The following is a 143,010-nucleotide window of genomic DNA, read 5'->3' on the forward strand; positions in this document are numbered from 1 at the left end:
TTGTGTCTCAAGCTGGGAGGTGAGCTAGGATGACATAACTTTTTATTTGCACATTGTCAGAAAAAAAAAGCCAGATTTACACTTACCGCTGCTGATGTCACTGCAGTGCAGGGTCAAGGTTTCGAAGAACGCTCGTCCAAAACCCACCATAGACAGGACTGCACTACAACCTATGAAGTTGATCCGGCACATTTTGAACAAGCAAACAAATTTTCTTCTGAAAAAAAAAAAAAAAAAAAATTCTACATTTGTGATCACATACATTGTCTCACGGTGTTCCTGACAGATTAAAAGGAAGAAAACATGAAGAGGTGATTTCAAAAGCAGATGTTGAGGATCACGTGAGGATCAAATTACCCTGTAGTGGGCGCTGGAGATCTCTCACTGTGCTCCTTTAAGATCTAGTGTCAGAAATCATTGGATTCCATTTTCAATTTGTAAGCAGATGCGTACGGAACTGTGTTGGGGACAAACATATTTTTCCAGCACTATATATTGGCTTTAATTAAATAGAAATAATATACGATTCATGAGTCATCACAGGGTTAGCAGCACAGAGAAATGCATGTGGTTTTTCTTTTCTCTGTAATATATCTTTCCAGATGACAGAAAATGTACTCCCTCAAGGACCAATAGTCTGTTGTTTGTCTTACATACACACACAGACATGCACCAAAGCACACAGGTTGTCTGTCAATGAGTTACGAAAAAACAATGACTTTTATAATCACACTGTTTAGTTTAAATAGTACAGAGCCTATACTGTAAGCCTGTAGATATGAAACCATCTATGTTGCAATGGGAACATTCGACAATTAATAATGAATGAATGCAAATATTTGAGAAATCACCCCAGAAAATTGTGTAACATACTAATACACACACATTAGCCACGAGTATAATGAGCCTTCCACCACCTTTAAGGTACAGGCTGGGCCTCTAACAACGAGTTGCATCATGATTGTGTAAGCACTGGTGACATAACTTCAGAAGATTTCATAAATGGTCTGGAATTGTTGTGTGTGTTTTCTTTACGGCAGGAGCTATGATAGAAGTCTCTGCTATGACCGTTTCATAACTTTTTTATATTCACTCAAACCAAAAATTGTAGCATAGTTTGCTATCATAGTAACAAATGTTATCACAGACTTTTTAAAATTATTGTATTTTTTTAATATTTAAAAAGATGTTAAAATAAACAGATAGTTCTTTATAGTTAAGGTTAATATTTTAACAGTTGATTTGAGAAGAAAGAAACTCACTTCATCGCCTGTTAGGCCACTGAGAGATCAGCTACTTTCTCAGTACCATGGAGGTTATTGGAATTTTATTTGTGGCGCTCACAGTACTGACAAACTATATTTACACAAACCAGCGGCTATAAATCTTTCCAGTGTCCCCGCTGCTCTGACTAATCCACAGAACACGCTGTCGTTCTCTTAAGCAATTCTTGTATAAAATGTAGTTCCACGGAAAACTGCCCACAGTAAGATCTATTCAGAGCAAAGGGGATGTTGGCTTTGGAAACAGATGTCAGGGTTGATAAGTTTCAATGTGATAAATGTACTTCCTCTCTGGAGCTGTGACAGCCATTGACACAAGGGATTAGGACCATATTGTATTCTGATGTGTTGACCCCAGTCGATAGGAGTTCATTCAATATTGGGTGGGTGTAAATCTTATGTGGACAAATTTCTGCACTGCCATCCCAACTGGTCATCTTTATTCTGTGTCAATCTGCCAGTTCTCCATTTCTGAATTGCTGGTTGGACAAAGGCCTGGGTTTGAGCATTTCCGTATATCAAGTCACATCCATTGGTCGCATCTCTCCTCTCCTCTCCTTGAGCGAGTCAGAGTAAGCTCTCACACACTCAGGGAAATAAACAAATGTTGTGGTGCTGCCTTGAGCGCTGTTAACAAATCTAAATACTTGTGTAACACCAAGCCAAAGTCTCCAGGTTTGCACAGTTTGTTCATGTACTAAAGCTAACCAGGCTGTAGAACTTGTTTTTTAACATATTTCTGGATCATTGTCGTCTGTTCACAGCTTGCCTGACTAGAACTCATTACCTGTGTGCTTCTGTAAAGTGGCAAGGTTGGAGTGGCTGTACAAATGACAAACAAAACACAGAACAAGGGGTTACTTCACAACTTGTTGCCAGGGAACATTATTTTTGTTGAAAGAGGTTTTGACACAAAGGTGAGTTTTGGCACGTCTGTGTGCAGAGGTCTTTACAAAATGCTGCTGTCAGCAAGAGTCTAAAGCTAAACAGTGAAATGTTTGTCAGAATCACAAAAGACTAACAGCAATTATTTCCATATGAAGGTGACAAAGAAGCTTTTTGGACTTAATTTGTCACTGACTGCGGTGAACAGTAAAATGTGAACTATGGCATTTTACATAAATGTTTCCTCAAATGTTTTGTCATCAACATTTTGATGGACAAATTGAAGCAGGGAAACCCGACAGGATCAGGTGTAATGCAGTGGATTCAGATGTTGACAGCAATTTATAATATGCAGAACCATATGCAAATCAAGTTTATTTACATAGCACCTATAATAACAACCACAGTTGACTGAAGTGCTGCACAATAAAAGAAGACACATTCTGAAATACAAGATAATAACAAAATTACATCAAATAAAATAATATGAAAATAAAAATGGAGAACATGAGAGTCTTCAGTCTAGTCTAAAATATATCGCTAGAAGGGAAGCACTCAATTCTAAGTGGTGAAGAGCTCCATGGCGTTGGGGTAGTGACAGGGAACACACAATCACCCTGAAGCAGGAAATTAAAACCGAAATGCATCTCTGCAATTTTTACTCATTCACTGAAGTAGGCTATCCCTTGTTCAGACAGAGTGAAACAGTATCAGACTTGTGATTCTGCCATATGCTATCAGCTAAATACTGCCATCCCTCCCAGTTAAGAAATATGAACTTCAGGCAGGTTCTAGTCCTACGCAAGTTGGAACAAGTAGGTTGGCACCCTTTGTGTTCAGCTGCTGTGTTAGGATTGTGGGCATGTGTGTGCACTTGTCTGTGTGTCTTAACTTGTGGCGGCACGGCGATGTTTCCCGGACAGGGACTGTGCGTCTGTTACACAACCAGACAGAATGTGCTGACATAGCCCCAACAGAAGGAGTGATGAACCCAGCCCTAACCTGAGATGACAGCGGCAGCTCAGAGGAAGGATTTCTGCCCTCGCTCTTTGTCAGGCTGACACAGGCGACTGCTGACAGGCCAGTGCCAGACACTTACACCCCGGCCAAAATGCACACTAAAGGACAACAATGGAACTGCCTAATCAATAATGCAGCCGGAGGGATGGGTGTTTTCCAAGTAGACACAGTCCAATGATTCCCAAGAGATGACCAGCTGTTCTTGCCACTAGATCCACTGCACGACCTTGGAAAGCTAATTTACATTAGTTGCTATCCAATTTACTAATGTGATAATCATAAAACATCTTTTAAGGTTGACACATGCTGGCCAACAGTGTTTAACAGAGATACTTGGATGAATGTGAAGGCGCTGATGTTTAATACAATGTATAATTTACAGAAAAGGCCACATCAGAGTAAGCATATGATTTTTTTTCAGGATGAAAAGGGCCCAAGGCGGATAAGATTTTTATTTTATGCAAATCATGAATAAGCCCACGTGCTATCAGGATTAATCTTTCATGCATCATAGCTGCAGGCAGAGACTGGTAAGATCAGGATGTACTTTTGCAGTTGTTGAAGAAGAATTTGGATTTTTTTTTACTTGCTTAAAAATCTAGTAAGTATTCCAGTGCTGTTAATCAATTAAAAACAATGAATGAAGTTAATCACGTCAATAGGCTGTGATTAATCATGATTAATCATACAATTAAAATACTACTATTAACAAGTACGGTGTTTGAATAAAGAAATGTATAACAAACTGGGCAGGTTTTTTTTAAACTTTATTTTACATCTCAGCCTATTCGAACATCTATATTCACTGAGCAACACCCATAAAATGCAAACCTAATGAGCAGACGACCACATCAAGTACAAAAAGAACTGCTTTCCTGTAAATAATTTGTAAAATGGCATATATATATTTTATCCACATGAATTTTACATTGAGTAGGCTTAAGGTTTTAAAAGAAAATGAATGCCATGGTGTCTTCCATAGACTGTTCCAAAGAGTTCATAGATTCTTGTGACACTGGTTCCCTTCTAAGGCGTTTTGTAAGATGAGTCCCCTGAGGCGATCTGGATAATGTCTCGAAGCCCCCTGTCTTCACCTCCGCAGTCTATTGCGACCCATTTAGCGATAGCATTCGTTAGCTCAGTTGTTGTCGTTTTGTTTGGTTCCTGCTGCACTCCGCCAGTGTAGCTGGACGAGCACGGCTTGATCTCGTCTTAAGCGAACATGCTGCTTCAGACTCGTTGTACTGCGGGGGAAATACACTTCATTACTGCAGTATGAACACGCAACTTTGGTTTCATCTAAACTCCCATTCCGAAGCTTTTTAAATCTAAACTTGCCGTTAAGCACACCGGGTCCGTCTCCTCACTCATCACTACTTCTTCACCCACAGGCATGTAAACATCCGCGCTGGAGGACTACGGCAGGAAATTGTGGTCAGACTTGGTGATATGATTTATTTGCGCAAAAAAAACCCCAACGCGTTAAGGTTTCCAGATTAATCGCAAGCGTTTACGTTAACAGCCTTAATTCCAATACAATCCTGCATTCAAAGTTATAGTATAAACAGAGGTGTTTTATCATCAAACCCTCCTCAAGGTATGAACATGAAATCACCAGTGTGGCAGGACACATGACACCTGTGAATGCTACTTCATTACCTAATAGCTGTCAGTGATGTATTGAAGAGGCTGGTGGAGACAGCGTGTTACACTATATGTTTCTCTCTGAAATGTAGTACGAAATGTGCAGGAGAGTATATGATTAAATAACTATAGCTGTATATGTCCTACATGTACCATATAGTGGAAATCAAACCACTGTCTGGCACAGGTCCCAGTTTTCATTATGTAACATTTCAAACCGTTTTTTTCCCTTTTGTGCAGAAGAGTCACATGAGGTTTCATTTCAAATCCAGTCTTGTTTTATAATATCACATCGTGCAGGGATGGTGTCTCTGCTGTGAAGGGTGTTGTGCTTTGGGACTTGGCTGAACACGCCTCTCAGTCAGAACGCGGATGTTGCGCCAGTATATAAATGAGTCCTGGGTGGAGACAACCTGGGCGGATACCTGGAAGAGCAGCAGTGCAGCAGTATCAGCTCCCTCACATCCACCAACTGTCTTCTGTCCTCACCAAGGTAATGGGAAAAGTTTTATTTTTTTCATATTGCTTGTGTCTGCAAAACTAAGAATACATAAAAAAAACCCTCTTAAGTAGCATTTAAGAAATAAGATACCAATTTTTCTTTGAGCATTTGAGAAAGTACTTACTCATGAAATTACAGCATCAAGTTTCTTTCCTTGATTCTGCATGAATGTGAGCAAACTCATCACTGCTTTATGCATGAATTAAAAAATGCATTTGTAAAAGGTAGTATATTATAGAATGACACAAACAAATGCAGAAGCAAAAGACGGTATAAGAACCGTCCCCTCTGGGGCGTGATATGTAATGTGAGTGATGCATTGTCTTTGCCTGTAGGGTGTGGCTCACGAAACCTCCTCACCAGTGCTTGGCTCGCCAACTTGCTGGTCGAGTATTAATTTAGGAGGACACTCCCTGGTGCATCAGGTGTTTTTCGACCTCTTTACATCAACACACAATCTCATGGCATTACTTGTATTACAGGCTCTGCAGCACATAAAGAAGAATAAATGCAGGGTGTAACCTGAAACACAAATGGAACAAACCCACATTGACAAATGCTTGAGTTTCCTACCATGAAGAATATTTAATTTGAGGAAAAAAACTTGGGGATCAATATGTTTGCACGGCTTGTCACACTCTACATCTGATATGATAAGAGCAGTTTAATTCAAGAGTCTCAAAGGCAGAATTACAATAAGTACGAAACATGAGCTGCAACAATCAATTGATTAATTGTTAATTCAACTGTCCACAACCTAAATATGATATCTTTATGATCACAAAAAAAAGGGAAAGCTGGATGCAGAGGTTTTTATTATGATGACACTAGTATATACAACAGTGCGGCAAGTCTTGCAACTGACCATTAAATACTTGCAAACAGCTTTTAGTGTTTTCCAAAATCCGTTCTTGCACTGAAACTAGTTCTTAATGCAGTCAACACAAAACTTATGCTTCTAGGTATAGACCACAAGTTACCCTCCATGATCACTCTAGATGTGCAACATTTTATGAAAAAGCTGTGGTCATAACTGGGTTTTTACTCCCGAAATAGATTGTGCTGTTAATGTAAAACCTCTGTATATGCTTAACACACACTACCATGCGTCTCTGCGATTCATCAGAAATTGTAAAGCTTTGACCCATCACTGTGAGTTGTACTCTCAGGTATATAGGCAGAAGCCCTAAAGCTCAGCGAATTAATCTCATGGAATGCCTTTAAAACCAGAATGAAAGATCTGGAGGCAGATTCTTTAAAATGTCATTGTTTTTAACTTATCTGGTTGTTTAGCTGGAATCTTGGAATCTTGGTATGTAATCTCAGCGGGTTTTTTCGGTCCTATTAGCTGGTTTTCTGTTGTTTTTCTTTTGTCTGTAATTATGTGTTTTAATCTGTGCGGCTGCCTGTCTTGGCAAGGTCTCTATTGCAAAAGCAGATTCTTCATCTCAGTTGGACCTTCCTGGGCAAATAAAAGTTAATTTGAAAAATAATAATGAAGTTACCAGTTTACTTCCAGTTGTTGTCTTTGCTGCGACCTGATGAGTGCATGCTCCTAACAATGTGTCTCCGGTCAGGTCCTGAGCACTATGGCGCAGCACGAAGAATTTGAGAGTGCGGGCAAGAAGCCCGGCCTGCAGGTGTGGCGGATGGAGAAAATGAGCCTGAAACCTGTGCCTTCTGAACTCTATGGGGAGTTCTTCACCGGAGACTCTTACATTTTGCTCCACACCACCTCTGCTCCTTCCTACAACATTCACTCATGGATTGGTATTGGATTTAGATTCTTCACTTACACCTCAAATCAGTCTCTGGATTGTAAAAATAACTAATTCCCCCATTTGTCTTTCTATACTTATTTTATAATCCTAATCTGTTAAACCAGGCAGCAAAGCATCTCATGATGAGAAAGGGGCTGCTGCCATCTTCATGATCCAGCTGGATGGTCACCTTGGAGGAAGTGCGGTGCAGTTCACTGAGTTTCAAGACAATGAGTCTAACGAGTTTATGGGCTACTTCAAGTCTGGTATCAAATACAAGGTAAAACATGATACATGCATGTGTTTTGTTGTGTCTGTACAACTTATCATCTAAAACATTATATTTTCTATTTTGGGAAATACAAGAGATGATTACATTTCTTTGTACGTAAACATCAAAAGCAAGTCTTGAGCTTCCAAATAAAACCAATACAATGGTAGGTATGTCTATATGGGAAGTTGAACTATGCACATCGCTTTTTGGGGAACTGTTTTTAGTTGTCAACTGTTATCTCAGATTAGTCTAAAGAGAGGAAACAGCTAACCTGACTGTAAGAGCCTTCAGCTGAGTTTGGTGTAGAAAGCAAAAAAGAAATGATCTCAATGTCCAAACTAATTTATTAATATTCATCTTTACAACTATGAATACTCATGTATTTGAAATCTACATACCATACATGTAGTTTGATCGCTCTAATGCTTTATTCAACTTGACTTTGCCACAGCAAGGAGGAATATCCTCAGGCTTTCAACATGTAACCCAGGAGACTGTCAGGCGCCTGCTGCACGTTAAAGGGCGTCGTATGATCAGAGCCAATGAGGTGGATATGTCCTGGGACAGCTTCAACAAAGGAGACTGCTTCATCATTGACTTGGGAGAGGTGATCAAGAATTGGAACTGGATACTAACAAAATGCTGGACAGTGTTTCATCATAGCTAATCTTGTCTTCCTCTGCTCCTCAATGCAAAATGCTAGACGATTTACCACTGGGCTGGTAGTGACTGCAATCGCTTTGAGTGCCTGAAAGCCACTGGGGTGGCCATTGAGATACGTGACAATGAGCGAGGTGGAAGCCCTGATATTGTCTACGTTGAGGAAGGCAGTGAGCCAGAAGAAGTCATTGAAGTGAGTTTTTATTTTTCTTTCTTTCTTTCTTTCTTTCTTTCTTTCGGTCTGTCTATTTCTTTCGGTCTGTCTATTCTCTCTCTCTCTCTCTCTCTCTCTCTCTCTCTCTCTCTCTCTCTCTCTCTCTCTCTCTCTCTCTCTCTCTCTCTCTCTCTCTCTACTAGGGATATTTGTGCCCTTGATCTGAGTCATTTGGCTGCTAGAAAGGATGTAATGTTTCAGTCTGTTTGTGTGTGTTTATGTATAGATACTGGGACCAAAACCCGACCTCCCACCAGCAACCTCAGACGATAAATCTGCTGATACGAAGAACAAGAACCAGGCATCTCTCTATTTGGTAAACATAAAATATCAGTGAATAAACTGAACAGTATGTAAAAGATTAATATGATAAATGTAGATGTTGTAATCGTCTCTCTTCTTGCTAGATTTCTGATGTTACTGGCTCCATGAAGACAACTAATGTGGCTGATAAAAACCCTTTCCAACAAGACATGCTCTCCAACAGTGACTGCTACATCTTAGACAATGCAGGAGACAAAACGATCTATGTCTGGAAAGGTACCTGATCTAGACATCTTTTCATTTCTGCAAGCCTGTGTTCTCTGGTTACAATCAGTTTTGTGTATAAATGCGTATCCGTCTGAAGTCTCTAAATGATGTACCATACCCCAACACTGCAGGAAAGGAGGCGAACCCAGAAGAACGCAAGGGAGCACTGGAAGCTGCAAACAAGTTCATCAAAGACAAGAATTACCCCCAATATACTAAGGTGATCATGTGGTTATGACCTACTACCAGAACATCATCCTTTCTGTCATCTTTTGCTGTTTATGAATATTCTAGCACTTCTGTTTCTTTCTGACATGTACAGGTCCGGGTATTGCCAGCTGGAGCCGAGACAGCCATGTTTAAGCAGTTCTTCTTTAATTGGCTGGACAAGTATGAGACTACAGGACCAAGTGAGGCCTACATCATTGGCAAAATCGCCAAGGTGGAACAGATTCCCTTCGATTCCACCACACTCCACTCCAACATGGTTATGGCTGCCGTTCACAACATGGTGGACGATGGTTCCGGGGATGTCAAGGTTTGGTCACCAGTCCAACTACAGTCACGCTGATTAGTAATTTCTTCAAATATCAACATGTAGATGTGTGTCTGTAGATTTGGCGTGTGGAAAAAGATCAAAAAATACCCGTGGACCCATCCACGTATGGACAGTTCTTTGGAGGTGACTGCTACCTGGTGCTGTACTCCTACACTGATGACGGCCGTAAGAAGCATATCATCTACACCTGGTGGGTGCAACTCTTGTCAGCATGGGTCTACTTTTCTGTTAGGAAGACCCAAAGCAGGCTAATGCCCAACCGGCCCCCTTATAGTATATAGTATATAGTATTAGAATATGCACCATGTGAGAAGTCAAATAATAATAGTAGGACACAGTATATTAGACATATCTGGTAGTGCAAACTTTTTTGAGAAAGCGTTTACAAGGGTTTTACATGACAGTGCAGTAGAAACATACATCTCAAAAACCTGCTTGGTCCATTAGATATTATATGCCAAAGAGAGCAAATTGGACTAGTGTGGAAGTACTCAATCCCATTGCAAAATTGCAGGAAATCATATTATGTATATGAAACCACAGTTGCTTTTCAGACTTAATAATGAATATTGCCATTATTACTTGGTGTGGGATAAATTTCGGTTTGCTGTCTTTAGGCAAGGACGGAAGTGCACTCATGATGAACTGGGTGCTTCAGCCTTTCTCACTGTCACACTGGACGACTCCATGAGCGGAGTAGCTACACAGGTAAGAAATTTACTTTAAAATAAAAACTACCGGGTCCATGAAAGCCGAACCAAAATGAGACTGAGTCTGGTCTACGGAAGAATTTGTATCAACGGCTTGTTTCATCCTTATTGCTGTCACTTTGCAAAAGAGCTGCAGTTGGACAAGACAAAACCGCTTTAGTGCTTTTAGCTTTATTAAACATATATATTGTTGGCTGTTCATTGAGTTAAAGCCTGATACTCACATTTAGGTTTTGGGACATTTTTGTCTCGTCACTTGCCGACATCGTTATCTCTTTGAAAAAAACTTTCGTCACGGAAGTGCAGTGAATCCTGAGAAGGATCCACTTGTTGGAGCCTTCACTGCTCAGGGCTGTCAGCCACATTTGAAGAGGCCCACAATTGGCAATTGGTTTTCAAATGCAGCCTCCAAAGGTTGTGGCCCCTGAATTGAAGTTTTATTATTATAGATATTAATATTCTTGTCCGAACTATGCAAGCAAGTGAAACAGCATTCCCCAAAATGTGAAATTATTACTTTAAAGGCTGACTCCTCCTATTAGCATAAATGCTATCACCCCTGTCTTCATCAAACATGAAGGTTGAGCTATTGCTGTATCTCTGCAGGTTCGTGTCACTCAGGGCCGAGAACCACCTCATCTTGTGAGCCTGTTTAAAAATAAGCCTTTGGTCATCCACCTCGGAGGGACGTCGCGTAAGGGTGGTCAGAGCAAGCCTGCCAGCACACGGCTCTTCCATATCCGCCTGAGCTCCACCAAAGCCACACGGGCCGTTGAGGTCAGTGCTGTTCATTACATTGAAACATGCATAAACTAGTCATCTAGTCATAAACTATATCCTGTAATTTCTCCCTCTCTTTGCGTCCTGCTGACCCAGGTGGAGCCCGTCGCCTCTTCCCTGAACACCAATGACGTGTTTGTGCTGAAGGAATCCGACTCTGTGATGCTGTGGGTGGGGAAGGGCGGAACCTCAGAAGAGATGGAGGCAGCCAAGTATGTCGCCAGCCTGCTCGAGGGAACCGTCACCCAGGTGGAGGAGACTGAAGAGCCAGGTGAGGCCTGAAGTTAGAGCTCTGATCTGTGCAGGATAACTGGGTTCAACAGATCTTTTTAAAACTGCTATTCTCCTTGTTGCCAGACGATTTCTGGGCTGCACTGGGTGGGAAGAAGGAGTACCAGAGCTCCAAGACCCTGCAGAACCCACTCAGGGCTCCACGATTGTTTGGTTGTTCTAACAAGACTGGCAGGATCATTGTGAGTATTTAATTTTTTTCCCTAATTTTTATTTAACTTTTTAAAAACAACTTTTTACTTCATACACCCACATTGTAAACATGTACTGCTCAACTTTTAGGCAGAGGAGGTGCCAAGTGGGTTCACACAGCTGGATCTGGCTCCTGATGATGTCATGATTCTGGACTGTTGGGACCAGGTACGGTGTTACATTTCACTTTCCATGAAACAATCTCAATCTCAGCTCTTGTAGATCTCTGTTTTCTTGCTGACTCATCAATTAACGCTGTTGGGTTATGCTCCCATCAGATCTTCATCTGGGTCGGGAAGGATGCCAATGAGACAGAGAAAAGTGAATCGCTCAAAATCGGTAATTTAAACAGTTAACAGTTATCAGAGATGAGAAGATATTAAAGAAGTGTTGTATTTCAAAAAATAATTCCTTGTGTTTCCTTTTCAGCCGAAGGATATCTGAGTTCTGACCCCTCCGGCCGTCAAGGTATCCCCATGACCACCATTAAGCAGGGTGAGGAGCCTCTATCCTTCAAAGGCTGGTTCCATGCCTGGGACACAAAGTTGTGGGACCAAGATATGTTGCAAAGCATTCAAAAGAGTCTCAAAAAGGATTAGCAGAAAGACTCAAATCTATAAAGATCAAATCCTGCCTGTAGGGCTTGGAATAGGTAGAGAGTAGAGGTACATGGAGAATAAAAAATTTGACACACAAATGAAAGGGCAAACGCTGTTATTTAAATAATATAACAAAGCCTAAAAAAATATTAATATTATGAAACAGGACAGAGACAAACAAACGCTTACGACTGCCAGTTTACAGAATGGAAAACACATAGAATTAAATTTGCTGGAACGTTTAATTCGATGTGTTTTGATTATTCTTTTCATCATTTTATACATGAATCAAACTGTAGTTTAATACCCAGTAAAAAGTAATGATATACTAATTAGAAACTTTACACATTTCATAGATGAGGCACTGGAACAAATTTTGTGACAAAAATGAATGTATATTTTTTATTAGATAAAAAAGATATGTCCCTTTTTACAGCCTGGATTGTCAAGATAAATTCTGAATTCTAATAAAAGCATCACCTATTTCACAAATTGATGTTTATGTTGTAATTTTTCAACAAGAATATGTGCTTCTGCTGTAAAGTTGTTATGATTAGTCTAAATCCTGAGATCCTGCTTGATGGTAATCTCCAGGCCAGGTGCACAAGGCTTCTGCTGAGTTGCAGACCTGTGGATTAAGGAGTTTGCTTCACAGGAGCCTCCACCTACTACTTCCTCTTTATTGTCCTCCTCCATTCTCTGCTGGTGGAGCTGCAATACAAATCATCTACAAGACACAATGAACCAGAAGGTTGTACTCATCACTGGCTGCTCCTCTGGGATTGGCCTTGCTTTGGCTGTACGCATCGCAAAAGATGAGAAGAAGAGGTTCATGGGTAAATTTGCCACATTTAAAAAATATTTTTTTCAAAACTTGACATAGTTGACATTTCTGAAATGGATTGTATAACTAGAATGTAAATGGACATAATAGGAAAAATTGGAAATTTATTCAACTTGACTTTGCCACAGCAAGGAGGAATATCCTCAGGCTTTCAACATGTAACCCAGGAGACTGTCAGGCGCCTGCTGCACGTTAAAGGGCGTCGTATGATCAGAGCCAATGAGGTGGATATGATGGATGATACGGAAATTATTGTGCCATTTACGCATTAAGCAAAAAATTTGACATGATCTGATATTCTTTATCAACCCTTAATGTATTTCAAGTTATTAATAAATGAGTTGTACCAATTCAATACTGTTATATTATTTGGAGATACTGGAGGAGGCTGTTGCTGTAATAGAGGGAGGGTCACATTTTTCAGCTGCCCTCTGTATCCCATTAATTTTGTACTGTTCTTGTCTAACAGAAACTTTGACAGGGAGGAAACTTGAAACTTCATACCAGTTTAATAATAATGAATATCAAAGATTCGAGAAAAATATAGAAACTTTTTTGACTATTCATAAGCAGTAATACAACTGGAGACAAGCCTTAAATGCACCATACTTTTGGACACTCATTATTCAAATGTATATGCATTTGTAGATATAAGAACATCTCCACAGTAAACTCTTCATCTGGTGAGAGACATTACATTTCCATCATAAATATGTCAATGTCAAAAAAGAAGTATGACAAATGTGTTCAAAGGTCGGTTCATCCAAATATTTTCATAGCAATGGAGAATTTTTTGCTTTTCTATGCCAAGTTCGGAACTTTTGGGCTCTAAAACTTATGCTGGATCCAAACGATATTCTATTACATTCACTGTATGGGTGTGGCACCAACAGACATTTAGTGAAGTGTGCATTATGTCATAACTTTACAAAGATAGGTGCAATTAAAGAGGCATTAATGAATTCCAGTTTTTCAACCTTTGCTCTTTGTTTATAAATGTAGGTGTGTTAATGAACACTACGTACAAAAAACATTGGAAACGATTCAGTAGATTGTCTCTGCCGGCAGCCGCAGCACAAAAGCAATGGCTACAGTGTATTGTTGTGATGTAGCTGCGACAGTGCACGAAGTTCCCACTAAAAGTGTTTTTTTCCAACAATAAAATGTTTGATTTGTGGTTGTAGGTCTTTGCAAAGGGTCTGGCAACATTCTCAACGAGAAATTTCACTCTCAACCATGCAGCAGCTGGTTGTTCTCTCTCTCTCCTTGTTCACTTTGCAAAAACCCAAGTGTCAAAATTCTCGGAGTGAGTCTCACCCTCAAGTCTCATGACAGGAGTTGTTGCAGGAAGATGAAGGCGGAAATGTGAATGAGAGTTAGAGAGAGAAACGATTGTGGCTAAATTTATTGATGTGGACAATGTTCATTTGACTTTGATATCCGCGCCTACATGTTTGAGCCAGCGTATAAGGATGAAGGTTTGGAAAGAGACGCAACATTCCGTGGACTGTTGCTGTTGCTACATAAAATTACTTTGTAGCCACTGTCGCTGTGTCACAGCTGCCAGTGGACACGTTTTACTGGACCAATTCCCAAACATTTTCCAATAGCCATTAATTTACACACCCCCATAGGGCCCAGGGTGAAAAATACTGGAATCCCCCAGGTAGGTGTCATTAAAACTTTAAAAATAGTCTCTCGGATGTATATGTGGTGACTTTGATTTCAGCAGCAATTGTGCTTCTAATGAATGTTGTTTGTCGTAGTCTATGCCACTATGAGGAACCTGAGTAAGGGCGAAGCGCTGGTCGAGGCCGTAGGTCGGACTCTGGGCAGGACCTTGGAGATCAAGCAGCTGGACGTATGTGACGAAGATTCCATCAAAGCCTGTGTGAACAGTCTGCCTGAGCGCAGGGTGGACATCCTCAGTACGTCCAGAGAGAATCTATACATTCAGTAACTGCAGCATATGATGAGTACTGTTTTTGCATATATGCTTGTTTATCCAATACATGGCAACTGTACATTACCATTTCCTGCCATGCTTGGCTCTTTCTTACAGTAAGCAATGCTGGGATGGGTCTGATTGGACCCATTGAGTGTCAATCAATTGATGAGATGAAGACAGTCATGGACACCAACTTTTTTGGGCTGGTGCGGCTGCTGAAAGAAATCCTTCCTGACATGAAGAGGAAGAAAAAAGGCCACATTGTGGTCATCAGCAGTGTCATGGGTATTCAGGGTGAGGACGGTTCCACCTGTGCATCATGAGAGCACTTGTTTATTGTGACAACACAATGTCTTAACTCTCTTTCTCTGTTTATAGGAATTTTATTCAATGACATCTATGCAGCATCCAAATTTGCAGGGGAAGGCTTCTGTGAGAGCTTGGCAGTACAAGCCCTGAGATTTAACCTCAAGTAAGATATATTCGTATACACTGCTTTTGCAGAGCATGTCCATTTCTGCTCTATAGTTTCATACTGCTCGCTCAGAGAGAATCAAATTGTGGTCAAAAAGCTAGGATCAATAGGGGTAGAGCGATTATTCTCCAGAGCTGACATGAGAATACCTGCAAACCTGCTCCTGTCTAAGCATCTGCAAGCTCTTTTGCACAACCACGCCCACCACAACCACCAATTATCTCACCAACTAGACTGAAATAGTCCAATGAAAATACTCCATGACAAACCATAGCACACCCTGGTGTGGGGCAGGTCATAACACAACATCATTCAATAACAAAAAGTTACAGGGAGAGACTCTGCAGGAAGGTTTGAAATAGGTGCAGAGCAAATAGGCCCTGTAGTTAGTACAAAATGTTCCATTTAAGAATATTCAGCTCTGTAACTTTCGATTACTCTTTAACTTAGCATGGTAATCTACAGTTTCCTATTGCTATGATATAATTATGTTGCGTTGTATCTCTTCTCAGCATCAGCCTGATTGAACCAGGTCCAGTGATAACAGAGTTTGAGCGTAAGGTTTTCGACGAGGCCTTGAAGACTGATCTCAGCAAAGCCGACAAAGAGACGGCTGACATGTTCACCAACATCTACTTGAAGAATTACAAACAAATCTTTGAGACCTTTGGGCAGACTGCAGAGGATGTAGCAGAGGTAATGCGGTTCCTCTGCTAACAGAATCCAACTCATCTCATATCATATTGTCATTAATATTGAGATAAATCAATGAACACTCCTTATACCCATGGTTAACGTTTGTGTGTTTTCCACTCAGCACACTTTCAAGATCATCACGATGGAGGATCCACCTTTTCGCCACCAGACGAACACTCTTTACACCCCAATGACCACGCTCAAATATGCTGACCCCAACGGCGACCTCCCCATCGACACGTTCTACAAGATGGTGTTTGAACACGACAAGGTCTTCAACGCCAGCCTGAACTTCCTCAAACTTCTGCGCTGGAGAAGTCGAAAAAGCTTTACCTTGGAAAATGACAAGAGCAACTAACACAGAGTGGATTTACCATCTTTGTTATTTTTCAGAGAAACAGTTCTGCGTTTATTGTCTCCTGTATCTTTTCTTTTATTTAAAGTTTTTAGCTGTATGACTTATTATTAGGCTTTTGTTTTCTCTTCCAAAGACGTGTTCACAACCTGTTAGCATTAGCACTGAAATGATGAAAGCAATTATCCACAAGTTTATTTCTCCTGTTCAGGGATTTTTATGCTTTGAAACAAAATAAATCTCTAACTGAAGCAAACGCAGGTTATGAATATGAATATATACTTTATCAGATAAGAAAAAACTCCTACATCATAAATAACAAGGTAAGAGAAGAGACGTTTCTTTTCTTTGCGAGCCCGGATGTTGCGGTACCGTCGGACAGACGGCAGCAGGCAGAGCAGCTCATGGCTGGGTGGTAGGGGTCTTTAATGATCCGGTTGGGCTTCTTCCTACACCGCTGGGTGTAGAGGTCCTCCATGAATGGCAGCTCCGCCCTGGTGATGTGCTGAGCAGAGTCAGGGTGGAGGATGTGGTGCTGTCTGACAGGGACAATGATGGTCTCCTTGAGGCATGCAGGGACAACAGACTGCAGCAGTGACAGGTTGAACATGTCTGTGAGCACATCTGCCAGCTGATCTGCACACACCCTAAGAGCTCGGCCAGGGATTCCATCAGGTCAAGGTGCCTTGGGTTTGTTAATCGATTAAAGAGATCTCCACACATCTGCCCTGGATGGTGTGGGGGGGGCAGCGGTCCTCCTGGGCCTCTCGTATCTCCCCAGCCGGGGAGCTGCTCTCAAAGAATAGAAGTCATTCAGTTCATCTGGGAGAGATGCAGGTACCCCTGAACATGAACACTTAGGTTTGTGGAGTTTCAGGAGGAGAACTGCCTCAGTTATTCTCTCACATGAGTTTCACTTTGTCTCCATCAGCTTTGAATGAATACAGAAGAACAGACAGGATTTATTCTTTATTTCAACTTTCAGCTTCTAGAGGATAGAAGAGATTTAAATGTATATACACATGTATAAGAAACCCATGTGATGAGAGCTGCAGAACAAACCCTAAAACGGGGTCTATCAGGACACTCTCCAATGGAATTGCTAGTTCAGATCAGGAAAATCAAAAAGAACAGAAATCGATGCAGCAGCAGATCAATATGCCCATTCGCTAAATATGTAAATACAATGAGGACGAGAGGATTCAAACTTTACAGAGATGAGCCGTTTGTTTCACCTCCATCTCACATGTGGAAAAGAAAGAACAAATAATCAGCTCATTGATGAGGATCAGGATCAACACAGGTTCTTAAACATCACTAAACCTGATTTCTACATTGATTCAGAAAACAATATCAACATTAGTTCTTTGATACACATTCATGTCAGTGTAATTATAGATTTCTGTCTTTACAAAGTGAGAACTAAATATGTGTGATAAAGTAAGGTCAGTGTTTGATTGACAGCTGATCTCTGTGCGGAGCAGAAACGTCACCACGACGAACTTTGATTTACAAACATGGAGACAAAAGAAGTTAATGATTTACACACAGAATCTAAATCACTGCTTTTAATGACCTGAGTCTATTTGAGTTAAAAGAACTCAGCTGTGTCTCCATAATCATAAACCAAAACTCCAGCATAGAGAGGCTGAGTGAATGTGGTCTGGACTCTGTGGAGGAGAGTCATGGTGCCAGTGACGCTGTAGAAGGACAGAACACCTGCACTGTGATCCAGGTACACTCCTACTCTGGAGGACACAGGATCTGACACTATATGGTTGATGCTGTTGTAAAAAAAGCTACAACTGTTTTCATCACAATATAACAACCAAGATTTATCATCTACTCCAAATTGACATTGACGTGAGCGTCCTGCTCTTCTGATATTCTTGTATGTGACTGCTACACCAACTCTTCCTCCTCTGCTCATCTTCACCTCCCAGTAACAACGTCCAGTCAGACTCTCTCTACTCAGGACCTGAGGCCAATGTGTGAATCTGTCTGGGTGATTAGGATAATACAGTTCTTCACTCGTATGTGTTACTTTTGTATTTCCCTCCGATAATAACAGATCTCTGTTTGCTGTGTTTGGATTCAGTTTGATTTTCTGTGAATATTTTAAGAAGTCGACTCTGTTCTTCATCTCTGGTTGTGGAAGTAAAACATCCGCTTGAGACACAATCTGTAAAATCTCTGTCCCTGTCTCACTCAGAATGTCCTGTAGTCGACCTCTGACCTGTGAAACAGCTGCTGTCACGTCCTCAAAGTTCCTCAGAGGACGGATACTGATGCTGGATGAGTGTGTAGATTCACTGAGTGACAGTGAGGGGTAGTTGTGTAGAAACTGGTTGTGATCCTCTGTGTCTGAGAGCTGCTTAAGTTCATGGTCTGTCCTCTTCAGCTCAGTGATCTCCTGCTCCAGTCTCTCCTGAAGCTCTCTGACTCGACTCACTTCAGTTTCCTGCTGGGATCTGATCTGCAGCTTCACATCAGAGCTTCTTTTCTCCAGTAGACGGATCAGCTCAGTGAAGATCTCCTCACTGTCCTCCACTGCTTTATCAGCAGAGCAATTGACGGCCTCCTCCTCCTGTTGAAGCAGCTTCACGTCTTTCTCTGTGTCCTGGACTCTCTGCTGGATTGTTTGTCTCCTCAGCCCGAGCCCTCTCTGCCTCTCAGTCCTTTCTGATGCAGCGGACACTGTGTCGTGGTCTTTATGTTCCTCCACAGAGCAGAGATAACAGATACACTGATGATCAGTGCGGCAGAACATCTTCATCACCTCATCGTGTAGAGAGCAGATGTTCTCCTGGAGCTTCTCAGAGGGCTCCACCAGCTTGTGCTTCTTAAATGCAGCTGACTGAAGATGAGGCTGGAGGTGTTTTTCACAATAAGAGGCCAAACAATTCAAACAAGACTTGATAGCTTTCAGTTTTCTCCCAGTGCAGACATCACAGGCCACATCTTCAGGTCCAGCAGAGCAGAGATCAGCAGGAGCAGCTTGGAGTCCAGTCTTCCTCAGCTCCTCCACTAAATCAGCTAACATGGTGTTTTTCCCCAGGACGGGCCTCGGTGTGAAGGTCTGTCTACACTGAGGGCAGCTGTAGCTTCCTCTCTCCTCCCCTTTGTCCCAGTGGGTGTTAATACAGCTCTTACAGTAGCTGTGTCCACAGCCAGTAGTCACCGGATCCTTCAGTAGATCCAGACAGATCGAACAGCAGAATCTTTCTCTGTCCAGTTGATTTTCTTGCTGCGCCATTTCAGCTGCTGCCAGTGACTGTAGAACAGTTTCACTTCCTCTGAACAGAAACAGATCTCTGCTCCTCCCCCTCTCGTTCACTCCCTGCAGGGACTCATCTCCCACAGTTCACAGCTTGTTGTACACTGGTTCTTACAAGTACACACCTGTGAAGGGAGGAGACACAGACATGTCCTGACTGGGAGGAGCTGGATGTGAGTTTTTTTCTATTTGTGTCATCCCATCTCAAAGTGAATAGTTGCACTGGTTGTCACATTCAGCTCACAACAGCACAGGTTGTAAGATTCACATTCTTCAAAGTTTCCAGAAAAGTTAACGAATCTTTTCAACGGAATAAAAACCAACTTACTGGCTTCACAAATTAAAAACACAAGTAAAAATACATTCAAACACACGTATGAAAGATTCAAAGTATAAAAACACTACAGGTGACAGAAATTTAATCATGACAACACTTTAAAAACTAGAAATTAGATCAAATTGTGGTACAATAACTGCAAGTTTGAATTAGGATTTAAAGGAAGCTTCTGACTCAGCCTGCTATATTTCCTCAGGTTGTTTCAGAGTCTCAGACTCTTATTTCTAAATCTCTTTCCCCCTCAGTGTGAAGCTGAGCTGTCACAACAGCACATGCAGTCAGAGATGATACAGACTTACAGCAAAGTAAATGGAGTTCTGAAGAAGAACAATGACAAAGAGCAAAGGAACCATGTCAACAACTTTTCAGCTTCTATAAAAAAAATGATAAACTGCTCAAACATATAATTATAGTTATTAAATATTTAAATTAATAAATTACCATGACTCTTTCTGTGTGTCTGAGTGTTCATCCTGCAGGTTTTAAACCACACCCTGACAACATTCAACTGACTGACAGCCTTCAACCCATCAAGCATCCCAGCCCTCTATTATACTTTATGTGAGGTGTAAGCAAAAGAATGAAGGTCAACGAGATCAGCAAATGAAGCGTTCAAATAGTTCAGTTGTCATTGAATTACCTTGCGGGGGTTCATGTATATATTTAAAGCCATTTTAAACATTGAACAGACATCTTTTATTTATCATTGTGTCAACCTGTTCTTTTAGAGACATACTGTGTTGTGACATTAGATTTTGGAATTGACATGTGACCTAATCTGGGATTCAGCTGTTTGTTGTGAGCATCACGTCTGTAGAAATGTAAAACGGAAATGTATTCATTAAAAATCGTATCTTCTTATGTATTGGAAAATAATGGCGTACCTTTAAATAACCACAACAAAACAGATTATCTGACTAGAAAATAGCAATACTCGGTGCTAACGCTAAGGGGCGGTAAACACGAGCTAGGCGACTTCAGACACATCCTGGTGACGCGTCATATCCGGCCCTTTGTGTGACGCTGTATCCGGGCAACCTAAGCTAACATTACACAGAATTGAAAATTAAAAATGGATTTCTCGTAGCTTCTCCGACATGTTCGTCTCCTTTCTTCGATGTAAAGAGCAGTAACATGAGGTGCTGGGCCGACTTCTCTCTGCTTGTCGTCTCGGCCTCACCAAGCGTTTAGCTTGCTATGGCAGGGCCAGTTCATTGTTAGCTTAGCTTTAGCCATGCTCTCACTCCTCTTTCACTTGTCTTCTGGGTTGCTGTTTGCTTGTGACAGGGACCACGGCTACTAGCTAGCTTGGTAGCTAGCTAGCCGAGCATTTTCTCAATTATTTGCGTTTTTTGTTTTCTTGATTGTGCTTAAACATACTTTTCGAATATTGTGTTTGCTGCCACACTTCGTGTTAAGGCAGCACAGCGGAAAATGCTCCTTAACAGTTTTAACAAGTGCAAATAGCAGATTAGCTTAGTTGGCAAGATAGCCAGCAGGCTAACTTTGGGGAAACGTCTCTTGGACTAAGATAAGTTATTGACTTTGTTTTGACGCACACAGGGGACGTTAAGCCCATCAACACAACAGGGACAAATACGGTATTTTGAAGCTTCCCACCGCTCCGGGGTTTTGGTTTGTGGTTACATGCCACGATGGCTTCGTCCTCTGGAAACGACGACGACCTCACAATCCCCAGAGCAGCTATCAACAAGATGATCAAGGAAACTCTCCCTAACGTACGAGTGGCAAACGATGCCAGGGAGCTGGTGGTGAACTGCTGCACAGAGTTCATACACCTCATATCCTCCGAAGCCAATGAAATATGCAACAAGTCCGACAAGAAGACCATATCTCCTGAGCATGTCATCAATGGTGAGTCCTGCTCCTAGTTTGCCAGTCTTTGCGCCACTAGTGCTACAGGAAGGGGGTGTGTCCACCTCTCAGTCAAGTCTTGAAAACCCACTAATAATGTCACTTTCACCTCTTAGCCCTCGAGAGTCTTGGTTTTGCATCGTACATCACCGAGGTGAAAGACGTCCTGCAGGAGTGTAAGACCGTGGCTCTGAAGAGGAGGAAGGCCAGCTCCCGACTGGAGAACCTGGGCATCCCAGAGGAAGAGCTGCTCAGACAACAGCAGGAGCTGTTTGCCAAGGTATGACCCACACATCTGCCATTGTTCATGTGCTGAGGATGAGAATCATCCCAGTATAACTGTGCACCCGACGGTGAGTGGGGCCTGGTAGTAATTGTATGGGTTGATGCAGTGTGATGGTTTGCAGTACCCAGAGGAACCATTGGATTGTGATACAGGCATGTTGGTTGCAATCTGTGTTATATTGTAGACTGCAGATCTAAGACAGAAAACCACAAGAGTGTGTTTATTGTATGAGAGTATTAAAAACAAATGTTTCAATAGTATCCAATCTATACAATGAAAAATTTGTTATAAACATAAGTTGTGTGTACAAACCGGAAAGGAAATAGACATTTAATCATGTATAGGTATGTTGACTTAAATCTCTCATATTTGCAGGTAGGGTTATCGTCCAACAATGTTTAGGTATTGTGCCCTAAAACCGGGTTAAAGTTATTATGGTATTTATTTTGATGATGATAAAATTAATGTCGGTATTATTGTAGAAGCCTCACTTTCTGGCAAGTTTTCCTCATGCCTCTTTTGAAAATAGGCCAGTATTAGGGATGTACATTAAAAAAATCTGATGCCTGGAAACTGATTATTTACCATAACCAATGAGATTAAAATGTTATAAGCAGCAAGGCCTCTAATTTGTATGTGCATATACATCATCATTAACAGTAGAAAATGAGGATACACTCATTATAACTACTTGCTGTGTGCTTTTATTTACACGTAGACCGGTCTGTCACAGTCAGGAAATTCAAAACAGCTGTTTTTAGCCTCTTGGGCATGCAGATGCTTGCATAACTTTTAGCTTAGTTGTGTGCGTTCCCGCGGCGTCGTTCTAGTGCGCATGAGAGTAGACTGTGTACATATTAACTGGGCAATCGCAACAATCAACCCACATTTACAGTTTTGACTCTACTGTTTTTATTCAGGTAGGTCTGGTGCGGAGTCTGGTAAATGTGAGACCCACAGCAGAGAATACGTGCTCAGGTGGTAGCGATGTCCAAGGATAGTTGAACAGATTAACGAGATTATTCAGACAAAAAATTGAAGGGTTAGGGATGAACCTCGCAAGTTAATATGAGTAAAAAACACTTGTGTTGGAGTTCTAATCACACATCAGATGCTAAATGCCTAATAAGCTCTTCATTTCACTTCCCTCTTCTAATGTTCCTGTCTGGTTTCACTGTGCACCTGCAGGCGCGGCAGCAGCAGGCCGAGCTCGCCCAGCAGGAGTGGTTGCAGATGCAGCAGGCCGCCCAACAGGCACAGATGGCGGCAGCGTCTGCCAGCGCCGCCCAGCAGGCCGGCTCCTCTCAGGATGAAGACGAAGAAGATGACATTTGAGCCCAGGACGCCACTCAACCTGTCCGAATCTCTCACAGATCTCCCAGTACTGTCAGTGACATAGACATGACATGTGTTTCACCACTGGAACACATCAGTGAACCAATGGAAATGAACATTTTGGAATGGACAGTGAAGAGAATGAAGGGGGATTTTAAAATAAGTCACCCGTTCAGATATCAGTTCCTGAAAATTATTTGGATTGAGGGGCTGTTAAGGAAGTTTTTGACTAGTCCCATCTTTCCCCTTTTTTTCCCAGTTGCTCCTATTAAATTGTTTTGATATTATGTTGTGAGTATTTTGTAGAATTCTGGATGTGTTGTGGACACACTGAAGAAAACTGTTGCCTGGGATATGTTGGTGAATTTCGGTGACCGTGCAGCAAGCGTTCACTCCTGCGGGCACTGCACCAGACAGCTTACTTCTTTTTCCGTTTGACTAGATCACTTTGGTTGTTTTAGGAAAACATGTTTGTAATATTTTCAGAGCTGTCGATTCGGCCCTCCTTGTGGTTTGACAGCCATTTTTACAGGCAGGTTTTTTCCCCCGTCTTGGTATATTTGTTCAACAGAGGATTGATGGGGTGTGAATATGAGATATTGTTTTTGTTAACTAAGGAACTTAATTGATATTTTGCATTATTTTAGTTCATTAAAATATTTTATGTTTCATTATGTTCTACATGAACCACCCACAGTATTTCTAATTAGCTGCATCTTTCCAATTTTGTTTTGCTCCAGAGCCAAAGAGAGGAAAGACAGACCGCTCACACTTAGTGGCCCTGTACACGCCTGGTATAAACATCTGTCCTTCAGAGACCCGATCACAAGTGGCCAGCGCTAAGTATTTGTGTTCACACCTAGCGTTAAAGTGCGTCCTGAATGTGTCTCCAGTGACCACTTGTGATCGGCTCCACTTCCCTGCTCAACATGTAATGTAACAGACCAAACAATGTCGCTTTGAGCCAGTCTGCGTTTACAGATGTGTCCGATGTCACTGTGTGTGTGTGTGCGTGTGTGTGTGCGCGTTTGCGTCTGTGTTCGTGTTTGTGTATCGGCATGAGCGAGTGAAAAAGAGGTAGAGAAAAGAGTCTGGTGAGTTTGAATGAATCTCGTGCAGCTGTGAAGAGAGATTTGACCAATTTCAGGGAATTTAAGAAGCGATCATCATGTGGTGATTGGTGTTGATATTGTGGCGGGGGTTAAAAAAAAGTCATCCAGAAGAGAAAATATACATTCGAATCGTTTTGAAACGTGAGAGAACATCAGCTGAATAGGAGGTCCCTCATATGACCCAGGATGGATTTGGGTTCCCACTGTTAAAAGGATGTGGGCACATGTGGCCCAGACCACCTCTGAATGTGGTCTGCCGTGATCGGATTGCAATCAATCTGAATGCGTTCAAGCCAGTCCTCAAAGCTGTCCCCTTGGAATCGGATCACAAAAACCACATGTTAATACCAGGTGTGTACGGGGACAGGGTTTCTATTTTAAAGGTGTGGGTGCTGCTGTGATTCTTGTTGCTGCCTCCTAGTCAGGGTAAACAACGTTAAGGATTATCAACCTATGACTTTGTAAGAGGCTTTGATATGAATTTGTTATTTCCGCTCTGCCTGGATTGTGACTATGGTCAGTCCTCGGTGTAAAGACAAGTAACCTAGTTGTGATACATACACTTCAAAGATGTATTCTTTCAGCAATAAAGGAAACATGTTTTATACTGGTTATTTTTTTTCTTTCTTTTTTTTCCTGAATCAAACCACGTCATGGCTACACCCACGCCTTCTGCCCATGCTCTGTCTGAAGATGATTTCTGACATTTCCCCCCGCAGAGTCTGATGTGTGTGAGCACACAGACGAGCTGCAGTGATGCACTTTGTCTGCAGGGAGCAAGGGTAGTTTAGAGCATCATTTTTCATTTTGACCTTTTAAAAATGGCAGGGGCAATCATAGAGAACATGAGCACTAAGAAATTGGTTTTCTTGGGGTTTTTTATTCTTGTTTTCCAAATTTTTTCCATCATGATTGGAGCTTTGATTGGTAAGTACTAGTCAAATTTTACAACTTTATAATTGTTGAAATTAAGAAATTGTGTGTTTGTTTCTTTATTATATTTCACCAACAATCATTTTAAACCAGGTTTTCTCATGGCTCAATGAAAACTATAAAGATTTACTCAAAACAACGAGACCATGACAGATCATTTACCTTTTTCTGTAGCTCCCAGTCCCACCAGTGCTATCTGCTACTCGGCCACCAAATGTATAAATCGCCACAGGTCACGTGGCTGGCTCATGCCGTGGGGGTTAAATCGGTGCAACCAGGTCAAGAGTTTTGACGAACCTTTGGCAAAAACTCTGGATGCCAATGACATTGTTTTTGCCGTTCATGTACCTCTTCCCAACATGGAGATGAGCCCTTGGTTCCAGTACGTGCTGGCTGTTCTTCAGTTCGACATTGCATTCAAAATGATCAATCAGATTGGTAAGATTTGTATTTTACTATCAGGACTCAAAATAACGTAGCAGTTCATGTGGCAGATGTGTTAGAAAACTGGATTATTTCTCTGTTTGTGTAGAAGATGATGTTATCATCACTATTGACGCTGGCATCGCGTACAGAGATAATGGGATGTCTGAGTGGACCACACAGTTTCACTCGGTGGAGCAAAGGCCTCTCAGGTGCATGTTAGGAGTCCCTAAGGTAAAATCTGCACGGCTACGGTAAATAATAAAATTCAATGTGTCTGCTTAGTGACCTTTAACAGTCTGTGCTCCTGCAGACGTATGAAAACGAAGGACGCTTTTATCAGTGTGACCCCATACCCTTCATGGAACTGGGTACTGTTGCCCACAAGTTCTTTTTAATTAACCTGCGCTTGCCAGTGAATGACACAATAAATGTTGGAATTGGAGAAATAAAAGACATCCATATGGTGGTGAGGTTAACTTTGCTTTATATTTTTGATTGAAGTGAATTCCAAAGCCTGTAGCAATCACAATCATACATTTAATGTCCCCCCTTTTCTTCAGGGCATCCACCAGAACGGAGGCTTTACTAAAGTGTGGATCAGCATCAAGACTGTGTTCAGTCCCTGGATTCTCGTGGCAACAGCCTGGTACTGGTACCGAATCAGCCTGATGGCGAGACCTCCAGTCCTTTTGGAAAAGTATGGTAACAAAGAATGCTTTCACATAACCAAATGCTTTGCCTTTGTAGTAATGTGCATCAAAAATATTGCATCTTTCATATTGATTTTTTTTTTTTCATGTCACATGTTACTTCATAATGTCACTGATATTTTCCAGGCTGTAGAATTATTTTATTGCAGCCTGAATGAACACATCTTTTTTTTTTTTTTTTTTTAAGGGCAAAGTGAAGTTATACAACACAGCCCCATTACTCCCTCCTTGTCTCCCGTTGAGAGCTTAGAGCCACTGAAAAATCCTGTGTCATAACTTTAAGAGGCATGAAGAGCTTCAGGGCACCGTGTGGAGAGAGGGACACATGAAGAATTTTTGATATTAAGTGCATGATCAGCCTGAAAGAACCAGGTCAATACTGTGCTTACAGCATCAAGTTTCTGTTTTAAGTCACTGCAGTGTGTCTTTGCCTCGTTTAGGGTGATTTTTGCTCTGGGTGTCTCCATGACCTTCCTGAATGTTCCGGTGGAGTGGCTCTCCCTTGGCTTTGAGTGGACGTGGATGCTGCTGTTTGAGGATGTGCAGCAGGGCATCTTCTACGCCACACTATTCTGTTTCTGGGTCATCTTCTGTGGCGAACACCTCATGGTCAGAATTTAGTTCTTTTGTTCACAACCAGGAGAGCTTTCAATTGATTGTGGCAACCTCGCCTCCCAAGAAACACAGAGAACCAAACCACACCTTCTAATCTTCAAATGTTTCTCTTATCATCAAATCTATAAACTAAATGCAAACTGTGCAAATAATGATGGAGGGCCCTATGAACAAAATAATAACGTTATATTACAAGAATAAAGTTGTAATTAAATCAGAAAAGGTCATAATACACTGCTTGAAAATTTAAGGGATCACTTTATCATTACAGTATAACACCAAGTCAATTAAACTGGGATGGCAAACTGTCCATTTAAGAAGCGTAAGTGCAGCTGACTCAGGTTGCACCGGTAGTCAGTCCAGTTCCTCCTGGAAGGCACGTCTATGCGTGAGGGCGTAATGATGTTTGCCGTGTCTCCCAACACAGTCTCAAGAGCACGGAGGAGATACCAGGAGACCGGCCGTAAGTGTTTCCTTAATTGTTTGGAGCAGTGTATTAGGATAATAAAGTCATAATATTAAGAAAATTAAGTCCCAATATGAGGAAGATAAAGTTGTCATTTAATGAGAAAAGCCCCATAATATATGATTATTTTATATTATTATCTAAATAAAGTCATACTTCAATGAGAATAATGTCATAATATAAGGAGAATAAAATCAAATCATTAAGTTAATAATGCGACTTAAGGAGAAAAACAGTCGACCACTAGCAAAATTTTTTCCTTCACTAAAGATGCAAAGTCCCTCTAGTCTGTGAGGTTCTATCTTCAGAATAGACTCTTTTCAAAGTGATAAGGTGGCGTTGATGTGAAAAAAACATGAAGTATTCGGTTGCTTGTGAAACCTTTTACCAAATATAGCAAAACAAATTGCTCAGAATTTCTCATTTAACACAGGCCAAAGACTTCTGACGTTCTCCCTTGACTTTATTCACTTAAAATTACAACTTTATTCTCGAAATTGTATTGAACACAGGTTTTAAAGAGGTCCTAATACTATAGCATTCACACATAATAATTAGGGTTAATGCAGAAACTCACCAGGAACATTGTACACATAGTATTCAGAGGTTCTTGTCTTTAATCAAACCTCTAAACTGACGAAGCATTTAGCAGAAAGTTATTTACACCTCATTCTGTACATAACCACTCATAGAATTTAAGGGGGGTCTCACAAAATTGTGGTTGCTGTGGACTAACGTAATCAGCCATTCTCTGGTACAACCTCTCGGCTTGGCTCTGCTTTGTCTACTCTGTTGTATAGTGCATGTCTTAAACTGTACCCCACCTCCGCACTTTCATGCCAGTCATGACCTGTGTGTCAACAACAAATCCTTTAGGACCAAAGTCAGAGAAATCGTCTCTCAGCGTACAGGTGGCAGGTCGGGATAGTTGTGTTCGGATCATCCGTCCTCCTCATATTTGACCTTAGTGAAAGGTAACAGCAGAAATGCTTTGGGGGAAGTCTTGTGTTTTGAAAAATTGATTTTTCTTTTAAATGTTAAATGTTTTTGTTTTCTAATGAAGGGGCGTTCATTTGACCAACCCTTTCTACAGTGTGTGGGCATCAGACATCGGGACAAAGGTTTCAGTATCCTTTGTTCTAAATAGAAATGTAAATTATATTGAGACCTTCTATATGGAAACTACCTTTAGATAACTTCAGTTATGATTCAGTGCTGTATATACACATGGTTTTGCTCTATAAGATCAACCATTCTGTGTGTCACTGTCACTGAGGCCTTTTCTTTGACCCTCCCTCACAGTTTACCTTCATCATTGTGGCAGGGCTTTCAGTCTGTCTGTATTTCCTTTCCCTCTGTCACATGGTGCGTTGTGTGTTTAGAAACATTGGTGGGAAAGTGCAGCAACTTCCTGCAATGCCAGAGGCCAGGAGGCTGTGCTATAAGGTTTATTTTGTTTCATTTGTTAAATTTATTATATGAAACACAGATCAAATAAAAATGGTGTTTTTTTACAACTGATTCAATATTCTGGCTGTTTTTCCACTCTCGCTTGTTTTGGCAGGGTATCATCTTCAGGTTCAAGTTTTTGATGCTGGTAACTCTGGCATGTGCAGCCATGACTATCATCTTCTTCATCTTGAATCAAGTTAGTGTTATCAGCATAGAAGTATTTTCCGATAATATCATGTTCTTATTTACTGTTATTGAGCTCCTTGCATTTAAATGTTCTTACTCTGATCCAGGTCAGTGAAGGCCACTGGCACTGGGGAGACTTCACTCTCCAGGTCGACAGTGCTTTTCTCACAGGAATCTATGGGATGTGGAATCTGTACGTTTTCACCATCATCTTCCTCTATGCACCCTCCCACAAGCACAACAGACGCAGGTCGGGAGACTGTCAACCAACAGGTCCGTAATATATTCCACTATTTACAATATACGTATATTCTTATTTGCTCTAACCCCTTTGAGCTTCTGCCATGGCAACAGCTATTTTTCAAAGATCATGTTCCCTCTTGGCAGGTGTGATAGAGGAGCCAGAGAGTCAAGAGACGCAGCTGACATGTGGAGAGCAGTGGCCAACAGAGACATACAGGATGACTGGGAAGGTGGCTGAGGATTAACTACAAGCCTCGTTCATGTTTAATTCTATATGATGTCTATTTTCTTATTCATTTACAACATTTTTATAAAAGGTTTTAAAAATAGGTGGATGTTAATCCCACTCAAAAGGTAACTGCAGACAGAATAGGATTAAACTAATAATGATAATCATTAAAATGATAATAAATATCCAAAAAGAATGATCTGCCTGGTTCTCTTTACCTCCTCATATTATTCAGATTATTAACTCTGTATACTTTCTTTGTATATATATATATATATATATATGTATATGTATAAAGTTGATCACACAAAATTAATTAATTTGGCTCTGCATGGGATTGTAGTTTTTGTGACCTTTACATAATACATATTTGTATATATACAAATAGTATATCTATATATGAGGTAATAATAGTGAATATGTAATATGGTGTGTCTTGTTCATTCTGTGTTTTTCCCTTATTTATCACACATTTACATGTACAAATATTACTAATGTACAGTATATGATTTGTCCCATTAAAAAATATTCTACAACATTACACGTGTTTTGATTCAATATTCAGTCTCTACTGATAAAGCAATTTATTGTTAGTGGATCCCACAGATAAGATCTATTTCTTTTTACAACTAATTATAGTGTGTGACAAACCTTTTAGTACTTATTTCTAAGAGACCATATTAAGTGTGTCAATTAAGTTAATGTGGGAGGGTGACTATTATCAGTCTGGCAAACATACACACACCAGCTGGGGTGATGATTGTCTTCTCTCTGCGGAAACTTTTCACTCTACACAGAAACACAACTTTTCTTTCTATTCATAGGATCGTAAAAGGCCATTATTTGAGCTGCATTTCATATGTAAAAGTTGTTTTACAAATAAAGTATATTATTATTGTAATATATGTGTGTGTAGGCAATCCTAAATAGATTAGAAAAAAGACCCTGGAGCTCCTCCACTGCCTGATGAGGTGATAGATGAGGTCAGTGTTCCGCTAGCCTGGGTGCCAGACGAATTTAGCCCCGCCCACAACATTTGTTGTTCGGGAAGTTCGGTCTGGAGTCGCTCCGTTGGGGAGAAACTATGGCCGATCAGGAGCTGATCGGACCAATCAAATCGTCAGGGCGGGCTTTATACGATGATTGACAGATGATCTACAGTGACGTAATCAACCACGTCACCAAACAGCGCTGCCTGCAGAGCGTAAGTTATGACCATAACTATGGATCTATGAGACCGACCGATGACCGTCACCACGGTCTTAACACGAATGATGTCCTCATCTCCCTATCCTCGAGACCAAATATCAACAATGTCACGTGAGTGACCTTAAGGGGGCTGGGCTCACCGCCCATAAAGCTCCCCGGTGAGCGCGGCCGCCTCCTCCTTGTCTGAACGCCTCAGCCCGTTCTGAGTGACAAAAGAGGGTGACGGTCATCGGTCGGTCTCATAGATCCATAGTTATGGTCATAACTTACGATCTATTTCGACCTCCCTCAGACCGTCACCACGGTCTTAACACGGATGACTAGTATCATCAGGGTCGCGAAGAACGGAGGACTCTATCGCCTCACATACTCGCCCAGCAGCTGAGAGCAGCACTGCGGAAGCCAATGCTGTGGGGGAAGCCACATTGACCCTGTAGAATCTAGAGAATGTGCAGGGGGAACTCCATGTTGCTGCTGCACATATTTCTGAAAGAGGGACCCCCTTTAAAGCAGCCCAGGAAGTGGCCATACTCCTGGTGGAATGAGCTACCAAGGAATCTGGGACTGGTATGTTCTGTCCAGAATAGGCCTCCGCGATAGTATTAACGATCCAATGGGACAAACACTGTTTAGACACAGGGTGGCCGACTTTTTTACCCCCAAAACAGACAAATAACTGAGAGTATGAGCCCCTCAGAGACTTTGTGCGTGCAATATAAGCCTTCAGTGCCCTTACTGGGCACAACATAGGCAGGTCGGCTTCCTCCTGTAGTAGAGCCGGATCAGTTTGAAAAGTGCTGATCTCGATCACCTGATTTACCGTCTGATGGTTTATGACCTTAGGCAAAAACGAGGGGTTTGGCCAGAGAGACACACCTGAGTCACCTGCCCTCCATCTTAGACAATCGTCACTTATAGACAGAGCATGCAATTCACTCACCCTTTTGGCAGAGCATATAGCCAGGAGGAAAGCTGTTTTGTAAGATAGAGACTTAAGGCTGGATTGCCCTATGGGTTCAAAGGGAGACTGCATCAGGGACAGTAATACCAAGGGGAGTTGCCATGATGGAGCCCTGGGAGCCCTGCTTGGTCGCAGGCGGTGTGCTCCCTTAATGAACTGAGACACTAGAGGGTGTCTACCAACTGCAACATCTCCCACTGTCTCATGGAAGAAAGAGATTGCGGCAGTGTATACCTTAATGGTGCTAGGTGCCCTGTTAGAGTCCAAAAGTGACTGAAGGAAACGGAGAATCAGCTCAATAGGACAAGCGGCTGGATTTTCCTGTCTGTTGCGACACCATGTAGAAAACACACTCCATTTATGGCCATAGTTAGCCCGAGTGGAGGGAGCCCGGGCATTGTCTATGGTCCTCAGGACAGCCTCATCTAACCTTTGAGAGAGGTACTGAGAAGGGGCCAAGCCCAAAGCTGCAGGATGTCTGATCTGGGGTGCCATATCTGAGCTTCTGCCTGTGAGAGGAGGTGTGCCCTGACTGGCAGGGCCCATGGTTGACCGTGAACCAGGCGAAGGAGCGTTGGGAACCAATGCCTCCCTGGCCACCTGGGGGCTATTAACAGCACCTCGTAGTGGCCCGAGGCAACCCGGTTGAGTACCTGGGGAATCAGAGGGAATGGAGGAAAAGCGTACAACAACCCTTCCGGCCATTCTTGAGATAGTGCATCTAGGCCTAGGGGACCTCCCTGGTTTTCCAGAGAGAACCACATCCTGCAGTGGGTTGTCTCTGCTGATGCGAATAGATCGGCCTGAGCTGTGCCAAACCGACTCCATAGGAGGGATACAACCTCTGGATGAAGTCTCCATTCTCCTGGGAGAGGACCAGTCCTGGACAAGAGGTCTGCTGCTCGATTTACAATCCCTGGGATAAAGATTGCTTTGAGTGAAGCCAGATGCTGAAAAGCCCAAAACAGAAGTTTCTGTGCCACCTGGAGGCAACGCAGGGACCTTGTGCCTCCCTGGTGATTTATATGATACACAGTTGAAGTGCTGTCTGTCCTTATCAAGACATGCCTGCCCTGGATGGAGGAAAGGAGAGCCTTCAGAGCAAGGTGAACCGCTCTCAACTCCAGAACATTGATGTGTTCGCCACCCCAAGGGGGTATCCACGGGCCACGCACCATTCTGCCTTCCCAGACTGCTCCCCAACCTGTGAGGGAAGCATCTGTCGTCACCACTGTCCTCCTCGAGGGAATGTTCCCAAGGGGGACTCCTTGGAGCAAGAGCACCCGGTCTGCCCATGGGCGTAAGGCTTGGAGACATGTGCGTGTCACACGAAGTTTCACGTGTCTGTCCAGCTTCGGGTTGAGTTTGAAGGCATTCAGCCACCTCTGAATTGGCCTGGCCCTGAGGAGGCCCAGAGGAACAACAGCTGCTGCGGCTGAAATCATCCCCAGCATCCTCTGAAAGCTGATAAATTGTAGCTGCCTGCCGAGACGGAATCGTTTCCGGAAGACTAGAATCTTCCTCACCCTCTGAGATGTGAGGGATGCAGACATTGTAAGGGAATTCAAGCAAAGTCCCAGAAAAATCACCTGCTGCCTTGGCTCGAGGTTGCTTTTTGTCACATTTACCTTGAAACCCAAGGACCGTACATGCGACAACACCCTCTGGGTATCCTCTACAACTTGGCCAAGAGATGGAGCACAAATCAGCCAGTCGTCCAGGTAGGGAAGGATTTTTACTCCTGACAACTGGAGAGGAGACAAGGCCGCCCCAACCACTCTGGTGAACACCCTTGGTGAGAGGGAAAGGCCAAATGGCAGGACCTTGAACTGATAGGCTTGCCCCTGGAATGCAAACCGAAGAAAAGGTCTGTGGTTTGGACAGATGGGCACATGGAAGTACGCGTCTTCCAGGTCTATCGAGGTGAACCACTCTCCTCTTTCGATAGATTCTAAGATCTGACCCGTGGTCAGCATCTTGAAAGGAAGTACCTTTATGAAGGCGTTTAATCGCCTTAGGTCCAAGATGGGACGTATTCCGCCATCTTTTTTCGGCACGAGGAAATACGTGGAGTAGAAGCCAGTGAGCTGTTCGTCTGGATCTACTTTCATAATTGCATCCTTCTGCAGAAGGGTTAAAATTTCCTGTGCCAGGATTTGAGCCTGGACTGGGTCCGTGACAATCGTCATGCGGATCCTGGAGTAAGGGGGGGGGCCGCCGCCGAAACTGAATTCTGTACCCCTTTGATACTGTAGCAAGCACTCATGGGTCTGACACAGTTTCTTCCCAGCTGTCCAGGCATAGCCGAGAATGAAGTTCGGCGGGTGTCCCCCCACCCCTAGGCTGTACCGCCCCGAGGTCCTTGACCTCTGGGGGGGCGCCTCCTCTGGGGAGCACCTCTAGTCGAAAAACGGGGATAGAACCCACGTCGACTTTGTGAAGGCTGTTTGGAGTCCCCAGAGGCTGTGAATCCTGTAGCCTGTCGCCTGTCATTCACCCATGGCTCCTTACGGGCCCAGGATGATGATCGGTGGGGAGGCTGGGAGCCCCTAAGTTTATACCTGGTAGACGCAGCCCCTCTGAAAGTGCGCTGTACTGACTCTCTGGTACGCCGAGACTGTTCAGCCTTATCTAACACACCCTGGGAGTCAGGATGAAAAACATGTGCCGGCACGACTGGCATATTGGTCAGTTCTTTCCTGATATTCTCGGGAAGAGTTGTCTGTGCCAACCAGATCTGCCTCCGAGCTACCATGGCAGATGACATAGCTGCACCAATGTCCCTTGTTAACTGGGAATGAGTGACCAGGGCAGAGTCTATCAGGCTCATGGTGTCCTGGTCCTCTGGGTTGGCTGTTCTCCTAAGAGCTGCCAATAAAATGGCGAGTGCATTGCCCGAGCGGGCTGCTCGTGTGGCTGCATTATAAGTCCGAGACACCAGTCGGTCTGACTTATCACACTCTTTCAGGGGACAGCGTGGATTGGTGGTTACCCGCTCTGGACCCAGAGATGTTAAGGCTGCCATCTCCCGCTCAACTGGAGGCATATCCCCCATACCTGTTTCAGGAGCATACTGATTCTTAGTCAGTCTCCGGCAACCTGCATTGAACTGAGGTGCCCCACTTGGGATGTTCCATGCTTTCCTGAGCATGTGCAAATAGTCACCAGCCACAGGTACAGTAACTGATTGCTGGGTCTGAGTGATGCCGGCCCAAATCCCATCCATTGGAGCAGGAGCCTCAGTTGGAACATTGAGCCCCACAATTTTTGCCGCACTTGAAACCCTTGAGATGACGTCCATGGGTGAAGGCTCACATTCACCCATGTTGCTGAGGTTGGACGCCCCCTCACATTGTGTGGATTTAGGCTGTTTTAGCCCAGCAGCACCCTCAGACTGCCCATCACTTTCAAAAAGGGAATTTTGAGCATAGAGAGAGAGAATGTCAGGGTGAACCACATTCTCCTCCTGATAGGAGGGTAACCTGTCCGGGGAGGAGTGCCCATGCCTCGATGCCCTAGCTGTTGTGGCCGGGTACTGGGCCTCAACTCTACCCAACCTGTCTGACAGACCACGTATGGCCGCTAGGATTTGCAGCTGAGTGTCATCATGCTGACCAGCTGGGTTCTGTGAAGGTTTTGGAGCCTGTGTCTCGCTTGAGTCCCGCCTGCGAACAGGGGTGTGCTCATGCCCACGTTTTCGGGGGGCTTTCCTTGAGGTGTGTCCCCTTTCATTTAGTTTGGCTGGTAGAGGCTGCACGGCCCCAGCACGAACAGACTGCTCCACCCATCTGGCTCTTTTAACACGCTCCTCCACAGGCAGTTCCACTGCTGCCACACAGGGGTTCTCAATATCATCCATTAAATGTGCCATGCCCAAACAAGTCGGGCATTCACGGTGGCCATCTCGGGGATCCATGATACCCCGGCAATAATGGCACAAATGTGAGGACATTTCTGTGTTACTTTTGTGATTTAAGAATAAATATATAAACAATAGCGCCCAGCAGCTACGGATAGCTGGTAAAGGGGATCTTATAAACAGGCTAATCACAGCTGGCCAATATCACATAAAACAAAGGAAGGGGTGAAATAACTAATTCACCTGAAAATGCCCACTGTATGCCTGCAATGGCAGAAAACAAGGGGGGTGGGGGGGTGGAGAGAGAACAACATCCCAGCCACTGCGAACAGGGCTTTAAGGGAAACAAAATAGCACCTACAAAGGGTGATAACCAATAACCAACTGTATTTTATACAGGGAACACAGGCAAACAATCCCACCTGCTGCGCACAGAGGCGAAAAGGGGACACTACCTGGCCTCAAACACGGTTTATTTATTCATTTTTGAAAGGCAAATAAACGTGAAAAGGTTGGCTTTAACTCACCTCCACTCATTGTGCGCGAACGCACGAGGGGGAGTTGGAGAAACCCCACTCCCTGCGGACAGCGAGTTACGGGGTGCCTTTTTCAAGGGGGGTGGGGGGGTGGAGAGAGAACAACATCCCAGCCACTGCGAACAGGGCTTTAAGGGAAACAAAATTGCACCTACAAAGGGTGATAACCAATAACCAACTGTATTTTATACAGGGAACACAGGCAAACAATCCCACCTGCTGCGCACAGAGGTGAAAAGGGGACACTACCTGGCCTCAAACACGGTTTATTTATTCATTTTTGAAAGGCAAATAAACGTGAAAAGGTTGGCTTTAACTCACCTCCACTCACTGTGCGCGAACGCACGAGGGGGAGTTGGAGAAACCCCACTCCCTGCGGACAGCGAGTTACCGGGTGAGGAGGGGGGGGGCACCCCCGATCCAAATCAGTTTTAAGGGATAGATTATTTATTGAATAAGCTTCCCAACTTTTCTACTCACTCCTGTAAGAGAACAAACTCTGTATGGACACAAACAGCAAGAGATAAACAATACTTACCCAAAGCTGTGAACATGAGTAGTTAGTGCCAGGTGCAGCTAATTAAGCTGCCTGAAACAAAGAGCAGAGCTTAACACATGCAGTGTAGCCCTCTGCCTCACTTTTAGAGAAGGGGAAAACCACAAACAATCCTCAGGGACACAAGGCGCCTGCACAAAAGTGTCGGATTGATAAAAGTGGAGTCCCAAAAAATCTTACTTACCTGTCGGTCTCGGATGAGGCGAGTGAAGAAAAGAGGAGGCGGCCGCGCTCACCGGGGAGCTTTATGGGCGGTGAGCCCAGCCCCCTTAAGGTCACTCACGTGACATTGTTGATATTTGGTCTCGAGGATAGGGAGATGAGGACATCATTCGTGTTAAGACCGTGGTGACGGTCTGAGGGAGGTCGAAATAGATCTGAGATGTGTCGATGCTGCCATCGAGTCTGTTTCAGAGACATCGACAGCGCATTCATTTTGAAAGAGGAACAGAGGAACGTGATCAAGGCATTTGTAGATCGAACAGATGTTTTTGCCGTCCTCCTACGGGATTCATAAAAAGTTTAATTTATCAGCTGGCCCCGATGCTGCGGCCCGGAAGCAGTCATATAAATAAAAAGAGAGTGGGGGGGGGGGGCGCTACGCTCCTCAGCACATATGAGACAAAAGACACAAGTTGGAACGCTATTGATGTTAATGTTGGAGCAACAAGGAAGAGTAAAACGATTAGCTGCCGTTTCTCCTCCTCGCTGGCTCCTGCAGAGCCATGACAGCGGAGCTCTGCAGCGCAGCGTGCGGATCAGCAGCTCCGTGGATTTCTGGTAGCGACGGATCTCTCTCAGAGCCGCGGTCCCGGGCCGGTAACGAGGCTCTGAGAGAGATCCGTAGCGGGCTTCTTCACGCCGCCGGCGGCCGGGGCTCTCACGAGCAGCCCTGGTCTCCAGCTGCTTCGTGGGGGCTTTGCCTCCGGTGGATATACGAGCGGCATTCGCAGCATTTCCATTGATTTATTTAGAGAGAGAATAAACTGGTGAAACAGACAACTGACAACAACTATGCGTCGCTTGACATACGTCACATACTACGTTGCTCTGATTGGTTGTAGGTCTATCCAATTGAGCGAAGAGGCATTTTGTTTCCTGGTTCTGTTGAAACACGCCCCATAATCACAGCTCAATGGAGCGGTCTCAGACTCATATTCTGACTAGAATAATGAGTATGACAACGTCAGGCTAGTGTTCCGCCAGTATACACTCAGAAAGAACTAGTCCAAAGTTCAGTTCATTTGAAACTTGACATCACCGTTCTTGGAGGATCATCTGGAGCTTGTGTGGATTGGTAGTCTCTGAGGGGGACAAGGGTCTTCAGAGACCCACCAAATCCTTTGAGCTACTCTGATTAGTATCTTTATGAAAGATTTAGACTGTCCCCTTCGAGGTGCTTGTTGTTGATTACTTATTCAAGATGGTGGAATTCCTCCTCTGCCAGATAACCAAGCACTCTGTGTGCCACAACTCTAGCATACTTCTTGAAGTCTAGTTTATCTCGACTGTCCTTAATAAATACCCCAAACAACAGATGATTCTGAAGGAATGTGATATTATTCCCTCCCATTTGCAGAGTGAACACATCCCCATAGTATTGCATCATCCCTTATCCAAAGAGGGTTTTCTGGTCGCAGCTGTGGGAACATACCAAGTAGGTACTTTCCTCCAATCAAACAGGCGAGAAAACCAAGAAGGATAGGTACCAGCAGGCCCATGACTGATTCCTGTGACAGACACTGAGTGATTTGGAGTTAAGCTCCACATACTACGTTATGAAGGGTACTTTTGCTCCACCCTTTGTGTGGGATCAGTTTTGGTCTTCAGGGAACAGTGAAAACCGGATATAGTGATATCCAGAGGGTACAATTACCACGAATATGCAACTGAAGTATACTTTATGCACACAGTGTTAGAATATGGAGGTTGGATGCAAACATTCTTTGTATTTCCCACAGTGGATTTGTGAAAATACCACCAATCCATCCATCCATCCATCCATCCATCCATCCATCCATCCATCCATCCATCCATCCATCCATCCATCCATCCATCCATCCATCCATCCATCCAACCAACCAACCAACAATCAGATGGTTGGTACTTTGCAGTATAAAAGCGATAAAGATAATAAAATCCCCTACCTCATTAATGCCCGGAAGAAGACAATATGAGGTAACACCATTAAAGGGAAAATATTGTGTCCATTTGGTTTTGTTAAATTGAAGATGAATAAAATGTGAAAATATACACACAAATTGCTTGCATACATTTATTAAACGAGGACCGAGTCTAAAACGTATAGATTTAATCAATTATGTGAGAATAATAGGTGACGATGGGAAAATATGTGGTGTAACCATAAAACTTTGGCACCAAATAACTCACAATAAAATGCCCTGTCTGGCATAATCCTAGATCTGTGTTGATTAATATTTAAATGAAATAAATGCAAAAAAACTGTTCTGAATATTGTTATAATTTGAGGGAATCAGGTGGGTCCAATATTTTTGAATTAATTTCACCGATATAATTAAAAAATATCTTAATATTAAAGTCATAAACTCATCATCAGCTGGCCAGTCAGAGCAGACTAGGATTTCAAGTGATGGGGGCGGAGGGGGAGGGAGAGCTGAATCAGCTGTGAGAGAAATTTATAGAAGAAACTGAAGCGTTTTCTCAATGTTGGAGTCTGCAAACCTTTTAAGTAGAGCCCCAAATTAAGGTTATGAATCCCCGAAACGACCATAAAAGGTCTCATTCAAGTTTAAGTAGTACCAAAGAGTGTATGATACAGTGGCTATGGAAGGTTCACTGTTACCAACAGGGGGCGCTGTTGTGTTGTTTTGCACACATGCAGGTCCAAGCCTAGCAGCTTGTGCAGTCGCCTGCAGCAGTCAGATAGATGTGTGTGTCCGTGTCTGCTGTCACTGTGCTCCCACACGCACACGCACGCACGCACGCACGCACGCACGCACGCACACACAGAGACACACACACACACACACACACACACACACACACACACACACACACACACACACACACACACACACACACACCAGCAGGGCTGAATGTCAGTCTTCTCTCTGTTGAAACTTCACACTCGACACAGCTACACGTCTTTTATTCTTCTTCAATTCAAAGGATTGTTCATGGCTTCACTTTGAGGAAGAACTCATTTGGTGTCGGAAACACGACAGGCCAGGTGAGTGTCGACAATAGAGAGATTAGTTAAAGAATAATAATCTGAGGGGATCTGTGACATGACAGGGAGGACTTGTGTTTGTGTGTGTGTGTGTGTGTGTGTGTGTGTGTGTGTGTGTGTGTGTGTGTGTGTGTGTGTGTGTGTGTGTCTGTGTGTGTGTGTGTGTGTCTCTGTGTGTGTTTGTGTGTGGTAAAGTAACAGCAGCTGGCCAGGTGTGACCCGCAGAGGAGTCACACACAATGAAAACAATCACCTGTGGAAAAATGAAGTGAGCAGTCTATTTGTGGAAAATTACATGAATGTATGCTGAGTTTCATGTTGATATGTCAGCTTTCATCTGGTACATGGTGGAGAAATATAACAGGGGTCAAATGAACAGGTGTTTAAAAACAGCTTCTCTATTATATGTTTCTGTGAAGCTTTTAGTTCTTATTAAAAGTAAGTATCAGAAAGAGATAAATGGTGGCTGGAAATATCCATTCTATATCTCGACTGCTTTATTTGAACTAAGTCAGTCTCTGCCATAAAGCAGCCGAGTTATTGACAGTCAGAGAACACTGTGTAACGCCTTCAAATAACATGTTATAGTTGTCTGCATGCCATACTGGAGAACTACCATGTGAATGAGTGACCTCACCAAGACCTCCCCTCCCTCAGTTTATGGGTTTACATTAAATGTAATGGCTGGTGTTGGTGTGTGGAACATGCTCAGAGGCATGTAACATGTTTGAAGGAGAACAATACCATTGCTTGTTGCTCTTGTTTTTCTGTCTGATTCTGCACATTTATAATGTGACCTCACTGGAATGTGTCTTTGTCTGAACAACTGAAATGATGTTTGTAAAGATATGAAGCAGTGTGTGGTCAGAGTGAAATTTCTCTATTCTACATCTGCTTTCTAACCTTGACTATGTAGCTTTTATGCCTCAACCTTGGCTTATATTTGGTTCAGCTGATATTGTTGTGACCATAAGGGTTGGCACATGCAGATTTTATATGTATATTTACAGATGTCGCCTGTTTGGAGAGCGTTCACTCCGATCCATCAGTTGTGTGAGACTTACTGTATGTAGAAACTATTTTGTAGTTGTCTACAGTTCTTGACAAAGTAGAGATGACAACTACTGAACGATCTACCAGGTAGCTTGGTAATAGGATGCTGTATAGATCAGTAGAGATCACCTTAAAGTTTGGTTCACATCAATCCAGTATATGTTTTTCACTTCGTTTAACATTGCGAGATTTTTCAACTTTTTCCATGATTTCTCAGGGACTAATTTATGGATCGTGATGGAAAAAAAATCTGTCATGTTTAAGCGGCCGATATTTATGTGTGTGTACATTTGGTGCAGATTCAAACAGAAAACTCTTTGATATGACAAGGTTCAGGGCGAGCGGCAGACATGCCCGAAGTTATTGAGGTTCAGTATCATTGCTCAACGCGAGCTGTCTTTATCCCTGATAGTAACACATGATTTATCACAATAACACCGATTTTTGCTGCTGCGCAAACTGATGCTAAACTGTCGTGTGTGAGCTGTTCTTATGATATGAATATACTTTTGTAATGTTTTGTTCCCCTTTAAAAAAATATATCAACATATAAATCAACATAATGTTGATACGCAGGGAATCCAAAGGCAGGCCCAGGAGGGAAACTGCTGAAATCTGATTGGCCCTTAAAGTGCCCCTTTTTTGTATTATTACTTTCAATGAAGCGTGGTTTCGCTCAAAGCTATAGAGCTTCCAGTAAACAAGGGATGACTTAAATGTACACTTTACTGAATCGGCAATTTATTTAGAATTTGAATCGATTGCTTAATGAACGTTGGACAAATAATTGACCCTGTCTAAATTATGGCCCTTATATTGCCCTTGATTTTAAAAAATCCTAGATCTGCCACTGTTATACTGTTATACAGAACTCTGTTTTGCGCTCACACTACCTCCGTATTATTGATCAATTTTTATTTAACAGTGTTAATATAATGTTCAAATCTTGTTTGATAATAACAGATCAGAAAAGTGTGTGGCTTTTTGGTGCTGACGAGGTTTTGACCATGTTGCCCGGTTACACCAAATTCACCAATGCAGAACGTAGCACGGTTTAATCTTGTGAGAGTGCCACCCCCCACCCAAAACACAACGCTCTCTCTCCCCATTCACCTTCTGTCCCTCGACTCAAATTCCAAGCTCAGCCTCCTGGGAGCTCGTCCGTGCGTCACTGCCCTGGTCACAAAGCCCTCCAGAGAATGCTCACAGTCAACATAGTGGAGCTGCCGCTGTCAGCCACGGGCCCTGTTAGTCCACAGCAATATGTGAAAAATGCTGCTTTGACGCACTTCACAGCTCTCCCTGCCTCCTCACCGGAGCACATCACAGCAATGAGGGCACTACAATTACACACTCACTGAGAATGAGATCTACACAGCACACAAAGCATCAACTGCTCATCAGCAAGTGATGACGGCTTAAACCTTGGGCTCTTTTTGTCCATCATAGATACAGGTGCCAATTTTTCACTTAAAAATATCTTTGCTCACTAACTCAAACTGTGAGTCCCAGGTATGACTCTCACTCTGTCTTTATAAAAGCCACATCTTGTGATGGTGTGACCCTAAGCACAGACACATTAATGAAAACAGAATTGCATGAAATTATTTGTCTGCAGTCTCTCAAATTTATTATATATATATATATACACAGTTGATCACACAAAATAAAGTAATTTGACTTTTGTGACCTTTAACATGATACACATTTTCTCCATTAAACAATTACCTCATATGAATAAAAGGCGACAAAATAATTGATAACAAAACCAAGAATATTTCATCTATAAATGTATAAGCTATAATAATGTCCTGTAATAAGTTCTTTACAGAAAGTGAGTCAATGCTCATAAATCTGCTTCATCATAAAATAACGGCCTGGTTTCTGTACAAATATCCCAGACTTTATATTTGTTTTAGTAACGATACTTAGATAAACCGATCATAACAAAAATGTCAGTGTGCATGTAGGTGCAGAACTTACCAACAAAAGTTTATCCAAACACTGCATTTTGTGTTTTAGTGTGATGAAGGTTCATTATGTAAACAGGCTTTCTATTAGCACAGTATCTGAAGTGGTTTGAGCTAGTTTGAGAGGAAAAATAGTTGAGACTGTTGTCACATTTTTGGGATAAAGCTAAAGCTCTGTTTGGTCTGGTGGGATACGGTTGTCAAGTAGCTGGGTGTTGCTATGACAACCTGACAGCAGCATGGATAAAGTACGGCCTCCATGTCTGTCCTCATTTTCAGTCCATTACAGGGTTAGCAGACTGCCATGCATACATTCACACTCACAGGTTGATGCTTTATTCTTACTGTGTGTACATTATGTGTTTCTGATTCGTGAGAGGTAACAGGTATACGCCACATACGGTATTTAACAGTCCTGCGTATGTTTGTTCCTACATATTTTGTTAGGAATATATTTATTCCTAATAGCGTGGGACAAGACTTGGCAATTGATTGAGAGTAATTGATCTCGGGAATTACTGCTGTCAGACTTAAAAGAGCGATGTAGGGTGAATTTTGTTTGCTCAATATCTTGTTTTCTTTTTTGTGACGTGATAACAATAAATGCTGCCTCACTGTTGCTATGCCCTTTACTACCTGTCTCATGGTTGAGAGTGACGCGCAGGCCTGAGTGACAGCACACAGGACACCGGTCAGTGTCACCCTGTGTATGATCTCACTGACATTGTGTGACCTGTCATATTGTCGCAGTGGGATATTTATAGGCCAGTGCTCTGTGCAGTCCCACAAGATGTGCAGCTCCACTGACACAACAACCCAGCCCCTGGTCTCCGTGCTGCCTCTGCTCAGCATCAGGGGGAGGAGCCTCCTGATAAAGCCACTGTCATTAAATTTAATTATCTGCTCTTTATGGCCTCCCCATAGTCAGCTGCTTCCTGTGGGTCCAGTTAGCACTGCTGTATAATTGGTTGGATTATGTACTGTATATCTCTCAGTGTACTATAAATACAACTAATATAAAAACACAAAAGTCAATATAGCACGTTTAAAATGAGTCTGTGTGTGCACACTTGTTTTTGCCGGTCCTCACTTTGTGAACCCCCTTTAATGGACTGATTGGGGGTTAAGACTTGGTTTTGGGTTAGGGTTAGAATTAGGTTAGGTTAGATGAAGGGTTAGGGTTATGCATTTAGTTTGAATGGTTAGGTTTAGGGTAAGGGGCCAGGGAATGCATTGTCGTCACTAAGACAGCTGTACAAACGTGTGTGTGTGTGTGTGTGTGTAATTTTGAGCAAAACCCCTACAGAGTGACGACATTTTTGCCGGTCCTCTATGAGGGTTAAGATTTCTTTTTGAGGTTAGGGTACGGGTAAGGAGTAGGCATTTAGATTTGATGCATAAGGTTGTGGCAAGGGGCTAAGGAATACATTCTGTTCATGAGTGTCCTCACTTAGACAGAAGTGTGTGTGCTGTTCAGGATACGTAGGTAAAAACAGCAAATGCTCAGTGACAAGAGAGCACCCACCCTGTGCATCTCAAAATCCAAACTTTATTTCTTTGCAATACATTAGTGTACTTTTTGAAAATGTCAATATGATGTAGCTGGGTTTCAGTACACAAGACAAATCTGATTTAAATCATTTGATGCACTGAATGACTAAATGAATGAAAGATGAAAGACGGTTGGTAACCTAATGAGCCAGAGGGACATAAACCTCTGATGACGCCTGTGTCAGTGTTATTACCTTGATGACATCCCCAGCTAGTGAGTGTTCAGATGTTGTATGTGCAAAACAACACATTTGAAATGTCATTGATGTCATCTTCCCTGTTAAGTGGTCGACCTAATTAGCTCCCATAAGACTACATTATTGTTGAAACTGAGTTTACTGTGACTCTCCACCGCCCTGCACTGGACAGAACGGTGAATTATGAACTACACATGGCAGAAAGAGGTTGCTTAGCAACTGGAATGCAGAAGGTAAAACATCTTTGGTTTCATCTGCGTACAATGACAGACCCGTTAGTGTTGGTCTGACAGACGAACAGTTATTCTGCGATGGTGTGATATGGTTCTGTGTCATATAACTGGGTTATATATCTCTCAACACATCAACACAAGCAAATCCAATCTGTTGTTTACCCTGAACATATGACTAACTATTCTCAGTCCCTGTCCTGGAAACCAGCTTTTCTTTAATGCACTGAACTTTATTCATTCAGCTATAGGGTCGCTGAGCAGAAAGTAACTTTTGGTTTTAAATACCCAATCAGTTATTTTCTGAAAATTTGGAATTTTTTGTATTTTATCTCAAATAAATGAAGAAGAGCTGTTGTTGTCCTCTGTTCACAGACATGGCTTATGCAAGCAAACCATTTGCAGTATCATAAAACATTTGCAAGGCAATAACTTTATGTAATTGATTACTTTTCATTTGAATGGAAGCAGCAACAGCAGCTGTGTATAGCATTGTCAATCTTAACACACTATGCCTTTAATACATTTTCTGGCAAAAAAAGGACAAACGTTACTTAAATGCACTAAACTACATCTTTCATTTTTGTTCCAGCCTCATGCAGTTTTTTGATTGAATGAAAAAGCTCTTATAAACCCTCTGTGCATTTCCAGAACACAGACAGCCGCTTTTGACAACTAGCTGGAGAACATATTGAGCTTTTAACATCTAAGCAGTTGTTGGAGACTTAAAAACTCCAAACAGGAAAGCGAATATTCGACATTTATTTGCCATGTGGCTTCTTTATACTCTATATGAATATGGACGACATGACAGGTCCCCAATAGTGAGACTATAGTGTATACAACAACCACTTGGCTGCAGTAGAGGTCATAATCCCTGCCTCATCCATGTTAGTAGATCGGACATTGACCAAAATAAAAACCCGGAATCTGTGAGCCTTGCATGACTAGATTTGGTCAGTCTACCTTTCTGTTACTAACCAACCTGTTTGCCTGCCTGTCCTTTGCCGGTGCTCTTTGATTAGTTATTCGATGCTATAAAAACAGGGTGAAATGTCATGATTGCAATTGGTGGAGCGTGTGCATCTGTGGGACCTTACTATCGAGGTTCCATTCCCTCATCACTACTGTGCAGACTGGTTCCAAATAAGCAAGATGACAACATTCAAATCCTGGAAGTCTCAACTACCTTTTCTGGATTGATACTTCCTCCATGTTTATTTACAGTCTATGGAATATGTTCACCGCAACAATTGAATAACTTGATAAGTTAATGTCTGTTTATAGCTTCTTTCACTGCTTCATGTGTCTTGGAAATGATTATTGTTTATTGAATAAATGATAATATACTAAATGAATTTGGAATTTCAAACCTCCTCATTCATAGTTATTTTATCTTGAAATCAAGGAAGTTTGCTATATAAAATCTATTGATAACTAGTATCTGCTGCTAAATGCTCTAATGCAAATTCTCCTTCATGTATATATGAGTGTGTGATAAACAGTTAATGTTTACACAGTATTTTTGGACCTTTACTTTCTAGTTCTCACCATGAGGCCCCTCCCCTGCTTGTTGTGACAGAGAGTGTGAAGACAAACAGAAAGTTCTCAGATCAAGGCACTTGCCATCTAACTGGTTTCACTGGAATGTGGTAATGAATGCAAATAGAGTGGAGGCCAGAGAATCTCCACCCACAGCTGATTAGGTCTGACAGTGCTCTTCTCATTTTATCTAAATGACGAGGTTGGTTTCAGTGGAGCGATATTCAATAAGCTCTCACAGGCGTCTGAGAAGAACAATGAGACATCTAAAAGTTTCAATTTCCAGATTATCCACACTAATTTGTCGGTGTTTCTGATTAGTCTAAATGTGCTGATTGTGTTGGGACAGTTTTTTCCACACTCTTGACTCCAACCCTCCTCTGCAATGAAAAACTAGACTTTCCGGCGTGGAAAACCCATTTCATTTAACTGTTTGGTTTGCTGTTGCAGTAATTTCATCCCATTTCCCATTTGCTTTTCTTTCCAGATTGATGCTGCTCACAGAGACTGTGGTGCCCCAGACCCTGCTCCTTGAGATCTTTTCCCACACAGGTCAGTGTCCATGTTGATGAAGTTTTCTCCCATTCAACGCTGCTGTCGTTACCAGCGTCCCCAGCCTCTACTGTAATTGAGAGAAGGCTTAGGTTACAAACATTGTTTCACCAGTCGATCCATTATTAATCAGAGCTGGTCCCCAGTAAGTCTTTCATATCTCCAGTCACACTTTATGAGCTGCCTTTGAGGTGCTGCCCTCTGCTGGTACATGTACAGTACTGCGTTACTAGGCTGTTATACTTTGCATTTGCTGGTAAATGTGGAAATTGAAGTCACACTGAAAGATTATTAACCCTTCAACAACTTACCTATTTTTGTATTCTATTGTACTGTTCGACCACCAAATTGATGATTCATAACTGTCACTTAATATTATTTAGGTTTGAAGTTACAGTTTTTCACAATTGTTAACACAAGTTTTTCAAAACAATAACGGCTTTCTCAAAACTGCACACAGACAACTGAAAACCTCACACACAAAATGCTAAACCTGACACTCCCTTTGCAAGATGACTCATTGCCATCAAAATGGAACTCATGTTTTCATTTGGTACACACAGCCATATTTTCAAATGACACACACATACCATTTATTGAGTACACACAACTAAGCATTTGCTTGCACACTTCCAAGCATTTACAGCACACTGAAGTGCAAAATTGAAAACACAATCATCAAAATGGAACACACCATATGAATGACAATGACTGAAGAATTAGCCATTTCTCCTTTTGTAAACTGTCTCAGTGTAGGCCTACTTTTTTCATAGTCAAACATAAAACAGCACACAAATATGCATCAAAAAAGGTTTATTTCGGTACACACAGAGAACAGTACAGTACTGACACAGACAGCATGATAATGCAAGTTCAACACAGTGGGCTACAGTGAGACACTGTAGAAAAGGAACAATACTGGATTACAGGTACTATACATGCATGTGTCAGTGCTGAATGTTTGGTTCTTACAAGCACAAATTCTCGCCGTAACTCCTTGATGCATCTGTGTTCTGTTCGAATGGGACCCTGTTCACGTGTTTCATCCGCATGGCATTCCTATGAAGAATACGGTCCAATGTAGAGAGGCTGACGGTCTGGACGTTTCTAAATGTAGCATGGTCAGCCAGGATCCTTGTTTTTATTTGTTTGAGCGTGATTGCGTTGTTCTCACAAACCATATCTACAATTTCAGAGAAAGTCAGAGTCTATGCAGATAAGGGAGTGTGAAGTAGTGCCAAATTGGGTCAAGCTATTGGTACATGAAGTGAATGTTGTGCAAATTGTGCCGAATTTTCGCTTTTTGTGTGTTAACAACTGAGAAAAACTGTAATATTATGAATTGATATAAATATTTTATTTATAATTTATAATAAGTTATTTGTTTGTAAGTTATTATGCCTTCATTTATGTTTTTGCACTGAAATGTAATCATAGCAGAAGGGTTAGTCTCAATGTTTCATGTCTGTTGTTTTCAACAGTTAAAAAACAGTTCAACAGTTTGTCCTCAGATGAACTTCAGACCTGCAGCACTGCAGTTTTCAGAAATGAATCTCTCTTAGAATTCATGTAGCTGCTCAACAAGTATTTCCCCTGGTAGCTGCTAGTGTGTTCACCACATATACAAACCTGTAATGTTTTCACTAAAATTATTGTTAGTACATGATGTGAATAACCTCTAACTCTATGTTCAGGATCAACAATGACAAATTGTACCTCAATTCACTTCTCTAATCCCTTTTACACGTGTTCATTACAACAGGATAATGCTGATACTAAGAGGATCTAGTTTGAGGACCAATTACCTTTTTTTTTCAAGAAAAATTGTCTTAAACTAATATCCATATATTCAAAGAGAGTTGTTGGTCACTGTATTTGTTCCATTCCTAATGTAGCTCTAATGCACTTTTCTCTGATTCTCAAAGCAGCTCTAACTATGATATGTAGTTTAATTCATATTTTGTTCCTAGTTCACTCAATAACTTAGTGTTTTGTAAGATCCTCCACTTATAGTGGAATTAAGAGAACATGGGGATGATGTGGTTGAAGTTTTGAAGCTGCAGGTTTCTATTATTTTACTGAAGCTTTTCCTATTGTCTCTTATCATTGAATTGCAAAATGTTATGAATTTACTAAGAGAAAGGGAGGTAAGAAATGCTTATTATTGACTATATCATTCAGTTTTATTTATATAACTTACCAGCCTGTGAATTCCCTGATATGCTTAATTATTTTGCTATTGACAAATGTGATAGTTTGTAATGTACAACTGCAATCTGAAAGTAGCAAAAAAGAAATAGAAATGATCTCACTTTGACTTTGGGGGATGCCCACTTGGTGCTGACACCTCATATAAACTCACCTCTTATGTTGGGATCGTATTAGAAAGAGATCTCCCTTCGCGCCCTGTATGAGCAGGTGTGTGTGCACTTAGGGTTAGGGTTAGGTCTGTAGTAATATATTTATTCCACATGATGGCAGCGTCGGGCAGTCTATTATCTCCGTAACTCAGCTATAAGAACACCCTTTTTCATTTCAGTGCTCTGTCTGCTTTATTGTTCTATTAAACAAATCATTAGCTCTAATAGATTATCCTGCACTCTCCTTGCTTGTCCTTATTTGGTTTGGCTGACGAAACTCAAATCAGGAAGCTGCCTATATTTAGAGCAAAAAATACATTACATATCCTACACCTGCTACTTTTTACATATTATTGGGGTTATTATGTGTGACAGAATTGTGTGATGGCACGTGTTGCATAAAGCAGAGTTCTGCACGGTGAGATATTCAGTACATACTAGAACTTGAGGTCGAATGAGGTGACATCGCTAGGGATAATGACACCCAGATTTATATAAAGGTAGGTTGTTTGAATAAAGTTTTATAATGCCGGTAACAGGAAGTAAAACTTTTATTGAATCAACATAAGGTCAGAAAAAGCTTCACATTAACAGTTTGACTGCATCAACAGCACAATTAGGTCTAATTAAAAAATAATCAATTCTAATTAAAAATAATCACGTCTAATCAAGTGTAATCAGTTGCAATTGGCAATAATATGAGAGCTAAACAGTTTGTCAGTGAACATGTGTTAAACAAAGGCTCTTTCTGCTGCCGTGCAGGTGTGCTGCTCCCAGGCTGCAGGGCCTCTATTGTGCTCATGCTGGCAGAAACAAGAGCCGGCTTTCTGCTCAGTGACACCCCTACTGAGAATCTGCATTGGTGGGAAATGATGAATCTTCCCGATCACTGCTGGCATTATAAAAACAACGTGATTGTAATGATCATGTGAGAGGTGTAAGGGTCAGGCTGAATGAAAAGTTTGGGCTCGGTGCAACTTGAGCTGTAGAGTGTCCGGCTGTGTGTTTGTGTATGTGTAGGAGGAGGTTTACACATTTACTGCATTTTTTCTTTGGCACCCATGGCAGATCCCAGGCCTCTTCAGGCATGTCCTCCATCCTGTTTCATACAGTAAGCCTGTGCTCATATTTGGGCATCTTCCTTCCTTCTGCTTGGTTGCACGACGTCCGCTTCCTGAAGAACCAGCCCCCGCCTTCCAAATCTTCCTCCCACTCCCCCCATCTTGCTCTCTCAGTCTCTCTCTCTCTCTCTCTCTCTCTCTCTCTCTCTCTCTCTCTCTCTCTCTCTCTCTCTCTCTCTCTCTCACACACACACACACACACACACATACATACACACACTCCTACTCATTTTGGTCAGCTATGGGCAGAGGCGGGAGTGGCTCTTCCTCGTGCAGGAAGTAATGTGGTTAATACTCATTTGATCACCAGTTGTGATGGCTTGCATCCACAACCAGCAGGCCAGCACTGGTTGATTTACTTTTGTGCCTCTTTTGTTTTCTTTGTGGTTGCAGATGCCATCAGTAACCATATGTTGAGATGGATGGAAATAGCTCATATGTCTGCATGTGAAGCTGTTTGTTTCTTGCATGCCACACGTGAAATGTGCTAAAATGTTGGGAGCAGAAGGAAAAAGAAAAAGCCTGTTTGATCTGACAGAGACAGATCTGAATGTATTCTAGACCTTGTCCTCATGCGCAATTTCTTGGAAGTCTCCTCCTCTGTCCAGGATCTACCGGGAAAATCAAACAAATCTTGGACATGCAGAGACTTATGTTTGTCATGTTATTTATGTACATGGATCTCTGATTCTGGGATTTCAAACAAGGATCAGTGTTCACTGTGTGGCCTCCGGGTGCATGCAGATACCACTTTAGATTAGCCACCCTATCTGCACTGCTACAATGTAGACACATGGTCGCTTTGAAGTAGGACATCTGTCTCATCAAGTTTTTGCTACAGGGCACAGAAACTATCGCTGGAGTGTAGCTGGAGCTGGTTCAACCTCTGCATTTGACTTTTATCTTGTTCTTGTCATAAAAAAAATCTATACACACTCAACCACATGTATTTGATTACGTTATGTAGTTTATTGGCACATATGATGCTTGTGGGCAGACAACAGAAGCCATCCGACGTCAAGCCTTCACGAAACCGTTAGCGTGAATGAATTATGACTGCAGTTTCAGATGTGTAATTACCATGCCCCCCCCCCCCCCCCTGCTTGTTGCCTCTTTGTGACATATTATCAACCCACTCAACAACTAGGTCACTGCAGATCCCGTTTCCATGGGCAGGATTCTCACCTAACTGCCTGCCAGGTGCTGTCCTCAGCTCTGCCTGTGTGAAGTGCCAGGAAGGGTGCATGCATGTATTGTTTTTTTAGCCACGCTAGCATCATGTCTCTACGGATGGCCGTGTCAGCAGGCCGGGCCGGTCCCAAGAGGATGAATCTTACACACCAGTGACTGTGCACAGGTGTTGGGGAGTAACTACAGCATATGAAGTTGTTGTAAACCTTCTATGGCTGCAGCAGACAGCAGATTCTAAGTTTGACTTACAGTTTAAAAATGAAAAAGTCTGAGGATGTGGCGTTAGAAAGGACTGATTCTTCCAGATCTATGTAGTCTGTAGATTTTAACAATCGAGTTCCAGCAAAATTGACATGACTTGCAATTTGTTTGAATATATCAAACGACCAGCCCCTGCACAAGTCAGATGAGGTTGAACATTTGACTTTGCTCAGCTTGTCCGTGGGGCCTCCTCGGCTGTAGGTGAGCCCAAAGATTTATGATCAGGCAGTTGAATGGTGCAAAGTCAACAGCCATATATTAATTTTTTTTATTAGGCATATTAGTTCAGACAGTCTGATGCATTTCTAAACTGTATCGAACAGGCCATTACAGTTTGAATACAAACGTTTCTCCCTACGTTCGACTGAATATTCAAATTTCTAATAAAGAGTGAAAGCCCTCCCCTCACCTGTGCTTGAAGCCAGCCACTTCTAGCATTACACTCAAATCTCTCAACGTCAGCCTTCTAGTTGCATTGGTGGTAAAGTAGGTTCCAGTTGTTAACAAGGATGTAATACTGAATTGGAGAGTTGCTTGAAATCTGATGCATGCTCCCAGAGGATGAATCCTTGGCATTGTGTAATACCTAACTGCATTTCCACTTTGTGGTCTTGAGTGAGGTCTCAGCAACTATTGATTAGATTGTATTACATGTTCATCCATGCTCCCCTGTGGATGAATTCTAATCACCCTGATGAACTTCCTGTGGTTTTAAAGGGTGACTTCATGATCAAACACCTGCTTAACTACAAACATTCCCACCAGTGCATTTTCATTTCAAGTACGTCCTCACAGAGCAGCTGGGGGAAGGCTGCAGACCACATTCAGTTCTCATTTGTCGTTCTGCAGGTTTGTGCTCAGAATATATTAGAAAGTGCTTGTTCATAGCTTCTCTTGAGAACCCTCTAATCATGACTGCAGGGTCCTGATAATAAACAGTGCTCAGTGCTTGCTTTATCTGTTTGTGTGCTGCTGTGTCCACTTTGAAACACTCCCGTGCCACGTGTCTGCCAGACAAGAATTCCAGCCACCCCGATCTCTGCTGCGGGAGCCGTCCAGGGAATGTCGGCCGCCTGTTAACAAACACAAGAGTCTGGCAGTTAAGAGGGCAAGACCGAGCAGCAGTTGGGATGTCACCCTGCCCAGAACATCGGCCCCGCCACTAGTTACATGCCTGAGATTCTTTTCTACATGCTGCTCTTCCCTGGTCTGATTATCTCTTTATAACATTTTCCTCCACCAGACAGTGGCAAAGGAAATATTTTCTAGACCAGAAATAAATTGCTTTTAATTGCACTGCTTGCAAGTATACACATGATGGTCTGTGCCGCTATGTAAAAATGTGCCTTTGATTGAAGTTCATTTCTGGTGGAACAGGGTGGTATGCAGCAGGCCGTTGCAGCTGCGTTCCATTGGAGTTACACTGTTCTGAAAACAAACCGCTGCAACCGGCCCGCACATACTTTCCCTGTGAGATCCTGGTCGCTGCTTTGAATGAATACAGCATTATTTGAACTTTATGCACCAGACAGGGTTTGAATATCATATAATGTATGTCATTGTTGAGGTAATGCAGAGCTTTGGTCTGGAGTTCTTTAATTTGGATAATAAGCAGGTTAAAGTGGCATTAAATTCAATGAAGGAGCAGACTTGTCTCGGTCGCTGTGACCTCATGACGGCATAAATGCGCTCACTCATGTAAATGTTTTACTCTAGCGTGATAATGTGTATTTAAACATAGTCTGTTTTCTTTGCTTTGTTAACCCATAATCTGGTAGTGTTATCAGACAGTTTTCTTTTGAGAGACAGAAACCAGTTGACTTTCAAGTCTTGCAAGAAATACTGTGAATTAATTTCCTGAACTGTGGTGGTTGGTGTGCATGTTTTAGAATTTGCATGCATATTTATAATTTCCTCTTTGCAAATATATTCATTTGTTTCCCTTGTCATAACTTGGCACATTAATGCTACTTGATGGCATTCCTCTACTACTGCACGTGGTGTATGAACTAAAGATGTGCCTCTATTTGCATGAGTGAAGGTAACAGAGGATACTGCAGCTCAGTGTCACACCCTGGACTGAATACACACTCACAGGTCCATCAAGTTCAACAGGAGTTCAACCGTTTAAGGAGCAACTGAAGTGTTAGTGGAGCCTGGAGGAGACTCCGCTCTGTCTTATCACAGGATGAAAGGTCGTTGTCCCCTCAGCTCGAGTAACTTTCATTTCTAACTTTCTCAAAACGAAACTTGGTAGATTACCTGCAACAAGCTGTTCTTTGAGATAAATGGGAACGTCGGCATGTTGACAGTGCAAAATACTTTGACATGCATAGGTTTAGCAGAATAAACATGTGCAATGACTTATTTAACCATGCAAACATTTGCTAATCAGCACTAATCGGCACAACGTACATATGTAAGTAAAATATTAATCTGCAAAATAACTGGGAAATATAGCTGTTATATAAATCTAGGTAAAATATTTATTTATAAAATGAGGAACTTTAAAGTGAGATACATAAATACTAGAAAGTTTATACTAAAAAGTAAAATATTAGTGCGTCTGTACTTTCAGTAAAAAGACCAATGAGTTTCACAAATGTTGCGTCCCAGTGATTTTAGAAAAGTTTCACAGACCCTCTGGTTTGTTATTTAGATCCGGTTTGGTTGGAGAATAACTTCCAGTGTAAGAGCATTTCCAGCAGAATGCAGGACTAATCTGCAGCGCTTCTCCACAAAAGCACACGTGATTTTCCTGAAACAACTGATCACATTCAGCTCGTAAACCATATGAAACTCGTGTGCTCACTCTGAAACCGTCTCCTCTGTGTCTGCAGTGACCCTTGTGCAGAACTGGGTGAGGTGGATGTTTGGAATTCCTTCACTCTTAATAACACCTTTTTTTTCATTGCTCAGAATCTCACTGCTCACCGTGCATGTGCAAACTCTCTGGAATACTGTGCGCAGGCCAAAGGGCAGATTACTAATGCGTCAGGACTGCAGGTTTACAATCAGTTGGCTTCCTGAAAAGGGAGACGTAGAGAGACAAAAACTGCAGCCAGTTGCGGAGCCTCCCTAAAAAGGACACCCTGGACATGGTGTCCACCAAAGCGGCTATTACGTGCGCTGCCTGGTGCTCCGCCTCCCCCATGGTTGCTCATTATGTGCAGTTTAGTGCTCACTCAGCTCTCGGGCGCTCCAAAGTTCACAGGAAGGAAGAAAGGGGGGGGGGGGGGAGTCATTCCTGTCACTGAGGTCAGAGAGCTGTGTTTTTCTTCCCAGCCCTCCCCTTATTTTGTCTCTGTTCATCATGATAAGCACTGAGGTGGCAGCAGTGAAGACATCTCCCTATCACCTTCCACCACCTTCTCTCAGGGCTGATTAGATCATCCTCTTTAACTATTTACACCACACAAGTCTCACACTCTGCAGTCACTGTATATTTGTACACACTATCCTATGTTCTACGTTGGGTTTTTTGTGCATCATGCGGTGGTGGGATGTGACGATGGACATTTACTTTGTTACTGTAGTTAAGTACATTTTTCATGCATCAGTACTTTACTGAAGAAGATTTTTTTTCAGGTACTTTCACCCCTACATACTGTATATCAGCAAATACCTGGGCCGCCTTTTCTCCTCTACAGTTTCACAAACCATTGCATTAAATGTTCACATTGTATACATTATTTAAAGGAATCGGTAACGAGAGGGGAATTGGCCGACTGATCCAATCTGAGTGGGCAGGTAAAACTAAACTCTGCCTCCTTCAATGAGAGCAGCACTCACACCTGAAATAAGAGCTGAAAGAGGCCGAGACCCATGATGATGAAGCTGCATATAGGTTACACTCAGCAAGTACATTCACTTTGATTCTTTGAGTTTATTTAAAAGAAAGTTGAGGTTTTTTTTCCCCTTTCAGTTTAAAAACAGAACTTATTGATTTCACGTTCAGATTTCGGAATTCTCTCACCGTTATTAACCCTGCTGGTGCTTTCCCTCACGCTCATGCCGATTCTGTGCCTTTGTTGCTTGTTGCACAAACAAATGTGTGTTTGTGTGGTACTTTTCCTTGAGAAAATTTTTGTCTATGTATCTGCACTTTTACTTTTAATACTTTAAGCAAAAGTAATTACTTTCTGACTTTCACTCAAGTAGAACATTTATGACAATGACTTTGACTTTGACTTGAGTACATTTTTTTGATCTATTCCTACTTATTTAAGTAAATTTTTTGAGTACTTCCTCCACTTCTGTTATCATGTGATATAAATACATCATAACTATTGCTAGTTGTATGAAAGTGGGATGCCTATGACATAGCCTGTAAAAAAAAATGTTCATTCAAGTTTTATGGCAAACATCATGTGTCACATACGTACTTCTTCCATTGAGATTTTAATTTACTGAGGTGTTCGATACAATGTGAATGACTGGGAGAATATGATTTATCAAGCAGTGTTTTAAATGCAATGCCATCTCTAACCTATATTACTTAGAAAATAATACCACTGACTGTGGTAAGTTAAGGTGAGAGATTAATATCTTGAAATCTGGGTCAACTGGAACAACTCCTTTCAAGAAGAAAGAGAAAGTGTATGAATCTAAAAAGCAGCTGTGGTTCTTTGTATAAGTAGTGCTTGTGTTATGTGATTTTTTGCAGAGCTGTAGCTACATTATTTTTTATGTTGACAATAACGTTACGTCTCTTGTGTCATAACATTTTTGTTCAGGGAACTTGGGAGTTATAGCAACCTTGGGGATTAAACAGGATTACACATAGAACATTTAAAACTGGTTGATTCCAATATTTTCAAGATAAAAACAGATAGGGTTACATGATTCACCATTTGCCTGTCAGAAATTAGTCAGAACAGAGGTAAAAATCTTGATATTTTATATCAACAGACAATATTTGCATGTAGTGAATGGTTAAAAACATAATCCTAGCAAAACAAAAAAATAATAATTTATTATAATATTATATATTTGATAAAAGAACCTTCATTTTAGGTGTCTGATCAGAATTGTGTAAAAGTTGAGGGGATGCAACGTGGAACCACTTGCATCAGTATTTCTAAAATCCTTGCAACAGCTCTTTTGCCTGATTTGAAGTCCATGGAATTGTGCTGAAAACAGTGTTGTTAAAGTGGTGCAGGATGAATTATTAAAGTAGCACTAAAATTTGTCAGGAAACCTTTACACGCAGTACCCAGCAACAGTGTATACCATTTTAAATAAATCCCCTCTGTCAATAAAAGAGGGAATAAGAAACCCTAGCATGGATGTAAAACGATGACTGTGTGTGTGCATGTGTGCTTGTTAGACGTGGGAACTAGGAAAGGGAGAAAAGGTGAGAGAACTCTGTGTAAATAACCTCAAGGGAATGGCATGAAAACGTCAGCTAAGGCCATGAAAGAAGAGCTGCTGGTGTTTATCCTAAAGCAACTGGTCGTGTAGAAAAAAAATCGAGTCAGCCTCTGGGATTGACATTTCATTCAGTTCTCCGCCACTTTCACACAACTCTGTTTGCATAAAATAACCGGTTTAGAAGCTGCACGTGATGCAAAACATGATCGTTGTGTGGCAGTTGGAGCTGGAATGAGAGGAATCTGCTGCAGCTTGTTTGGCGTTCCTAAGTGACCTGAATGAAAGAGCTGGTTTTCATACACAGAAAGAACCTGTTTAGCAACATGCACGGATTTCTATTAATTTTCCTGAATGGCAGGGTGGTGCAGCTCAAGTGCTGGATCACTTTAAGAGCTGTGAATCGCTTGTTTGATGCCATGTGAGAGCGTCGGGCTAAAGGTGGTGTGAGAATGTGGGACTGTGGGTTTACTGAATTCCTATCCGGTGAGCAGAGCATTGGTTTCTGTCTAGACAAAGCTCGGTTGTCGGGGAGACCCAAGCAGATCCAGGACTGCCCCAGTCTCCAGGAAGTATTGGTGGGAGGCTCTTATTTTCATCCCGCTAACTTTTCCCTCCTTAGGGGATTTCAAGAAATCCAGTCAACTGCCCAGAGCAAGTTTTTCTTTTTTTCTTGGCGGTGGGAGTTTTTCTCCCATGATGGGGTGGATACTGTTTTGTGCATTTGTGCAAAGATATCAACGGAATAAAAATCAAACTGCTTTCATGTCTCCCACTCAGCAGGAAATAGCAGCCTGGCCCACCTTGCACACAGAGGACACACACACACACACACACACACACACACACACACACACACACACACTCACACACACACACACTCTCTCTCTCTCTCTCTCTCTCTCTCTCTCTCTCTCTCTCTCTCTCTCTCTCTCTGTCTGCTCTCAATGGTGTAATATACTGTGTCTTATCTATTAAATCTGCACCTTTTTACCTCCTGACACTAAACCACAAAAGCAATTCTCAATATCTGTGCTCCTGGAGCCCCTCTGTATGGCTCTATTGTCTTTAAGTGAGCAAGATAAGACACAGACAGTCAGCGTGGCGACTCACGGCGTTAGATCAGGGAGCAGACAGGCCTGACTAAAGGGTTCATTAACTGTTACTCTCAGTCGTGCCCTGAGGGCTCTTTCCTGGAGCCGCGTGCACTGTTCCACTGCAGAGGCACTTTCCTGGTTTTGGAGGTTTGTAGCGATGACAGCAGAGTTATGAGGTGTTTCCAGGAAAATAGAACAATTTGGAAAAACACAAAAATAACCCCGTCCCTCACCTGCTGGTGGATTTTTGAAAAAGAGGAGAACTGTTAACTCATATATGCTGCAGCACCTCATGCATCCTAACATCACTTTGAAGTTTAGGCCCATTATTAGTGTCAGTCTTAAAGTCGGAACTTACAACTGAGAGTAGACACAACTCCAGTATTTTATCACCATGACTCTCTTGTGTGGCCACTGAATTTCAGTTTAATGACGGGGTAAGAACCAGACAGACTTCTTATGTTCCATAATCTTAAATATAATTTCGAGGGTTAGGGTTGAAGACATAATTTGGAGCCAGAGTCTGCCTCAATCATAATGTTTCACCTCCTTTTTATATCATGAAATAAATAATTAAAACCAAACTTACGGAAACATTCAAATTGGGCCTCACATCAGTGTGATTAGAGCTACCGTAAATGACAGAAGCTATTATTAAGAAAAAATGAGTTTGACATGTAGGAGTTGGGTATACTGCAGTCAGCCACTAGGGGCCGATCAAGACACTTGGCTTCAATTTTGTCTTCCATCTTTATATGCAGTCATGCTCAAAACCATTAATGTCCAGATCATAGGATTCGACCTCTGGAGATATGTATCCAATTCAATATCATTACAATGCATTCGGAAGCCATTGAGATATTTTTGTCTTCAGCTAAAAGTGCAGGAAGGACTGACCCTGCCATCCATGCTGCTACTGTGGAAAAAAATGTTGTGGGGGAAAAAATAGCATGAGAACTCCTTCGTCTGCTCTTATTATTCAGCAGTGATGCACATTCATAAGGTCTGCATGACAACCACCACCCACTTTCAGCTGTGTGACAGCTTTTCCCAACAGCTGGGGGCCCATTGCATTGCATCTGGTCTTCCAGATTTAGCATCCCAGAAATAGTCTGTGTCAGTTTTTCACTTTTCTGCGATTGCCAAAGAATACATTTACCAAAATCAACTCTTTTTTTTTGGAAAACAATCAAAGCAAACCAGGGAGGAAACTTTGATCACACGCATGATGACATGTATAGTAAAGCTGCAAGCTGCAAGAGTCACCAGAACTTCAAAGAGAGCGTTAATCCATGGATGTTATTTACTATGCCTCTCCACAGGGTGTGTAGGAAGGGCTATAGATGAACTTATACCTCATGGAATCATAAGGCACATTACTCAAAGCTTTGAACTTTAAAATGGCAGTGACACACACACACACACTAATATACACACTGAAAGGAACCTGTTGTTCTGCACGTGGGGCCCAAGTGGGAGGAAAAGACAGGTTGACAGAGACTGGAATCTGTTTTCCTGTGGCTGACCTCACCCTCGACGAATGTGTTGCATGCCGCTGCAGAGCTCACAGGAAAGGTGTACAGTGGACTGTGGAGCCCAGAGAGAAACTCGCAGCCTGTGACTCAGAGGTTTGGAACCCTCTTCTCCCTTTTTAGTCTGCAGCGCAAACACCCAACTGTGTTTCTTTTCATGTCGGCTGGCTTCACACGGGAGGTCTTCAAAGCTCTTTGCACAACACCTTAAAAATCTGTCACCATCAAAGCTTGTAATCGATGATGTTCCTGCACAGATTGTAATGTTATAGCATTAGTCATATACAGTGTGTCTCAATATGTGTCTGTCTTTGGGAAGCCTCTGTCTCTTTCCTCTGCACGCCTGACTGGACAGTCTGGCTCCCAGATAGCATCAGGCTGTCTGAGATTAACGCTCATGAGGGCGCAGTTAAACTTGTAAAGAGCCCTGGACTCCTGTCCTGGAGCCTCTGTTCTGCACAAAGCCCAAATAGCAGTTGTAAGTGTGGCACAATGCTGATAGCCCTGTCTGCATTGTCCCCGTGCCTCTCAAATGTGCCTAAGCCTCGGAGCTTTTTGTAGAGGCAGCCACAGATCCTGGCCCAGGAGCAGAATGTGGAGCCCGCTGCTGTTGTTGCCAGGCAGTTTAGCAGTGTTTCTCACAGATAATGGAGCTGCTCAGTGTCCCTCGGCCCGGCACTTTTGGAACTGGGCAGCTGATAAGTTATCATTTAGGCTGCAGCTCCCAGTCTGCCTTCTGTTTATCACACACTGAGAAACACCTCTGTAATTGAGGAACAAAATGTGTATTGTGCTCACTCATTATACAAACAATGAAGACATACAAAGAGTTACTGAAGTTTGTGGTGGGGAGAGATGCTTGATGTAATGCCTGATAGTGCAACACTGTTCACTGCGATTAATGGGCTGCAACAAGCACTTGTTTTCATTATCAGTGAAAAGAGAGTGTCAATACAAATACATGTATTATTATATTATTATTATATTGCAGACCTCAGAGTATGAGTTAAACAAATCATGTCAGTGTCTTCCAACGTTAGTGTTTTCATTACAGAGTTTCCCATTTGTGTTTCTATCCCTGCACTACCACTCAGCAAACACACACTGTCCACAGAGCAACACAAAAAGAGAATATTCAATTAAGTTTAATAATTGTATTAGTTTGAAGCCACATCATAGCAATACATTATCTCAGGCACTTAGTAAAGGTTGAGCCCTAACACCATTATAGAGAGACCAGACTCAAGGTGTGTGTGTGTGTGTTTGGGGGCGGGGGCACCTGCCCCAACTGGTTGGTTGAGTGGAGTGAAATGGGGGAGAGAGGAGAAAGAAACCAGGAATACATAACCAGTTATGTTTTTAATTAAGTGTATTTTTGATTGACTGAATAACGGTAGACAGGGATCTCGTCACAGGTTCTATGAACATGAGAAATAAATGTTTTTTAATATACTGTAATATGATGTGTGAGCACTGTTCCATCCCCTATCTAATGATGTTGGGATGCTGGAGCCGATCTCAGTGATGCAGTCCATCACAGGGCTGATCTACAGAGACACACAACCAGCTCCACTCACACTGAGTGGTGTGACGTCCCTGATTAACCTTACCTCCATGGCTTTGGCCTGTGGGAGGAAGCTGGAGGAAACCCCCGCCGACCAGGGGAGAGCATGAAAACTCTGCCTTCCATTTTAGAACAGAATTGACATGTCCCTCTGTGGACAGTAATTTTGAGTACAAAACATATTAAAACATTTTTTTAATAGATCAAAGACTCCAAATAGCCACAGCAGCTTAATGAGTTGTTAACGTGTGTTTTGTGTGTAGTTATGCAAAATAATGGAACACAGCTCCTCAACTTCACTGAGATTATTTTGTGTGACCTTGCATGCATCACACATTGATCATGCACACAAACTACATGTTCCACTCTGAAACACACCAATTAACATGTTGTCCTGTAGGCTGTTGATTTGGATGTAAGTGAGTTGTTGGTGTATTTGTTGGGGCAGCAGATGTGAGCAGTGAGTAGAGTTACACACCACAGGGCAGAGCCTGCTGTCATAAACTCTGCAGGACCTCTCTGCTGGCACTGTGGGAGCCCACCTGGGTAAAGCCCCCTGGCCACATCAAAGAAATCTCTCTGCTGTAAGACTTCAAATACAATTTTTTTATCAATGTTTTCAGTGTGCCACATGTTGACATTCACCACACATTAGGTACACATGCTGGAGGCAGACAGACCCACCACAGCTGAAGGCATCGCTGGCATTCTTAGGCCTAGAAGGAGTTTAAAGGTTCAGTCGGCTTACAAAGGAATTACACACCCTACAGTGACAAATTCCCCTGGATTGAATTCAGTTTTTTTTCGCCCAGGCTTTTCGCGTCATGCTTGATATATCTTCACGTGTCTGTGTTTTGAGTGTGTAGACTAGGAGATCATTTCAGAAATTGTACGTGTGATTGTCATAAAAAAATCAATAAATCAACATGGAGGACATGAGTTGATTGTTTTCCTGACAGGGTTTGATGAGCATCCAGGAGACAGTTAGCGGCACTTCGCTGAGTGGAATTGGCCAGCGTGGCTAATCCCTGGAAAACCACTACTTTTTTACAGTTTGGAAGCAGTTTGACAGAAAAAAAACAAAAAACCTCCTCCGTGTTAGTGGATGAGTCACAGACAAAAATAACAATTTGAAGCACACACCAAATACATTTTTTGCAAATATGTTATCTGTTATTCAAAGTAGGTCTTATCCCACTGATGTGTGTTCATCGGGTCTTTTTGATTTGGAAATTTAGTTTTCAATTCAGTTTCCAATACGAGGTGAAACATGAAGATTAACAGTTGTAACTGACTCACAACTGGTCAATTGCATTATCTGTGGGACCACGATACTATTTCACATCCCTCGATTGTTACTCTGGCTCAAAATTCCATCATTGGCACAAGATGGCAGCGTTTGTGTCTGGGATATTTTGGCTCAATTTCTGGCTATCGGGAGGATATTGAGCCTATTTAAGGCTACAAACATGAGTGGCTCCTGTCAAACTGTTGAAATATACATTGATTTGCAAAATTGTATTACTCCGTAAGATTTCCATAAATATAATCTAGAATCTAATTAGTATAAACAACAGTCACATCAAAAAGTCACATTGATGAGGTGCATTAAATCTCGATGTACCCTGTAAGACCGAGCAGAATTACAGTGAGGCCCACCACGCTGCCCACAGAGAGAGGGAGAGGATTATTTGAAAGTCAGCACATTTGAGGTGAGCTGCACAGCAGAGTCTGTGTGTGCCCACGCTGTGGGGAGGAGATCCCGTCCTGATGCAAGTGTGTGCTCTGAACTCCTTCACCCCTTAAGACTGCTCCAGAGGATATTATGCCACATGTGGTCTCCATGGTAGAACATGCCACAGCAACTCTGTCTCCATGGATCAGCTCTTTCTCTTATCTGTTGCAGTTATTGGTTCTAGTCAAAGTGCATGCACAACTCTGTTAGCTACAGCTGTCAATTTGAATAAACCTTATATGAAAGCCTTTGCTCCAACATGCTGACCAGATGTGCTGCAGCTTTCATCATCCAGCTGCAGCAGGACGAGTATAGAGGGATGCACTAACTTTTGCTCGCATTGCATCAATTATATATTTCTTTGTGGGCTTAATTCAATGTCACGTTCAAATAAGCCCATAAGATGGAGAATGACCAAGTGCTGTAAGATCTCTATTAGAGCCACTTTCATGACACTGCTGTCAGGGACAGAACAGAAGAGCATTGAGACAGAAATCACCTAACCTTTCTTTAGGTCAGATAGAGCTCTACAGTTCCTTGTCCTCAGTCCACTCCTGACTCCCCCCTGCAACCGAGGGCTTGAAAATTAGAGCCGTGTTAATAATAAGAGCCGAGGCATGAAGTGCTGAGTTCCTGGAAACAGTGAGATCAAAAAAACACCAATATTTGAAAGCAGATGGTCTATTTTTTATAAACTGTTTATATTTCTTGTGTTTTTAGTATGTTAAAGTGTAACATCTTGCAGTTAGCCTTTGTTCTACTTTTTCCATTTCCTTGGCCCGCGTGTGTGACTTCTATTTTTAAAGCCTCCACCCCGTATTTAATCATTCATACTGTAGAGGGTAACTGCCGACACTCCTTCCTGTGGAGGAAGCAGAAGGGAGTGGGAGGGGGGAGTGGGGCGGGGTGGGGGGGATTAGAGAGATGTGTGGTCTTGTCTCCTGTCTGTAGTCAGTTGTGTAGTTGTACATGTTTCATCTTACTTCCGTGTCTGTACCCCCCCACCCCCCCCCCCCACTGCCTCCTCCATAATATCCTGCACCAGAGCACAGAGCGCACATTTCCCACAGCACATGTCAGCTTATTTCCATCAGTCCCACAGAACAACTCTGTGGTGTGTTCTCTCCATTTGTTCAAGGAACAAAAGCTGCAAATGATCAGAGCTGAACAATGGTTGGGCCCACAGTAAGATTCTCATTTACCTCTCACCTCTGTTCTGAACCCATTATCTTCTGTTTGTGCGTTAGAGGCCGCTCCTCTTCCCTTGCTCTTCTCAGAAATCATGTTTGTGCATAACAGAAAACACGTGTCAGATTTTTCGTGCTTCCTCTTTGAGCTCTGCACTGCAGTTGGTCAGAGTGACCGGTAGAAAATTGCAGCACCGCCAAGTAGTTCAGGGAGTGACGCAATGAGCTGGTAAAAGTAAACCCTTGTATCCTGGAAGTGGGAATTGTGAAACAGGAGTCGGTTAGGTATTTACGCACATTTAGCCACCTCCAGATAAGTCAACTGTCGTTTCTGAGAAGTTGCTCAGCCTGAGGCTCTAGACATTTGAGCAGCAAACCCTCAGTAACTTAACTTCTTATCATTTGTGTAAATCTGCCTCAGTAGTAAACTTAGTGCTGCAACTGTAGATGCTGACCATTTTTTAAACGTTGCACATTTATTTCATGATATAATGTCCCTGGTCAATCCATGATTATGAACCAAATTAAAATATCAGCGATCCCAGAAAGATCAATCCTAAAAACTTTTTCATTTCATTATCATTTACACCATCATGTGAAATCTTTAATGGATAGATTAGAGCCTTGTGGAAAAACAGCCCAGACACATGGTGAATCCTGATGACTTTACTGATCACCCAACTTCTCCTCGAGAACCACAATGAGGTCGACATGTTTGTTTTTGAGTGAATTATTCTCTAAATTAATGACATTTCAATCGGCCTCGACAGTTAGGTTCAGCACTAAATAGCATGTGCTAGACAGTATATTAGCTGTTGCTAACACTAAACAAAAATGGTGTCAATAGTAAACACACAGGATTGTTTATATAATGAGTGTGTTAGTCCTTTGTCAGTAGCATTTCACTTTAAGCATTGCTGTGTTTAGTTTGTCTGACAGAGCGTCTTATGGCTGTAGCTTGCTTGGTCTTGTCAGTTCTTCAGCAGCTCTGGAGCTTTGAAAGAAACCACAAATCCTTAAATATATTTGGAAAATTGCTCCCTGTTCAAGTACATTATATTCTTCAAAATAGCTCAGAAAATAAAAACCCTTAACAAATTGTCAGATTTATTGTTAGTACTGTTAGTAAGTGTCACTTCAGGGGCCACTCAAATTTCAGATGGGGCCAGTGCCCCCCTGGATCTGCCCCCAGATCCTGTTGTAGTTGTAAGTTTGAACTATCCATGTGCTGTGAATACCATGGAAACATCCTCTGATTTCACCATAACAGAAGGGTGGTGTTGTCAGAGCAATTAACAGCAATTTTGTGATGAAATTCCTCAGAAACCCTGGCACAAATCCCAGAAGCGTTAACAGTACCTGCCTTATTTGACCCACTAAAATCCACACCCACAGCAGTTTGGATTTTCACAAGCTGTTGCAGTAATAACATCGTCAGCAACAGACCCGTAAGAGGATGAAAACATTGTTGTGTCGCTCATTTTATTGACCCAGATTCTATTGAAGCTTATTTGTTATTTCCAGCTTATGAACATTTGGAAGTTTTGTACACTGATCACTGGATAACAAAGTTGGTTGAATGCCATCTCATCATGTTCAGCTCATTTTAACTACTTCACATGTTGTTGACCTTTAATATCTTGCAACTGCATGCTTTATATGTTGCTTTAGATACAGTGGTTTCTAAATAATTCAACACATTATGATATAAAATCAATAAAAACCCTAAATCTATTGGTGATCCACCTTGTTTGCTGGATTTTTTACTTTGTATCAAGTCAGCAGCAGCCTCTGTAGTATTCTTTGCAGCAATCTGACCTTTAGGTTGCTTCTTTAATCCGGAGGAACAGCATGTGGCCAGGATGCATTTGAATAAATTAACCTATTGGTTCTCCTTACACAAATACCAGCACCTCTCTGCACTCATTAGTGCACACACAGTATATAACCTATTTGTTTTTTCTTTACACAGGTTTGAGCACAGCTGTTCAAAAACAGCAATGTCGTCAAAGATGCAGATCTCCAGCAGCATCGCTCAGACCAGGCGGACGGTGCAGCAGCTGAGGATAGAGGCCAGCATCCAGAGGATAAAGGTGCGTTTATATTCCTGTGCACTCTGAGAGGTCCACTTCTGCTGCATTTATGTTGAGGGTGATCAGCGTGCTGACTGATTTCTTTGCAGGTGTCTAAGGCCTCGTCCGACCTCATGCGCTACTGTGGAGAACACGCCAAGAATGACCCTCTGCTGATGGGCATCCCTGCCTCTGAAAACCCTTTCAAGGACAAGAAGCCTTGCACTGTTTTGTAAGGGAACTGAGCTGAACTCCTGCTGCTTGTCCTTTTTGATGTTTGTGTGGAAAAGATCTGATAGTAATACAGTTCACTTCTTGCCTTAAGGCCAGCGTATCCCTATTCATTTTTCCCATGCCTGCTGCAGTTGATAAGGAATGGATTCAGTCAGATAGCTGCTACACCAAAGAAACAGGTGTAAATCTGAAGCTGTGACCTCTGATCAGAACTCAGAGCTCAAAGCAAAGGTGAATAAAAGTTTGAATGGAGGCTCAGCTGTGATTTTTTCTTCTCTGTGCCGTTAGCTGATAAGATCTAGAGGAAACTGTGCAACCAAGGGAGAGTCCTTGACTCTCTCATTATCACAGCGTGTATAAACAAGCCCCCTCAATCATTTGTCCAATCAGATTTTGGCTTTCAGCTTTCACCTCTTACTTTCATCTGGCTCGCTGTGGGAAATGTTTTTTGTAGTTTAGTTTGTTAGTTTTAGTGTGCTTGTGATAATGAGCGCCTGAGATAATGGCGTCCTGTGGTTGGACTAGTAAACTGTGCTGTCTATCACACAGGAGGACAAATAGAAAGAGCAGAAGTCCAGTGCCACTGCTCCTGTGATATTATTTGCCATCTAGTCACAGTCAGAAATTACTGCAACACTTGATTTAAAATGTTGATCAGATTTTCTTTTTGTGGGGCTCTGTTGGGATAGAGTGTAAACATTTTTTAACAACGAGTTGAATGAATATTTGTTTTCTGCCACTTACCGTCTAGCTAACAGCTAAATCACCAACACTGGACACCCTCATCTGAATCCAGTGCAAAGCCATTCAATATTATGAATACGCTGTCTAAGTGATGAGTCATTTTTCTAAACAATCTGGCATTTTTTTGTTAATTTTTGTTGATGAAAACATGATGTCCGATCATCACACACATATTTAAGACCAATCTCTGCCATTTAATCACTGTCACTATTAGATTATTAGACCTCTGGTCCCCACCAAAGAATTATTAATGTCATTATTATTATTAATCCGTGCAGTAACTCTCCTTAGAGCTGAGGATTATACTGTACTATTACTATACTATTACTTTACGATTGCTGTACGGTTAGGCACCTTTAGACCTGTAAACACCAGATGACTGTTATACTCTTGAGTTTGAAACATTCCACATTGACAGCTGCTCCAAATCCTCTTGGCTGTATTCATCTGTGTGTGCAAATCAACTAATATTGCAATTTTGCCAGCCAGCGCCTTAATGATGAAGTAATCGTGCCTCAACCTTTTGACTACCTTATAGTCACACAAGTGCTGTTGTGTAATACTATGAATAAAAAAGGCCCTTCAGGTGAAGGGAGTATATCTGACAATAGGCTATTTACCCTGTGTATGACGTCCTACTTCTAAATGACTCACGAATGTCCATGTATCATAGTAAGCGCTGGCTTGTAACTGTCTAATGTACTTTCTGCAGGATTGCACTGATTCAGTAAAACATTAACTCTCAATTTCTGTTTTGCACCATTAATCAACTTTTGGATTAAAAGTGAATGTGTTGTTCCGGTTAATTGTGTATTCTGTTGATTTGTAGTGAAGTTAAATGTTATTAGAAAAAGCAGGTGGTTCCTCACACATGGTGAGTATAACTACTTACTTTATGTCACCTTCTGCCTTAACCTGTCTGTGGTAAGTGCAAATAAACCTATGGAAAACAAGTCAGTATTGTCCAGACTGTGTTTGACTGATGCATTTATCAGTGAGTGTGTGAAGTAACATGTTTGAAAGAGATGATCGACTTTAAGCATTAATTATATGATGCTGCACTAATCAATATTTTGGTATTATCGATAGATCAGAAGAGTACATGTACTGTGAAACTGTCACTGATGGTGCCATACCCAAAGAGAACTGCGACCAACTTTGCAGTTGCGTTCATCTATAAAGAGCATTTTGGTATATTTCAACTCATTGTCTTGTATCCCACTTTCAGGGTGGAAAAAGGGATGTAATGTTACTAGAATAAAGTCATAATTTTTAGCTACATGTCATTTTACAGATGATGCTCAATACTTTATTGCATAAACTCCACATTATCATAAGAATCAGGAATCAGGAAAAATCAAACTGAGTCTATAGAAAGAATGACACAGACTTTCAGGAAGTTTACTCTCTCGAAGAGGAGGAAATGTTTGGTCGTGGTCCACTGTATGTTGTTGGTCACAACCGCATGATATTCAACAGGGATTTGATAGTTTCACAGCGAGAATGGTTCAAGATTTTGGTTATAGAAGGATGGAACTCAAATTCCCTTATTGTCGTTATTTGACGACTTTATTCTCATGATATTACAAGTGTCTAATCAATTATGACAGAATAAAAAGAAGGAAAAAAACCTCTGCTGTAACGAATTGTTGGCCCTAGCTCTCATCAAACATATTTCCAGCTGCATTAGGCATCTGTTGCCATTGTATAAAATCCCCGGTTCATGACCTGTCTGGTGCTAAGCAACAGTTTACAGGTGAGATATTTGAGGACGGCATGGAGACAAAAACTGAGAATGAAAATCTGAGTTTATATATGTTGGGTACCAAGGACTGCTAAAGTTGCTCCATGCCTGCTGGGTCACGACGATTGTGCAATTTTTTGCTGATATATCAACTTTATTGTTGGTGATTAAATGTCAGCTTAGTGTTTACACATTGTCCTGCTGCCAAGCAGCCAACAAAATGCTGCTTTAAAATGAAACTATTCTGCACTTGCTGTGCTCAGATTATTCCCTGAGGCTCGACTTCCCGCAAAAGTTCACATGGGGAAAAAAAAACTTGAACTGCTACTGGCAAATACATTCATTCATCTTTGTCTTTGAAAAGGTGATTATAGTTTGTGGGATATGAATTTAAACTCTAATGTGTGAATGAAGCGTAGAGAATTCTAACATCCCTTTTAAAAGAGGCACACTGCACTGAACAGTAAACTCTGTATTTATCAGAAACAGATCAGTCTTGTCTCTGCCAGTATTAATGATAGTGTCTTTTTTTTATGTTGACAACATTACAGCTATTCATTGGGTCAATTAGTCATTAACGAATTCGGTTGTTAAGCACTTGCTTTATTGAAATCACTGATCGCCACTTCCAACAAGTGCATCTAAGGATTAGGTCAGGAGAACACAAACCTTTGCGGTTTGCTCAAGTTAACTGCAGCCCCAGGCCACGGTCAGCCTGTTATGAATAATCTCTGCTCCCGTGGGCAGCCATTTCTCTCCTGTCTCTGTCTCCACAGGTATGATGTTACATCCAAAACAAGGTCAGCCCATATGCTGGCCCACATTGATGTAATCTTCACTCGTCAGGCCGACAGTACTGGTTTATAGCAGCTTCTTTCACACTGATTGTGTTACCTTTCAGTTTCATGTAGACGCTCTGAGATAAGCCCGTCATCTACTATCGTCAATATCTCACCTACTTTTAGTAGGTACACTTACGTTGGCATATTTGTGTGTCATCTAGAAGCACAATCTTCACCTGGAACTAAAAATGTGTGGCAAAGCTAATGTAGTTTCATTTAAATTGTGTTGTTTAAATTGTGTTGAGGGTCCTGTCATGGACTGACCGAGATCTGTTCAGTGGCGTGCCGACCTGCATGTTTTGTTCTCCGTACATCACATTTGCAAATGGCCCCCTTTAACTTCAGTCTATTTAACAGAGCCACAGAGCCTCCAGCCACAGTCCCACCCCACATTATTTTCCGGTCTTCCAGTCAGTCCCGCATTTTGACCCACTTTTCCCTCCTCATCTGTTATCCACTACCCGGCCGCACCACCGGGGAGGTCTGCTGTCCTCTTCATATCCTTGGCTGCACACTGACATCTCATTGGCAGACTGGCCTCTCTAATTACAAGTGTTGCTATTGTCATTGTGTCAGTTTAACGCCTCTATTAATGGGGCTATTTTTAGCCGTGAAGCATAAGTACTGCTCAGTTCTGGCAATGGAGACGAGAATAGCCCTGAATCATGCATCCATTGTCTTGTGACCCTCTGTGTAGAAAAGGCTTTGTCCCTCCCCATTCTGTGCAAGCACCAATAGGTTCTGGTTTTCTCTTTTGCAGCCTGAAATGGTTCATCAACGTGATTTTTCCCTTATTGCCTCCCTGCTATTTTTAATCCCCTCAGCAGTAAATTTAGCCGTGATTACGTACATGCAGAGGGCTGTGAGGTAAGCGTCATCACGACGAGCGCCATCCCACTCACATTTAACTACAATGGGAATTCTCCTCCCCTCAATGTAACTAGATATTCAAAATATGCAAAAGGTCACATTTCACGGGAGTTCCCATGTGGGAGTGGAGCAGAATACAGGGAATCTCCAGCTTTAGACCAGAGGATGTAAATATTTTGGTTTAAATTAACAGTATGAGTCAAATTAAAATAACGGTGGCAGACTATTGAAGTAAATATAAATGTTGCTGTTGGTCCAACAGATAAGGTCAGAAACATGAGAGTAAAACACCAGGTCAATATCCAAACCCTGTGGGAAAACAGGGGCACGAGAGGCGTGTCCTGAGGGAAATTGTTCAGTTCCTCAGGAAACATGTGACTTCCTGCATGCTCACCTGTCGCAACAGGAGATCATTAAGGCAAAACCACCCAAGAAACTGTTGTTTGTTTTGTTTATTTCAGTAATCTTGACAAATTACAGGAAATAATGCACTATAAATATGACTCGTTAAATTAATAAACACATAAAAATATCAGTTAGTGGACAAGTCTAAACATTGCAATGCCCCTCAGATAATAATAATAATAACAATAAGCTTTGAAAACTTTCCCTTTAGAGTTATCAAAGTGACAAGTCTTAAATAGTATTAAATAAATGTGCAGTCAAAGAAATGCTTGGAGTTTGGTCAATTTTTCCTCAGGCTCTCACTCTGACTGGTCCTCTCCAGTGTGGTCAGGTTCTTGGGAGTCTTGTCAACTGAGGCGCTCTGTCTCTGCTCCCCCCCCCCCCCCCTCAGTGCCGGGCGTGCGCTCACCACCACGTGTGCTTCTCCTCTCACATGATTCAGTTTCCTGTAAAAAGGCTTCTATCTCGGCAGAGAAAGGCGCGGTCATACATTGGAAATCCTGGAACCAAGACTGCTGAGTCACCCTTTCTTGGCCCATGGGTTCACCCTGACCTGGTAAAGTTGCTGGAACGCAGCGCTCTCTCTCGTGCTTTCTCTGTCGCCAGCCCCTCCCGTCTCTGTCTGTCTCTGGGGCGCGTTCCAAAGGAGTCCGACACAGACAGTAACACAGGCCTTGTGAAGAAACTTTTTTTCCCCTCAAAATGCACACGATACGTTCATATTCCATTTCATCGGTCGGGCAGGTTGATGACAGGCACCCATTGGTCCAAACAGCGACTGTCTCTGCAGAATCGGTTCACTTTGCTCAGCGCAGGGTCCTTCCACAGGGAGGACTGGGGGTTCTGCAGGGGAGGGACAAAGCAGTTACCACCTGCTGATTTATGAACGTGCAAACAGTCTGAAATCACTCACATTGCACAACCATGACTCGTAACCTTTTCTTGCAATATATGACAAAGGCCGGGAGAACGACTCGTTTTACCATCTGAGGGGAAGTGAGCAATGTGCTGCAGTTTTAGAGTGAACAGACGTGAGTAATGACACTTACAGTAACTAGAACACAGTGCAGGTCCATGGGCTCCCCTCCAGGTTTCACTCCGCCGAGGATCTCCGCCAGACGCCTCGTGTTGCTCACCCGCAGGATGTTGATGTCATTCTCGCAGCAGAACGCCTGGATCAGGGTGAAATGAATCTGAAGAGCCACGTCCTCCTCCTCGTCGTCTGTGGCCAGCAGACACAGCACCACGTTGTCTGGGTCCCTGTGGTAAACAAGGAGACAGATTAGTGAAGAGAACAATCCCACACTCCCCCTGAACGATGGGTGTCAGAGCTGCAGCGGTTCAGACTATTTTTAACTTACGCGTTCAGTGACTTTGCTGCCTCGTACACACCGACAGTGATGCAATTCTGAGGCAAGGCAGAGGTCAGGACCTCCTCTAACGCTTTGGCCACCGAGTCCATGCTGAGGGAAACACAAATAGCACACATTTACTGAGAAGTCATCAATCAAAGAAATATACATTACAACATATATTATATCACATTTTAGGTCCAAGTTAAATATTGTGAATGACAACTACTGATGTAACATTGCACTGAAATGTTTGGACTAAGGAATCTCATGTATTATATATATATTTATCAAAGATTCTGAAAATGAAATAATCTTGGCTGCATCAAATAATAAGTTTAACACTATACGCTGCAAAAACATTGATGTGCTTGTTTCTATGCTAGACATTGATATTGACATGTTTATAAACATGGTTGTGTGTATTTTAATCTATGTTGTGTTGTATTTCCTCTGGACCCTGGGTCTGAATGACAAAAGTCACCACTGCAGGAGTAACACGCTGTAGTAAACAGAGGAGACAATAAAAGATCCGTCCATCATTCATACACAATGCACGTTAGCTTAAACTGCTAAAGCTGCTTACTAGCATAAAGCGACACAGACAAGCACCTGACAGAAGCATGAAGCTAAATCAAACGTGTCCAGGTTAAAGCGCAAGACCGGTTAAATAAAAACGTGCAGGTGGAAATAAGCAGAGTAAGAGCGAACCTTTCTGACGAGTTGTCCCCGCTGCTTTCTTCTAAAGTCATATTGCACATCCGAGCGGCTTGTTGCTGTCCCACAATCTCCAGGGCGAGCGTGTGCGAGCTGCAGAGAGAGAGTCGAGTCTGGTCTGACTCCTGGGCTGCAGCTCCTGTCCTCACTGCTCATCTGCATAAACCGGTCCCGTTGGTCACGTGGACATACCTCAGACAGATATTTATATACACCCGGCGTGTCTTTGTGTCTGCAGCGACCCCCCGCGGTGTAACCTCGCAGCTACAGCTATTTTGAAATAGTAACACGATCTCCAGTCAATCATATACTGCAAACATGCGGGCTTTCCTTTTGAACTCGTCTACTGTGCAAATGGCGTGCGAGATGCAGTGTAACGTAAAAAAACAACAACAGATAAACAGATGTTTCATCCCCTAGGCTTGTAATCTGCAATAATTCCATTAAACCTGCATCGTAGCATATTTGCACTACAGATGACAATAAACTCATGAATCTTGAATCTTGCATCTTGCAGCTTCATCCAAGCCCAGACATTCAATTTCCTTTACACCGTGTTTTAAGCCTAAATGTCAGGTGACGACAGCAGCGATACTTGCGAGAACCTGCAATAACTGTACTTCTCACTGTTGTTGTCATATCGTCACCCTCTTCAACTAATGGCCAAGTCATTTTTTCACAAACAAATTCACCAAATATTGAATATATGATATTTATTAATAATGTCACTCAAAAGGGTTATGACAATAGATGACTATTGAGATTCTAATAACAATATCTGTCAATTATGTAACATGAGAGGAATAAATGATTTAGGCAAATTTTTGAACATGCCTTTGTGACTTAAGCTATTTCAAACCTTCAACTCTGTCAAAAATAAAGCATAACTAACAAACTAACTAAACATAATGCTGAGGAGGCATGTGCATCTCCTCAGTGCTCCCTCCAGCTCTTCTTTGATGGGTTCTTGACTAATGCCTGACAGGCATGACACGTTTCATTGATATTTATATGTTTGACTTTGAACTCCTTGAGTTCTGGATGGTCTTTGATCACACCTTTAAAGGATGGGGTATAGTCTGGATCGATTATCATCATCAGATATATCCTCTTCATGGTGTGGATGTGTCTGCTTTGTATCTTCAACATCATCAACGGGAGGGTTTAAGGTATTGTCTGCTCCATCTGAAACAGAGTCTTGGCCTGGTACATGCTGGATCATTGTCATTTTCAGTGGATGAGGACTGATCGGTGTCAGAATTGTCACGTGCATCTCCTACCAAAAAGGAAAAACATTTCAACCCTTTGAGGTGTACAGTCACAAATGTGTGATCATTCTGAAAAACATTCATTGCCTCATGGTCACTTGTATTAAGCTACATCACGGATTCCCAAAGTGGTGTGCATGCATCCCTGGGGGTGCACAAGCTGTTGTAAAGAGGATCCTTTGTACATTTTTAGTTATACACATAATTTCTAGATGTTAGATTACAACACGGTATTTAAATCTTTCTTAATTGGATCATGTAATGTGGAAAAAATTAGACAAAAACTGTAGATGAAATATTGTTTGTAAAGACAGAAAACAGCCACAGATTCTGGAGCCTTCCCACTCTTTGCTAAAATGGACCTAGCTATTTTGCTGGCTAAAATGCTGACTAAAAAGACTGAATCAAAAGACAAAATAACCATGCAATATTTATATCCTAACCTATATTATAGTAAACCTCATCACTTAGCAATAGGGGACGAGCCCTGAATCATGGAAATAACTTCAGCGGCTAGGTAGATTTTTGTTCTTCTTGATGCAGCCGCCATCTTGAAAAGCTTGTAAAATTGTCACATTTGTAAAATGTGAAAAAGTCACATTTTCTTTTGACTTCACACTCTTGACATGGGCCATTATTCCAAAGGGGTAGAATCGCATGATCTGTTCAACTGAGGATCTAGGCGATTTTACCAGAGGTAGCCAGCGTCATGAGAAGATGATTTAGGCAAAAAAAAAATGACTTAGGCCTCTATTTTAGGAAGGTGACAATATGGTGTAAATGGGGAGAATTTGTGAACTCAACTCTTCACCCAACCATCGGATTAATGGTGCACTATCCCTTTGATCGTCGAATTCAAGTGTTTCATTCAGTCCCATTGCCGTTCGTCGGACTAGGCCCCTTAGTTCCAGTGAAGGAAAATCCGATGCAAAAAGGCTTGGTCTGGTGAGATTGGTGCGGAAGAACTTGACTGGCCCTCACAGAGCCCTGACCTCAACCACATCAAACACTTTTGGGATGAACTAGAACGGAGATTGCGAGCCACATGTGGCTCTATTTGAGGTTTCTACGATGTCATAAAAGCTCCTATAGATGTAATGTGCTTTTGTATTTTCTTGTGATTATATTGCATGTTTACTTATTTTTTCTTGTACCGGGGTTTTTCCTTTTGACTGTGCTACATCAATGGATCTGAAAGTGTGGAGCAAATTTTTTGTAGCCATTTATTTCTTCACTCCAATTTACATATCGTATTATTCATTATATTCAGGGTGAAGTCTCAAAAGTATAAAGTGGATAATAATGAAATAGAAAATTAATATAATAACTGAAATGGGCAAAGGTTTGCAGACAGGGTGCGCCGCAGTTTGGTGAACCTACAGACAGCAGTGAGCGCCACTGGTGGAGATTCAGGGCATTGCAGCTCTTCACTGCATGAAGCTCTTGAGTTGTCCCAACCGACTCTGGATCAGTTTCCATGAGGCGTTGCTCCCTGTAACTTCACCGACACTGTCTGCAGACCAGCCCACTCTTAACCACAGTCACCCTCCCCATCCTCCCACCGGCAACGTGGCAACACTCGATGTGTTTGTCTTTTCTTCTCATCTTTCACAAATCTGAGGACACGAATTTCCACGTATCCCAATGTGTGTACTTATTTATGATATTAAGCCTGAGGACTGATTACATCTTTTCCTGCTGATGTTGGACTGCAGCTGTCAAACTCCTCAGGGCGGGCTCCTGTGTTTACTTTCAGAGAGAGAGAGAGAGAGAGAGAGAGAGAGAGAGAGAGAGAGAGAGAGAGAGAGAGAGAGAGAGAGAGAGAGAGAGAGCTCACACACAGACTGGATACACACTGCAAACACAACGGACATGGAGAGGCACTGTCCACACACTCAGACTCTTAATGGGGCAGATTTTTCGAGACTTTATTTTCCGTTACTTGTTTAATTCACAGTCTGTTTTGAGCTGGTGTCTCTGCAGTAACAACGCCTAGTTATGGATCACAGTCTTCGGTGAACTTTATCCTCTTGTTATCATGCTGACTTGTTATCAGCTCATGGTGTGTGAGCTCCCAGTGAAATGATGTGGCAGTTGCAGCTGTACTTTGACTGCGTGTGAGCTGTAAGTACCCAAACAAACACAAAACGAATTTTGTGTAGATTTAATTTTTGGAATAACATCAGCTCACTCCTCAGGTGTTCCAGCAGCAGGAGTAAACCCATCATGGATCACAGAGGTCAGCCCTGGCCTGACCCTGGCCATCAGTACCCCCACAGGACTAAAGACAGAGAGGACTACAGCAGGTACCCCCAGCAGGAGTGGGACCAGAGCTGTCCACCTCCAGACCCCAGAGAGAGGGACAGACCCTTGGCTCATCCTGATGCCCGCTACAGGCCTCACTACGCCAGTCCTCCTGCCAGACCTGAGCAGTATCCCTCCAACTACCAGCAGTATCCTTATGGCCATGGGCGAGCAGGCCACCAAAGACCCCAGTCCAGGTGTGTACGCATGCTCTTTCTGTACAGACTTATTAATGGTCTTAACAGGATTGATCTCCTGCGTGGTTGCAAAAGCTTAAGATCAAGTACATAACCGTTCAAGTTGAGTTCATGTTCTCCTTTCTGCCATCGATACTAACTGCTAACTTCCATTTAATCTATACATTTGAAATTCTATCGATCTGTATTTGATCACTTTTCATGATGGAAGGATTAACGGGAACAAATGCATTGATGTAACCATAGGCCCTTTATTGACAGACATGGGTATGACTATCCACCACACAGCCACTGGGACTACAGAGACAACTATGGTTATTACGATCAGGACTACAACAGAGGACAGCATGGTCGACAAGGTACAGCCACACAAAACAAAACCTGCGGGAAAGCAAAACTTTAATTATCAATGTAAAACACCCTAGGTTACACACTTCTTGGTAAAAACAAATAAAATAGGACTGTGCTGGTTTGTTTATCTTCTCTTTAAGATGCTGCCCAGCGGACTCCCCAAGAATCACAGAGAGCAGACGGTTACCATGACAGAAACTACAAGCAGGAACACTCAGGGGGCTCCTACTTAGAGGAGAACAGGTGAGGAGCCAGGTTAATTCTATGTTTATATATATCGAGCCCATGAACTGAAATATGAGCTGAAACAATTAGTCGATAAATCAATTAATCAATCTGCAGAAAACTAATATAACTTGTTGGTCAAGTCATATTTTAAATAATTTCATAAATTAATTGTCATTTAAAGATTTTCCTGGCTTCAGCTGTTCATGCACAACTCAAAAATCGAATTCCAAAATTCTATTTTGACTATTTACCCGTACTATAAAGTTGCATTAATGGTTTGTCAATAATGATAATTATAATGATAAGTTTATTTACAGAGCACTTTTCAAATTTTTTAAGTTACAAAGTACTTCCAAGGGCAGCTAAATAAAACCCACAGGTCATACAATTATGAGCACAGCACAAATGAAGGAATCACAAATATTGAAAGACAATATTAGTTTAAAAGAACTGTAAAAGACAAAAAAGATTTGAATTTTTGTAACAAATTCAATAAATTCGAATTAAAGTTCAGGTAAATTCATGAAAGGGTCTTGGATAAAAGTATGTTTTAACAAGTGATTTAAATGAGATTACTGACTCAGCTGACCTGATATCCTCAGGCAGATCGTTCCAGAGATTTGGAGGCCTCTTATTATTAATAATAATATTAGTAATGATTACAGTGTAACAGTAATAGCTTTCTTTATACCAGGGTTGATAGCAAAGTTACAAATTCTCTACTGCAAATGTTGGACACTTAAGGAAGTATAATGGGAATCAGGAAGAGGAAGCCTGTGTAATTTGGTTTGAATGAAGGTCGTGTTTTTCTTGGTGCCAGTTATTAGTCAGACAGCACTGATGTGTACCAGCTAGATCTGGTGGAATGAGCTCGGACTGATTCTGACAGAGTAAAGTCTGGAGGATTCGTGCACTAGAGAAAAGGTGGAAACGTGTCCAGTTGGATTAAACCTGAAGGAAGATATAAATCACCAGAAGTGGGTACCTTCAGCTTCCTGTGAGAAGTCTTTGTGTCTGATCAGACTGTCGAAGCTTCTGCTGCTAATGATGATGACCTAAGTCTTCTGCTTGTTGCTGCAACCATGAAAGGGTTAAAACTCTGTGGTCAGATGCATCCCAGACCACCTCCCAATGTTTGTCCTCAGTGCATCTTTGGTGTGTCCACACTTCTACTTAGTGCTGTCCATTTGTGATCGGATCATCCAAGATGGATGTTAATACCTGGTCTGAACAAGACCTCAGAAGTCATTTGTATTGTGTGGTCAATTTGTGTCTTGTGGTTATTTTGTGTCTGTTTTTCTTCGTCTCTGTTGTTTTTGCATGTCTTTGTTGTGTCTCACTCTTGTCATCGCCTTTTTCTTTGTGGTCACTTTGAAGCTCTTTATAGTTGTTTGATTGACTTCCTGACAGGGAATGTTGATTCTCACTTCATACAGAAGTTTGGCTCAGGAGTTCCAGGGACCCAAGAGGCCAAATGTTGATCAAAATCTCTGTGCCTTAGTAATAGAAAGCACAAGAATGTAGATACATGAACATTGAACATACTGTATATTTCCTTCAGGTATGACCACTGGAGAGACAACTCCCAGCATCACATCAATAACTATGAAGAAACTCCTTCCAGGGAGAATGAAGAAACGTCCTCTTATCACCTGGGGACATTAGAAAGTTCTAAAGCCTCAGGATTGTCTTCCAGCAGCTATGAACTGAGTCAATACATTGGTGGAAGTGAACACAGTGACTCGGTGCCACCGACTGTTCACGCCTCTGATGCAGGTGAGTGTGCAGTTGAATGTGTTTTCTCTCAGGTTAATTTATTTATCATGACACATGTCCTGTTATGTATCTTATGTCTCCTCAGACCATGAACCCGTACATCAGACATCAGCTCCTCTGAAGTACTCCGTCCCTCACGCTGTGGTCAGCTTCGGACCTGCAGGGCAGCTGATTCGAGTCACTCCAGGCTTTTCCACACAGAAGAACATCAGTCGGCTGGAAATCCACAGCCTGGAAGTATGTTCAACACGAGTCTGCAGTCGTAACATTATTAGAATAAATGTTTTTCATACACACATAACTACTGTTTTCTTCAATAATACTAAAGGTAGATATTTTTGATTTTTGTGTTCACAGGTTATTCTGAGTGAGACACAGGAACAGCAGGAGATGAGAAACTTCCCCGGTCCCTTAACTAGGTAATCCCTTTTTTCATTTGAGGCGTTATTCTGAAAAGACTCACCACTAAATAATTCTAACAAAACAATTGATGCCATCTTCTCTGCCATATTCTGCTGAATGACAAACCTGAAATAGACTTGTAAGCCTTAAAAATTTCATATTTTAAATTTCAATATTGTATGAATTAGGTTTTTTTTGCCATGTTTCTACAGGGAAGATTTGCACAAAGTAGATGCTATGGATTTTGCCCAGAAGGAGGCAGGAGCCTGCACTAGTGATGAAAAGCTGCAGGACAAGACCTCAGCTGCCCTCTTGTGGAATCTGCTAATACTGCTCTGCAGACAGAATGGAGTAAGATAATCATGATTTGTAACAAACAAACCTCTTAAACTATAACCTTAAAGCAATATCATGTTATATTGCTTTGTGAAATAACTGACTAAATCTTTTTTGACGTTTCAGCAAATAGTGGGATCAGATATTGCAGAGCTGCTGATGCAGGGCTCACGTTCAGATGGAAGCTGGGAGCTAGAAGCCCCCACTCTCATTGACTTCAGTGAGGGCACGGCTGCAGAAGCGCCACCTCAAACAGGAGATGACCTGCTCACTGGAACTTGCAGCTTCAGCTCTGAGACCTCGGAGAAGGCCCTGCACAGTTACACTGAGCTGCTGCTGGCTGGAAGAAAGAAGGTTTCTGACACTATGCTTAATCATCAATTTTTTCCTCCATATGGCAAAACATAAACTGCTTCAATTCTAATAAAGGATGTGAATAAGTGTTTTAATTCGTATGACCATATAATAACATTTATCCAGCTGTTACTCACTGTCATCCAATTAAAATACCTCTACTAAGGCTATAAAAATGATGAATGAGTGGTGACAGCTATACAATTGATCTGAAAGCTAAAATCACGGACAACATTTGAAAAGCCATCACTGATACAGTACAAGCTAACATAAATGACCACTGTGTGCCATACATGCACGTCCCACTGAGCTGAGATCTGAATGTTTGTCCCCTTACTCTTACCCATGTGGTTCCCAGGAGGCCTTGGAGTCAGCTATGAGCAGCGGCCTGTGGGGGCATGCACTTTTTCTGGCCAGCAAAATGGACAGCAGGTCCTACACCAGCGTGCTGAGCAGGTGAGAGAAGCATAGTCTTCACAGACATGACAGCTGAACTAAGTAACAGTCAAAGCTGTATTTGGAAAATTCTTCAGTTTCAAAGTGCGTGGCTGTGAGGATGTCAGTGTCACTCTCTGACAGACTTTTGATCCAGACTGAAAAAAAACGATTGGTTAGATTCCCATACGATTCTGTGCAGACGTTCATGGTCCTGAGAGGATGATTTTACTGTCTCCTAGGGATCATGACTTTTCCTTTAGTGCCACCAGCAGGTGATCGTGTTTATTTATCCGGCGAATGCTTTCTAAATCTAATGGATTCTAAACAGACATCGGATTGTTCCCAGCAGGTTTGAATTTAAATACTCAAATCAATTCTCATCTCGAATGGTTTACCGTGGAATTCTCCTGCCATAGGTTCAATCACTTCACAGCTCTTTTGTGCTGACTTTGATGATATGATGACATTCCCATCAGCCTTAACTGCACATACAGTTCTATCTAGTGCATGTTATCATGTTAAACTAAAATAGTGCACTTGGTAAACCTGCTTAGTATCAGCATGTTAGTACAGTCACTGCCAGCATATCATGCTGCTGTTAGCATTTAACTCAGAGCAGCAGACTCACAGAGCATGATTATTGCATTTTTCCATAATATATTATATTAAGATTTTGATACACTTTGGGATATAATTGCACCTTCTGTTAATATTTATGCAATCAACATATTGATATGAAATCTCACACATTGATATACTTGTGACATGTGTAGCACACAGCAAAGAACATGACAAGACATCTACTCTGTGCAACAAGTCTCATGGCTTTCCCACAGCGCTGTTTCCAAAAATAAAGTACCTGATTTAGACTTTGAGGACTTTAATTACTGTAATGGAAACAAGAAGAGATCAAATGTGTAGAACACTTTGACCTGACCTCATATTTGTTTTATTCTCAAAGAAAGCTGAAGTAGAAAATCCGTGTACTTTTTTATATCTTTGCATAATATAATTGTTTGTTTATCAGTGTTAAGGAGCTGCCTTCAATAATGAAATGAGTGTACTTAAGGAGGTGATTTATTATTGATTTATCAGTGGTAATCCATTTGTGAATCCACTTGCACCTTGTTTTTAGGAGTTTATGTTGCCGTCAGAGTAATTTATAATCTGCGGTAAGTACTCGCGTGACAGGACATAACAGAGACCATTAACACTTTCCTTCAGACCGTAAATCACCTGGCTAGACACATTTAGTAGGAATTAAAGCCTTTTAATATCTGCTCACCACAGTCAGAGCAATCCTTTATTTCCAAAGGCTTGTGCTGATTGAGGGCTCTGTCTTTAATAGGGAGAATTCAGTCAATTTGCAGTTTATATGATCTGTTTTTCAAGTAACCCAGACTATTTTGGTATCAGCAACATGTCCCAGGGCAGCCGGTGTCAGGGTGTCAGTAGAGGAATGTGTGGGGGAGGTTTGTCCGTCATTTGATTTGTGATTGACATGAGGGACATGAATTTAAGCCGTAAGGATGGTGCATTACTTCTGTACAGACTGGCAGGAGGGATGGCCTTTAAATGTGATGTGTCGCTTTAGAGCAGTGGCTCTGCTGCCAGTGTGTAATAAAGCCTTGGCTGCTCTTTTGGCAGGTTTACAGGCCAGCTAACGGCCAGTGATCCCCTCCAGACTCTCTTCCAGCTGCTCTCTGGGAGAATCCCTGCTGTTGCCACGGTAAAACATCATTTAAACGCCCACACAAGCCCATCATCGAATTTTAAGTCAATGTTTTCAACTGTTACGTACCTAGTTAGCGGATAACGATTTGATATTGAGTCTCTGTACCCAGTGCTGTGGAAATGAAAAACTAGGAGACTGGAGGCCGCATCTGGCCGTCATGCTCTCCAATGAGACGGGTGATCCTGCTGTCCAGAGGAAAGCCATCATCACCACGGGAGACACACTGGGTATAGAGTCACTCTGACTGACACGTTGGTAATGCTGTTTCTCGTCAGGACATAAGAGATGATTGTCTTGTGATCTCTTCGGCGTACAGCTTCCAGACGCCTCCTGCACGCCGCCCACGTCTGCTACCTGACAGCCGGCGTTCCCTTTGGGGCGTTCACACAGAAGGCAGAGAGACTGGTGCTTCTGGGCAGCAGCCACAGGTGGAGTGCTCTTGTTCTTTGATGCTATATCAGTTGTCAGTGTGTAGAAGTCAAAAGTGTAATGTTGATGTAGGATTGAGAGCAGCAACTAATTCCTCCCCTCTCTTCTCCTCTCTTCTGCTGTCGTCTTCTCTCTTCTCCTCTCCTTTCGTTTCCTTTCCTAAGGCAACCTTTCGAGCACTTTGCCAAAAACTCTGCCATCCAGTGCACTGAGTTGTACGAATACTGCCTGACACTTGGAGAAAAAAGTTTTTCAATACCGTCCTTTCAGGTAACCTCCACCCTCTCACATCAGATCTCACTGTCTTCAATAAACAATTTACTGGTTAATGCATTGGATTTTAAAGTGAATGTGATGCTGAATGTGACTGTGTGGTGGTCAGGTGTTTAAGTTCCTCTATGCCAGTCGACTGCTGGATTGTGGACTTCCCTCTCAGGCCTTCCATTACTGTGAGGTGGTTGGCCAAGCAATCCTCCGACAGAGGGAGCCTTTCTTTGTGCTGACTGGAGAGGTTATTAAGGTATACTGTATATACTCACTGTGTTTTACACATTTGAACACATAAGATTCAGTGGCTCTCAACTATACATGGATGTATGTTTTCTCCTGCAGCTTGCAGACAGACTGAGACACACTGAGGGTCAGTTCAGTGAGGGAGGTGTTAGTGCAGCCGGGCAGGAACCTGATTGGCTGAGACAGCTGCGTGCTAGGCACCACAGCTTACAGGTGATTTGCTGTCTCTTTTCCTTTCATTTCACATATGCGGTTTTCAGACATGACCTGCAGAGGAGTCTCTGGAGAATTGAGTCTGGACTCTCTCCTTTTGATTCAGCTGTGGAGATTATGTGATTTTGTTTACATCACATCGAGGTGTCGGCTCTTATCACCAAAGTCCATCTTGACATCTTCGCTGGTGTCTTCCACGTGTGTCGCTCTGCTTTTTGATGCATTTTTGAGTCTGTCACATAAATAAATAATTATAATCAATTATAAAATTAGAAATATATACGTTGTAGGTTTTAGCTTGTGAGTAATTCAGTTGAAACACCCTGTTTTTCTCCCAGAAGCAGATGTGAGGGATGATTTTATAGTATCTGGCAAAGCTGCTTTATTCCCCATGCTCCAGTGTTTCAATTGAAATAGTATCATCTGGTACCCATTCAGGCCATGGATTGGTGTCACTGCCCTGATATCCTTAAATTTAAATGCAGGTGTTCAGGGTGAATTTTCTGCAAGTGTTCAGTTGCATGAGGCAAAATGTGTAATCACATTCATTCAGAAAATCTGAGATTTCGGCTCATGCTTTCAAATCCACTGTACATAGATGCTGTGTAAAGAGCACAGTTTGTACAGGTGTCCAGGTTTTCCTATTGGTATTAAATAACACTACTTTCATGAACTCACAGACTCAGAGACTTACGTGACCCAGTTTTCTGTGCGCCTCTAAGACGCAGATATTTATGGTTTTGCTCGTCTCAACAAATATTGGATGAAATTCCATTAAATTTTGCACAGACATTCCCGGCCCCCATATGATGATTTGTGAGTCATTTTAGTGATTCCTTTACTTTTCATCCAGTGCCATCATGGCGTTTATTTTTCATGTCCACTGGTTTGGGTTATGATCAAATACCTCTAAATCAAATGCCATTCCCACAGCTGTATGGTATCGTTGTTATTGTTGTGGGTAAGTTCATCTTCACTTGCTCGGACACTAAAACAGCCTGTTATTTTACTCAGACTGGGAGTTACGACTGCACTGAAACATACCAGCCAGAACCTGAGGTATGTGCGTTGGCCCATGAGGATAGCGAAGTGAACTCAGGTAATTCCAAGTCCCCCCATTACCTTGAATGATCTTCTGTGTGGCCTTTTTTCCATAAGTGAACAGTGTAGTCCTTCTTGTTCATCTGCTTTTGAAGTATACTTATGTTTCGGTCTTTTTTCTCAGAATTGGACGACCTAAACCGTGACATCCTGAGTCCTGAGCCTGAACTCCTTTACTACAGAGGCAATGAGGATCAAGAAAGCCTCCTGAATCAAACTGAAGCAAGCACTAAGGAAATGTTATCATCAAACATCACAGGAGCTCAGCACTGGTACAAAACATTCAGCAAAACTGTTACTGTCCTTTCTAAAAAGTCCTTGTTAGGTCACCATCCTCTGTGTTGCTCCTTCTAGGCCAGGAGCCAGTCCTCCGCTTCCAGTCACTGTGGTTAATGCTCCCCTACTGTCCAAAGTGGCCCAGAGTCAAGACTTCAGTTATCATAACACAGATAGTGCTGAAGTCAGAAGTGCCTCGACACATTGTCCACCGAGTGATGTGCCTTCAGCAAGAAGGGGTGAGAATCTAGAATCCATTCATTCCCTTCTCTATGAAGAGATTTACTGTTACAAGGAGTCAGCTTGTGTGATATATTTATATCATTACTCCTACAGGGGCCTGGTCTTTCTCTGGAACAGACATGGTGAGTAATGTTATCCTTTACAAAAATAAAGGATGTCACATAATTCTCTGGATTAATTTATGTGACTTACATTTTTATTTTCACTAATAACTTCAATGCTCTTTTTGTGTAGAACATTGTGAAATGCTTCCAGAAAGTTACCTGAATACCTGTATTTGCCCTTTCAGATGCCGGAGGCTGACATCAGTCACCAGGGATATGACCAGCAGAGCACGCCAGAACATTTCAAGCCCTCTGAGCAGATGAACCAGCCACCGGAACAGGTGGGTGGATCCCCTGGTATACTGACACAAACTGTTAAACCACATTAGAGTCACCTGACATCAGTTATTCCCTCTTTGTTTTATATGCAGGGCGCCAAGGGGGGGTGGTTCAGTGGCTGGTTCAAATCCAAACCCAAAGATGTCCAAAAGGAGAGTTCAGAGCAGAGGAGCACAGCTCAGACGGTGAGATTCAAGGAGATGTACATTATACCTTTCAGTTATAATCAAGCTTTAAATTCAGTGATGTAAGAAATGTTTTTTTTAAACATATTTTTAGGAGCTACCACCCACCACTGGCATCTGTCCCGTCTCAAGGAAAGCAGGTGAGATATGTGAACCCATTCTTTGTCAATTATCACCTTTAAAAAAAAATCAACAATGCATGCCATGAATAGAGAATGCGAAGCTCCACATTCTTCTCTGATGTGGGATTTCTGAGGTCACTGAAGCTGCGTCCCTCCACTGTCGCTGCCATTAACACATTTGCTGACCAGCATCAGTGCATATTTTTAGGATTTAACTTGAAAGAAATCTAGAGATTTGGCTGCCACTACATTTTATCTAAAATTTGATTTGTTTTTTTATAAATAAGTTTGACACAACGGGTCAGCAGCTGGGGTAGGAACCATGTGAAGACCACTATTCTACATTTCAGGTAAATAAAGCTTCATTCGGATAAACACATATGTATCATAAGGCGTATTCAGACATGAACTCTGCAGAGTGTGCGTTGATTTGGATCCAGACTTTCTCCGGAGTTTGTCCGTTACACATGAATAACACAGCAGGAGATTCTCCGCTCAGACGTGATCACAACAGCACAGAAATCTCTGGAGCATTCAGGTGATGGACACCGGCATCCGCCCTTATCACCAGTGCTCTCTGTTCCAGATTAAAAAGGCTATCAATACGCCCACTCGCTCGTGTTTATAACGCAGCAAGATCTCATGCTGTACTCTCACTCAAATCGCTGGCAGGAATAATATCCCAACAACGTCCGGAGCCACTCACTGGACATTTATGTTCTCCCATACAACCCCACCGCAGAGTGTCCAGAGATTATTCAGAGCTCAGTGCATGTCTGATATCAGCTTTAATGATTTATTTATACATTAAATACCTTTTATCTTTATGTTTTTGCAGGAGCAGTGACTGCAAAGTCTCATAAGAGAATTACCTGAGTTCAGAAGAACAGCATCAAAGTCAATTCCACTCATTACTGCCCGCGTTTCTTTTTAAGGATGTCCTTTCAAACCCCCACAGCTTGCTCACCATCATGTTACATATTAGATACAGAAATACTCTGAAGATACTGGCACAGCAACTCATATTACAGCGACTGAAGCAGCTGAGGAGGGCTTCCCAAAAGCTGACAGTGGGGAAATTACCAACGATTGCAGGACATGCTTGGTGAAGGGGATACCTTAATTAACCTTAGTAACTGTGTCTGCATAAGGCAGCACTGAGGGAAGCTTTAATGTGGTGGTATGTATGTAACTGCCCACTGAGTATCAGTGCCATCAGACTCTCACAGCTCACATCTCTTTGAAATGATTATCCTTAACACCTCAAATGCTGAAATAGAATACCTATGAGATAAATTAAAGTTATTCTCAAAAGTCCATCATTCTCATTCCATCTTATCTTTTTTTATGAAAATATTAAACACAAGTAAGCAGTGCATGAAAAAACACATTAAAGCATAAACAGAATAAATGTAATGTAATGCTATGATCATTTATTGGCTGGACAGAAGACGGGTTTGTAGTTTGATTGTGGTAGTAAATCATTGCACAATGTGAGCAATATAGTTTTAGTTTTAATAATATATAAGACATATCTTTAAAGATTGTAAGAGCATGTTGGCATGCTGCCAAGTCGGATGATACCACATGGTTGAGGGGGGAGGGGGAACCAAGGTTAAGATCTCTGCTAGTCTAATGATAAATGCCGTACTTTCATTTGAGAAGAGGCCTTTACAGTCGTGTTATATTAATGTGCGTGACAAATTTTGTGGAGGCTCTTTAAAATGTATATATAACCCATACAGTAATATATAATTTTATAACATTTTTTTAATACCCTGTCACCTTGAGAACATATTTTGATGTAATTGAGATGTTGTTTTTTTTACCTCCTTCATATGACTTTGCGCATTATGTATTATACCTGAATGCTTTTTGTATATCTGCAACAGCACATGAACGGTCTCAATTATATATCTATTATATATCTATATATAGATATATATATAAATATATCTGTGTAGTTCTGTCTTTTTGATTTTTTGTTGACACACCACTCTTGGAATTAAAAGTCACATATTGAATAAATGCGGCTTGCATAGAAATAGCTGGGATTCCAGGGCGGGCCTTTTACTTAATGTAGCAGGTGACAACATGGCAGAGTCCGTCTCCTTTTACGATTAGCTGGCAGTAGCCAAATCGGAGTGCGACACTCTGGCTGAGTGTCCAGCACTCAGGCCTCTGGCGTTTGAGCAACCACTTGCTGCCAGCCAGTTGCATGTCAGAGCATAAACACATCAGAATAGAAAAATTTATGAAAGACTGCGTCAAGTGGCATCCCAATCTCCCCAAATAGTTAAAGAGATATGGACCCTGTCTGTAATTTGAAAATAATTACTTGTCAAGACTTATTCAAAAAAAATTTTAAACTTTTTTCGCTTTGTATAGGATGGCCCTTAGGTGCAAATCATAACAGCAAATCACAAAACACATAAATTTATTACAAAACTCACAGGGCAAATTACTGCAATTTGCCTACAACATGCAGACAAAGAAAGCCCAGTCACAAATAAGAAAACACCACAACAAATCAAAAACACGTGGACAGTGTGTCCCTCCAACAAGCCTTTTAGATAGCACTACCCTTTTTATAGGACTGTCATTGTATTTTTTTCCATTTGTTTAGTGATTTATGATTTTTCGTTGTGTTTTCTTATATCTTTTTGTGATCGTGATTTGCATTCCAGGGCCCTCGTATCATGAATCTGTTCGGCCTAGGTTTTAAATGATTCTTCAAAAAGAAAGACATTGGCCTCAGACATTTTATTGAACATCACCTTCATAGTAAACATTTTTAACTACAGGTTTACAAAGTTGGTTCGTTTTAATTCAATGGACCCTGAGCTTCTGCTAAAACCTATAAACCAGACATACACTTGTCTTGTGTGGGGCAATATAATTAAAAAGAACCAGTTTCAGAGCTGCCATGAAATGCACTGTGAATCTTCAGAAAAGTTTTGAAAGCACATTTGCGAAATTTTATTCACAAGCCATCATGAGTGCTTTTAGTGTACTTACAAAACCATAGAAAATAATGTCATTATAACATAAAAAAACCAGATTTAGACACAAATATTTGCAGATTTATCTGAAAGTGAGCTGCTAGCTGCCAAGCAGACTGGTAAAATTGGAGTAGACTGCGAGTCAGTCGCAGCTGTCAATCATGACGTTTCACCCAGTTTTTATTACATTAAATTACAAATTAAAACCAAACTTCCCAGAAAAGGTAGCACTTGACAAAACTTTCTTTGAGAAAAATATTCTTAGACCTGTATTTTGACTTTACAGTTTGGTCCATGTCCCATCCACTAACATGAAGGAGGTGGGGTTTATAACCTATACTGCCTCCAGTCAACAGGGGGCCATTGAGATGCTGTTTTCATGTCGGCCATCTTTATACGTTTTTTATGCAGTCTTGCATGGTGGTGGGAAGGTGACAGGTTTACAGTGTTTGTGGCATGTTGACATCCTTACAGATTAAAGCTCAGACTGACTACTGCAGTGGGATTTGACCTGCAGTGGATATAATGAATGACAATTTTACCCATTGAGGACAAAAGCCATATGTTATTGTATTTTTGTCGAGTGTAAGTGCCTTTAGAAACAAATTTTGGGGTAATTTTCTACTCAATTTCAGGGGGTAAATTGTTACACTCACATTTTGATACAGCACATAAAACGTTAAATTGCTACGTCTTATGGAACAAACCAAGCAAAAACGAATGAATGACTTGAATAGAAAACACAAAACAAACTTAAATCTCCAGCATGACAAAGATGACAACATCAAACACTTGCTGCTTTCCATACTATAAACAACAATACTTTCTTTACAACAACAACGATTGGATTCCTCTGCATGTGTTCCAACTAGATGTTCCTGATAAACTGTCACCTGAGAGAATATTGTCACTTTAAAGACCATCCAATGCTCTTGTAAGTGCTTTCACATTGAACAGCTGTCATCTCCAGTGTCGAGGCAGTGCTAATTTTTATCCCGTATCATTCTCATGGTAACCCAGCACCGTGAGGAAAGAGGGTACATGAGTATTGAGTTTTAAAAGTCATTACAGCACAATGATTACAAATAAATACCTCAACATAAATATACCGGTGTCCCATGACATGTAATGTGTCTGGAACTGAATATTTGAAATCAATAAAATGTTATAGTTGTAAAATAAGTTATTAGTACCAGCATGGTGAAGGATGTGAACAGTACCTTTCTTCAAACAGGCTCACACACTCTTGTCCCTGTGGCTCAGCATATGCTGTGCGAGCTTTGCCGCACACTGGAAAGATTTGTCACAGTCCACACAGACAAAGATTCTCCCAGCACACGTTTGCTCCTGGTGAAGCTTCAGTGTCTCAAGGTGGCAGAAGTTCTTGCTGCAGCCCGTGCAGCTGAGGGGTTTCTCTTTATTGTGCACGTACTGGTGACGGACGAGGCGGGAGGCCATGGCAAACGCAACGCCACACTCTGTGCACTTATAGGGCCGCGCACCACTGTGGATGGCCTCGTGCTCTGTCAGATTGGAGGACTTTGTGAAGCACTTGGAGCAAACCGAGCACACAAACGGACGAACTCCTGCGTGGGTCTTGCGGTGCTCGGCCATGCGGCTGGGCAGGGCAAAGGCCTTCCCGCAGTCAGGGCAGGAGAAAGGCCTTTCGCCCAGGTGCTTGCGCTCATGACGGTTCAGAGAGAGGGGTTTATTGAAGGTCTTGTCGCAGTGCGTACACTGGAAGGGCTTGTTGTTGGTGTGCATGTTCCGCTCATGCTTGCGCAGGTCCGAGGAGCGAATAAAATCCTTGCCACAAGTGTCACAGACGTAGGGCTTCTCACCGGTATGTGTGCGGATGTGCTTTCGGTAATCTGAGGACCAAATGTAGGTCTTGACGCAGAAGGGGCAGTGATATGGTCTTTCACCCGTGTGCAGACGCTTGTGCTGCTGCAGCGTGCCCTGATGGGAATAGGCCTTGCCACATATATCACACACATGCGGCTTGAGGCCAGTGTGTGTTTGTAGGTGGCTCTGCAGGTTGCATAGCTTCTTGAAGGCCCAGTGGCAGTGTGAACACTTGAAGGGACGGTGCTCTATGTCGACTTCGCCACGTTTTTTCATAGCTACCAGAAGTCGAGGGATCTTGTCTTTCTCATGCTTTTTAAGTAATTTCTTAAGAGACGGACTATTGACTTTCCTCTTTTTGGTCTTATTCCCTCCTCCACCTGGAGGATATTCCTCAACATTCAGCTCCTTAAGCTTGGAGGCTCTCTGTTTCTGCACTTGGCTGCTCCTGACGTTTTTCAAGCAATTGTCTTGCGTAGCATCTAAATGCATGTCACCAAGCCCATTTATTTTATTGTTGTCGAGATATTGAGTGCACTGCGACAGTGCTTCAGTCCTGTGGTCTTGGTCATCACAGATTCCAATTTTGTCTCCTGGAGAAAGCTCAGCAAACTTCTCAGCAAGTGACCAGTTTGGTGTCTGAGGGTTCAGATACAGGATCCCAGTGTCAGTGCTCTCTGAGTTCACACTTGTACCTCCAAGTGAAGGCTCACTCTTCATGTTGTGAGTGTTATTGACAATCTGTCCATCTGGGAGAAAATGTATGCCACAATGTCTTTTATGATATGTCCTTTTTTCCACCCTTTCAACAGCCGTCCTGGCAGACGTGTTTTCAGCCATGGTCACTTTTAAAGTGGGGCATGAAATCATCTGCATGTGTTTCCAGCTGTACAGTGATTTTCTGACACAATTCTTCCTTTAATACGACCTACAAATTAGAATACATAAATCTTACTAGCGTATAATTCAAGTAGGCTCAATATTATAAGGATTTACTCACATGACATTATTATATCCATGGTACACAGACTTTGCAAAGCATTACATCCTACACACGACCTTGCATTCACTTTACACCTTGACTCCTAGTCTCCAAAATGCTTGCATATAAATCTATATTGATAGAACACACTGAATAAACTTCATAAATTGTCTTTCAACTTGAATTTCTGAAAACAGTTTTATAGAGCTTCTTACCCTGCGGTCTCCTCCCAAGCAAGCGGAGTCCAGGAGATGCCAGAGATATACTAATGCCAGGGTCTAGTGTAACTGTGTGGGAAATGTGCAGCGGAGTTAATGGGCGGAGTTTGGCAGCAGCCGTTTCTGAGGGTCAGCATCTATCGTGCAAGTCAGCAGCAGCAGTGATTTCTTCACGGCTCGGTTTACCACCCGTTTGTTTCCAGCTGGTAGAGTCAGATACTCAGACAGTGTCAGAGTCTCTGAAGATATTTACACTAAGTTTATTAAATTAGATACTGTTGAACTCAAAACTTTGTGTTTATATAATTTGTAGTCTTATAAAAACCATTTGTTTATACAACTGTTTAGCCTTCTTGAGTCTATGACGAACATGCTCATGTTCACACTTTTGAGAAAATCAACACAGTTGGCCTGGCATTCACAAATGGTTATTAAAAAAAGACAAATTTACAGCTTTTATCTCGAGAGACAGCAGGCTATAACATTTGCTATTATCTTTCAATGTAAACATCGCAACGAAGAAAATATAACGTAAAGAAAATAAAAGAGTAAAACTAAATGATGATAAGTATAATATTAATAAATTATCAAAATAAATTATAATATACAATGAAAGGAATATACAATAATAATAAATATATACAGAATAAATTAACATAAGCATTTCTATTTGGCTCGGTTTACCACCCGTTTGTTTCCAGCTGGTAGAGTCAGATACTCAGACAGTGTCAGAGTCTCTGAAGATATTTACACTAAGTTTATTAAATTAGATACTGTTGAACTCAAAACTTTGTGTTTATATAATTTGTAGTCTTATAAAAACCATTTGTTTATACAACTGTTTAGCCTTCTTGAGTCTATGACGAACATGCTCATGTTCACACTTTTGAGAAAATCAACACAGTTGGCCTGGCATTCACAAATGGTTATTAAAAAAAGACAAATTTACAGCTTTTATCTCGAGAGACAGCAGGCTATAACATTTGCTATTATCTTTCAATGTAAACATCGCAACGAAGAAAATATAACGTAAAGAAAATAAAAGAGTAAAACTAAATGATGATAAGTATAATATTAATAAATTATCAAAATAAATTATAATATACAATGAAAGGAATATACAATAATAATAAATATATACAGAATAAATTAACATAAGCATTTCTATTTGGCATTTGGGCATATGGTTGCAGTTTTTGCGTTGAAAAGATGGGCAGAGACATTGAGAACTTGGCTTTATGGATGTGTCATAATATAACATGTGCAGCTTCCAATTTCATTGAGTGGTTTCAGTCTTATATTGATATTTGAGTTAACTGTTATGAGGTCACATGCGTGCGTCAGCCAATTAAAACAAATGACAGATCTAAAGTGCATGTGAATTTAACTGTCACTTTCATGTTTCTGTCTGCTTTCTTATATTGTTATGAAACATTTTCACTGACTATGAAACTAGTCATTTGGCCAGTTTGTAGTCCTTCTAGGGAACTACATTCCTGTTTCATGTTCGGTAAAGACGTGTTACCCTGTGAAGGCCTCAAGATGTCACTGTGCACTAAATTATTTTTTATGAACATTTTCCATAGACTGGAAAATCACCAGGTCCTTCGAAAAAACTGACTCTTTGAAAGGATGTGATTGTTAACTGTGTGTTGCTCCACTTTAACGGAAAGTTTCCAATTTAACTTTTTGAAAAGAGTTTCACCTCATTGTGTCTTCAAAGGTGACTTATGCTTTTATACTTTTTCGCCTGGACTACTGTAAAACACTGTATTCAGGATTACCGCAATAATCCAATGATCGACTTCAATTTGTATAAATTCAGCAGCCAGGGTTTTAACGAGAAATGGGAAAAAAGATCACTTTACTCCGTTTTAGGGTCTTCCAGTATCACTGAGGATTCATTTAAAAATGGCTTTACTTGCTTTTAAGTCTCTTGATGGTACAGCCCCCTCCTACATCTCTGACTGTTTATCAGAATATGTTCCAAACCGTTCCCTCAGGTCTTCTACTGCGGGTTTACCCAATATCCTCAGAACAAACTCTAAAAAGTTTGGGAATGCAGCTTTCTCTTGCTATGCACCAAACGTTTGAAACAAACTCCCACCACACATCAGACATGCTTCTTTTGTTAATAGTTTTAAGAAATAACTCAAGACATGTTTCTTCAATCTTGCTTTTATTAATTTTATCTGTTTTTTTCTTACATTTCTTATTCTTACATTTATATGTATTTATAGTTTTTCCTAAGTCTTTGTTTTATTGCTAACATGTTCTTATTGAATTATTATTTCAGGTCTTTGATTTTATAGATTTTATTCTATAGCATTGATTCGCAGAAGTTGGAGTTGGTTTGATTTACCTTGTATTTTCTTTTCTTTTTTTTAACTCCCATGTGTCCAATGAAATTGAAGTCATTGAAGTGGGGAATGGCTTTGATTTTAGGTGTGACTGTTTGCCTTGTGCAGCTCTCACTCATCTGAGAAAAACAAGTTGGAGTTCTGTTCAGTTTAGGAACCATTCAAAATCAGGATGGAGTTGCTAGACAGTTTACCATGAACTGGTGCTATAATCACACAAGCAGCCTACAACTACTCTCAAGAACAGGTCACATCATCATCAGTTCACTCATGAGCTTTCTTCCATCCTGAATTTCTCCTAAATATGTGAGTCTCTAATCGCACAAACCCCTTCTATCACTGCCACAGTGATCACTGACATACAGGCAGACAGGGAGCTGGCTCTACTCTCCTGATATAACTGTGGTCGTCTCCTTCACACCGCACAGACAGACAGGGTTGGAGCAGCCTGCATCTATTAAGTAATGAAAAGGTTCTCGTGAGACTCATCCCATAATTAAATGCACAGTGCTCGGCTGCACTCAGTCCATTTTCCCAGGCTAGAAAACTGTAACTGGAAACTCAACACATCCCCTTTACAAAGCGGTGTGTTATACTAAGATATAAATAGTTCATCAACATATATCAAGTTTTAACTTCTGTGGAGTTTCTCCTCTTACCGTTTCCCACACTTCAACATATATGCTACATAAAAGTCTAAATATCGGTCTGGATTTAGGGGGATGTAATGGCAAAATGGATAACATTCGTAATCATGTTTTAATTTGTGTATAATTACCAGAAAATAAGAAATGTTGTGTTTCATGTTATGTTATTATGAGCACTTTACCAGGTTCCCATACTTGCTTGGAAGTGGAGGAAGAGGAACAGGTTACTGTTGAAATGTTCATCAGCGTCTTTGTGTTTGTTAGCTGGAAGCTGTCACAACAAAGCTGCGGTGGATGTTACGTAAGTGGCTTCTCCAGTGACGTCATTAATGAACCCGGATGCCGAAGCTGTACTAACAACTAGTTGAAGGAGCATCACCCAGGAAGTCCCTGTTGGGATTAAACAGACTGTGGTTTGTTTGTTTACTGGGTGGTTGTCTTTCTTCCAGACCTCGAGTTAGGAAAGTGTAGCTCCCTCATGACTGCTTCAAAGAGAGATGACATGTGCACGCATCCTCATGGGCCATTTAAGAAGGCTGGGCCTCAATTAATTCATTTCAAATTCATCCTGACTGAATATAGAACGTGATTTCACAGGGTGTATCCGAGACAGGGGATGATAGTAACACTTTTTGTGTTCATGGTTGTTAATGGAAGCTTGGTCCAACTTTGTCACACGATACACGTGTTTGTCTAATACAGATACAACTCTACTACTATTAACACAGTCACAAAATATGTCAATATGTCAAATACAAAATTTTGTAGTGACGACGTTCCTCACTACTGTGGTGAGTCGTAACTGTTGTTGGAGACAGTTGTAAAAAAGACATAAGAACTATCTGTCTGTCTGTCTGTCTGTCTGTCTGTCTGTCTGTCTGTCTGTCTGTCTGTCTGTCTGTCTGTCTGTCTGTCTGTCTGTCTGTCTGTCTGTCTGTCTGTCTGTCTGTCTGTCTGTCTGTCTGTCTGTCTGTCTGTCTGTCTGTCTGTCTGTCTGTCTGTCTGTCTGTCTGTCTGTCTGTCTGTCTGTCTGTCTGTCTGTCTGTCTGTCTGTCTGTCTGTCTGTCTGTCTGTCTGTCTGTCTGTCTGTCTGTCTGTCTGTCTGTCTGTCTGTCTGTCTGTCTGTCTGTCTGTCTGTCTGTCTGTCTGTCTGTCTGTCTGTCTGTCTGTCTGTCTGTCTGTCTGTTTGTCTGTCTGTCTGTATGTGTGTGTGTGTGTGTGTTCCCCTTACATAAGCCTTTGTGGGGACCATTTTAAGCATAGACCCTACCGAGTGAAGACATTGTGGCCGGTCTTCACTTATTCAAAGGGATGTTTGAGGGTCAAGACTTGGTTTTAGGCTCAAAAGGAAATATTATTTGAATTAATTTATACACAGTCACCACAGCTCTTCTCTGATTGGTCAAACTGACAGTCTCCCTCATCTTGTGAAGATCATGGATATGGATAAAGAGTCAGTAAATCAGGAAAATGTGTTTGGCTTGGACGTTGAACATAAATTAACATTATATTGATTCATAGGAAACACACTGGCAAACCGCAAAGAAAAATGTGCTAAGTCATTCTGGGGGTTGGTCTTGGATTTTATGGTGGAGCGGACCCCCCTAATTGAGAACATACCCGGTCCTGGAATTTTCCACAGACCTCATTCTCAGGAGGTGGACAGTAGTAGAAGTGCTTTATGCTGCATCCAGTTGTATGTTGTAACCTACATGTCATCATCCTATGGTGTATCTGCCAACTTGACGTCATTATAACCTACTTCACAGCGTGTACTTGTACTTTTAGGTAAGAATACATTTGTTTAGAGAGATTTAACTCACTTAATTTGTACATGAGATTTTACTTTTGTGGCTAGCGGTAAAAGAAACCGTGGCAAAATGATACACATTCGAAATTCAGCAATAAAAAGGATTGGTATGTGGTTGAATTTTCATCTCTATGACACACAACATCTGAGATACAGCGGAGGGTAAAGGGAACAAACTGTTTTTCCAAATTTCAATATGGTCTCAATCAGATCTAATCATCATTAATCGTAATCTACTCAGACAATAAATCGAAGAGTGTGAAATGACTTAGTAAATACACTGCCCATCCTTTGTGTCAGCCATACGTCACAGAAACACGATATCAGACTGATGATCAATATATCTTGACGAAAGCTATCAAGCGTGGCACGGTCAGTGAAACATTAGAGACCTGACTACTATATGATGTGCTGGTTGAATACAGTAGAAGTCAAGGTTACACTAAAGAACTCAAAAAAACACACCAGTGAAGAAAAGACAGAGAGGAAATTATGTAAGAGTGCTGGAAGTAGTCAGTTATAATATATGTGTTTGCTGAGACAGGGTGTTCTTTCTTTCTGTTGTTGTCATACTATGTCATAACAAGTGTGAGGTGTTGGACTGGTTGTATTTTGCACACTTGTTTACAGTTTTGCCCTGCTTTCAGGTTGTTTTTGACTGTGCCAATGGGATCAGGAGCCAATGAAAGGCATGACTGAACTTGCAAAGGTCTCCACTGTCTTTTCATTTTGATCTGCTTTTGGCAATTGAGTTTGACTGACACTTGATGGTTCCAACTGAGAATCTTTCATTAAAGATCAAATTTCATTAAAGTGCACATATTATTCTTCTGGTGTTTTTTCCTTAATGATATATCTATTGGTGCATGTGAATGGTCTGTTGAGTTACGAAGGCCAAAGGGAGTCCTGTACCACAGAGAGCACTGCTCCTGGAGAGGCTGAAATGCCTTGTTTGCATTAAAGCGGTAATCCAACGTGACACCACCCATTGTTTGTAAAGCTCATGCATCAACGTATTTAATCTCCTTTGACTTGCAGAAAGTAACAACCAGCTGCTGGACTCTTACCCTTACCCAAGCTTGATTCAGTACCCTGAAGAACCCTGAAGATCCCAACATTCCAATTGGTGTGCATGCAGTGTTGTTGTGAATGACAACCATTAGAATGATGAACCACAGCTGATAGAGCACCGGTCCCCTGTTAGTTAATATGTCTAAATTGCACCAAATTCAACCCTACGATTCTTCTGTCCCTGAACAATACACATTCTTAGTGTGAAACCATTAAGATGAACCGTCCTTGAGATGGGTGTGCCACATACGGACAGACAGAGATTTCTGCAATCATCAGATAGATAACTTATGTTGGTAGTGGTAGTATTTTCAAAGTATTTTTTAAACCGAGTCCCATACAACACAATCTGTCGAGTGGGGACCTCTTGTCTTCATAAGCTTTTACATCCAAACCAATGGAAGCATTAACTCATCCTGTCTTCAGCTGACCCCAACAGGAACATCCTAAATCGGCCCTGTGCTGATTTTCTCTGAGCACAGGATGGTATGAGGCTCAGAGAGACTCAGTGTGAAGATCATAGAGCGGCCTAAAACATATCAACGTAAAATCCATTAAAAGTTGTAAAATCGTTTTTTGTCAGAACTTCTATGAAGAAACTCCAAAGATACAGCTAAACTGCCATTGAAGGTTTTTTTTATGTTAGTCTAGTTACATCTGGCCCACAGGCATGGTGGATCTGCCTGGTCCTCGCTAACCCTGTGCTTACTTGTGTGACCTTTGTGGAATTCCATTATCTTTGTGGCCGGAGGATGAGGGGTGAGTTTTACTTCATGGTTCCTGAAGGGGGGGGGGGGGTGTAAACTGCATGATGGATTTGGACAGCGGGGGAGGAGAAGACGCAAGAGGACCAGAGAAATGTGGGATTTGGATCTGGAGCCAATGAAAGGCATTACTGAACTTGCAAAGGCCTCCTCCGTCTTTTCATTTTTATCTGCTTTTGGAAATTGTGGTTCAGTTTTACTTCAAATTGAAGCCCTATAAGTTTGCAGTGAATAATTATTTTTGTTTAATTATATTTAGATTAATTGAGGGAAAAAGCCAAGCGAGTTAAAGGTTCTGCTGGGCCACTGGACAGAAGTGATGACAAAAATGAAACAACGCTCCCAGGCAAGTTTTTCTACTGCTATGGTAGCAGACATGTGTACACATACTAAAAGAGAACATTGTGTCTCAGCTGCGGAGAGGCAACCTGACACCCGGGAGCTCGGTTAAACAGGATAAGACGAACAAAAAAAACTGCCGGGAAGGAGGGTCTAGTCTCGTCTTGTCAGCAAAACACAGAGGCGAAAAACAAGTGAAGCTTTGACCCATGTTTACATCTTACCATGCACACTCTTATTGTGCACACTGGGTAGCAGACATGTGTACACACTTTACAAAAACATGTTTTCCAAGTGGTGGATGGGAGGTTCTTCTCAGGTGAACACTGAGGAGAAAAACAGGGGAATCTTTGACATATGTTTACAACTCCTCGATTACCACTCAAAGCGCTTTACATTACAGTTTTCTATTCCCTTATTCACACACACATTAATCCAGTGCATCTATTAGCAACAACTTTTTTTCTTTTTCTGAGACGGGCAATTCAGGGGTACAGTATCAACGACATGAAGGGACAATGTATAGAAGTTGAAGGGAGTTAAAATTACAAATATGGTTAGGGGTGGGAGCAGGGTATAGGTGTGGACCTCGGAATGTCCTCTGCTGCTAACAAAGGAGAACTGCAAATGATGATTGTTTGAAGGAGGTGTGGGATGTTGGGTCTGCAAGGCTGCAGCAGGATCTTTCTGGATGCATTTAAACCTGTACCTAGAGCCGCCCACTTTTTATAACATTTTTATCAACAAGTGAATTAAGATAGGAACACACATTTGAAATAAGCTGATGTAGCTGTTGTGATGCATTTGTAGCCAGCAGTTAGCCGACCCCACTGTGGGACATATTGGGAAAACACCTTGAAGGAATGGTTTGAAATAAGCGTGATTTCTGACTGGACAGTATGACATCATCGCAGCAGACTTAACATCATATATTGCTTGAAAAAGCTATCCAAAAGTGTAAAAAAAAAGACAAAGTTGTGATTTTACAGGGATTTATGAGTTGGACTTTTTCTTGTCCAGTAAATCCAGGAATCTTGTTGACAGATCATGCCCCCCTTTTTAAGTCTATATGCTTAACCAAGCAAACAGCCTCCTGCCTGCTGCATCATATCTACCATACATACAGATTATGTAACTAACTCTGAGTTTGTGTTTTACACTAGGTTAAAGGGTTAGTTTTGAAGTTTTTACTCACTCTTTTTGAGAGTCTCACACCGATTCAGGCTCTATCGGACAAATTTTGATTTGGGAATATGGGCTATGCAAATAAAAATCTATGGATTGATTTATTGATTAAGTAGACAATATATATATATATATATATAAAGTTATATCAATCTTCTCATGTCATCTAAACAATTTGCATTTTAGCTTTCTGCTTAAAATGCAATTTACTAATCCTTTGAAATAAGTGTCCATATTAACATCATGTTTTGTGTCTTGAAAGCAATTATTTTCAGTCCTGTCGCTTCTGCTCTCTCATGTTTCTTATCAGTGGGTCAGCTGTGGTGCACGTGCAGCAGGATGGACAAACTCACAAAGAATCTCCTTGTCCAAGCATTCTGAGCTTTCATTAGTTTTTTTGGTGTGTGTTGAGTTTGTTGTAACCTGAATTCAACCATACTGCGTCTAATTAGCTACAGAAAGTATTCAGGAGAGTGTATCTACTAGTGCAAAAAGGTCAGATAAAAACCACCATGTGTTTGTTGTTTGAAATGCTGATGACATTTGTCACGATTGGATGTGGTCTGATCTGTGCTCCTCTGTCCGGGTTCCTCTAACCTCTCCGTCCAACCGTGCAGCTCTGCTTTCACAGCTGCTTAAGTTTCCGAACACTGAGCCAACCAAGCTGCGATACAATACATTACAATACATGTCCCCAAGACCACCGCTGAAGGGTGGGTGGGAGGTACCGGGATGGGGGGTGGGGAAGCAGCACAGCCAGACTGCTGTCACTAGTGATAGTGGTGATAGCTGGTGGCTGAAGGGATCCGCAGCACAGGAGAATGTGTTCTTGTGATAAGATTAGACCAAATGCACGAATGATGGTTCGGACCTAAGGTATCTGATTAGGTCTCGAGCCTCTGATTCAATTGCTCTACAGATGCCTTCTCATTTACAGTAAATAGTCTGAGTTGTGCGACGAGAAGGTCAAAGTGAGATTATGCAGTGCATCTTGATATGTGATACTACTCTGGATTTTTTTTTTAAATGCAGCAGTCTGGGTCTGTAAACTATGTTCTTTGTTCTGTGTACTTTACATACTCTTGACTTGCCTGTCGTTATGTAATACCCTGGTATGGAGCACCACCCCCGCCTTTCTTCCATACACCAGATTGCCTGATCATGGACTCCGGCTGCCATGGAAACCAGGCTCAAGGTGTTAGGTTTTTCTCCATGTGTCCTTGTCCACTTTGTCTAGTTTATCTGCCCAGGTTATCTTATCAGCTGCATCAATGTTCATCCTCGTATTGTGGCTCAAATGACACTTTCACAGCCCTCTGTACAAACAGTGCTGTGAGGTCAAATAACATGGAGATGAGGAACACATGTAATTCGATAGGAAAAGGTCTGAATAGGTTGTGTAACAGTGATAATTTGGTGGTCCACCTCTTCAGGCATTTCTACATGTGTTAGTTGAGGTGATTCCTCTCATGTCTTCTTATTGTGTCTCTCCATTGCACTAAAAAGGGACCACATGTCTAATGACTATGACTTTGTCTAATATGTCTCTTTGGAAAGGGCCTTTACCCGTTTGTCTGGTGGACATGATTGAGGAGGTTGGTTTCACGTGATAAGACTCATTTGGGAGTGAGCCAAATTAGATTTGTTATGTTCTCAGACTGCTATCAAATATATTGCTGCGAGCAAATACCAGTGCATGCACCCAATCCGTTTAGCTTTGTGTGAACTGATTTCCTATTCTGATAATGAGAAAATTAACGATGGGTGTGCTCTAAAAATAGAAAAAAAAAATTTTTTTTTCTTAACTATCCTCAAAGTAAAATATTGTGTTGGTTTCTTAAAACAAGTTTTTATATAATGTATAAATAGTGAAAAATCCAGTTTACATTTGTACAGAATGGGAGCGATTTTAAGTTTGTTCTCGTCAACTTTTGAAATATTCCCCTACATGTGTTCTTTTCATATGCCTCTGTGTAGAGAAAGTCCTCTACAGAAGTGCTGGCTCGTTTCTTGTTTCCGTTCTTCGGCTGCAGTTTTTAGTTTCACCCACATTTAGGCAAGAACAATACTTGGTTTAGTAAAGGTAATGATCATGGTTTGGATTAAAATAGACCCTTTCACACTGTTAACAAAGTGCAAAAAATAAACTTATCCCATGTGTTTCCACCCCACAGTGTTCACAAGGCGCTGCTCCCAGACGTGCCCGCTCACTCCACACCTTTCAACACCAACCTGTTTCTCAAGCTCACCCTCCCACAGGTGCAGTCACTTGACACTGGCAGGTGGAATTCACATGAGAAAATTAAAGAACAAACACGCTCAAATTGTTCTCACAATGAGGTTTCTCATTGTAATGAATTAAGTACACTATTACATCTACTCCATTTATTATCCTGACCTCAATTATATTGTCAAGGAGCTTGTACTGAAAACTTTACAGTCTACACACGCACGCACACACCTACATTTGACACTGAAAGAAGCCATTAGGTAAATTCTTAGTGATTTATGACCCAGGTTTTCATCTCTAACCTCTCAGAAGATATGTTTTTACACCAAAAACATGGCACATTCTTTCCTGGGCCATGTGTTGGCTTCAACTGTTCTTTGTCCTCTCACTGAGTTTTGTGTCAGACACATGAGCTTCTAATGAAGATATCAACACAGATTTCCCCCCCACACCAGCTTTTTGTAAGAAACCTGCATCTGATTGTTGTGATGTCTCACTAAAGGTCACTTGGGAAAGACACAAAACAAGTGAGCGTGAGACTCAACTTTTACCAGAGAGCTTATTTTAGGACATGCTGTCACCCCACTGATACCAGTGATCACGGACCTGAGACTGAAATATACAATGAAACACAAACAGTACTTCTTGTTAAATTTAAGATCACTTCCTAAAGTTGACTTACGCCACGTTCAAATACAATTCAACTATTATATGTTTATTTTAATAAATCGTGGACTCTAAAATCTGTCGTTCACTAAATGTGTAGGAGGTGGGTAGAGAGTAACCTGACAAAACCTGCAGAAATTGTTGAATGGGCCATTAAACTGAAAAAATGGTTTACAGAGGAAATAACTGAAGAAAAAAAAGTTAAATTATTTCAGGCAGCCCATGGGAGATAGGGAAACCTGTACATTTGAGCGACCTCGAGGCTAGAAACATGCTAAATAAATACAGACCATTTTACCATTAGAGTCTGTAATAGGCACTTAAAGGTTTGGAACCTAGCTAGTTTGTTTTTTTCCTAATATTTTGGGCAAAAAAAACCTGTTGGCCCTGAACATCAACCTGTTTTCAATTCTAGTTTGGCTGTGATTTTAAATTGAGAGCAACCGTATAAGATCAGGTGAAACTAGAGACAGTCACGACACTGAAATTACTTCAGCATGTGGTGAGAAGCACTGTTTGCATGTGCTTTTAAATGTCAGGTTAAATAATCAGTATTTAATTAAGTTTACTAATAAGTTAAATATCATATATAACTCTGACAACCATAATTGCTAAATTGCATTAGTTACCTTGACTAAGGCAACACAGTGGGACTTCTAACTGCTCGCTGAATGCATCACTTTCACAGGTTGTCAAACGACAGATTTTTACTAGGAACTCTCCCTCCTCCCACTTCTTTCCTGTTCACTTATATAAGTAGTTCTAAGGTTGAACAGACATGTCAAAACAACATACCAGAAAGGCAGGTACATACACTATTTTAATGTGTGGCATAGACAGGCAATCACTTTTACTGTAAATAATAAATGTTTTAACATTTGCCGTCATGCTTGTTTTTCTAATGATGATCTGTTTTAACTAATTGAACAAGTATAAGGGTGGTGATTTGCTTTTGTCACAATACACAACCATTTTTGAACATTACAGTGCATTTCCTCTTAATGCCGGTCACACTTCACACCAGCTGACAGTCTAGATGTGAATCTGTCAGACTAAAATTCCAGGCACAACAGGAAATCCTTTGGACTAAGTTGGAAGAAAGCTCAGATGTAAAAATGTTAGCTGTTTATTTAAGATCTTTAGGAGGTGACAATCATAAGTGAAAACAACAGAAATATAGCATTTAAAAAACATACAAAAGTAGATTGGCTATAATGACCTTTAACTATCTACAACATGATAAAACCACTGTTGAGACATCGGCCATGAAGGCTAAGAACATTCAAACGCCATTGGAATCCTTTAGGTCAAAGATATAAGATTCACAGCAACATCCTGCTGTTCAGACATTTTAATTTTTAGTTAAAACACATGGAGATCATGTACTTCTCGACATACTATCAGCTACCATGACAGAATGAACTGAACAGACAAAAAGGCAGTGTTTACGTTAGAGGTGAAGACTTTCTGCATACGACTGAAAGAAGGCAGAAATACCTCATCATTTGCTCAGTCAAGTAAAAGTTCAGTAATGGAAAGATTGATCCATAGCGTCTTGAAAAAGACACATGGCTACTTACAGTACTCATAATGGCTCTTTGACTTTTAGATTGTTTATTTGCTGTAATCTGTGGGCTCCTCTCCTTCTTCTTTGAGTAAACATGAACGCACCAGAGCCTCGGTGACGATGTAAGGGTCGCAGTTGGCCGATGGACGACGGTCCTCGAAGTAGCCCTTCTTATCCTGCCCTACTGCCCGGGGGATGCGGATGCTGGCACCACGGTTGGCCACGCCGGCGGAGAACTCGTCTATGTTTGAGGTTTCGTGACGACCGGTGAGACGTCTGGCGTTGTCCAGGCCGCCTTTGGGGTCGTAGGCGCGGATGTGATACATGTGCCTCTTTGCCAGCCTTTCAATTGACTCTTCAATGACCCTGTGAAGAACAGAGAGGGCTTAGGAACAAGCCCACAACCCAAATGCAAAACCATACACAATTTAACCCAGATAGAATGAAAACGCATTCTTACTTCAGTCCACCGTCCTCTCGCATTTCCTTCGTGCTGAAATTGGTGTGGCAGCCGGCACCATTCCAGTTCCCTGCGATAGGCTTGGGGTCAAAGGACGCCACCACGCCAAAATCCTCGCAGACCCTGTGAAGGATGAAACGAGCAATCCACAGGTGGTCCCCCATGTTGATACCTTCACATGGCCCAACCTGGAACTCCCACTAAAACACACAGTGTTATTAACAGATTATTAATAGGGTTAAAAATATTTGACGCCAAAAAATGTCGTGGAAATGCAACAATTAAAAAAACAAGACGACAACGAGACAGTACCTGAGCTGGCATGACTTCAGCATTGGTCCCACAGATCTGAACCCCAGCATACAGACAGGCTTTGTAGTGAGCTTCCACTACGTCTCGACCATATGCCTTATCTGCTCCTACTCCACAATAATAAGGCCCTAACCAGGTGGAAAGAAACTATATGTTAACTCTCTGCAGGTCATTGAGATTTCTTATTTACTGAGACAAAACAAAAGGCTGCCACTCACCCTGTGGACCTGGGAAGCCGTTGGAGGGCCAGCCAAAGGGGTGTCCATCTGTGCCAAGGATCGTGTACTCCTGCTCCATACCAAACCACGGGTGGCTGTTATCCACCATGCTCATGATCTTTCTACAGGTGTGGCGCAGGTTGGTCTCTGTCGGGAGAGAGTCGAACATAAGCTGACGCGAAATACAAGACATCTTCAACCGCAGAGATGCTCGGTTTTTGTTCTTTTCCTGCTTACCTGCTGGCTTTTGATTGTACTTGAGCACTTCACAGAGCACCAGCTTGTTGGGGTCTTTCCTGAACGGGTCCCTGAACATAGCTACCGGGATCAGGAACATGTCGCTGTTGGAGCCCTCTGACTGGTAGGTGCTGGAGCCGTCAAAGTTCCACTCAGGAAGGTCTGACAGTGGAAAACAACCAAAATCATTGAGCTATCACATAGTTTGAAACCTGTTTTTACTCATAGTTTCACTACATGCTGTTATAAACTTCAATATGGATCATACGGGTGCTTGAGCTCACCTTCAATCGTCTTGGGATCAGAATCTAAAGTTCTGGTCTTGCAGCGGAGCCCCTCTCCTGTCCCATCGATCCAGATGTACATAGCTTGGACTGTGTCTCCTTGAGGTAGACTCATGTACTGCTGCAGCACAGCTTTGTTCAGCTTTGAACTCTCTGATGTGGCCATTTTTCTTAACCCCAAAACCTACAGGAGAAAAGGGGCACATGCTAATGTGTCAGCCAAACACCAAGAAAATAAACACACACAGCTCAGACAATGGAAGTTTCTGACTGACATGGAAACTCTCCTGGGGAAGAACTACATCATGACAGAAAACATAGGATTCAGACATCGTTATATAATACTGTAAGTTAAATAGTATTGATTTTAAGGAGTTTGATAAACATGAACACATAGTTACATATTATTTAAGTTAAAATCTGAATAACTGAAACAAAGGGATCAGTTCTCTTACCGGATGTTAAGTGTAGAAAAATATCACAGGCTTCGGCCGCGAGTGTGTGAATGGGAGGTCGTGGTGAGGCTTTCTATCGTTGGTCATTCCTGCTCTACGCTGCTGCTCCACGCTGCATTTATACAACGGCAGAACATCAGCAGTCGCCTCTGATTGGCCGAGAGGTAAACGTGACCAGGTCGTGAGGAGGAAATGCGGGACTGACTGACTGAAAAAGTAGAACCCCCCCAAGAGACACACACACACACACATACACATTTTGATATATAACCCCCCACACACACACACACACAGAAAATATTTTCGCCATCCCTTGATCACAATGTGCAAAATTCTGGAAAATAATAAAACCCTCTTAAATTGAATGAAAAAGTGAGACAAGGTGAGAGAGTCACACACTGACACCGTCCGTGGATGAGAACAAGTGACACACAACGAATGCGCCCCCTAGTGGCCCTAACTCGATTTTCTTTGATAAATATAAAAAAATACAAAAAAACATTCACCAGTTCTTTAAGATGCTCTTACCTACCAAATCCTAACCTTTCATCGGGACATATACAATCTAAATAGTCGAACAATGCAGATGTAACGAATGAATGAATATAAATTGGGGGAAAATGCTAATTTTTCAATTTACATTTAAGAATAGTCTTAAATCTAGTCTTAAACTACACCCCGCCATGCTACACTATATTAAACTATACCAGGGGTCGGCAACCTTTACTATCAAAAGGGCCATTTTGCCATCTCTACCACCAAATAAAATGTTCTGGAGCCCCAAAACATATTTGATAACACAGCTTATACATTTGTACATATAGTAATACTCAGTGTTGTGCAAGTTCACACTTAAAATGAACTGGTTCAAAGTTCAGTACATGCAGATGAAAATGAACAAATTCACGTTTATTTGTTCCTTTTTTTTTATTGGGATGATTAAGGTGACTGACTGTGAGTCTGGTGTTGTATTGAATACAAAATGTTGATGAGTCATTTTCATGGTGTTTAAATGCAGCCTACTGCTCTGCTCTGATCAGCTGAGAGAAGCCCCGGGGCCTGTGTGTGTGTCTGTTTGCTGTCTGGGAGCACACACACGCACACAGTTGAAAAACACATTTTCTCTCGCCACATGTGGAAACACCTCCACTAGTTATAGTATTTATTTATGTTAATCACCCTGAAACTTTTATGGAATACAAATTTACAGGATTTACAGTGTGACAGGATTTCAGAGTTCCCCATATGTACTTTGTGAACTAGGTTGAGGTTTTTATTGCTTATAGTTGTTGTCATACATCAATTTTATTGGTTAACATGTATTCAGGGTATTATTCATCTTATCAGATGTCTGAGTAACAACCTTGTGCTCGAAATGATATCACAGCGAATATAGTCCTTCAATTGAAGATTCAAGTTGTGTGCACTTTCTCCTTTTTCAAACGTTCTGTGATATTTTGCTTATCCACAACCGACCAATAATATTCTACTGGCAGTTTGTTGTTCCCATTGTTTTCCTAACTACTCTGCACACTGTAGTCTGCCAGTTTAATAATCCCTTATGGCATGCAAGCGCAGGCTCAAGCATGTGTTCCTTGATGTCAGTCCTTAAGAAGACCTTATGTAGTTATTTGTAATGTTGAAAAAGAAAAGGTTGCAGATTCCATTTTTCCTGAATATCATAAAACAAACAGTGAATAATTTTGCTGTGACATTAAAACATTTTTAGGTTTATACCTCTGAATTTATTTGTACATTCAGCCAACGCGATACTATGACTCTTTTTCACAACCAAATAGGTAACATAAAAAATAATAAATATTTGCTGTGAATCTTTGTTATGTTTGGCTTACTCATCATTCTATTTGGCAGTTGATCATCAGCAATAACAAATCATAAGTAGATGATGAACCTTGGCTAGCATCAGGGTTTTTGTACTTTTCAGCAGATTACTGGCTCCTCTAAAACAAGTCTGTACACTTACAGCTGCTTCAACAAAGGCAACGCTCACGACAGTAAACAGATAGGTTCATTTTTCATTGGCAAAGATACGTCTTTGGTTTTAAACATGACACAGCAACAGAGAGAGAGATGAGGACAAAAATGTGACAACTCAGATATATTTTTTATTGTTTCCCTGCACAGCAACACACAAGATTTGTTTCCTGGTCGAGGCACGTCTGAAGACGGCTGCTCACAATGTGTTATGTAGTAATAAATCACAGCGCTGAGGTTGGTCAGTCATGATACAGCTGAGGACTGACACAAAGCTATCGAGGCAAACCAAGGCCATTCAAAATTAAATCGTGTGAAATGGAACCAATTATAGTGCAAACGCCACTGAATATATCTACCTTGAGGTAGGTACATATGAATGAATGTGGTTTGAATTCCCCTCTTGGAAATTTAAAGTGATTTTAAGTTGTGAGGTTTCAAAATAATGTTGCTCTTTTCAGCAAATTTTTTTTAGAAATGTTTTAAAAACCCCTCCTCTTCCGGTTTTTCACATCCCTTTTGGCCCATGGTGCCTCATCTTCATGTCCTGGCCAAAAATCTTGGTGTCATCTTCGATCCAGCCTTAAACTTTAACAAACACATTAACACTGTGGTGAAAGGTGACTCTTTCCAGCTGAGAAACACATCGACCTCAAACCACTCTTCTCTTTACATGATGTGAGGTTTGTCACTAATGCCCTGATCTCCTCTTGATGGGACTCCTTTTGGGTGTCAGCTAGTCATCACTGTCTCGTCTGCAGCTGGTGCAGAATGCCGCTGTGACTGCTAACTGGTACTAGGAAAAGGGACAGTATCTCACCTGCTCATGCATCACTGCATTGGCTACCGCTTAGGTAAAGGATGGATTTCATGGTTCCTTTAATTGTTTTTAAAGTGTTATTTGGCCTGGTGACCTCATCTGAGAGCTCCTCTGCCCCTTTTCCATCCCCAGATCTCTTAAATGCTCAGTTAATCTGTTCCTGGCTGTCCATTGGTCGAGGCTAAGGATTCAGGGTGATTGCACGCTCCCTGTATCCGCCCAAAATCGATGGAAAAGTTTCTCTCTTTTAATTAAGTGTCCACTTAAGGCTCTTTTGAGGCTAGACTATAGACCAACTTGTATTTCAAGGCTTTTGACTGCCATTGGCTCAGTCTTATTTACTTAATTATTAACCTATTTGTTTTTAGCCTGTCTAGCCAAAGGGTTTGCTTTGTGAACTCATCTTAATCTTATTACTCTTACTTTTCCTTGATTTAGTTTTTTATCTTCTTTAATTCTGTTGTTATTTTATTGTACAGCACTTTGGCCAACTCTGTTTCTTTTAAATGTTGCTTCATAAATAAACTTGATTTCATTTGATTTGAAAAATTTGCTCAAACTGGTCCAGTGGAATTCAGACAGCAAATCTAAACATATTCGTCTTTTTACACGAATCTGCATTAATACTAAAAAATCTCCTTTGCCTTTAATGTATAAAATTGGAAAAATTAAAGATAAAAGAACTTCCAAACTGTAAAAAATACATTGAGCCCACATTTAGGTATATTTAAGAATTTTGGTTGACCATTCATTTTCCTGAATACTTAAAATCATCAGCATTTATTTGCTTCCATACATGCAGGGCCATCGTTTAATATTCGAAAATTAATGATATCTCTCAATTTTGAAGAAAAAATAGTTCCTGAATAACCGATACATCACAATTAGGAAATTCAGAAAGGTAAGAGAAGAGACATGCTCAAACTTGAACGAGGTTCATTGCAGGTGAGGAAAGAAACACCTGACTTAGAATAATGCTCAACAAGCCATACCTTCAAAGTAAAAACACTGTAAAGCTTTGCATTGAGACAAATGAGTGGACGTTGTTTATGAGGCTGTATATGATGCTATGGACACTCTCTCTAAAGGGTTTGCCAAACCTCAAAAAAGCAGAATAAATCTTTTCTGTTTTTCTTTGCAGAGTCTGTCTGCTGGCGGTCGAACTGGTGAACGAAGCAGTGCCAAACCAAAGAGTGTCCCCTTCAATTTAAGAAAAGTCCCTGCAGTGAACCCTGTGTACCTCCTCATGAGAATGACTATCATTAGTATATTAGGCTGTGATGGGAAAATTTAAATTAGCATTATATAGAACAATAATCTTTACACAGTATGAAACATGTATCATTACGTGCATCCATTTCTTTTGATTCTGAATGGCATCTTTATTGTTTTGCTTTGCAGAGTGTAGCCAAACCCTGAAGGAGTAGAACACCACAGCCATTTGCTGAATTGGATAAGCTCCTCCACAGAGAGATAGATTTACACTGGGAAAAGAGGAATGGGCCCCCCTAGGGTCCCTAGGGGCCAGGCACGGAGCAGCTAGACTGTTTACAGCTATTACAGTTCACGGTAAAAAAAAAACTAAAAACAGACAGACTTGAACAAAGGAACTATTAAAGTGATTTTCAAAACTACACAAGCAAGTAAACAAGCGAAAGTTAACGTAAAATTGAAAGGTATAGTGGAAAAACCTCCAGGACAAGTTAACTGGCTGAGCTGCTTAATGTTCCTTTCCTGTAAGCTCACCACTTCCACAGCCAGGATACTTTGAGACATGCAGACCTTTCTTCTTGCTCTGAGGCCGCACTGCAGCTGCTGACCCTTTGCCAGGGCCCCGCAGCACCGCTCAGGCTTTCTCTGAAGTGGCCCAGGTTTGTATATTACATCTAACACAAGCTGTAGGGTCACGTAAGACACAATAGTCTGCTACTGTCCTCCTACAGGCCACAGTTTGACCATCACTCAGCTGTTTGTCAGTTATTTCCTCATCTCCACGTGCTGTGTATGGATAACTGTGTTAGATTGTAAAATGATCTGAGACTATAAACCCTTTTTCTTCTGACACAAACAAAACGGTGAACGTTGAGCAACATGAGATCCATGGTTAGACAGGGACATCTAGTGGCTTAAAGGCGGAAGAGCAGGAGCTGTGTCTTGCACACTGTCTGCTGTTACAGTCACTGTCTTCTTTGCTGTATTTACCAGAATACTGATTTGGATGTCATCTGCTGTAGATGTGTAAATAAAAAAAAAACTGTAGTTGACGTCTTCACTGGTCAGACTTTTAATGGACTGGAATTGTTCCTCTTATATTTTTGTAAATAAAACATTCTCTTTTAATCAGTCTTCAGTAATTTCTTGTTCTTATTCGATAAAGATTTGGTGTTCGCCGTCTGTACACGCATTCAAGGTTAAACTGAAGTCCCACATGTTTTCTCAGGCTATTGACTGTCCTTTTAGCTTTTTGTTATATAACATTTCATTTTATTGTATTTCCTCTCTGTTTTTATTGTACGGCCCTGGTAAACTCTAGTGGTTTTAAATGTGCTTTATAAAAATAAACTTCAGTGGACTTAATAATAATGTTAATTTCAAATTCACTCATGCAATAAAGTATTGTATGTCAGTTTAAGCAGAACTATGACATGATCCAAACTTAAAAAAATATACACTAAAAGGGAAAAAAATTCCTCTGCTACTGTTTTCTAGATTGAATTTGGAACATGAAGTTCCTAAAATTTGATGAGGATAGGTGTTCGGCTGGGTTGATGGCTGGTAACTAAACTTGAAATAATTTTAATGAAATTAATCAAAATGTTATTTGTTCTTCAGCCACAGATGGAGATGACATGGTTCAAAACTGAAGGCATGTTGATATATATATATATATAGTGTATAAATATTTTTCCATTTGTGATAGCCATGCATTAACTTGTATGGCTATCACAAATGGCTGCATCAGATGTTTTTGATTTAAACAAATGGTTTGTATTTATATAGCACTTTTCTAGTCTTGATCACCACTCAGTGCACTTCACAGTTCAGTTTGCCATTCACCCAAGCAGCACTTGTTTTTTTCTATGAGGGGCAATTCGGGGTTCAGCATCTTGCCCAAGGACACCTAGGCATGCAGATGGGGAAGACTGGGGATCGATCTGCCTACCTTCGGTTTGGAGGACGACCGCTCTACCCCTCAGCCACAGTGTTGCTGTTTTAGTTTTAAAACGGGTCGTCATCACGAGCAGGTCCTCTTCCCTGGTCGTCCTGCCATGTTGCACCTCCATGTTGCTGCTGTAGCCCAGAATGAACAAACCTGAAACACTGACTCTAGAGACAACCTTTTCACACGACTGCCATTGTAACCTCTGCAACACATTTTAAAGGAGAATGTGTGGTGGGGGATATTCAGATGGGAGCAATATGCAAATTCATAGTTAGCCTCCTAGGGTATGGGCAGGTAATTAAAAAAACGTATACAGATGAAAAAATATGAATTGAAGTAATATATGTATATACGCAACAATATTAATATTGAAATTTATATTGATTAATATTATTAATTGACAAAGTAACAAACAAAACATATATTTAGAGGAATAGGGACATTTAAAGTGTCGTTTTTTCTTTTAGAAGCTCTCAAATCAAGTCATGCCACAGCATAGGCCTGAATATGAACATGCTGTATTCACTTTTAACCACAGGGTGGTACAAGTTCTCCACTTGCAACATACAGTACAACATACTCTGCTGGAAACCTCATGAGAGCCCAAAACAGGGTAAATATCATTCTACAGAGCAGTAAATGGTAAATGGTTTTGTATTTATATAGCACTTTTCTAGTCTTGATGACCACTCAAAGAGCTTAACAGTACAGTTTGACATTCATCCATTCATTCCTACAGTGCATTTATTAGGAGCACTTTTGTTGTTCTATGAGGGGCAATTCAGGGTTCAGCATCTTGCCCAAGGACACTTCGGCATGCAAATAGGGAAGACTGGGGACCGAACTGCCGACCTTCAGGTTGGAGGAGGATGACCGCTCTACCCCTCAGCCACAGCTGCCCAGGTATAGTTACCTCCAAAGTTGATCTAAAAGGTTTTTTTTATTTTATGCTCAGTTCAACACGAGACGTCAGGTTCACAGTCAGGAGTGTTTTGTGAGGCAGGAAATTCAGAGTGGAAGAAGATGAATGACTCAAATTCCAAATTCATGAACAAATATAGAAATATAAATTCTCCACCTGTATTATAACTACTGCACACTTTTGAGGTCTGATATATTGGCCTGGTAATGTGCTGTGGAATACTAAATATTTTTCTGGGGGTGGTGGTGAAGGGCAGAGGGGTAGGAGGGTTAAAATCCATTAAGTGGGAGACATAAAAGAGAGTCAGGCGCAGTGATGGTCATTTCACCCCTCAAACAGAAATGGTAATTGGCTAATTTCTGTTCTAACGTGTGCCATAAAAGCCTGGGCAGCCCTTTTAATTACGTCTCCATGAAAAGACTTGCTTTGCACAATAAAAAAAAGGCGTCAATTAGTATGCGGAACAATGTTTAACATATCAGAAAATTAATCTACACAGCACTTTGAATTAAAAGTTTCTTCCTGGAATAAGTGGGGCAGGCCAGCAGAGAATGCTATTGTATGTGGTCTAAATTACTCCTTTGTTACTGCTGTTGAAAAGCAATTAAAACAGGGATTCAAGTGTGGTCGTATTCTCCACAAACCTGTCAGCTTTATATACTGGAAATAAAAAAAAGGCTCTGTGTGTGCTATCTGTTTAAACTGAAGCCCGGGCTCATTTGTGCTGAGCCTCGGAGTGAATTGGATTCTGAAAGGATGAAGTATGGAGAAATTGGAAGCTCTAACAGAAAGTCCGGGCTGATTCTTGCCAAAGGAAGTGCTGTTTACTCATGTTATTGTTAAGCAAGGGATGAGCTTATCTGATACCTCGCTCTTATTAATGATGAAGGACTGTGCGGCTTGAATTTAAAAGCTGCCTCAGGCCATGTTTTTATGCAGCTGGACTATATTTCTCCCCCTCCCATCCTCCACTTGCTTCATGGTTGTTTTATAACATCATGTTTTCATGCTAGAGATGTTTTTTATTGTAAAAAAATGCTGGTTTTATTCGTTGCTTGTTACCATATTGTACCACGTAACTGTCTTTCTTTTCTCCCATACATCCCAATGATCAGATTCAAATTAAAACAACCAAATCATAACCTATAACTAATGAGGTGTACATGAATAACAGCGATACAATTTTCCACCAGGTCTCAGGTCTGATCCATGTCACCCAGCCGCTCCATCTAAATGCCAGCAGCTGACATCCTGGTGAGAACCACCCCAGAGGCAGTCGACGGCTGCTCATTTCCCTAAAACACACTCTTTTAATTAAACAAACGGGCATAATAAAGGAGGGAAAAGACAAGGAGACGCTCCTGCTATTCCCACGTGAGGGAGAAGTTCATTAATATTTAGAGACCCTGTGGGCTCCCAGACATTTTCTGCTGCTCTGCTCGGCCTTTGCCAGTAATAAGGCGCAGGCAGCATGCTGGTAGTGCACTCTGTTAATGACTGCACTCTGCGCTCTGCTTAGAGGTAGAATAACTGTGCATATAAGACAACATGCATCCTCCTGACTGCACTCAGGGCGCAACTGCTGTTTTTCTGTCGTGTTTTGCAACGCCACTCAAATTTGTACATAAAATCGGACGCTACTACTTTGGCTCAGCATCAACATTGGAAGCAGGCGGATGCAGCTAGCGTGGCTCTGTATATACGGTAGAAAACAAACTCCTGCAAGCAAACTGGCAATATACAAACCCAAAAAATTTAAAACTTGTGGTTTTTACACAAAACATGAGAAATGCTGTAAGGCAGAATAAAATAAAAAAAACATAGGACAGAGACAGGCATCATGTTCAGTTCTTCAGTTTTAGTTTTTTCTGAGTGCCCGTCTTAAAAAAAAATAGTCACTTTTACAAAGCTATGGAGCTAACGATAAACAAGATATGACTTATATGTGCTCTTTACTGAATCAAAAAATTGTGCATGGATGTTAGACATATAATTGCCCCCTCTGTGTAAATTGTGGCCCCTTTATGCCCTGATTTAAAAACATCCCTCTGGTTTTTGCTCACCATCTCCTGGCTCCAGCTTCATATTGAACAAATCTTTAATCCTATCATCTGTCTCTCAGCAAGAAAACGTTTCATTTAACATCCGGAAGCGTTCTACCTTTGTTCTGAATGAATAATCTGGAAGCAATCCACTATGGGCTCCTGTAAAGGTCATTCAGATCTTGGAATAATTTCAGAGCCCGGTTGTCACCAACTGGTCGCCGATGATAAACCTATTGGAACAAATGTGAATGTTCAGAAAAATATTTACAGTTATAAGGTTTTTCAACAGAGAAAAAAACAAATAATGTTTTTCAAAATCTCTGTTCAGATTCAAAGTACAAAACTGTGTGTGAAAAAGTTCTGGTGGTTGGTGTGAAACTGAAGTTACAAGTAAACACACACATACTAACCATGAGGGCTCAATATGTTTATATTAGAGGTGTTTGGATTGATACTCAAAAAAAGTGAGTGTCATTCATTTTAAATAACCCTGTATTTAGTTCCCTGATCAATCAAGGGATAAAGTATCATATCAGTAATACCACCCTTGTTTTTACTTTATTAGCAATGGATCAGTGTTTCAGCTTCCATCAGTTTGTATTGTCTCTCCTCTGGTCAGTGTTTTTAAGTCACAGGAGGAAGCAGCTCTCAGCTACCTTCTCTGCCACTGCTTCCGTCTGAGAGGACTCAATAACAAGACTCTGGTAAAAGTTCAAAACAGTTCACCTCCATGAGGCTGAGGCTCAGCAGGCTGGAGCAAACAGTGGACAGATTAACCAGCCACAAAGAATGGAAAAAAAGACAGAAGGGAAAAACAGACGGGAAAGACCAGAAAGCACAACAGACAACCTCGACAAGGAATGAGTGGAAAGCAGCCAATATAAATACACTAAAGGTAGATTAGTGGTATTGTTGCCTGTATACTCCTCACCTCACCCTCCTTTTCAAAACACGACAGAGAACCTGTGGTAGCCTTCCGTTGACATAAAAACTCAAAAGATGTTTGTCCAGTCTGGACTACTGTAAAAAAACATGGCGGCCTCAGTAGAGAGGACCTGCTCCTGATGTAAATTTAAAGTATTTTTAATATAAAGGTTGAAGAAAACAACAATTTTTACATTTTAGATGAAACATCACTAGGATTATTGTATATTCAATCCTATCCAATATATCTCTTTCTGACACACTGCAACTTTAAACTCTGTCAGACTGGTTGTGAAAATGAAATTAATAACTGTTTTTGTTATGTGTCAAATCTGGATCCTGCAGCCCTGGTGTCAGAGACACTTGCAGTACGAGAGATAGAGAGAGGGAGAGGGAGAGGGAGAGAGAGAGAGAGAGAGAGAGAGAGAGAGAGAGAGAGAGAGAGAGAGAGAGAGAGAGAGAGAGAGAGAGAGAGAGAAAACCACAAGGTTTATTGACACAAAACAACATTTTGCGGTTACCTGAAGTATTTAAGTATCTAATAGTGTAAGATTCAGGGGAAGGTTTCCGAAAATAGCCATTGTGCAATTTCACTTTCCTGAGAATAACTCGGATACCTGCTTTATTCCTCCTGTGGGGCTCGGTGCAACTTCTGAATAGTTAAAAGTGACTTTGATATCAGGAGAAAGTGCTGGCCGGGCGTTTCATACTGTAGGCTTGTTGTTTCCTTTGTAGTCGTCTTGTTGCTTGTGTCTTAATTGACAGAGAAAGTAAACCAGGATGTTATGGATTGTGGGTGTTATCTCCAGTCTAGCATCCCCTCGGCTCATCACACAACTCATTTCTCACTTTGGTCGCGGGGGCTTGGAGCGCCTTCTCTTCCTTACAGCCCTCAGAAGTCAGGTGGCCCTCAGCCATTACAGCTGTCTGTCGGGTGTCGTTGTGAATCAACGTCACGCAGGGGTGTAAAAGACAATCACACAGTTTTACATGCTACATTTGCCTTTAATTGAGGGGAAACCGTGCACGGAGCCGAGACCCAAATAGAAATCTCCAGCAACACTTCTGTGCATGTGTAATTAGCACAGTAAATCTCCTAATTAGCTTGTTGCGTTGTCAGTGGTTATAGCAGCATCCCGACGAGGGGGTGGGTGGAGGGTCTGGGGTGCGGTGGTGGTGGTGGTGATGTTGTGTGTGTGTGTGTGTGTGTGTGTGTGTGTGTGTGTGTGTGTGTGTGTGTGTGAGGGGGGGGATCCAGCAGATGGCTGCGTGCTGTCTTGCAGGCACACAGTCGTGAAGCGGAGATGCTGAGGCTGTTGTCAGACATTCCTCCGTCAGGCCACTGCCAGCAGCCCACCGCCGTGCCCCCCATCCGCCTGCACCCCCACACCCCCACCCCGGCAGCCACAGAAGCAGAAGTTAAGAATAGAGGAAGTCTTGTCACATTACATGTAAAGGCATCCTGTGTTCTGAGGGGTGATACACACTAGAAATAAACATTGCCGCTCGGCCGTGCAGCCCCCGATGTTTGTGTGTTTTTTCCCCTAGTTATTAGACCCTTTTGGTCAGATACTGTCACAGATCTGCACCACTTACAGTTGAGTTTAGGCCTCAAGTTGACATAATCCAGTGTGGGTCCTACTGCTGGGTTTTCTGTATTGAAAAGAGTCTGAATATAGTGGATTGCAGCACCTACGCTGATATCATTAAAAATGTTCCGCTGTCAAATCTTCTCTGTTCAGTTTCTCGTTCTACTGTATTTGTCAGGAGAGTGTGGATGAAAATGTTTTAATGAGATGACAAAGATGATTTGTGTAGGATGAGTGTGACTTATTCCAAAATGTGAAACACCAAAGATTTGAATGTGCCCCAGTTTTGGGCACACAGACTTAGAAATCATAATGGACCAATCCTAAATTGAGACAGCAGCTGTAAAAGTCCTCCTTAGTTGGTCACTGCTGCTAAAATGCATCGTATTTAGGACAAATCATTGCAGCCGCCTGCAGCTGTACCTCAGCCTGTCGGAAATCGGTTCTGACACAGAACAAAAGCAGTTTCGGGGACTTCTTCCTCCTCCAGATGTTGAACTTGATTCGATAAGAAAAGGTGATTTTGAGGGGGTTGCGCAAAAGGGTGGAGGGAAAGGGGAGAGACAAGGACAGCTGCTGCAAGGAAGAGAGCAGACTTTACAGAACAATGCCAAAAGGTGAGACAAATTGTTTCACGGCACAAGCATCATAGAGCAAAGTGGGCACTTTGTTTGTCAGATGTTGTGAGTTTGATGGAATGCTTTGTTTACTTCTTCTTTTTCCTTCTTAAAATCATACCTCATTTGATAATCACGTAAGATCAGTGCTCATTCTTTGTAGTTTTGAGGTGATGAAACAGATAATACATATCTAAGAAAAATATAGATTTCTTTTCTACTAACTGTCTTTAAGAACAATGAGAATGTTCTTTAATAAATTCTGAAACTGCACAACTGAAAGCCACAGCCATCACTTCACTGCTGTATGCCAGCTATTATTAATATTAATAGGCCTCTTCCATGCCTGTCCTCCTCACCTGTGGCGTCCCTCAAGGATCAATTTTAGGTCCTCTTCTCTTTTCAATTTACACACTGCCTCTAGAACACACATTCATAATCTGTCCTCCTGAAAAGAATGACAGCATCAATTGCTTAGTACCCCAGAACAACATTGGTTTATATCTAAGTGAGAGAGATCTTCAGTCATTACACCAAGAGCAGATGAGGAATTCAGGTGACATTACAAGCTGTTTATTGTTACTGTTTTTTAAACTAATGTCTTCTGTATTATAGTGACAATGATACTGATATGTGATTTTGTCTTTTAATTCCAAGGGCTCTTTTACATTTCTTACTGATGATACACATGTGTCCCACTTTTGTGACTTCTTCTCTGAAATCTCACATGTCAACAATCACATCCAATATGAAGAAGTCACAATTTTGTTATTATATGTGACTCCAACCAATCATTCAGCAATCACACATTTCTTCAGCTGAGAAAAACAAAAAAATGTACATCGCTTTTGCAGTAGGTTACTTACTCCAGTTGATAGAAGTTGATTACTTGCCTACAGGTCATTCAAATTTTGCTTCTAGGCTTTTGACAAACACATCTGGCCGCATCACTTCTACTGTATTCATGCATCTTGTAATCCTCAGACAGCGGTCTCTAGCTAAGTAATAAGGGGAGTGAATGGAATCACCTATGATTCCATTCACTCCCCTTATTACTTTGCGTGACAGGTTTTTTTCGTTTGGCTCTTCTCCCAGTCTCTCAGTCCGAGCATCTCAGGTTAGCCAACTCTGTAGCATCACTTCTTGAAATTCAGTATTACTGGAAATTCCTCATTTTATTTTAACAAATGTTTACACAATTTCTACAGAGTAATAGTAGCTTCACATCACCAATTACACCTCTGATTGATTATCTCTATTGAAAAAGATGACAAGCATCACAAGTATTAGTGTATGGAGATTTAGTGTAAAAAAAACTATTTTAGCACATCTAATGCTTCAGTAAATTTGATGTGAATATTATTTTGTGCCAAAGGCACAAATATCACAAGGTGTCAAATGTCAAGAAATGAATACAATTTGAGAGGCAGAATGTCCTATATATCTCTGATATGGTTTAATTAAATGACATAAAGTGATTGAAAAGGATATAGTTTCAATTAAAAGGCTTTAATTGAAAAAGGTCATTTCAAAAACTAAATGTTCTATTAGAAATTCAATTACCTCCCCGAAAAAATGAATATAATATAATTCTTCATAATGGACTCTGGAATGTAATAAGTCGACCAATTAACTATTTTTTATTTGATTTAGGTAGATTTTATGATCTTTGTTCACAATATCAATTACATGGAGTGCTTTGTGTAGGCAATGTTCATAATGACTGCAAATGGCAGAGGAGGAAAAAACCCTTGACTAATTAATGCATCCCTCACCAGCTTTCAATTATAACACAAATCATGCACTAACACTCATCTAGGTCAAAATCCTGAGCCTTTGTTCAACGCAGAGTTTAAGGACAGAAAACTTGTCTATTTCAAACTTTCACTGACATTTATGAGGAAATCCACCAGTATAATACATATTTTATTAAAGGTTATATACTGCATGTGAGCGTGTGTTATGTTTGAGTTTTCAGATTGTTGAGGCCGACATAAGGCTTTAACATCGTCAGGTGAATCTTTGTTACGTCTGGCTGCTTTTCCACTTTTGACAGGTATCAATCAATCCAGCAGATGAGGTCAGCTGTTTTAATTTGCTCACGCTGCGTCTCGGGAAATGAATATTCAGCATTTTGATGATAGAGCTCTGCTGTTTATGCACAGTGAGGACATCCATTTGCTGGCACCATTGCTTTTTTTTCTACAGTGCATTTATTACAACACGTAAGCCAAAACATGAAGGAGCAGGACCTTTGGGTGAGTTGTTCCTTTTCATCATTGGTCTGATTGCAAATAAAAGAGGAAGATGACAAAAAAATAAAACAATTTCTTCTGCAGACAAAAGACATGAATATATATAAAAAAAGTGGATTATAGTAGAGTAATTTTACTTCAACATGTCCTCTCACTTTTAAGTTTCTCCATTCTATACTACTTTATAATTTTGCTATTGTCCAATTTGGAGGACATTTTATAATTTTATAAGATCTTCTTATCTTATCAGATAAAGAAACTAATATTATCCATCATCACAGATTATGATAATCGTTTAATTTATAATAACAATAATGATTAATAATGGAATTAACTGTTATTTGACCAGACATTATTCTATTAAAGGACACGTTTTTTAGTATGCCTGTTTAAGTTTTAAGTTGTACAGAACACAAGTACAATAAGCTGATTCAGGGCATACAATTCTGATAAAGAAATAAAGAACAACTCTATTTAAAGCCACTTAGATTGAAATAGCTAAATTTAAATATACCAGGTTTCTCAGTCTAAACCTGCTTGTGAGTGAGTTTGTAGATGTGGCAGAACTGTTATTAGCAGGTCTTGCCTTACAGTGAGTGTCACCTGCAACACAGGTGTGGTAAAATATTTCCTTCAAAGGACACCAGAGAGTGTCACATCTATGAATTCAGGAACTTTATTAGTAGTTTAGTTTACATTTCCATTCTTTGTCTCTGCTGTAATCTTCAGCCAAACCTTCACTTAATAAATAAAATAAATAAATAATGAATCAGATAATGATGAACATTCCTGAAAGGCATCTGCTTTAATTGGTTAATAATTCAATGGGAAAGTCAGAGACCATAATTTTGACTATTTATCATTAATTTTAATTAATTTAATGTAATTTTTTTAGTCTATTTAACCTAAAATCTCAAGTTCCCATCTCCTTAAATGCACTAATTTGCTGCTTTTTATGATCATTAATAAAAAAAAGGTTAGGTTTTTTCTTTAGTAACTATAGGACCAAACAATTTTTAGATAATGAGAATAATTCTCACTTTTAACTGCTTGACATTATTGTTTTAAGTAAAATGGCTGCATTAGCTGTTCTCCAGCAGGGGGCACTATTAACCAGGGAGGGGGTTAGAAGCACAATGAGAAATGGTTAACTGGAATAAATTGGACAATATTTGTTACTTACCAGAACAGTTGAGCTAAAATAAAAGTTAAATTATGTCAATTCGGACAAAAAAAGAAGTAACTAAAGGAAAGGAAGTAAAATAAAATATGATGTGGTTAATGGAGAATAGCCTGAAAGCATAACTGTCACAGATTTTGAAATACAGAAAGCAATAAAATGTTGGAAAATCCAATTCAAATGACCAACTGCTTCTTCAGAGTGAAGATGCTTCAATGACCCGCTCTTGTCTGTCATATGCACCATGTAAACAAACACAGACGGGAGACACTTTGACCTCAGATCAACTGATTGATGCTGCACACCATCCAACTTTATTACACGTTTAGACCCCCCCTTGTGTGGAAACACACACACACACACACACAAACACGTAGACACACACACACACTGTTAGCTGCATAATTTCACAGCGCTTCCTGACGCAAAGAGGAGTGAAAGTACCACATGAGCAGGGGATTATTATCGCTGCATAATGTATTTTCACCTTCGTAGGGGGAGTCAAAGTGTCAATACAATTATTCAGAATTGTTACCAAAAACAGCAGAAACCCAAAACACATCGGCTGGCAACAAAGAAATAACTACATTATTTTTTCACCAAAACTGTCATTGTTGTTATGGTTTTTAATTATGCTTCTGATACACTGCAAGTGCCTTGTAGATGAAGGATAAAGTAATTCATTTAATAAGTATTTAATATTTAATTAATTATATTTACTCAAGTTTAGCTCTTGTGTTACTTGTACTGTACTCAAATATTTGTATTTATGCTGCTTTATACTGCATTTAACTTTAGAATATAACTAAAGAGTAATTTCCATTCCACTACAATTATTTAACAGTTAACTTATTTTACAAACCGACCATCTTCATACAAAACACATTAAAATATACAGGTATTTTCACTAAAAAGCATTTCCAGAACTGTATCATCTAAAAATAGCTACAGCTTGTGAATTCAAAATCTTATTTTCATATTTATGAAACTATTATAATATTTATATAATGCAATTTTCTCAGATAGGGATCCTTCTGCATAATGAGTTGTTTTTGTTTAGCTGATCATACCTCGGTATGCTGCAAATACAATTTTGAACTAAGGAATTGCAGTCATAATGCAGTTTAATTTTAATTTGTATTATTGCTTAATTACAGTTATTTAAAGGATCCTACACCACTGCCTCTAACCTATTCATTGTAAAATGATATTTTCTTACACACATTGCTAAATACAGAAATACTTGAAATGTTGCAAGTAATAATATAATAACAACAATTTGGATACTTAAATAAAATCTCTATTTTATTGTTGTTCGTCTTTGTTCAGCCTCTGGTGCGTCTGTGTCCAAGACACACCAGGAGGTGTCTATCAGAGTTAAGTTGTGGAGGAAGATTAAGCTTCTACCGTTGTATCGTGTTCGTGTCTGTGTGTGTGTGGGTGTGGGTGTCTGTGTGTGTGTGTGTGTGTGTGTGTGTGTGTGTGTGTGTGTGTGTGTGTGTGTGTGTGTGTGTGTGTGTATGCATCTATGGTACACTGATTTGTGTGTGTGTGTGTGTGTGTGTGTGTGTGTGTGTGTGTGTGTGTGTGTCTGTGTGTCTGTGTGGATGAGTGTGAGTGAAGGGTTGGAGCAGCAGCTGGACAAGGCTTTTTTTCAGTGCTCCCGCCTTGGGGAGCCCCCACTCCAGCTGTGATTGATGCGCTCCTGTTGCTGACCATGCAGAGGCCAGAGCACAGGGACCCGCTGAGGCTGATGTTTATTTGTGGTCAGAAACCACCTCGGTCAGGGGGTCCTGGTCATCAAACATCTTAATCCTCACAAACACTGCTCTGCGTCTGATTTTGTCCTCAGGAAGGACCCATCAAGTTCCCTTTTTTTTTTACTGTTGAGTGTTGTGCATTGAGCTACATCTCTGCTCATAGTGTTAGTTGTTTGTTACCATTGTATAAAACCATGTAACTAAACAGGGTTCTACACTTCAACACTGTGTTCCTCTTTGATTCCTATATTTTGGAAAAGGACATTTTCTGTATTTAATATTCTTCTCACAAGAAAAGTATAAGTTTGGAGAAAACCTTGTGCGTGTTGCTCTGATGCAGCCAAATATAATAGTAGACATTGGAGTCTAAGCACTCAGGACTTATGTTTCTGTGGGAGAGTGGGAGAGTGCCAAATACACTCACGTCTCTTTGATCAGAGTGGACGTTGGGTTCTGGGCTCTGAATGAAGAATGCTTTTTGTATGTGACATTCTGGAGCACTTCAAGGAAATGATCGGTCAAAGAGCAATCAACAGGCGAAGCCTGAGCTTCATACCAAAGTCCCAGCGGGGCTGTGAAGGTAAAACCACAGGGCATGAACTGGGGGGTGGTGGGGGGGATGAGCTCGGCCTGAGGGGCCTGTGGTTTGTGTTTGTTTGAGTTGAGACGGGATCAGATGGAAAGAAAAGCTAGACAATAATTACCGTTTTTGCAAAAATTAAGCTGGTACTTACAATTCATAATTATTCAGTTGATTACATTTGGATCATAATGGAAAACTCTTTTCATTGTTATCTCAAATAATGAGAAAACTGACTTTACACTGAAAAACACCCGCTGCACAGCTTGTTGGACTTTCTGCTGTAACCATTAAAAAAATAAACCAACTCTAATCAAACATTTAGTGAAAAAATCTTCCTGTTTCAATGAGGAAATCACCCAGACTTTAACTGAGAGTATTTGGTCGATACTGTACTCCATAATAACTATGAACTACTTAGAGTATTTCCATCTTATGGCCGAAACTTCTGACCCACTATATTTCAGAGATAAATATTACTTTATTACACTTGTAGTATCATCATCATAAATTGAAGTCCCTGTGCAATATGAACTTATTGTATCAGAAGTATGTATAATCCTCAAAAAAGCCCCAGTGAGTGTTATGTTGTTACATATTTTCATACAGGAGTTATTGTCTTTAAGAAGTATTTCATTGCGGTTGAGGTGGAGCTTTAATGCATCAGATTCTATAAACTCTTACTCAATAATTACAGAAATATCTTAACAAGTCAAATAACTGAAGAACATGGAAATAAAGTATAATGCTAAGTATAAAACTTTATTTGGGTAAACGTTATTACTAACTCTTTTTTTTACTTTTGCAAGAGTGAAGGGGGAGTGTGTAGAGCAAAATATGTGTGTGTGTGTGTGTGTTTGTTTTTATAGAGACCCGCCTTACATCTCTCATTCCACATTACACCACAGGTTAATGGTTGACTTTTAAAATTAACGACCCCTAAAGATATACAAGCTCTTGAGGTTAAAGGCCCGATATACTAGTTCATTCCATCATGTCTGTTGGCCACGATGTTCAGTTTAATCACTACACCAAACACAAAGATGTTGCCAAAGAGAGAAATGTGTATTTAGCTTTTTGCAGGTTTGTGTTACCATACACACACTAACTTTATTGTGCTTATTTTGCAGCTATAAGTGGTCAAAAGTGAAGGTAAATGTGCATGTGCATGGTTTTTGTGTGTGATTGCGATGCCTGTTGACTAAATTGAATAATTTACTAACAAGTGAGGACAGTGGGATGGCTAAATAAATGCAAAGTGTGTTTTATCGATTTGGGGCAGCGCTGCTGTGCAGTGACGACAGATGCTACACATCCTCTCGAGTTCAAATTAAGCTTCCTCCACTCGGGAGACACACACACAAAATGACAGTGATGCTCTCTTTGCAGTGTCCAAAACATTCAGTGGATTACCAGGAATAATAAAAACAACAGCCAGCACTTTAAACTGGATGTGCCCATCTGATGCAAGGTGGGGAGATTGATCTCCCATAATGCTTTGTCTTGATGTGACAATGAGAAATGGCCCTAGCCGGCGACATGTCAATATCAGGCCTGGAGATGCACTGACGGTGCTTGGTTCTTATTTAATCCGGTTTTCTTTAAGATGATAGCTCTTGTTACATTTTCACTGCCTGTCTGTCAGCTTGACATCGCAATATTCCCCCTCTCCTCACTTTCCTGCTCGGTTTCATTTATTTTAAAACGCCATTTCACACACGGCTGACTTTAACAAGGCATTATACAGCACTGAGGGAAGGTCCAGGAGATAGAATTGTGACAGATACAACATTTTTTACGGTGGAAATACAGAATATTGTAAACAGCAGAGTGTATAAATATGGCAGAGTTCAGAGAGGAGAGCTGCTCATGTATGTGTGGATGTCATTCAGTCTCATCCTCCCTGTGGAAATAATGTCCACTGTCAAGCCTCCGCTCACTCTGGCTTCATGAGTAACAGAAGCAGCAATTATTCAAGCTTCATTTGTTGAAATGCAAACCTTATAGAATTAAGGGATTACTGATTTTTAAGTATTGAACATGTGTCATTTAGTCACAAGGGGTTATTGGAAAACCATAAACTAGGTCACAGAGGCAAATGCTTTATATCCAAATAGGCAATTTCACCAGCAAGTAGTCTGTGACATGGTGTATTTTATTTGCTGTCAAAATGCATCCTATCTATCCTGACCACAAAGATATAGAGGATGTATGAAAACGGAAGGATATTTTTGGTGCGCGTATATGAAATGCTTATTAAAACCAGCTTATTATACATTGTTTAAGTCTTTAAAAACGGCTTAAAAATAAAATAAATAAAATAAACAAAGTATGTATATTGCCAGTGAGGCATCAGGGCATGACAGAATTCCCATGAAATTGCCAGGAAAAATGCTCCACCTTGATATGAGTGGTTCAGGGGTCTCCCCCCCTGTCTGCTCAGGATGTGTAACCACTATGGCGTTCTCACAGTGAGAGTGCAGTGACAGTAGGGGTGTAGTTGCTCACTGCACCCTCCACGATGCAGCTGTGGGTGAAACATGCCGTGGCTGACATATCAGTGATGTTTATTAAGAGACGAGTCTATCAGGCCTCATAAGCCAGTTCTCGCAGGCGGCAGATCTTTTGTTTCTTCCGGAGGGTGTCATCAATCTTACGTGGCTGCGCTTGATGGGAGATCACGGATTCCTCCCTCCCATCGCAGTGGGTTCAGTGGTGGAAGCAGGTAGACGGCACGCACGCACGCACGCACACACACACACACACACACACACACACACACACACACACACACACACACACACACACACACACACACACACACACACACACACACTCACACACGCACACACACACACACAGGCCTATGTGCTTTGCAGAGCACCTCCATTCTAGGACTGAAAACACAGAGGGAGGCTCCATTGTCGACGTGACACTGCAATCCTCTGCCTTACTGAGGGATAAACTTACCAATAAAAAACAGCACAGATACAGTATTTATGTTTTTGTTTTGACACACCATAAGGACTATACATTCAATCTCTGCTCCTGTTTCATATTCATGAAGCATACAGTATTTGTATTTATTTTCACTGCTTTGACATATAGTAGAGATTTTATTCCAAATACATGACTCTCGTCTGTACGGATACAAAATGAAGAAATTAAAAAAAGAGCTTCAGTTTTTATTCTTGACTTGAGAATGAAACAGAGACACATTGTTCAATCAACTCAGGATTTCCATCAACACTCTCAGAACAGTTTAATCAAGTTTTGAGTTAACACAGGGTCAACAGTACAATGAACAGTGTTAGACAAGAAGGACAGGTTAGCTAAGCAACAAAATAAAAGCAACAATTAAATAAATAAATAGATTAAATAAAGTAAAAAGAGCTCAGCAATATACAATTGTTAAAGTCAAATACAATAATAATACTATAGAGGATGCAACTGTAAATGCAAAGCAAAATCATACATTAAAACTGTATAGGAATATGTATTTATAAGTTAATACGCACATTTTCCAGAGGTGAGTAAACAAAACTACTAAATAAAACCACCAATGTCAATAGACCAATGTAAGAGTGTAATATAACAGAAAAGATCTAAAAGTGTTGTTAAAGAAATTCAATAAAAGTGCATTTAATTGTTTTCAACTTTTATTGCTATTCACAACTGTTACATTTTTCTTTACCCAATAAGCATTGCCATTGTGAGAGCAGTTAGGAATTTGATTGCATTAAATATACCTTTGCCCAACATTTTTTGAGAATAGGAGAAATGTCATAACTGGTGAAAGAGATTTAAAAATAACACTGCAGTGTATTTAACAGATTTGTACTCCTGGCCCAAAACTGGATCCGTCCGCAGCAGTGTGACCTGTAGGAGGGGGTCTGACCAAATGTTCAGACAAATACACCTTAAACCACATTGTTTAAGTCTTAATCAGCGGAAATTCATGGCTTCTTGATTCCTCCAGGTATGAGCCTTCAGTTGTGAATTGCTGGCAGGAATATTCATATTAATTTTGCAACAATAATTTTAAGTCAATATAATTATTGTTAGTGTTTATGGGCAGTTGAAACATGTATTTTTTATTCCAACAGTTGTTAAATTAATAAGAACACATTAAATCCTTAAGCAGAAAACTTATACTACAAATGTCACATATTGTTAAATGATTGTGATGAACCTACAGCACATGGTTGTTGGCACATTATAAACTAAGAAGTGGGTTTTCATGGTACAATAGAAGTAAATCTAATGGTGAAATATTTCTGAGCTGTGGCCTCGCAGAGAATGTGTCTCTGTCCTGTAATATGAAATTGATAGCGTTGGATAAAGAAGTGCCCCCTGCGCCGACTCAAACCAAATGAAAGTAGATAACAGCGCTGACTCGCAGCCTCCTGTAATGTCATAACTTGTATGTAAATCTCTGTGGCCGGGATCGTAGCCCTTCATTAAGTGCGCTTTGGTAGATTTATGAAGTGATCTCTGCAGAAGTCCTTTGCAGACGCTGTTCACTTTAGACCTGGACATGATGAATATACTCCACTTGGCTCCGGCTCGACTGCTGAATCTAAAATTGGTGCTATCCGGAGAACACTGCATGATTCCAGGGCGGGATGGAGCACTCCTGTTTATTCTCTGACTCTAGTCCGCCGTGCTGACCTTTAACAAAATATGCCACCACTCTTGCAAAGGGCATTCATTCCGAAGTATTTTTTGCCATCATGATTCCTTTACAGTCTCAGTTGCTAAAGCATGGTTACCTTTGTCAGGAATATTAACAGTGTAACATTAAGCAGCTCTCAGCTCCAGCTCTTATTACAAAAGGTATTCAGACCACATAGAGAGGTTAGCTTGTTCGGCCCTGATTCCTCATCCCTCTTGCAATAGTAATGAATTTAAGGGATCGTTTCATGCTAATTACTTTTATCAGAATGATAATCCAAGCAATAAACTGCAAAGAGGCGTCTGTTGTCTACAGGGAAATACATCCAAATGGAATAAACGCCGATTCATTTCTGACTGGAATGTGTTCAGCCTCTGAACAGAACACACGCTGCTGCCTGGACAGAAAGGCGACAAGGAAGTTTTAATCAATATTTCCTATTAGAAACGCGGATGCTTAAACTAACAATAACCCGTGTTGAATGAGGTCCAAAGCATTGTGTGTTCAGGTGTGTGGAGTAATTGAATTCTCTATTGAAAAGACTCCTCTGATTAAACGGAAGAATAAAAGGAAAATGCAATCAAGCACACGGTTGCTTGGGACAAAGAGTTACCTTCAAAGTTTGTCATCAAAGTTATTTTGATTAATGTGGGACTCAGTTCCTCAAATGGAGCTACACAAGGAACATAATGGAAGATTATATTTTGCGAGCACGGCTGCTTTTGACTTTTTCTATTCTTGTTTTTTTCTTCCGCAAGTTTTTTCCTCAAGTATATTTTTGCTTTATGCGCTATGTCCTTATTCATGTGTGTTTATAGCTGCCAGGTGGTGTATTGTGTTAATAGACAGATAAAAATCAGCGAGGAAATGGCCCTCCCAGCACTGACCCTTCCACCACCCCGGCTCTATCTGTCAAGCTGTCCTCCCTCTGACTTTTCACCCTCTGATCCCCATCTCCTGCTTTGGAGTAAGAGAAAACAGACCAGCACCACATTGCGAGCCATTTTAAGAATGCTGCAGAAATTCCTGGAAAAACAGACTCACTTTGATAGACTCATTCAGTCCAGTCTGGTCAAATTAAGTAGGACCAAGTAAAAGTAAGTAAGTAAATGGATTTTAGTTAGTCAAACTTATGATACTTTTGTGTAGAAAGCCGTTTTCAGATATGCACTGGGGAGAAATTCAGAACCCCCATGTGCTTATATTCTCTGGAGATGTTTTCACATATGAAGAACACAGCAGGAGCTTCTCAGATCAGACACGTTCCCAACTGCAGCGTGCAGGACTCAGGACGAAAAATATCACTGCAGAGATCAAGTATTTTAGTTTACAGAATATTTACACCGGCCTCTGACTATATCGCCAAAAGCTTTCTTTACATTTTCATGGTGTGACTCTTACTTGTGTGTGACACCGCCTTTTCATCGATTTGCATCTATCTGCTGCTGTTTTCTCACTGGAGCTCACTCAGACATTCTCCAGAGTTTTTATCAGGGCGCTGGCAGGAGAAACTCCAGAGAGAGTCCACAAACTCCCATTCAGATATTTTCACTTTCACAAACAGCACCTCCGGACAATGTCAGGAGCTGATCTGAAGTTCAGTACATGTCTGAAAGCAGCTTGAATTTCACACTTCTGAGTGGACATCTCCCACAGCATGTGGTGCGCTACTGACTGCCGGACGCAGATATCACGTCCCTCTTTGTCAAGAGGCACATAACATTGGTGTCAGAGTGTTCTAACATTTGGGTTGTCTACGTCTGTAGGATAACAGTTTAATCCCATCATCAGCATACATACAAATCCCTGGAATCACTGACCGAACTTGTTCATCGCCCAACTCGTTAAGTGGTTCCTGAAGTAAAAATCCCTTCCCTTTTCTGATCCCTGATTTTGATTATCAGCTTCAAGATTGTGAAACGATGATATCAATTATGCTTTATTTACAATGTGAAGGAGAATTACTACACTACCCACAATCCTCAGTTATAATAGCAATACATTTGATAAGTGGAGCTGACTAATGTTACCAAGGACATTTTTACCACAACTGTGAAAATCAAGTCGGCTATGATTGGATGGTTCAGCGATACATTACGTTTACCACAGAGCATGATTTCTCTTTCTGACAAATATGTTTACTTTTAGAGATGAGAAAAAGAGTCACTGCAACAAAGTTATATTTAAGATGAAATGCTGGAGGTCATTGGAAAATAATAATTTGCAATGGTTCATGGGATGCATGGTTCATTCAAAATCATGTTCACAATCTTGTACTTTTTTTCAGCTTTCAAATATTTATTTCGCTTTGAATCAAATGTTTTATGCTCACAATTCATCTTACAGCTGATCGGCCAGGGTCCAGGCTTTAGAATGTTTTATGAAAGATTTTATAAAACATCACTGAAGAAAATGTTTGGGAATTTTACTTACAGAGCCAGAGCCCTTCTTAAAGTGGACAGTCACTGTTAAGCCCTATTAAAACTGAAGTGATCTAGTGCCCACACACATGGATATCACACCAATCATATTACAGTAGCGACATTTTTAGACAGGGCTGAGAATTCATAAAACCTGGCCAACACTAGAGTAGGGGGTGCTATCACCACAGGATTTTCTTTCCTATTTCTTTCTCTTTAGTAATGACGGTTTTGACCTAACACATATACAAAAGACATTTTTAAGCAAAAACTAATTTTAATTTCAATTTCGAGTTTGAATGAGCTGCAGTCTTGAAATTGGACTCTGAGGAATAAACAATGCATTGCAGGCTGTTAGTCGCGGGGTGCATAATGTGTAGGTAGAATGTGATTTTATCTCTGCAGTATATTTTTGGGTAATCTCGCCCCGTGTCCTCCGCTCCTTGGGAATCTCTGTATCAGTTGCAGATAAAAAGAAATTTGCTGTGATAAAATACCATGGGCAGGAGAAAAGTAAGAATGGGTTGCTGGGCTGATTGCTTCCCCCCCCCCAAGTCAGATAGTGATCAGCGAGAAAGTCTTGAGTTTGCCTCATCCCGCGCCCGCTGCTGTCCGTCTGACCGTCTGCAGCATCTCATTCTGCAGGAGAAGAGGAGCAGGAGTGAATGGATGTCTTGAAGGCTGAGGGAGACCTCTCTTTTTAAAACTCCAATCTGATAGGACAGGCACAAAGGAGCCAATCACGCTTCTGCTGAAGTCAGTATATTGGAGACACATGCATTACAGGGTGACCAGGTGAGAGAAAGGAGAGGTGAGAAACTCTGAGATTAGACTCTGAAATCCTTCCCCTCTGCACTTCCTGTAACATTTTCTTCCTCTGCAACTTCTTCTCTTCATTAGGCAATGACAGCAATAAACAAAAGTCTTTATTTGCCTTGATAAGAAAGTACAGACATCTTCATTCATAGTCTCACATTTAGTTTTTGCAATAACATCTGATGCTGTCTGTTCCACGTTACAGACAGTTGCCTCTGGCGCCTCATGGGGAATAGTGTAGTGTCGGCAAACAGGTGAATCAACTGCTACGTGAGACACTCTGTGTAAAACAATATTATCTGTCATGTTTGATACAATTTGCACCTTTGGTTTGAATTTGATGACCTTCTTACCAGTTGGTTTCGGGTGTGTGCCTGAGGGTTAAGTATCGGGTATCAGCTTTGTTCTGTGTTTTTTTTGCAAACTTTACCCAAGAACAGTTTATATGGCATTATGTGTCTTTGATTCAGAGACTATTTTCAGTGACAGCTATATACATTTGATGCTTTTGAGTGCAGGATGGTGTAATGGATATTAAAGGGACATGTCAGACAGTGCCAAAGTGTTTTTGTTCTTATTTATTTTTCTCTCAAGAATAAATGAGCTCCACAAGGATTATCAGGTATAATATCAGGTTTTGGATACACAGGCAGAATTTATTGGTTTTATTACATAATTGCCTGGTTTTGTCCTTTGATTGGATATGTTGATGTTGTGATAAATAAATATATAATATTAAAAGACTTGAATGTATCCAGCAGCATAAGTTGAAGTGACAGCTGTTTGTTACCTTGCACAATGTGCAGTATGCATTGTTGGCCCTGTATTAGGTCTACTTGTCTAAAACTAATGACATCTAATACAACAACTCTTTCATGAAGGTTTTCACTATGAGATGTGCTGATTTAACTTTGTGATGCTGTTGAGATCTATAATGTTATATTGAAAAGACTTGAAATGATTTTGTCAAATCCATTCATGTCAATGAAGGTGGGGTAAGCAGCAGACACACCGCTTTGTATTATGCAACACAGATCAACAGCACCACGCACTGCAGCCTCAGAGCTGTTGCAATATGCTGCATTAGTTGTAGGTAGAAGTGTGTTTTATATAATGTAAGGTGATGTGATGTTTAAGGGACAAATTACAAAACTACCTCTAGTGGTATTTAGCTGTACTGTTTTGTATTTATTTGCTTAGTTTTTAAGATATTTCCCTCCACAGTTTCCGTCTCCAACCCAAATATAGTGCAGCCTTGTTAAATGGGGCTTGAAATGTTTAGAATAACACATACGATCATTAATGTCCTCAATAATAAAAGAATAAATGTCCAAATAATAATGTATGATTTGTTTCTATCGGAACCTCTTTTTGCTGAATGATTTCTAACAAAAAATTATTTGTGCAATAAGTGGAGGAATCGTGACATGTTACGCATTAGTGCAGGTGAAACTACATTGAGTTCCATTGTATGTGAATGGAGACATAAACATCCTGATGGATATATCAAATATGATCAAATAAAACCAAACCACTAACAGAAGGTGAGACATTTTTTTTTGTTATTTGATTGAGTTGAGTTAATCCTTTAATCATCAGATAACATGTATTAGTCTGTTGTAATCTAATTATTAGTAGTAAACCATTCACCAGTAATTATAATAGAATATTACTAAATGCACTGTAGGAATTGTGTTGATGTGTGTACTTTTAATAATATTTCTGTAGCAATAGGATTATAATTCCAAAAACCAAGTGAATTTCTCGCTCACTGTCATGACTGAATACTTCAACCGACAGCCAGCCAGCGATGACTCCCAGCCGCATCCACGCTGCCTCTGTGCGGAAATATTAGGCCGAAGCATCTCAGGCGTGATGTGCCTATTAGATTATTCCAGAGACCAAACAACGGAGCGGGGAGAGGAGGCAGCGGAGAGGGTGGCAGACTGGGAGCAAAGCCTCTCTGAGCGCTGGCAATCAGGTGATATTAGGCTCCACCAGTTAGAAGCAGCAGCGAGGCAGACACAGCTCGGTGTTAGCCGTACATGTGTACATACACTCAGCCGTCATCTCAGACACAATAATGGAAAACCAGATACCTTATCAAGCTCAACTGTCAGGCCGGAGGCCGAGCCGTAGAGATTAAGTGTGGGATATGTGTGACGGTGCGATGCATGAGGTCGGGTACGAGGCTGGGAGGAGTGTGTGTGAATGCGAGTGGGGGATAGAGGGGTTAGTTGCAACTTCCTGAGGTTTGGAGTCAGAAGAGTCCCAACTGTATTATGTCTGCTTTGTTACAGAGACAGTGCAGCATGGATTTGTTCTCTTTATCCTACTGGGAGATCCTTTAGAGTGTTTCTTGATTGACGCTGGAGATCCACCCACTCCGGGTTGCTAATGAGAAAAGCCCAGAGGACACAGAAATTCAGCAGACATTACTCCCTGACCTTTGCGAGGTTTGCTGGGGACGCCACGGCAAGGCGTTCATGCAGCCACGGCGTTGTGCGCGCGTCAGGCTCCCTGGGGCAGCGCTCAGGGCTGGGGAGTAACACTAGTAGGGAGCCTCGTTATGTGCGCACCATCAAAACGAATCAGGCTCCGTCCGCCACCCCTTCTTCTCAGGCCCCCACTGTGGGCTGCAGGGTGAGTGTGTGGAGGTAATGAGACCATGGTGCTCCTCAGCCCCCGCCGCCACCTCCACTACGAGACACTAACAACTACTGGTGCCCCAGGGAGGTCCGTGAGACAGGCAGTGAGAAAAAGAAAGAGTGAAATGGGGAGAAAATAAAGAGTGTGAGAGAGAAAGAAAGCGACCAGGCAGTCTACCTAACCAGCTGAAGTGGAAGTTATCCTTATGAAGTGTGTGTGTGTGTGTGTGTGTGTGTGTGTGTGTGTGTGTGTGTGTGACTCATGCACTGCCAGGGGTTTTCAGAGGTCTTGAAGGAGCTGTGCCAAGTTGTGTGGAAGTTTCTCTTGTTGCCAAAAGGCGCTGAGCAGTCCATCCTCCTCCCTACAGTCACACAGAAAGAAAGTCTGAATCTTTGTCTATGTGCACACAATCATCAACTACACTGTATCTTTGTGTGGAACAATGGATTAAACATTGGACAGGATTTTCTTCAGTGTCATCTCTCTGGATAAACTGGTTAAGAGCAATGGTGGTCTCCGTTTATGGGTCTCACAAAACGTCTGTAAAGAGGATTTATTTACTGCGGCTAAGATGCAGGAAGACAATCAGCACACACATTTCTGCCAAAAAAAAATCTTCAAGCCCTAAGCTGTATCCCTCCCTAACAGATAATGCATGAGTGTGTCAACAGCAGGCTTGATTACTTCAAGGCTCTTCTCTCTGAAGAAAGCTTTGGATAACCTGCTGATCATCCACGAGAAACTGGGACCAGACTGTATTACTCCACTTACAGTATCTTCAATGGTTATTTTTAGAATGAGCTAGAGCAAATTAAAGAGGGATTAAAGGTTGTGAAAGATACATGTTGTTAAGACACGTCCATTTAAAAAGGCTTAGAATCCAAAGTTCTTTCAAAAAGCTTTAATGTGTTTTTTGTGCTTTAAGGCAATTAATCCTAATCACAATTTAAATCAGCACACAATTTATTTTGCTCCCAGACAAGAGCATTAAAATGGGATAACTCTGCAAAGCCCAGATGATGTTCAATGACAAGGATTATATCGACCACATCTGCACATTGGAAACTATGATGTGGTCACAATTAGGTCATGGTTTGTGCTCAAAGTGGCTAACACCTGGTTAAGGACTGGAAAAGATTCTGGTTAATTTAGGTAATTAATATTAGTGACACATACTATACACACCAAAACCCAAAACCCCAATCTTCCTTTCCACCTCGTTGCACAAAGGACACACATCAGTTCAGGGGCTGCATCCTTCGAAGGAGTCAGTCTACTCGATCCACGACTCCGTAGACCGCGAAGACCGACCAGAAATGAGAAAACCTGGTCTGCAGAGGATCTCCGTGATTGGTGTCACCAGTTTGTCTTGCGGTTATTGCTGTTGCCTAACAACAGATAATTATCTCTTTTAAAACGGGTTCACCAATGGAGCGCAATTAATGGTGCAAGTTGCGTCTGTGTTTCCTGGGATGGAAGGACGTATGAAGGAGACATCGAAATAGGACCGGGCCGCTGTTACGCAATCAAATGCAGCCTGGGAAGGATGCAGCCTCTAAATTTAGACACACTGGTTTTCTACTCAATTCTTCCTATCCTACAACCATAGCTCAGCTCTGGGTAACCATTCATCCTGTTTGCAGATCACACCGGCAGCCACTGTGGTATTTTAGTTGCCCTGTAATATAACACAACAAGTCATAAATATTAAAATTGTCTTCATTACTAGCTGCCATCCCACATGAAGGGGTTGCAGCACTGGTACTCACATAATTAAAAGCTTGGTTCAGCCGTGTTACAAAAAACAAATTTTCTCGAATAGCAGATAGTTTTGGAGATTTTGTTTCTCAAGTTTTAAGAGCAGCCTCTGAGACATCTGCCTCCACACCCAATACAACTTAGGAGAAAGAACATTTTGTTTGCAATGCTATGAGCATTGAAGATTTCTGCTGCACCGTGTCTTTTGTACAAACAGTTCCTAGTTAGTTGGATACTGTAAAGACCTCCATGTCAGCAGATCCACTTTCTACCTAACAAACCCATGTGAAATCTGTTAGATTGGTTAGAATAGATAACTTTTCTTTGTGAAGGTTGTTAAAATGGATTTCTTTCATTCATTGCTACTCTTATTAGAAAGTAAAGGCCAATCGTGCCCTTGGTGACTAAGTCCTGACATTCTGTACAACTGGTGCTTTTGTTTGTGTCTGTGGGAAAAGTGTCTGAGAGGCAGATATGGCACTGAAAGCCATCTTTTGAAATATCGTCCCACACGTGGTAAGTCATGTGTTTTCCTAAGGCTGTAGCATTGCAGTGTGTCCATTACCATACAGTCAAATGATTCTCTGTCCATGCACCACAATGGATGAGACAACATGACTATCATTAAACAGTTAAACCATTAAGTTTTTATAATAACACAATCAGATTTTAGCCTTTATTTTTATTTCAAAGAGGTTGCAAGTGATGTAGTTCCACTTCTAGAGCTCAGGTAAAACATTTGGCAAAGTACGCCAGCTAAGTCCTATCCACTGTATATGCAAGCTTTTTATTAGGCACAGAAAAATACAGTATATTATTGACTTTTTCATTACAATAATATATCAAACTAAATGACTTCTGTTAGCATGTAAATGCCCTCATGAATATAATTAGTTGAAATATGCAAATGAGACAAACAAAGGAGGAGCATCCACTATAACATGTGGAGGACTCGCTGTGCATTCACGGACTCCTTAGAGGGAGAGTACACCCAAAATGAATATTCACTCATTATCTACTCACCACTATGCCGATGGAGGGGTGGGTGAAGTGCTTGAGTCCACAAAACACTTTGGGAGTTTCAGGGGTAAACAGCATTGCAGCAAAATCCAATAAAATTGAAGTAAATGGTGACCACTTTTTCAAATGTAAAAAATGACATAAAAGTTTGTGACGTAAACGTGAATGTGGAGGATATCAGAATACTTAGGCTAAAAACATGGTGTAAATGACACCTTTTCAAGTTGAATTTGAAAATTGGGGTTTACAGAGACTTGGATGACAACACAGGAGCAGTATAGAGTCATTTTATGTTTTATTTCTGTGGTTTCTTACATTTGAATTAAAGTTACTTTAAAACTCAACCAAAAGTGTTTCTTGGACTTAACACTTCACCCACCCCTCCATAGTGGTGAGTAGATAATGAGTGAATTTTCATTTTTGGGTGAACTTTCCCTTGAAGGTCATATATAATTCTGAAGTCGTTCTGTTTGTTCATGTGGTCTGTAGTCGAAATGGGAAAAAACATGAACACTGTCAATAAAATGCACTGTATTTATGTGTTAAGAGCAATTAAACAGCTCCCTCACATTGCAGAGGCAAAGAGCAAAGACAAAGGATCAGGTGTGACAGGCTGCAGGCATATAAATAATTTCAAAAGTTATAATTAATGTTTGACCAGAAAAATTATGTTAATTAATTTAAGATTGATGAAACTATGAAACTGTTTCAAAAAAATAGCTATGAGGTACTAAAACTTTCACAGACTTTCTGAGTCGTTCGCGTGAGTTTTCCCCGTCATGAACTATTTTCCCAGGATTATTCCTACACCACAGTAAGTCACTCTGTCACGTCAATAAGTTAAAAGTGAACTAATACAAGATGCTGAGAGAGAAAGGGTAACAACGAGTAGGCAAACTCACCTTCCAACCCACCTCTGCAGCACAGCCACACAGTGAGCATGGTCTTTATGCTGCCTCTTCGCATGCTGGTTAAACTAGATTGGAGGCCAGCTAATATAACTTAAGATAGCATTTTAATAAATGAAACCACTACCTGACATTTTATAGACATTTTATAGCTGGTACTAAAATATTGATTAGCTCAGATTATATCTTGGCTCCTTCATCACTGCCTCCTTTGCTATGGGATTGAATCCAGTTGTTGAACTCTATACTTTGGAGCGTTAGTGCTACTATGTGTTGAATTAACAAGCACTGAAACACATGAAATGGACAAAGTAATAAAGGTGTCCATCCAACCTTGTGTTTCTTTCCCAGTGAACATAACTGTGGATATGGCACCGACATCTGCCACATTTACTGCTAATTTCTTACTGATCATAAGATGATAGAGCGTTGTCATGATTACAAGTTCTTTACAATAATGTGTGTTTGTTATGTGGAAGGAAGATTATCCAGAACATCTATTATTTTCATAAAAGTGCCTGCATCGTTGCAGCTGATTCAAAATCACTGATCTACTTTTTTACCTTCATGATGCTAATCTGTACTCTATGCCTCGTGTGGTAATATAGAAAAGTAAGGTTTTGTGCCTGGTAGGGTTAACTTCTGCTGTTGTGTGTTCGGTCACACATTTTGAACCTGGTAGTTTTTGGCTGTACTCTAATTTCAGCAGAAATTAAACTGGTGAACAGGAGGAAGTGTCGCCGGCAGCATGTGGCACAGCAGCTCAAGCTGTTAGCAGCTGAAGAGGCGCAGCTGAGGAGCAGTCTCCCTGGGTCTCAGGGGGCTCGTGCAGCAGTCTGCCCGTCTTTTCCTATTTCACTTCTTCCCTGCTCTCTTTTGGGACTTCTCCTGTTAGTGTAGTGTTTGCTGTAAGAGACGCGTCTGCCTTTCCATCTGTGCCCAGTTTGAGAGTGAGCTAAACTGCAGTCAATGTCACACAAGAAGTTGCTGAATTATTAAGAGTTTCAGATTTGCTGTGCACTGCACATATTTGATCCATCTGTTGGAGGAGCATTCATATATGGCAAAGTGTACCTGCAGCAGTTGCTGGCAATCTGTCGCGGATCAAATTTTGATGGTTCATATATTTATTGTCACCATAAAGAAGTTTGGCTCTCATGGTGTCTGACTCTGTGTTGTACAGCTAGCTCTGCTTTCATTTACAGTGTGCTATAATGCACTTAACGTAAAATCAATTTTAATTCTGAATATTATAAAGTAGGTGAACTGAATGAACATTACACCACCTCGGCCAGCACTTAATAATTTGTTTCCTGAAACAAGGAAAAAGAGATAATAAAACACAATGAGAGAGAGAGAGGCAGTGGCCCGCCAACACCTTCCTAATCATCTGCCCCATTTCTTCAAGGTGACAGTACAAAGGTTAGTATTGTATGTCGTCACTGAGAGCAGTGGAACATCGTATTACCTCTGGTTTAATCATTGCAGGTTCCACCAACAGCTTTTATAAAGCGAACGACACATCTCAGGTGTCTTATTCTCTTCCACTGACCTGTATCTATTGCACACATTGTAGTTCTAGCCTTCAGATTAAAAAAGAGCAGTGTAGCAGGCTGCAGTAAATCAGACCATTGGTATATGATATGGCTGAAAATGATAACATGGAAATATTCCACATCATTCCATAGTTGGCTTGACACTCTAAGTCTAAGGTATTCTATTTTTCAAAAATGTAATAATTTAAAACAAATCAACAGAGCAACTAACTACAATGAAAGGAGCACTTACATATTTATTTCAAACCACTGGCTGTAAATTAAATTGATCTTCTGTTCATCAGTTACATGTTGTGGTCTGCTTTGAATTTGTTATAAAACTGCTAGAAAATGATCTTGATGAATGTCTGTATAGTTAAAGATAACACCTATTTAACATCATGTAATAAATAATAACTGCCTGAGATCATTGGCAGATTGTGATCACTTTAATAGTCCTCAGAAATAGAAGTCCTGTCCTGACCTTATGATCAGCATATGTGACAAAACAACATCTCAATTAAAAGCTACCCTACTGGTTTAATGAGGCTGGTGTTATAATTGCAATATTCAGTTGGTGAGGTTCAGAGAATGATCTACATGTGAATGTGCATGATCTTCACCAAGCAAACTACAAAGTAGTTTAAGGCCTTAAACACACTCCCTTGAGGACAGTGCACTCGTGCAGCTGCCGACACCACAGAGTTATACTTCTTTCTAATTCACTTGGAGTTCTTTTGTAACATTTAACTGAAGAATCCCTGACCTTAACGAAAATAAGTGCTTTCTTATGTAATCCTGACCACACACAGGACCCAGAATACCAACCTCACTCTGAATTTTTAAAGGTTCAGTGTGTATTATTTAGTGATATCTAGTGGTGAAGTCCCGTGTTGCAGCTGAGTACCCCTCACCCCCCCCTCCCCTTCCCAACATGAAAGAGAACCTGTGGAAAACTTCAGTTGTCATTAAACTCAAAAGGTGTTTAGTTTGTCCAGTTGTGACTACTGTAGAAAACCATGGCGGCCTCCATAGAGAGGACCCGCTCCTGATTTAAATATAAAGTATTTAAATATAAAGAGCTCATTCTAGGGTAAAGAAAACAACAATTCTTTCAATTTAGATGATTACACACATGTGATGATTACACACATGTGAAAACATCACTACAATTATTCAGTAGAATAGATCCCTTTAACCTAAATCTTAAACACTGAACCTTTAAAGACTTATATGTATTACTTGGTTGCATTAAAAAAATAGCCTTTGCTTGACTTAAAAACATGTCCAATTAGCAATTAGGCTTTCCATCAAAACATAATCAGCGCTACAAACTATGCAATTTAACTTAATGGGATCTCACATTAAAACCAGTATAAAACACAAGGGATAAAACTATAAATGTATTTAGATTGTGTTGGTAGCCAACTGGCTAAGGGGAATACCACATAAACCACAACTTAATTCCAGCCTGTGACCACTATTACATTTCCAACAATTTGCTGGTATTTATTGTCCTTATATTATTATAATATATATAATATGTAATATTATAATCTCTGGTATTTATTATCTCCCGGCCCCACTATCCTTCTTAATTATTACCTCCACCAAGTAGGTTTTATTATCATCTGCATTTGGGTGTTTTTCTGTCTGTCTATGACTTGGCAGGATAACACGAAAACTACTCTGATAGATCACTGCAAAGTATGGTGGAAACATTCAGTTTGGGCCAGAGTAGAACCCATTCAATTTTGGTGTGGATCTGGATCAGGGGCGGATCCAGGGGTTCCTTTTTTACTCTCTTTAACATTGCGAGACAACATTTTCCGTTGGTTTGTCAGTGAATATTTCATGGTTCTTCTGAGAACAAATCTGGCATGCTTAGTTGGACTGGTAATTTTGTGCTCCAGTGGATGATATTCTTGTTGTAGTCGCACACACTGAAAACAGGTAAAGAAAATGTATTGAAAATAAATAAATTAACGTCAGTCTATCAATGTGGCTGTTTGTGATGTCAGTGGACAGTACTGTACCGCCCCAAAAATGATTAAAGCGATTATATTTGTCAAAAAAAGGTATGATTGTTGTCATAGCTCTACTAATACTGATACTGGTCTGGCCTTGTGCTTTATGAGTGTGTTGTGGTTCCTGCCTCTCAGTGCAGAGGCTCTTTAGTGTGTTCTGTGGTAGACTTTGTACTTGACATTTCCATGATTCATGCCTGGTGTGATGGCTGGCCTGGAGGCTCACAGAACCTTTACTGAGACAGAACCAGGCTGCATTTGTCTGCATGGCCAGAGAGCATTACCAAACTACAGTACACTGTGTGCATGCACATGTG

At 41.2% G+C, this 143,010-nt stretch overlaps 10 protein-coding genes across 11 annotated transcripts; 6 read left to right on the forward strand and 4 right to left on the reverse strand.

Annotated features, from left to right (window-relative positions):
• The first annotated feature begins 6,923 nt into the window (after positions 1 to 6,923).
• On the forward strand, positions 6,924 to 11,904 carry scinla (scinderin like a). The gene is made up of 16 exons (XM_061078924.1): positions 6,924 to 7,104; positions 7,220 to 7,374; positions 7,820 to 7,975; positions 8,072 to 8,221; positions 8,469 to 8,558; positions 8,650 to 8,782; positions 8,905 to 8,993; positions 9,096 to 9,311; positions 9,389 to 9,522; positions 9,950 to 10,040; positions 10,649 to 10,819; positions 10,919 to 11,093; positions 11,180 to 11,295; positions 11,396 to 11,473; positions 11,584 to 11,644; positions 11,735 to 11,904. The coding sequence occupies exons 1-16, from the start codon at positions 6,924 to 6,926 to the stop codon at positions 11,902 to 11,904; spliced, it is 2,166 nt and encodes a 721-aa protein (XP_060934907.1).
• Positions 11,905 to 12,643: 739 nt separating this feature from the next.
• Positions 12,644 to 16,225, forward strand: zgc:109982 (uncharacterized protein LOC553564 homolog). Its single transcript, XM_061078436.1, has 6 exons — positions 12,644 to 12,740; positions 14,515 to 14,676; positions 14,811 to 14,990; positions 15,075 to 15,168; positions 15,684 to 15,867; positions 15,989 to 16,225. Exons 1-6 carry the CDS (start codon positions 12,644 to 12,646, stop codon positions 16,223 to 16,225), a joined length of 954 nt encoding a protein of 317 aa, XP_060934419.1.
• A 953-nt stretch (positions 16,226 to 17,178) lies between these two features.
• Positions 17,179 to 19,527, reverse strand: LOC133010796 (tripartite motif-containing protein 16-like). The gene has a single exon (XM_061078435.1). The coding sequence runs from the start codon at positions 19,476 to 19,478 to the stop codon at positions 17,814 to 17,816; it is 1,665 nt and encodes a 554-aa protein (XP_060934418.1). The 5' UTR covers positions 19,479 to 19,527; the 3' UTR covers positions 17,179 to 17,813.
• Positions 19,528 to 19,653: 126 nt separating this feature from the next.
• dr1 (down-regulator of transcription 1) lies at positions 19,654 to 25,056 on the forward strand. 2 transcript variants are annotated; one of them, XM_061077629.1, is made up of 4 exons: positions 19,654 to 19,672; positions 21,400 to 21,711; positions 21,828 to 21,991; positions 23,186 to 25,056. In XM_061077629.1, the coding sequence occupies exons 2-4, from the start codon at positions 21,492 to 21,494 to the stop codon at positions 23,330 to 23,332; spliced, it is 531 nt and encodes a 176-aa protein (XP_060933612.1). In that variant the 5' UTR covers positions 19,654 to 19,672; positions 21,400 to 21,491; the 3' UTR covers positions 23,333 to 25,056. The 2 variants fall into 2 exon arrangements, with proteins under 2 accessions (XP_060933612.1, XP_060933611.1); XM_061077628.1 differs by lacking the exon at positions 19,654 to 19,672 and adding an exon at positions 20,860 to 20,975.
• Positions 25,057 to 25,265: 209 nt separating this feature from the next.
• Positions 25,266 to 29,720, forward strand: LOC133011005 (protein wntless homolog). Its single transcript, XM_061078681.1, has 12 exons — positions 25,266 to 25,371; positions 25,552 to 25,815; positions 25,910 to 26,034; positions 26,114 to 26,269; positions 26,364 to 26,500; positions 26,954 to 27,122; positions 28,471 to 28,568; positions 28,658 to 28,721; positions 28,897 to 29,040; positions 29,159 to 29,242; positions 29,340 to 29,505; positions 29,620 to 29,720. Exons 1-12 carry the CDS (start codon positions 25,266 to 25,268, stop codon positions 29,718 to 29,720), a joined length of 1,614 nt encoding a protein of 537 aa, XP_060934664.1.
• Positions 29,721 to 39,888: 10,168 nt separating this feature from the next.
• Positions 39,889 to 68,552, forward strand: gng12b (guanine nucleotide binding protein (G protein), gamma 12b). The gene is made up of 4 exons (XM_061078072.1): positions 39,889 to 40,036; positions 47,067 to 47,131; positions 66,522 to 66,642; positions 66,732 to 68,552. The coding sequence occupies exons 3-4, from the start codon at positions 66,550 to 66,552 to the stop codon at positions 66,855 to 66,857; spliced, it is 219 nt and encodes a 72-aa protein (XP_060934055.1). The 5' UTR covers positions 39,889 to 40,036; positions 47,067 to 47,131; positions 66,522 to 66,549; the 3' UTR covers positions 66,858 to 68,552.
• A 3,288-nt stretch (positions 68,553 to 71,840) lies between these two features.
• Positions 71,841 to 73,646, reverse strand: gadd45ab (growth arrest and DNA-damage-inducible, alpha, b). Its single transcript, XM_061078008.1, has 4 exons — positions 73,524 to 73,646; positions 72,822 to 72,923; positions 72,510 to 72,720; positions 71,841 to 72,303 (listed from the first exon to the last, which is right to left on the reverse strand). The coding sequence occupies exons 1-4, from the start codon at positions 73,571 to 73,573 to the stop codon at positions 72,190 to 72,192; spliced, it is 477 nt and encodes a 158-aa protein (XP_060933991.1). The 5' UTR covers positions 73,574 to 73,646; the 3' UTR covers positions 71,841 to 72,189.
• Positions 73,647 to 76,623: 2,977 nt separating this feature from the next.
• sec16b (SEC16 homolog B, endoplasmic reticulum export factor) lies at positions 76,624 to 87,700 on the forward strand. The gene is made up of 25 exons (XM_061078011.1): positions 76,624 to 76,921; positions 76,996 to 77,298; positions 77,560 to 77,657; positions 77,790 to 77,892; positions 79,439 to 79,653; positions 79,739 to 79,890; positions 80,011 to 80,072; positions 80,268 to 80,406; positions 80,518 to 80,745; positions 81,104 to 81,201; positions 82,831 to 82,912; positions 83,028 to 83,145; positions 83,235 to 83,346; positions 83,512 to 83,617; positions 83,730 to 83,867; positions 83,960 to 84,073; positions 85,088 to 85,172; positions 85,299 to 85,446; positions 85,529 to 85,689; positions 85,787 to 85,815; positions 85,983 to 86,078; positions 86,169 to 86,261; positions 86,356 to 86,401; positions 86,671 to 86,733; positions 87,222 to 87,700. The coding sequence occupies exons 2-24, from the start codon at positions 77,024 to 77,026 to the stop codon at positions 86,673 to 86,675; spliced, it is 2,703 nt and encodes a 900-aa protein (XP_060933994.1). The 5' UTR covers positions 76,624 to 76,921; positions 76,996 to 77,023; the 3' UTR covers positions 86,676 to 86,733; positions 87,222 to 87,700.
• Positions 87,701 to 90,621: 2,921 nt separating this feature from the next.
• On the reverse strand, positions 90,622 to 91,722 carry znf648 (zinc finger protein 648). The gene has a single exon (XM_061078926.1). The coding sequence runs from the start codon at positions 91,720 to 91,722 to the stop codon at positions 90,622 to 90,624; it is 1,101 nt and encodes a 366-aa protein (XP_060934909.1).
• A 12,846-nt stretch (positions 91,723 to 104,568) lies between these two features.
• glulb (glutamate-ammonia ligase (glutamine synthase) b) lies at positions 104,569 to 107,111 on the reverse strand. Its single transcript, XM_061078125.1, has 7 exons — positions 107,036 to 107,111; positions 106,581 to 106,764; positions 106,297 to 106,458; positions 106,060 to 106,206; positions 105,842 to 105,969; positions 105,530 to 105,729; positions 104,569 to 105,435 (listed from the first exon to the last, which is right to left on the reverse strand). Exons 2-7 carry the CDS (start codon positions 106,744 to 106,746, stop codon positions 105,117 to 105,119), a joined length of 1,122 nt encoding a protein of 373 aa, XP_060934108.1. The 5' UTR covers positions 106,747 to 106,764; positions 107,036 to 107,111; the 3' UTR covers positions 104,569 to 105,116.
• Between the last annotated feature and the right edge of the window lie 35,899 nt (positions 107,112 to 143,010).

The sequence above is a fragment of the Limanda limanda genome, chromosome 9, assembly GCF_963576545.1.
Source record: "Limanda limanda chromosome 9, fLimLim1.1, whole genome shotgun sequence".
NCBI classification, from domain to species: Eukaryota; Metazoa; Chordata; class Actinopteri; order Pleuronectiformes; family Pleuronectidae; genus Limanda; species Limanda limanda.

What these genes read in the sequence shown, in the direction of transcription:
- dr1 (XM_061077629.1), top strand. Translation starts at nt 21,492, where the DNA reads ATGGCTTCGTCCTCTGGAAACGACGACGACCTCACAATCCCCAGAGCA. An exon ending in TCCTGAGCATGTCATCAATG is followed by an intron (nt 21,712 to 21,827) that starts GTGAGTCCTGCT and finishes TTCACCTCTTAG; the next exon opens with CCCTCGAGAGTCTTGGTTTT. An exon ending in AGCAGGAGCTGTTTGCCAAG is followed by an intron (nt 21,992 to 23,185) that starts GTATGACCCACA and finishes GTGCACCTGCAG; the next exon opens with GCGCGGCAGCAGCAGGCCGA.
- LOC133010796 (XM_061078435.1), bottom strand. Translation starts at nt 19,478, where the DNA reads ATGGCGCAGCAAGAAAATCAACTGGACAGAGAAAGATTCTGCTGTTCG.
- zgc:109982 (XM_061078436.1), top strand. Translation starts at nt 12,644, where the DNA reads ATGAACCAGAAGGTTGTACTCATCACTGGCTGCTCCTCTGGGATTGGC. An exon ending in TGAGAAGAAGAGGTTCATGG is followed by an intron (nt 12,741 to 14,514) that starts GTAAATTTGCCA and finishes TGTTTGTCGTAG; the next exon opens with TCTATGCCACTATGAGGAAC. An exon ending in CTGCAGAGGATGTAGCAGAG is followed by an intron (nt 15,868 to 15,988) that starts GTAATGCGGTTC and finishes TTTTCCACTCAG; the next exon opens with CACACTTTCAAGATCATCAC.
- gng12b (XM_061078072.1), top strand. Translation starts at nt 66,550, where the DNA reads ATGTCGTCAAAGATGCAGATCTCCAGCAGCATCGCTCAGACCAGGCGG. An exon ending in CCAGCATCCAGAGGATAAAG is followed by an intron (nt 66,643 to 66,731) that starts GTGCGTTTATAT and finishes ATTTCTTTGCAG; the next exon opens with GTGTCTAAGGCCTCGTCCGA.
- gadd45ab (XM_061078008.1), bottom strand. Translation starts at nt 73,573, where the DNA reads ATGTGCAATATGACTTTAGAAGAAAGCAGCGGGGACAACTCGTCAGAA. An exon ending in GCAGCAAAGTCACTGAACGC is followed by an intron (nt 72,721 to 72,821) that starts GTAAGTTAAAAA and finishes TGTTTACCACAG; the next exon opens with GGACCCAGACAACGTGGTGC. An exon ending in TGCACTGTGTTCTAGTTACT is followed by an intron (nt 72,304 to 72,509) that starts GTAAGTGTCATT and finishes CCTCCCCTGCAG; the next exon opens with AACCCCCAGTCCTCCCTGTG.
- glulb (XM_061078125.1), bottom strand. Translation starts at nt 106,746, where the DNA reads ATGGCCACATCAGAGAGTTCAAAGCTGAACAAAGCTGTGCTGCAGCAG. An exon ending in GTACAATCAAAAGCCAGCAG is followed by an intron (nt 106,207 to 106,296) that starts GTAAGCAGGAAA and finishes CTCTCCCGACAG; the next exon opens with AGACCAACCTGCGCCACACC. An exon ending in CTGAAGTCATGCCAGCTCAG is followed by an intron (nt 105,730 to 105,841) that starts GTACTGTCTCGT and finishes TGTGTGTTTTAG; the next exon opens with TGGGAGTTCCAGGTTGGGCC.
- scinla (XM_061078924.1), top strand. Translation starts at nt 6,924, where the DNA reads ATGGCGCAGCACGAAGAATTTGAGAGTGCGGGCAAGAAGCCCGGCCTG. An exon ending in ACCAGGCATCTCTCTATTTG is followed by an intron (nt 8,559 to 8,649) that starts GTAAACATAAAA and finishes TCTTCTTGCTAG; the next exon opens with ATTTCTGATGTTACTGGCTC. An exon ending in TGAGCGGAGTAGCTACACAG is followed by an intron (nt 10,041 to 10,648) that starts GTAAGAAATTTA and finishes GTATCTCTGCAG; the next exon opens with GTTCGTGTCACTCAGGGCCG.
- sec16b (XM_061078011.1), top strand. Translation starts at nt 77,024, where the DNA reads ATGGATCACAGAGGTCAGCCCTGGCCTGACCCTGGCCATCAGTACCCC. An exon ending in CACCACGGGAGACACACTGG is followed by an intron (nt 83,146 to 83,234) that starts GTATAGAGTCAC and finishes TTCGGCGTACAG; the next exon opens with CTTCCAGACGCCTCCTGCAC. An exon ending in AGAGGAGCACAGCTCAGACG is followed by an intron (nt 86,262 to 86,355) that starts GTGAGATTCAAG and finishes ACATATTTTTAG; the next exon opens with GAGCTACCACCCACCACTGG.
- LOC133011005 (XM_061078681.1), top strand. Translation starts at nt 25,266, where the DNA reads ATGGCAGGGGCAATCATAGAGAACATGAGCACTAAGAAATTGGTTTTC. An exon ending in GCATGTTAGGAGTCCCTAAG is followed by an intron (nt 26,035 to 26,113) that starts GTAAAATCTGCA and finishes GTGCTCCTGCAG; the next exon opens with ACGTATGAAAACGAAGGACG. An exon ending in CCTCCAGTCCTTTTGGAAAA is followed by an intron (nt 26,501 to 26,953) that starts GTATGGTAACAA and finishes TGCCTCGTTTAG; the next exon opens with GGTGATTTTTGCTCTGGGTG.
- znf648 (XM_061078926.1), bottom strand. Translation starts at nt 91,722, where the DNA reads ATGCATTTAGATGCTACGCAAGACAATTGCTTGAAAAACGTCAGGAGC.